Source organism: Sceloporus undulatus, chromosome 1, assembly GCF_019175285.1.
Source record: "Sceloporus undulatus isolate JIND9_A2432 ecotype Alabama chromosome 1, SceUnd_v1.1, whole genome shotgun sequence".
Lineage (NCBI taxonomy): Eukaryota > Metazoa > Chordata > Lepidosauria > Squamata > Phrynosomatidae > Sceloporus > Sceloporus undulatus.
The window spans coordinates 318,236,368-318,380,546 of NC_056522.1; the positions used below are offsets into that span (position 1 = coordinate 318,236,368).

General features: G+C 39.4%; 4 protein-coding genes across 6 annotated transcripts in view; all 4 read left to right on the top strand.

The window, feature by feature from the left end:
• Positions 1–9,651, top strand: part of VPS39 (VPS39 subunit of HOPS complex) — a 38,533-nt gene extending 28,882 nt beyond the window's left edge. For all 3 annotated transcript variants that reach the window (XM_042479162.1, XM_042479171.1, XM_042479180.1), the window contains 7 exons: positions 588–716; positions 1,683–1,785; positions 3,033–3,078; positions 4,216–4,365; positions 4,735–4,869; positions 5,093–5,184; positions 7,560–9,651. In XM_042479162.1, coding sequence (XP_042335096.1) covers positions 588–716; positions 1,683–1,785; positions 3,033–3,078; positions 4,216–4,365; positions 4,735–4,869; positions 5,093–5,184; positions 7,560–7,635 — 731 coding nt within the window. In that variant the 3' untranslated portion in view covers positions 7,636–9,651. The remainder of the gene's footprint in view (positions 1–587; positions 717–1,682; positions 1,786–3,032; positions 3,079–4,215; positions 4,366–4,734; positions 4,870–5,092; positions 5,185–7,559) is intronic.
• Positions 9,652–21,992: 12,341 nt separating this feature from the next.
• Positions 21,993–61,010, top strand: PLA2G4F (phospholipase A2 group IVF). The gene is made up of 20 exons (XM_042444977.1): positions 21,993–22,155; positions 24,663–24,735; positions 30,316–30,452; positions 34,738–34,863; positions 36,634–36,674; positions 40,025–40,067; positions 40,927–40,993; positions 42,122–42,288; positions 42,370–42,483; positions 43,440–43,477; positions 44,914–45,049; positions 45,293–45,429; positions 47,395–47,617; positions 48,762–48,876; positions 49,833–49,970; positions 53,191–53,298; positions 53,430–53,624; positions 54,144–54,310; positions 57,348–57,534; positions 59,303–61,010. Exons 1-20 carry the CDS (start codon positions 22,048–22,050, stop codon positions 59,515–59,517), a joined length of 2,535 nt encoding a protein of 844 aa, XP_042300911.1. The 5' UTR covers positions 21,993–22,047; the 3' UTR covers positions 59,518–61,010.
• A 341-nt stretch (positions 61,011–61,351) lies between these two features.
• LOC121926747 (cytosolic phospholipase A2 zeta-like) lies at positions 61,352–99,747 on the top strand. The gene is made up of 12 exons (XM_042459976.1): positions 61,352–62,438; positions 66,162–66,292; positions 68,417–68,489; positions 70,859–70,995; positions 72,228–72,365; positions 88,765–88,897; positions 91,331–91,468; positions 93,896–93,982; positions 94,954–95,148; positions 96,504–96,670; positions 98,171–98,357; positions 99,438–99,747. Exons 2-12 carry the CDS (start codon positions 66,191–66,193, stop codon positions 99,656–99,658), a joined length of 1,578 nt encoding a protein of 525 aa, XP_042315910.1. The 5' UTR covers positions 61,352–62,438; positions 66,162–66,190; the 3' UTR covers positions 99,659–99,747.
• A 5,404-nt stretch (positions 99,748–105,151) lies between these two features.
• Positions 105,152–140,813, top strand: LOC121926752 (cytosolic phospholipase A2 delta-like). Its single transcript, XM_042459986.1, has 20 exons — positions 105,152–105,184; positions 109,825–109,897; positions 110,777–110,913; positions 111,151–111,267; positions 113,053–113,093; positions 115,306–115,348; positions 115,569–115,632; positions 116,747–116,883; positions 118,325–118,438; positions 121,342–121,379; positions 122,855–122,990; positions 125,303–125,439; positions 127,359–127,581; positions 128,358–128,475; positions 129,696–129,833; positions 132,247–132,354; positions 133,889–134,080; positions 136,423–136,589; positions 138,869–139,055; positions 139,198–140,813. Exons 1-20 carry the CDS (start codon positions 105,152–105,154, stop codon positions 139,395–139,397), a joined length of 2,403 nt encoding a protein of 800 aa, XP_042315920.1. The 3' UTR covers positions 139,398–140,813.
• Positions 140,814–144,179: the final 3,366 nt, after the last annotated feature.

The window sequence follows — 144,179 nt, forward strand, 5'->3', positions numbered from 1 at the left end:
TTTAAAACCAGACGATTTAAAAACAGCTAAAACAATTTTGAATAATATAGCTATAAAGCATGTATAGCCTGGATAAAACCAGTTTGGCCTGAAGGCTTTAATAAAATGCCAGGTTTTAACTTGGCACCAAAATCATTCTACTGTTGTCACCAATTAGGCTTCCAGGGAGGGGGCATTCCAAAACCAGGTTGCCTCTGCAGAAAAGGCCCTCTCCCATGTCCTTCCACAATGTATTTCCCCTACTGATGTGTCATGGAGGAGGGTCCTTCCAATACATCTCAATTCTTGGGCAGGTGGATGATCAGCTTTAGTGTGCAAAATGTGAGAAGTCAAGACAAACTATGGAGAACAAATAGCTGCAAGCAAGAATCTCAAGGGCAATTACATATCGTAGTTAGCTAATTTTTGATGAGAAATCTTAATTTCTTATTCTATGTGTGTGAGAAGCATTATTAGAAAGAAAAGGAATTTTGCATGAAATCACTAATGTCCAGCCAACAAAAAATGATCCAGTAAGTGGGACTCTCACTAAAGTATATCAGAAGTAGTAAATGAATATATAAACATAAATTGTTCTCTTTCTGAAGATAAAACACCGATGCCAGCTGGAGAGGAAGAGGGAGAACTGGGAGAGTACCGGCAAAAACTTCTTTTCTTTCTTGAGACATCCACTTGCTATAATGCTGACCAGCTCATCAGTGACTTTCCCTTTGATGGTAAGAGATTTATTTTATATTTCTGCACTTGATGCGAAGTGATTCCCATTGTGCAACCTAAGATACATAATAATCCTCTGTAAAAAACATATAGTTGGCTCTTCCTTTCTGTGGGCTTGCCATTCACGGATTGGAGCATCTGTAGTGGCATGTGTACATGGCTGTGTACATGTTGCACTGCTGTTGAGGACAACGGGACTTGAAGTTCCATGGAGTTTGCCATCTGTGGGGGTTGGGGGCCCAGGACATAAACCCCATGGATACAAAGAGCTGATTGTATTATAATTGATTTATTTATCTGTGGTAGAATTTTTGAAATAACTTGTTGTTCTTGGGAAGAATACAGGAGACTAAAAAATGCAATGATTATCTCTTGGAGAATAGGAATGTATAATGCTACTAACATATAAAATGGGTGGGCAACATCTGACTAATTTCAAAGGCCCCATGGAAGCGTGGAAGAACTATTTTTTCCTTCCTTAGTAATCTGCTGTGTGAGAAGGCCAAGTGTGGGGAAGGAAAAATGGAGTAGGCTGGAGAGAGAGAAGGTGGTGGCAAAGAGAGAGAAGGAGGGGAGGGGTAGGCACTGCTGTTTTTGGGTCTAGTCCCTTTTACCATTATTTTCAGAGTGGACCACCACCTTGTTCTCAGTAGAATGTGGGAATCTGGCCTTTGATGGAAAAAGATTGCCTACTTCTGGTTGAATGTGAGATGGAATGTGGCCTTTGACAGGGAAAAGACTTGCTTATCTCTGATTTGAAATAAGCAGAATCTGGTATTTGCTTTTCTCCAGGCGCTGTCATGAAAGCTAATTATATTCATACCAATTGGTATTCTTCCTTAAAACCCACTGCTGAGTTTCTTCCTTCTTCCTCATTTTCATGACACATTCTCATAGCCGGTTTTTCCTGAATTATGTTCCCACTGGGAGCAGTAATGGCTATTAGTTCATCCTTTTGCCTCCAGGTCTCTTAGAAGAACGTGCTCTGCTGTTGGGACGGATGGGGAATCATGAACAAGCACTTTTTATATATGTTCACATCTTGAAGGACACCAAAATGGCTGAAAAGTATGTCCCTGCTCAACCTGATGCCTCATTAGTCTTTGTTTACCTACTCCTCCTACCCCCACCCTTTTCCCCCAGTCATTGATTTCTGGAGCGGGAGGTGTATGTGGTGTGTGATACACTTTATAATCACCAGGTGTTTGTTTTCACCTTTAATCGCTACATTTTACTGCTGCCACGGCTTTAGTGGTACTTTGTCCTTTGTCAGATGAAAGTGAGAGATAGCACCTCAAGCAGGTACCCAGTCTTTGAGGAGTAGAGCAGTTTTTGTGCCAGTAGATGCAAAACTAGCTTTCGTCTTTCCCAAGAATTGCAAACAATAATATTTTTTATTGTCAGAGACTATATGAGACTATCTTTGTTAACAATGTAGCCTATGCTTTATTTTGGTTGTGAAATTAGGCTTTAATATTTTGATTTTCTGTTATACTACTTTAATCTCATTGTAATTAACAAGGAGGTCCTTGTAGACAGTTTCTAAAAGTCCAGAGGAGTAGACAGAGGATTCCTAATTCCAGATCTCCCTTTTGAACTGACTTACTGTTACAACAAGATAAAGGCAACTCCTGTTTGGTGGAGTGAAAGTCTGCTAGCAGGAGAGAGAGTCTACCTAATTTGATGGCCCAGTTCCACTGTGAAAGCTACCTCTGGTGGAAGCACAAGCCTTCAGAATAGGGCATTCCTGGGAGTGGTCAGAACCAAGTTGGAATTGGTTGAATCCAAAACAATTCCATTCTTCCAGATTTAGCCTGGACTGGAGTATTTAGACTAAAATATTTGAACCAATATTTCAAAATTGGGAAGGGGTTAAATTAAAAGATCTACAGGTCTGAGAGGTCTGGTTTTACTGCTGTCCTATACATCTTGACCATCACAAGCTGGCAAGGTCAGGGATGGAGTGGTAGATATGTTGCATTGCTCTCCATAACCTTAGTTGGATTTGCAGGTGCTCTTTTGGAAAATGTTTTATGCAAAGTTATATAATTGACTGACAGGTGGACACAGGTGATTTCTGAAATATTCGGTGTGTATCCTAGAGTGTGTCCTAGAGTATGTTTTTGTTTTTGTTTTTTTGCTATATAGTAATAATCAGTTTTGAGGTTGTTGTTGTTGTTTAGTTTCTTATGGAAAAAAAGAAAGAAAGTTTATTAGTAGTCACTGACAATTTTTAGCGAAGTCAAATTATGAAATGTCAATAATATGATAGGCCACAAGGTCACTCTGAATTTCCTGTTTATGTTGTGTTTCAGTTATTGTCACAAACACTATGACAGAAGCAAAGATGGCAACAAAGATGTGAGTAGCTTATTTTCAATTATCTTGAAGTTGATACCACATGCTTACCAAAATTTCTCCTAAGGTTAAATTCATGCACTCGGCTCTGTCACACTTTTCTCACATAGCCCTGGTGTGCTTCCTTAAAAAAAACACAAGCTCTCACTCACCTGCTATTTGCAATGGGAGGAAATTATTCATTGAAACCTGTGTGAGGTTTGAGACGTGATTCAAATTGGGGAAGTTGTGGGAAGGGAGGGTTAAGGCCCCCTTTATTTCACATGGTCGAATCTTAGTATCTCCCTATTCATGTTGAGTCTTCATTATTTTAAAAGCAAGCATGCTGTGGTTGTGTAACAAATAGTCATGTCTAGTTTGGCCTTTAATTGTCCAGTTTCATGTGTACAATTTGTACTATTAACAGAATCCATTGGCAGTAGTCAAATTATTAACAAGAGGTATTTATATTGGCAAGATATGGACTTGCAAGATCTGGAATGTACACACATTTCAGTATGTTAAAAGTTATAAAGTACTGAAATTATTATTAAATTACTTTATTACGTTTTAATTATTTTTGTAGAATGTATTCCATAGGCAGGTTTGTTTTATTTTATTTTATTCTGTTTTAACTGATTGTTTGTACAGCGCAGTGTAAATTTATAGTGCTTTATAAATAAAGCTTAATAATAATACTCAATAATTTTGGTGGGTGGGGAAATGAAGGGGAAGAACTCGCCAAATGGTCCAATGAGGATGCTTATTGGAGAGGAAAGGGGAGATGGAAAATTGATGATGGAAGGAAGTAGTCTGGAAGGAGCACATTCAGCAGTATTTTGACATAGGTCCCACATGTAAATCAGATGAGTCCCTGATTACATTTTTGACAGCTCTTTCTGTTAGGACATTTCTCATAATTTCAGAACGTTGCATCATAAAGAATATAGTTGGTGGATTCAGTTTGCCAAGAAAGCCTCACAAAGCACACTTCTTTCTGATTTAGTTACCTGTGCTTGAAAAGGTTGACCAGATATACTAGGGAATGATGATGATGATGATGATGATGATGATGATGATAATAATAATAATTATAAACAGTTTATTTCCACCTATTTTGGAGTGGTTTTTAAGTGCAGTGGATTGGTTTTTATCACACAGGTATATTTGTCTCTGCTCCGGATGTATCTCTCACCACCTAGTGTTCATTGCTTGGGACCAATCAAGATGGAACTACTAGAGCCTCAAGCCAATCTCCAGGCTGCCTTGCAAGTTTTGGAACTTCACCATAGCAAGTTGGACACTACCAAAGTAAAGATTTTCCTCCTTTTCTTGTTTAGAATGGATAACTAGTGCAGAAATCCTCTCTTGCTTGAAGAAACCAGTTTTACATATGAAATGTCCTTTTTCCTTTCACAAGCAGCTGTGAGAAAAGATCTTGGGAAGGAAAACTAAGTTGATCCAGAGAATATGTATTATCACAGATAATGCACAAATAATTGGTTACTTTGGAAACAGAACTTTGCCAAGAAGCATCCCTTGACATTCTTGGCTATAATAGACAGTAAGGCAAAATGAAGTGCAACTTAATGTGGATGAAATATTTTATCAATATTTTGGAAAAACCTTTACTAAAATAATGTTTCTATCACATTTCTTTCCTTTGTGTTTTGTTTCTAGGCAATAAACCTTCTTCCAGCAAATACTCAAATAAGTGAAATCAGAATTTTCTTAGAAAAAGTCCTTGAAGAAAATGCCCAGAAGAAGCGATTCAATCAAGTACTTAAAAACCTTCTCCATGCTGAATTCTTGAGAGTATGTGTTTATTTTTCTAATTTTGCTTAGGCTTTTTGTCATTCATTGTCAAGATGGAAAAAGATATCAGGATATCTCTTAATGAATTTTACTTCCAGAGATGACACAAAGAAGTTGGTAAATTGTAATACCAAAACAAACCAAAAAAGGAAATTAACTAAATACTGCTTCCCTGTTTTTTCAAACATAGGATTGCTTTCATTCAATTCTTATTTTGGCATAGGTACAAGAGGAACGAATTTTACACCAGCAAGTGAAATGTATAATCACAGAGGAAAAGCTTTGCAGTGTATGTAAAAAGAAGATTGGAAATAGGTATGTAAAGTTGTCTTAAGCCTGTAGAAATTGCTACTCAAACTTGTTTTTCCAGACTTCTATCTGTAGAAGGTCCACTGTGGGCTTCAGTGAATCCTCACATATTCTCAAAATGTGTACAGTTCTCTGCAAGTGCACTTCTAAGTGTGGTTACTTAAATAAGATCCACTGAATTTTTGAAGGGGATTCATTCCTCAGCAAGGGTGCTTAGGATTGTAGTCAAAATGACCTGAAAGAATACATTTAACATTATATAGTGAGCATTTGGGAATATATGTGCTGATTTATCTTCCCAAATTCTGTCAGAGCCTAGAAATGTTGCTTTTTGCACTACACATTTTGACATTTTATAAGAACAACTTTCCCAGGCTTTGTTCTGTGATGATCTTACATGAAGCTTACAGTCATGAAGTTGCGTCAATTCTTTGACAAAATTTGGATTAATTTTAATGTAGCAACTTAATTTTTTTTAAGTTGATTTACTCTGGAATTAACATGAGCTGCTGAATGGTTGACTTTGAAATACATTTGGATTAGATTATTTCACCTTAAACTATTGGGACTGAATTCTCACATTACTTAGTTAGAACCTGGCTTGAAATATTTGTAGACTTACAGTGCTATTTTATGCAACTGAGTAGCATTTAATCCAACTAAATATACAGTTGTCCCTCCGCTTTCACGGGGGATCCATTCTGGAGGTTCGCACATAGTCAAGCCCAATAGGGTTTGTGACATAGGCTTGAATGGGGTGTGCCACATTGAAAATAGAGAAAGTGCCCCCTCCGTGGATTTTTGAGGATTTTAGGAGGGGGCGACTGTTCATGGGATTGCAGTTTTAAAATGTACTGGTCACTTTCTCAGTGAGGATATATAAACTATTGACTTTTCCATTCTGTATTCATTCTCATGTTTTGTTCTGACTACTGTGCTACTTCTGAGAGCCAGTGAGGTGTAGTCATTTGAGCATTGGACTTCAACTCTAAAGACCAGAATTCGAATTCCCACTTAGCTATGGAAACCTATTGGGTGACCTAGAATCATAGAATCAATGAACTTTATCGCATGGGGCGCCCTCTGGAACCGAATTGGGACGCGATGGGAACGCGCGGCGGCGGCGTTTCCCCATGCGGTAAAGTCGCGTTCTGGGCCCCATCCAGTGCCCATCGCATTCCGTGAACGCCCGCGCGCCCCCCCGTTAGAATGGTTTAAGCCCCATGCGATAAAGTTCATAGAGTTGGAAGAGACCGCAAGGGCCATCCAGTCCAACCTCATTCTTCCATGCAGGAAATCTAAATCAAAGCATCCCTGGCAGATGGCCATCCAGCCTCTGTTTAAAGACCTCTAAGGAAGGAGACTCCACTACACTCCGAGGGAGTTTGTTCCACTGTTGAACAGTCCTTACTGTCAGGAGGTTCCTCCTAATGTTGAGGTGGAATCTCTTTTCCTGTAGCTTGCATCCATTGCTCCGGGTCCTAGTCTCTGCAGCAGTCTCTGTAGCAGTAGAAACAAGCTTGCTCCCTCCTCAATATGACATCCCTTCAAGTATTTAAACAGGGCTATCATATCACCCTTTAACCTTCTCTTCTCCAGGCTAAACATCCTCAGCTCCAAGTCACACTCTCTTAGCCTCAGAGGAAGTCAATTGCAAACCCCTGTGAACATATCTTGTAAAGCAAATCACGTGATTTGAGAATTGCCATAAGTCAGAAATGAGTTGAAGACACACAACCATATCACTTCTAATACTTTTATTTTCAAAACAAGGAGCTTCCCATAATATTTCATACCATTTTTTTGAACAAATATTCTGTAAGCTTATTAATCCTAGCCAACATTCTCTTTCTCTTTCTGCATCTTTCTATGGATTCTTTTAACTTATTTTTTTTTAAAAATCTAATAATACAGTACATATGTTGACCTAGAAATCACACCTCTTTTCTTCATTCTCATCTTGTAGAAACCCAGTTGTTCTCTGGAAGATGCAGAAGAATAGTTTCTGACAATATGGATTCCTAGCTATTTTGCAATCTCCTAATAATTCTGTTTTTGCCACAGTTGAATTTGGCATAACTTTGTAAATTTGACAGCATCTGTATTATTTTCTGAGCCATGTGACTTTGGATTTTTTTTTAAATTCACCTGCCTCGAATACTAGCTAATCCCCCTTACTAGCAACAGATATGGATGTACAACCAACTGAAGACACAAAGACATAGGAAACACAACATGAAGTGCTTCATTGGTTGAGAGTATAACTGCAGAAAAGAATTGATCTTTGTACACTTCAAACGATAGCCATATCAAGTGTTTCTTTGTAGAAATAATTAAGAAGGTAACATATTTAATCTGATTTACTTTCTCTTTTCATATAGTGCCTTTGCCCGCTATCCCAATGCAATAGTTGTGCATTATTTTTGTTCCAAAGAAGTTGGCGCAGCAGACACCTGAAAGCATTGCTACACCCAACAGACTATACTAGCTATGATGTTCATGAGAAGCTGACAGAAGATTAGACAAGGAGCTGACATCTCTAAAAAAATCTTCTTGGTCATGCTGCTTATAAACAACTCAAGTCCATTGCTTTACCAGATGACTCCACTTGTACTCTGCCGGTCTTGGCTTCGCAGGAATACGGACAATTAAGTATTTTTATAAACTTAATAGGAGCTACACCTCATAGCATTTGAGCATGAGGAAGAATGAATATTACATAGCAGTGAATTGCTGTGGTACTCTGGATTTTGCAAACGTTCTTGCTCCAAGGAAGACCAGGTAATTAAAAAAAAGTTTGCAAAGGAAAAAAATATTTTGTGTGGGGTTGTACATTCCAATCACAGATTGAAGAATTCCTTATGTCATAGTTTAAGCAGCATTGCATTGCATCGACTTTAACTAACCATTTGGAAACCATTTGTAGGCAAGGCAAGTGACTCCACAAAGTCTGTACCTAGATTTTTCCTTCTAGTATTGGTAATAAGAAGATATTGGGGAGAACATATTAGTGGTTTATCACCACTGGTATAAAAAAGTTCCAAGGGAACCACTCTCGTACAATATGGACAGAACTGGCAAATATGTATTTTTTTGTTTTTGAGAAGCTTGTAAATATAAATAGGCATACTATTTGCACTGTGTACAGTCACTCCCATTTTGAATAGAATGAACAGTGGCAGTGGTTTTCTGAAGCGTGGAGGAAATAGCACCTGCACTTGTACCAAAAAGTTAAAATCACCTTTGAAGCTGAAGAAGCAAAAGAATCTAACTCAGACAGAGGGTGTTTTTTCTGTATTGTTTAAACATCTGTTTTATACTTTGGAGATAACCTTGCACTCAAAATCTTAAATCTTTATGTATTCTTCAGGTTGGAGGAAAGCAGACCCTTTTTTCAAATGTTAGTATTTTCAGTTTCTTAGCCCCACTCATAGCAATGCTCTTCTACAGCTACGTTTACCAAGATCACTTTTTAAAACTGGAAAATACTTGGTTGTAGTACGTACCTCCCCCCTTGCAAACTATCACATTTCTGTTTAACCTGTTGTTCCTTAAATCTAATCTGTTGTGATGGTGATAATTTTTATGTTCTCACAAAAACAGAAACAAGCAACAGTAAGAGAGGAAAGTCACATGCTGGGGGCAGTTGAGTCAGGGTTGCTAAATTGAAAACTGAGTCCAATTGCTTGTTAAAATAATTGTTCTTAATAATTACAATAATATAGTGGTTTGAAGCATATAATCCATTTACAGTGTCTGTCTAAAAGTCACCATTGTTCTCAGACAGTTGGGTTGAGGAGTTAACAATTTTAAAAAGGCCTCTCTCCTGTTTGGATTGTAGTCATAGTATATGTTTGCTATGATCTCAGTGACTTGTTAAAGCACAAGGATAAATTTTAATCTGCAGATCAGTTCTTTTGTCAAATCTTTCTTCCTGGTCACCTTAACTACACTTCCAGTCTACTCTTGAAGTCACATCTGTTATGTGCAGTATACACCAATTGTGTCTTACTGTTAGATTTCAAATTTGTTCTTGTGCTGAGATAAAAATGTTTTTGGTGCTTTGTATTTCTTTTGTTCGAAGAAGAGAACTACTATGCCATGAAATTTTTTTGTGCATTTGTTGGAGAACCTTGGTTTCTAGTCAGGAGCACATACTGTGGTTGAATATTGGGTGAGATAATTCATATGTAGTAGACAGCAAAAAGAAAGCTGATCTATACAAAGTATGATCTGTGTAGACGATTCTGACACAGCATATCATAGTCTGCTGTCAATAAAACAACATATTGTTCTGGGGATTCTCGGATGTATTTTTCTCCATCACAACAAAACTTTTGTGTGTTTCATAATATATCTTTAGCAGATTTGTGGCTTGTGCTGTAATGGTCTGCTGGCAATCTTGCACAGAATCTGAAACTTACTAACTGTACAGTAGGATATTTAAAGCAATAAATTATTATAAAGATTTGAGAGATTGGTATGTTCTACCTTTTTTTCTAAAAATAAATATATAATACATAGCACTAATTCTATATATATTGTATATATAAAACTATATTTGAAAAATATGTTAACACACACACACACACACACACACATTCTATATAGTATAAAAGTGGCCTGTGTCCAACATAACCTTTTTTGCCATAAAAGATTCTATGACTCAGAGTACTTGTTGAAGAAATGGAGATTCAAAAGTAGACTTTTATGAACTCACAGCCTCTCTGCCATTGGATGACAATGAAATTAAAGGTGCTTGGGAGGAGGATAAGCAGATTACAGATTATCAAAATGAATTGTCTTCATCTGTTTTAGCTGTTAAAGATACAGTGGAAATACCTCTGTGTAAACTACTTTTTCCAAGAGGGAAAATGAGAAACCGAGGGAAACATTAGTGATGATAGGATATAACTTCATTGGCAAATTCCAGACAAACAAGTCACTGGGTCCAAATGACATTCACTTGAATGTTGTTGAACTAAAAAGCAAAATTACCATACCTTCTAACTAAAATATTTACATCTGTAAGATCAGCCTCTGTATCAGAAGACTAAAAAGTGGCCAATGTCATACCAAGTTTTAAAAAAGATTCTAGGGGAGATCACAGGATAACTAGTGTTATAAGTGTTACTGTTATTAAGCATAACATTGTTTAAAAAGTATATGAAGCATTTAAAAAGAAAAGCCCTGACGAAAATGAATCAATATGGTTTCTGCAAAGCTACAGCATGTTAAGACTTCTTTGAAAGTGTCAATACACTAGACATGAATGATCTGATAAGACATAGAATCATAGAGTTGGAGGAGACCACAAGGGCCATCCAGCTTAACTCCCTTCTGCCATGCAGGAAATCTAAATCAAAGCATCCCTGACAGATGGCCATCCAGCCTCTGCTTAAAGACATCCGAAGAAGGAGACTCCACCACTCTCCGAGGGACTGTGTTCCACTGTCGAACAATTCCTTACTGTCAGGAAGTTCCTCCTAATGTTGAGGTGGAATCTCTTTTTCTGTATCTTTCATCCATTGTTGCAGGTTCTATTTTCTGGAGTAGCAGAAAACAAGCTTGGTCCACCTCTTTAAATGTTTAAACAAAGCTACTATATCACTTCATAACCTTCTCTTCTCCAGGCTAAACATCCCCAGCTCCCTCATAGGCCATGGTTTCCAGTCCCTTCACCATTTTAGTCCTCGCCTTCTGGACACACTCCAGCTTGTCAATATCCTTTTTGAATTGTGCCCAGAACTAGACACTGTATTCCAGGTGAGGCCTGACCAAAGCAGAATAGAGTGGCACTATTACTTCCCTTGATCTAGAGACGCTACACTTCTATATCTGCAACCTGAACTGTATTGGCCTTTTTAGCCGACACATCATACAGTTGACTCATATTCTATTTATGGTCTCCTAGGATTCCTAGATCCCTTTCATGTGTAGTCTTCTTAAGCCAGGTGTTCCCCAACTATATCTATGCATTTCATTTTTCTGCCCTAAGTGCAAAACCTTACATTTCTCTGTACTGAACTTCGTTTTGTTAGCTTTGGCCCAGCTTTCCAGTCTATTCGGGTCATTTTCAATTTTGATCCTGTCCTCTAGCTACTCCTCCTAATTAGGTGTCATCTGCAAATTTGATGAATATGCCCCCAATTCTGTCATCCAAGTCATTGATAAAGATGTTGAATAGCACTGGGCCCAGGACAAAACCCTGTGGGACCCCACTGGTCACTTCTCTCCAGGATGAAAAGGAGCCATTGTTGAGCACTCTTTGGGCTTGGCTGGTCAACCAATTACAAATCCATGTAACAGTTACCTTGTCTAGTCCACAGTTTCCAAGCTTGTTTGCAAGAATTCATATGGGACCTTATCAAAAGCCTTACTGAACATTTTCTGGCACAGCGGTTCCATCAGCGACATTTACCTGCAGAGTGGGTAACGGACCAGAATCATGAATGGGATGTGGGCATCATCAGCAATAGCAAGTAGCAATAGCAAGTCCATTTCTATACCACCTATCAGTGCACTTAAGCATTCCCTATGCGGTTTACAGTGTGTAAGCCAAATGCCCCCAACAAGCTGAGTACTAATTTTAGCAACCTCGGAAGGATGCAGGGCTGAGTCGACCCTGAGCTTATTGTTACAGCAGGCAATTTTAAAGATACAAGATAGTGAAGATGGTAGAAAGTCTACAAAATCCTAAGCAGACTTGAGAGTTTATCATATGAGGTAGCCTGGGTCATGGATCTGGTAGGTGTGGCTACCAGTGCTGTGGAGCACTGATATTGGGAGTCCCATGGATTGTGTAGGAGTTGCCATTGTAGGAACAACTTCTGATCAGCATCCCCAGGTGACAAGGGATCGAGATGTGTGAACATGCAAATATCTGATTATCACCCTTTTGTAACCAGCCCAGCCATGACTGGGCAATGAGGTTCATCAATCAACAGTCGGCTTGGTTGATGCCAGATCCTGACCCACGCCTCGGGTCAACCCCACTTGTCAGTTGTATTTATAAAGTTGTGGCTTTTTTCTTCCACATGGTGGTCTCTGTGCATTTCTTTATGCAGCGCCCCCATCACTGCAAACCCGTTAGCAAATATGTACACATTTATCTGGATAGTTCAGTATTTTATATGTATTGGATTGGGAGTCATGTGGAACTGAACTCTGCAAACGATCTGGCAGGATGATTCTGCAAGTCTCTATTATGGAATAGTGTGATGGTACTTCATAAAGAAGTAGGGGTTGGTGAAAATCAGAAAAATTGTGAAGATGAAAGGCTTATCCTCCATAGCTGAATGAGGCATATATGAGCCACTGCATCATTTTGAAAGTCTAGACTATAGCTATAATCTAATCTAAAGTGTCACATGTGTATAAGAATGAAAAGCATGCATCCATACTGCTAATGAGCCTGCTACAATGATTTTGCAGCCAACAAGAAAATCTGCTGTGTGTATACCAGTTTGGTTTTTTGGCTATAGAAGCCACAGACACCTGTGAAGACTATGAGTAAATCTCATACCTTGATTTGCTTAGCATACCTATACTCCTTTCTGGAATGGTGGTTATAGGCTGAAGGAAAACTGAACAATTTAAGTGCATAATACTTTTATGAGAATCCATCACATACTAACATGCTGAACACAATCTTCCTCACATCACCTTCACTGGCATGTTTGGTGGCCTTCTCTGTGGCTGCTCCCAAGCTGTGGAAACTCCCTTCCATGGCACGACTGGTTGCCCCTCTCCTTGCTCTCTTTTGGCCAGAAGGTAAATTAGTTTCAGTCAAGCAGGCCTTTGTGTATGGAGAGCTAGTGTAGCGTAGTGGCTCAAGTGTTAACTACAACTCCAGCACAGTCATGGAACCCACTGGGTGACCTTGGGCAAAGTCATACACTCTCAGCCTCAGAGGAAGGCAATTGTCAACCCCCTCTGAAGAAACTTGCCAAGAAAACCCCATGATGGGTTTGCCTTAGGGTTGTCATAAGTTGGAAATGACTTGAAAGCACACACACAACAACAACAACAACAACAACAAAGGATGAGTATGTATAGTGGTGTGCTGCATTTTTAATCTTTTACTGGAAATTATGTTTTAAATATGTTTTAGTTTTAAGCAGGTTTTATAAATAACCTTTTATTTCTCTTCTAATTTTTAATTGTTTTAGCCTAAATTTTTTTTAAAAAATTGTAGTCTCTTTGAATCTCATCTTGGAAGAAAGCTTGGATATAAATTCAATGAACCGCAACAACAATATACAACAGCATAATAACTACAGCAAAATTGTTCCAGGCAGAAGTTATGCTTTAAACATAATAGAAATGAGGAACTATAGATACACGATATATCTTTTTTGATATAACATCTGGGTCTACTTTTTAGTCTCATTGTTATATAACTTCTCTGTACAACTAATTTTTCTTTTTCTCTTCGTTTGAACTCAGTTACCTCAATAGATGAACTTTGTAAATGCATTTATTCTATTTTTGTTGTAATCATTTTAATCTTAAGAAATGTTTTGCCAGCTTCAAAGTTTATCTGATTCTTTAGAAATGCAAGCATTGAATGGATACAGTGAAATAATTGCTGCCTAAAGGGCTTCAACTGAACTGAGACTGCCTAAGGCACAACGACACAACATTGTCGCCTTTTTCACTTGGGCAGTTCTTGCATGTGGCCATAGCCTTGCCTTTGGCGTAACATGGTATGTTTCAGTAGAACAGTAGCTGAGGAATTCACTGCTGAAAAAATATCTGAAAGATATAGCATGGCATACACCATGTTTGCAAGCATCATGATTTTGACATATTTTAGGGAACTAGCAGAGTATCTAGCCTGAGTTTTAAAAAGCAGGTTTTGTATTGGTAGAAGCTGGGTATAAGCAGACTAACACCAAACTATAGTTAATTGGCTTCCTGACTGCATGTGTGAAGACAAATATGCTCTGCCCATCATACTAATATTGTGAAAACACTGGGAACACACTTTTAAAAACGATTTATTCTGTACTCCCATGTTTTTTGTAGAATACTGAATTCCTTTTATTTATTTATTTTAAAATTATTGTTAAATTATTTCAAAGGACATTTTAAAAATCTACCCATCTTGTTCTCCCAAGGTTTAGAATGAGACCCCCCCACACACATTTTCATTTCATCATTAAAATGTTTTTATTGCATGTACTAAGTCAGAGGTGGTTGGTGGCTTCCATGTCAATGGGGAGGTAAATGTACTCCAGGTAGTTTGAAGTTTAAAGAAACTGACTTAGGTTTTTGAACCTGTTCAAAAATAGGATAGGTTCAACATCTTGGGTCCAAAACGCACTGCAGAAATAATCCAGTTTGAGACTGCTTTAACTGCCCTGGCTCATTGCTAGGGAATCTTGGGAATTTTAGTTTGTGGTGGCACCGGCGCTCTCTGACGGAGTAGGCTAAATGTCTCACAAAACTAGTTTCCAGAATTTTTTAGCATTGAACCAGGGAAGTAAAAGCAGTCTCAAAGTGGACTATTTCTGCAGTGTGTTTTGGACCTTGGATAGCTAATTTAAAATTCAGATAAAATTCAGAGCCAATTCACTTGTCCAGTGATTGTCAAATGGCGGAGTAGGGGGGCAGTGGGGGCGGCACAAAAGTTGCTCAAGCAGGGCAATTCCCAAACATTTTTATATGTAAAATTTACACCTGCGTTGTTAAATATTAAATTTACTTAAATATAAGTGTTCTAATTTGAATTATGTTATAGGACCTGGAGCAATGGATGCAAACTGCAGGAAAAGAGATTCCATCTCAACATTAGTAGGAACTTTCTGACAGTAAGGGCTGTTCGACAGTGGAACAAACTCCCTTGAAGTGTAGTGGAGTCTCCTCCTTTAGAGGTCTTCAAACAGAGGCTGGATGGCCATCTGCCATGGATGCTTTGATTGTGATTTCCTGCATGGCAGGGGGTTGGACTGGGTGGCCCTTGTGGTCTCTTCCAACTCTACGATTTTATGATTCTATGATTTCCTTATAAAATGTTAAAATAGGAATATACATGAATGAAAACACACATACTAAATAAAATACTATTATTCATATACTACATTGAAGGGGTCAGTGTGGAAATGACAGTGTGAGGTAAAAGGGAGATGAGAATACTAGACTCACTAGATCAGTTCTTTAGCTATCCCATGTGGGGGACCAGTAGACTTCCCCCAAAAATGTGCCAGGGAATCACAGCATATTTGTGTCCATTGGCTAAAATGTTTTTTCCTGGAAACTTGCTATAAATCAGCTTTAGAACTTGTTCACAGACCACTACCGTAAGTAGCACTATTCTAGATTACAAAATCAGAGAACCAGACCAGAGAGGGAAAATCTGAGAGGAACAACAAATCACACATGACACACACAGCCAGGATGTCATATTGAGGAGGGAGTAAGCTTGTTTTCTGCTGCTCCAGAGACTGGGACCTGGAGCAATGGATGCAAGCTCCAGGAAAAGAGATTCCACCTCAATATTAGGAGGAGCTTCCTGATAGTAAGGGCTGTTTGACAGTGGAACAAACTCCCTCGGAGTGTAGTGGAGTCTCATTCTTTGGAGGTCTTTAAGCAGAGGCTGGATGGCCATCTGTCGGGGATGCTTTGATTTAGATTTCCTGCATGGAAGAATGAGGTTGGACTGGATGGCCCTTGCGGTCTCTTCCAACTCTATGATTCTATGATTTATATATCATGATGCCCAGCTGTGACAGACATATTCTGTTTCACTCTTCATCCTCCTACTAAGTGATTTCCATTTGTAATTTTTCTCCAAAGTGTGGTATATGACCAGGCAGGGAAGACTGGCCCCTGCATCCATTGCATTTGCCCACCCCTGCTACAAAGGATCTAGTAAAAAATAACCAGGCTTTATGGTAAACATGGCTACAGAATGCAGTACAGCTGGCCCTCTGTATCCACAAATTTTTTTATCCATGGCTACAACCATCCATGCCTTCAAAATATTCAAAAACAATATAAATTCCCAAAAGCAAACCTTGATTTTGCCATTTTATATAAGGGACATCATTTCACTATGCCATTCTATTTAATGGGACCTGAGCATCCACGGATTTTGGTATCCAAAGGGGATCCTGGAACCAAACCTCAGCAGATACCATGTGCCCTCTGTATTATGTTAACCTTTCACAGAGCTACTTTAAGCTGTGTGGAGGTTTAACACATATCACATATTGGCAGGCCATTCATGACCTATAAACTGATGCTTGAAATCTCTAAATCAGATAGATAATGCAAAATTATCATTGTAAATATTCATATACTTTACAGTAGGTAAGCATGAAAAGGATGTGCTAATAGCATATAGATATTACAGAAACACAAATATGGGTTATGTACAAATAGTCATGCTCAATTATGTGAAGGTTCAAGCATTATAGATAAAATCAGTATCTGGTCATCCCTTGCATAAGAACAAGGAAATAGTTAAGCAACAGTCTGGAACAGCTGATAGCCTCTTACACACAGGCAGGAGTACATTTACACCATTCCTACTAAACTGCATTTTGCCTTCCATACTCTGCCTACCATTTTGCTTGTTTGTTGTTAGCTGCCCTCATGTCATCCTTGACTCATGCCAATCCTGTAGGTAAGACATCTCCAGGATTTCCTGTCCTCGACCTCCCTGCTTGGGTCCTGTAGGCGCAATCCAGTGGCTTCTCTCACAGTTTCTAACCATCTGCTGTGTGGTCTTTGTTTCTTTCTACTGCCCTCTGACTTTCCCAGCATCATAGTCTTTTCTAATGATTCATGCCTTCTCATGATGTGGCCAAAGTATGACAGTCTCCATTTAGACATCCTAGCTTCCAGGTGGATTTCCAGCTTGATCTATTCAAGGATGCATTTGTTTGTCTTTTTGCCATCCATGGTATCCTCAGCACTTTTCTCCAGCACCACATCTCAAATGAGGGGATGCATTGATTGTGAGTTCCTGCATGGCAGGGGTTGGGCTGGATGGTCCTTGTGATCTCTTCCAACTCTATGATTCTATGAGTTGATTTTCCTTCTGTTGCTTTTCTTCACTGTTCAGCTCTTGCATCTGTACATTGTGGTGAGGAATACAATTTTGTTTATACAGTACATGACCAAAACACATATCAAAACGTCCACTATCATTTTAATAGTTACATCCCTGCTACATAGCCTATATGGGAGATAGTGCTTCTTCAAGTATTCTGGATTTCCAGCTTAATTATGAAACTCACTGGGTGACCTTGGGCAAGTCACACTTTCTCAGCCTCAAAGGATAGCAACAGCAAACCACCTTTGAAGTAACTTGTCAAGAAAAGCCCATGATAGGGTTGCTTTAGTGTTTCTGTAAGTCGGAAATGACTTCAAGGCAAACAACAACAATAACAACAGCAAGGTATTTAAGCCTCTGCCAAAGAGTGCTGGTGTCTCACAAAACTACTAATCCCATGCATCTGTAGGATGGAGCCATGGTAATTAAAGTAGTGTCACAGTACATTATTTCTACAGTGTAGATGCACCATTCTTGGCCAACATCCTCCATCCAAGTTCTGTAAGAAAAACACAGTTGTATGAACACAGCCTCATGAACACAAAACTCGTTGGGGTGACCTTGGGCAAGTCACACTCTCTCAGCCTCAGAGGATGGCAATTAACAAACCTCCTCTGAAAAAAATTGCCAAGAAAGCCTTATGATAAGGTCGCTTTAGTGTCTCAATAAGTTAAAAACAAAAATGACTCGGGCTGCATCCACATTGCAGAAATAATCTATTTTGACACCACTTTAAATGCCATGGCTCAATGCTATGGAATTCTGTAGTTTGTTATTGGCACCAGAGCTCTCTCACAGAGAAGGCTAAATGCCTCACAAAAACTAGTTCCCAGAATTTCATCCTGGAGAGAAGTGACCAGTGGGGTCCCACAGGGCTCTGTCCTGGGGCCAGTACTGTTCAACATCTTTATCAATGACTTGGAGACAGACTTGAGGGCATACTTCTCAAATCTGCAGATGACACCAAACTAGGGGGAGTAGCTAATACTCCAAAGGACAGGATCAAAATTCAAGATGACCTGAATAGACTAGAAAGCTGGGCCAAAACTAACAAAATGAAATTCAACACGGAGAAATGTAAAGTACTGCACTTAGGGTAGAAAAATGAAATGCACAGATATACGATGGGGGACAACTGGCTTAACCAGACTACATGTGAACGGGATCTGGGAGTCCAAGTAGGCCACAAGTTGAACATGAATCAACAGTGTGATGCAGCAGCTAAAAAGGCCAATGCAATTTTAGGCTGCATCAATAAAAGTATAGTGTCTAGATCAAGAGAAGCAATAGTGCCACTATATTATGCTTTGGTGAGACCCCACCTGGAATCCAGTTCTGGGCGCCACAATTCAAAAAGGACATTGAGAAACTGGAGCGTGTCCAAAGGAGGGTGACTAAAATAGTGAAGGGTCTGGAAACCATGCCCTACGAGGAATGAATTAGGGAGCTGGGGATGTTTAGCCTGGAGAAGAGAAGGTTAAGAGGTGATATGATAGCCCTGTTTAAATATTTGAAGGGATGTCATATTGAGGAGGGAGCTAACTTGTTTTCTGCAGCTCCAGAGAACAGGACCAGGAACAATGGATGCAAGCTGCAGGAAAAGAGATTCCATCTCAACATTAGGAAGAACTTTCTGACAGTAAGGGCTGTTCGACAGTGGAAGAAACTCCCTCGGAGTGTAGTCGAGTCTCCTTCCTTGGAGGTCTTTAAGCAGAGGCTGGATGGGCATCTGTCAGGGATGCTTTGATTGAAAGTTCCTGCATGGCAGGGGGTTGGACTGGATGGCCCTTGCGGTCTCTTCCTACTCTACGATTCTACGATTCTATGAATTCCACAGCACTGAGCCAGAGCAGTTAAAGTAGTGTCAAACTGGATTGTTTCTGCAGTGGGGATGCACCCTAGGAGGCACTATTGTTCCTCATAAATCATAATTTCCATATACCACTGAATGTCATGCTAATAGCTGTGACCTAAACAGCTAGCAAAATTTAAAATTATACCTTCAAATTACAATATCACACGCACAACCGAAATGTGGTAGAATTCAAAGATATAGCCATGTTAGTCTGTAGGATCAGTATAGGGATCTTATAGCACCTTTGAGACTAACTGAAAGAAATTGGCAGCAGGAGCTTCAGTCTACTTCCTCAGATGCATTTAGTGGAGTGAAAGCTAGGCACAGACACATGCATTCCATTGGTATGTGAGGATGTCAATTCAAATTACAAATCCTTTGTATACGGAGATGAAACTGCAGGTTTTAATGATGGTTGTTAGTGCACAAAGGCATAGGAAACTGGTTTTTGTGCATGGAGATGAACTGGCAGATCCACTTTTGCAATGGGACTAGCCTGTGGTGAGGGAAATAGTAGATGAATGGAGGGCACCCCATAAGGATGGGGTTAGAACCGTTAGATAGTGTTGAAGTGTGTGTAGTGAGTTAGGAAACCATTGCCTTTGTTCAATCCATTGCTGAGGGACTGTAGTTTGTGGATAAATTCCAATTCTGCTGTTTCTCTTTCCAATCTACCTTTGTAGCTCTTTCGTTCAAGGACCACTGTTCTGAGGTCTGAGATGGAATGCCCAGGGAGATTGAAAGGTTCTGACACCATTTTTTGTGTATTCCCATTCCTAATGTCTGATTTATGTCCATTTATCCTCTGGCGCAGGGACTGGCCTGTTTGCCAATTTCTTTCTTTCAGTTAGTCTCAAAGGTACAGCTACAAGATCTCTCTATATATGTTTGTCCCTGGCTTCCACTCCACCAAACACATCTGAGGAAGTAGACTGAAGTCTAGGAAAGCTCATGCTAATTTCTTTTTTTCAGTTAGTCTCAAAGATGTACTTATATAGATGCAGGGAAGACAGCAATAGTAAGTACATTTCTATCCCGCTTATCAGTACACTTAAACACTCCCTAAGCGGTTTACAAAGTGTAAGCTAATTGCCCTCAACAAGCTGGGTACACATTTTAGCGACCTATGAAAGATGCTGGGCTGAGTCAACCCTGAGCCCCTGGTTGGAATTGAACTTGTAACCTTGTGGTTATATTATGTGTGTGTGTGTGTGTGTGTATATATATATATATATATATATATATATATATGGTTATATATTCAAAGATATAGCCATGTTAGCCCGTAGAATCAGTACGCAGAGAGATCTTGTAGCACCTTTGAGGATAAATGAAATAAATAAATTGGTAGCATGAGCTCTCCTGGACTACATTCTACTTCAGTGGTCCCCCCCAAACTGTGCCCTTTAAGGGATTTTGGACTTCAGCTGCCAGAACCCCACACTATTGGCCCGTAAGTAGTCAGGACCCAAGCTGTGTAGGGCTTTAAAGGTAATAACCAACACCTTGTACCGTGCCTGGAAACTAATAGGCAACCAGTGGAGGGATTTCAAGATGATCAGTTCTTGAAGAACCCGCAACTAATCTGGCTGCCATATTTTGTACCAATTGAAGTTTCTGAACTTGGCACGAGGGTAGCCCCTTGTAGAGTGCATTACAGAAGTTGAGGTGTGAGATTACCAGAGCATGTACTACTGCTTCAAGGTCTCCCAGCTCCAGGAAGGGGCGCAGCTGTCAGCTCAAGCGACTAGTCAAGAAACACCCCCAAGCTGTGAACAGAATCCTTCAGGGGAAGTGTGACCCCATCCAGAACAGAATGGCGTACAGTGGTACCTCGGGTTACGAAATTAATTCGTTCCGCGGCTAATTTCGTAACCCGAAAAACCTTCGTAACCTGAATTGCCATAGGCGCTAATGGAAAAAAATAGCTCTCTGCTGCCCTCCGGTGGCGGCATAGCGCCGAGGTTTTTTCGTAACCCGAAAAAACCTTCGTAAGCCGAAACAATAAATCCCTATGGAATTTTTTCGTATCCCGAAAAATTCGTAAGCTGGGTAATTCGTATCCCGGGGTACCACTGTATCTCCATTCCCGGATTTGGGGACCCTATAGCAAGTACCTCCGTCTCACTTGGATTCAATCTGAGTCAGGTTTCCCTCGTTCAGTCCATTACCGCCTCAAGACAGGAGGCATTCAGAGGGGAGATGCCATCCTTAGTCACTGCATCAGTCTGAGACTTGGAACTTTATCGCATCAGAACCTGTAACGTTCCCATCGAGTTCCAAAAACGTTCTGTGGCAGAACGATCTGGGGATGGGACTCATTGCATTTGAGAAGTAATAATGGGATGATAACATATTGAGAACACATTTTATCGCACATCATCCTCTTTGAATGGGTACTTTTGCCGAGTGTGTTCTCACACTGCTGTGGCAGATGCGTATTTCTTTAGTTGGGGTGTCATCATTCTATCGCCTTTTTTACCTCAGACCACTTCCAGTGACCCACTTGTGGGGTTTCAAGATGGCGTCGAAGAAGTTGCTTACTGATCATATGTGCACTCGTGTCCATTATGGAGAAGGAAAAGGAGCGAAGAAGGCGAAGCTGCTTTGATTATTTGTTGTTTCTTACAAATAAGAGGGATATAAATAAGTTTGATTATCATTATTATTGTATAAAATAAACGTTGGGGGATATATATATATATGAACCAAGGATTCCCTTTGTATTCAACTACTACTACTACACTTTCTCTCTGAGAGAGGGCCTCCTCCTTTTTTTCTGAGGGAGCAGGAAACCAATCCTGTCAGACTGGCTCCACAGAACACCTGAGGGCGGCCCTATGAGGAGCCAGGCCCTCCTGAGGAGGAAAGGGAGAGGAGGAGAGGCACTACTGTAGTAGCAAACAGGGCTCGGATTGCGAGGACCCTCTCCTGCCCAGGGGCCCTCCTCATGTTCCGCCAGGCCCTCCTCGGCCAGCCCTCGCCCCTGGTGGCCGCCCTGCTGCTGTTCCACAGGAAGGAGAGGAGGAGGAAAGACACAGGACTGCCTCACTGGAGGGTAAATCAGGGGAGACGAGGTTCGCTGAAGAGGGCTCTGTGTCTGTCTCTCTGTGTTCATTGCTAGCAGGCAGACCTGCCCTTGGGTTTCCTTCCTTGGCAAGGTTTGCTCAGACAGGGTTTGCCATTGCCGTCCTCTGAGGCTGAGAGAGTGTAGCTTCCCCAGTGGGTTTAGCCTAACCACTCTGCCACACTGGGTCTCATTTGTCTGTTTCCAGAGTGGCCTAAACTCTGCCACAAAGCAGACTGATCAGAGGTCCAACTTTTCCAGGACATGTCCTCCATTTCATCCTCCTGTCCAGGAGATGTTCCAAAACGTCCTCCATTTTGAGCATGACTAAGAAGCATGGATTTGTATTTCTGTGTCTTTAGCTATTTTTCAGTCATGTCCTCCATCGAGTCCTTATATTGGGAGAAAGGCGGGAAAAATACATTTTATGGTGCCTTGTTCTCCTTTGTAGTTATGACATCTGCTGACCCTACTTTAAAGGCACCAACTCTCATGTGATCCTGGAAGGTAAGCAGGTTCAGCTCTGGTTAGTATGTGGCTGGGAGACCGCCAATAAATACCAGGTACTGTGAGCCAGCATGGTGTCATGGTCTGAGTGTTGGACTAGGACTCTGGAGTCCAGGGTTTGAATTCCAGTTTGGGCATGGAAACCCACAGGGTGACCTTAGACAGGTCACACTCTCTCAGCCTCAGAAGATGGGAATGGCAAACCCCTAAATCCCCATGAAATGACTTGAAGGCACACAGCAAGAACAAACTGTGGGCTATATTTGCAGAGGAAGGAAACCACCTCTGAATTTTCCTTGCCTAAGAAAACCCTATAAAATTCATGGGCTCACTGTCAGCACACAGAGTGTCCAGGTACAAAAAGAAAACAAGGCGCTGTACTTTTTAATGGCTAGGGAGTGAACGTCTTCAGATGTAGCTTGCCTGACAAACCGGAAAGTACACTTTCTGAAGTTACTCCATCTACATCAAAGGTGACTAGACTTAAGGTTTGTCTGATCTACCTTACTTTACCCCCCCCCCTCTCAACATTATTCCCAATATTCACCCCATAGAGCCAGGTGTTAAATATGCACACACTTGGCATTTTTTAAAAAGAGTAGCTCTAAGCCAACAAAAGCACATGTCAAAGCTAGGAGTTTTGATTTTAGTAACAGATCTGAGCTCATGGGCTTGTGTGACAGGACAAGTTTACACTTGGCTGTCCCAAACTTCCTTTATTTCAGCAGCTTCATTTGGGAGGAAAAGCCATTTTTGTGTTACAGTACTATTGTTAAAGCACTGGGAACCAGAAAAATTCACTGATCTGCTGCAAATCAGTAGCTCCCAATCTACATGTCCATTAGATGGTGTCTGCATTTTCATCTTACATTTTGAAGCTAAACAGTATTGAACAAAAGATGAGAAGGAAAGATAGCCTTCTGGCGATGTTTGTGGAAGTGGGGAACTGCAGCTACCTGTGAATGCCAGTTTAGCTAGGCATCTCTTAAATATGCAGGAATTATATGTCCTTTGTTCAGTGTAATCATCCCAACCCAGGGAAGTTCAAAAATAAGAGTTTTAAAGCAGTTTTTAAAGCTCTGGTATCCTCCATTCTGAGCAGACTGTTTGCAATTTCACCATGTAGAATGAAAAAGTGGAAGTGGGGGAATAAGATTGTGGATTCTTTAATGCTTCAGGTCCTCACTTTTCAGCCGCTTAAATCTTGTGAACAGAGGGTTCTTCCAGATAAGACTTTATTTGCACGGTGTCATAAAATAAATATAGAAAAGTCGGCAGCTTTCCTTTCTTGTGTTGAGGGTATAGCTTTTTAAAGTTGGAGAAAATAGAGCTTGTTACTGGCCTGTGATCATCTGATTTTTTAAAAGAAAAATACATAGAATAATTCTCAATTGCAGTTTCCAGCAGGGAAAGCTATTTGTACAGTTGCACAAATGGGCAGATCTGCTCAGTTATATGCAGAATAACCAGTAAACAATCTCAGATAGCAGCCAGACAAACTAAGACAAAAATAGATTGACATTGTCACTTTTTGTGCCAGGTGGTAGAATGGAAAGATGGAAGAATATCAGAGTGAAGGAGGATAGGCTGGCTCCTTCACAGCAGCTCAGGTAGCTATGAAGGTTACTGGTAGCAGTTGTCCACATACAGTAGTTATGTTTTAATTTTAGTTGTATAATTAGCCCCTCTTCACAGCAGCACAGTTTGAAATATGGAGGGTCTAATATTAACTGCATTCCCAGTTATCTTATATATAGACCCTAAGGAATTCACATGTAGAAGATTACTGTCTTTACTTTCCTGTCAGTATTTCCTTATAAAAAAGCCTAAATATGTGACATGATGACTGCTTGTTAACCAACATGTCAAAACACGACATTGACTACTCATGCGGCCTCCACAAGTTTGTGCTTCATGATTTTATCTTTTTGCATGCTTAACCAATATACTGTAATTAAAGTTTAATATATTTTGGCTGTTTATCTTTCCAGAGAGAGAAGCACCCTTACTACGATCTCACAGTAAAAATCCTCCGAGCTAGAAATATTAAAGGAACAGATTTGTGTAAGTATCTGGATACTTCATTATGATTTTTTTGTATGTGCCATCTTGAATGCTGCCTTTTTAATCCATATGGTCTTACTATTGTTGTTAGGACAGTCTCTTCAACTAAACAGACATACCGTTTTCTTGTAAAAATTGATAAATCCAAAAAGGATCGTTTATCTGCACTTATGCATATGCATGTCACTAACAAACCACTGTGTGCTTAACATACACTTTTTGATTTCTGGGAAGCCTATAAGCAGAACACGAAGGCAACATCTATCTTCTTCTGTTTGTCCCATCTCTGATGTTTCGAAGAAAGCACCTGCTGCTGAACATGGAGCTCTTATCAAAATAAACTAACCCTGAAAATTAAATTATCAGTTATCCTGATATTTGCTGGAAGTCAAACTCAGCCAACAGTTTAAGGTCCAGCAACTTCCTCACTTGCCTGGCAGACAGTTTCATTACCCAAAAGGTGGAAGAGACAACAAGGGGATCAGCTATTTTAGATCTGATCCTAACCAGCAGGGATGTCCTGGTTAATAAGGTGCAAGTGGTGGGAGTGATCACATTGTCCTGGAGTTTGTTATACAGTGGAAAGGGGAAACCAGGCATAGTCAGACATGAGAAGTAAAAAACACAACAGAACCCAGACTAGGCGACAATAAATAAAATTAAACAACACATCAAATGCTGGCAGAACACATTAAAAAAAGGAAGGCGACCCAACCTCTTGGGGTAGTAAGTTCTGCATATGGGAGCAGACACCAAGAAAGTCCTCTCATGTGTTCCTTGCAACTGGATAGCACTAGTGAAGATCTTCTAATATGACATATAAGGCTGTTTTCATGCCTACAGGAATGCCGAAGCAATGCTAAAATGGATCTATATACATTTAAACAATTTCATCCTGTGCTTATTGGAATTGGGTTGCCAGTACATAAAGAACTAATAAGCTTTTTAAAAGTTTATGCATTTTATTGTCAAGGTGTAACAAACATCTTAGGTGAAAAATCAAAATACTTCACAGTTCATTAAAGTTATGTATATGAATTCTTCATGCAGAAGATTAAAGTAACAACAACACTTTTCCACCAAAGGGTGGAAAATCAAACATATATGATAAAAAACAAAACAATAAAACACAACAGTGTAAAATACTAAAATAATATACTAATATAAGAAACACAAAAGCCTCATTAGTTGCTGTCTCGGCCACTTTAGGCTTACTCAGCAACTTTATCTGGCGGATCAAAGAGGAACCCTTTACAAAAGTGGGTAAGATCCTCCTCCAGCTGGAGATGTAAAGGAAGACTACTCTGTGCGGACCAAGATCCTGAAAGGCTCACAGCCTTGAAAGAGCTGTATGCATTGGTGGAACTGTCAATAATCTTTTGTCTGCAGGTTTTAAATTTCTAGATGGTATATTCCATGATAGCTGAGCTGCCAGATACTGAGGAAGGTTAACATGCAGGTCTTTAAATACCAAAACCAAAAGTTTGTAATGAGCCCTGGCCTGAACTGGTAGCCAGTGGGGGGATCTACAAGAGGAAAAGACATGGGAGTATTTAGGGAGATTTAAATCAACTTGGACAGCACTATTCTGGATTAAAATCAGAGGAATGATTGAGCAGGTAGACAAACATGCCAGTAGGCTATTACAGTAGTCCAGGTGTGAAATAACCAAGGCCTGGATAAGCAAATGGACACTCTCAATGGTAAAAAACCTACAGATTCTATGGATATTCAGAAAATTGAAGTTACATGCCTTTGCACTTGCCCTGATAAAGAGTATAGGGACAAATGGTCATCCAACAAGATTCCAAGGTCCCTGGCAGCTGAGACACTGTATAACTCTGTAAGAAAGTGGAGCAACTGAGCGGTCAGGTTGAAACATCAGGACCTCTGTTTTGTCTGTGTTCAGCTTAAGACAATGGGTAGTCATCCACAGAAAAACACTCAACGAGCAGTCAATAAACTAACATCAATTGAATCAAAGCTCTGGAAGATTTGAGTGTCATTTGCATAGATGTGCTATAGAAAATTCACCTCTGAAATAAGAAATCCAAGGGGAAGTGTACATAATGAAAAAAAAAATGATATAGTACTTATCCTTGAGGCACTCCTACAGCTACAGGGAAAGTTCAAGAACCATAGAGTTGGAAGAGACCTCAAAGGCCATCAAGTCAAATTCCCTGCCATGCAGGAAGTCATAATCAAAACACTCCTGAAAGATGGCCATCAAGTCTCTGTTTGAAAAACCTCTAAAGATGGAGACTCACCACACTATGAGGCAGCAGCATATCCCACTGTCGAACAGCTCTTACTTTCAGGATGTTCTGTGTAACGTTGAGGTGGAATCTCACCTCAGGTTTTTAATATAGCTCCTAAAAATGAAACAGCAGTGGAATAATCCAACAACAAGAACAAAAAGAAATGTAAACCAGGACAGGGACGTAGCCAAGGGGGGGTTCTTGGGGTCTGGACCCCCCCTTCCATTAAAAAAATGAATGGTGTGTGCTGCTGCACCGCCGCACCCAAGCCCCATTATAATGGTGGCACTTAGTCTGGACGCCCCCCCCTCCTAAAATCCTAGCTACGTCCCTGACCAGGACAGAGTGTTCCCTGCCATTCCCAATGGTGTCTGCCATAGTAGTAAGATCTGATGGTATAAAGTGTCAAAGTCTGGAGAGGGATCCAATAGGATCAGTACTGTTATTTGACATCAAATCTTTGGCACTTTTTAGCTGCCTCATCACACTATTGACTCATGTTTAGCTTGTGGTCTACTTGGGCTCCTAGATCCCTTTCACATGTAGTCTCCTTAAGCCAGATGTCCCCCATCCTATATCTATGCATTTCATTTTTCTGCCCAAAGTGCAGTAGTTAGTCATCAACGCGCTTGTACAAAGCGCGGGATGAGTCCTTCCTGAATCTTCGTTCGCAAAGAAAAGCCAGAAAGAGAGAGAGAGCAGTACTTTACAATTCTCTGTGTTGAACTTCATTTTGTTAGCTTTGGCCCAGCTTTCCAGTTTATTCAGGTCATTTTGAATTTTGATCCTGTCTTTTGGGGTGTTAACTCCTCCTCCTAATTTGGTGTCATCTGCAAATTTGATACGTATGCCTCTAATTCTGTTTTAGTAGGCCACTAGTTGAACATGATTCAGCAGTGTGATGCAGCAGCTAAAAAGGCCAGTGCGATTTTAGGCTGCATCAGTAGTAGTATAGTGTGCCACTCTATTCTGTTTGGTCAAGCCTCAGCTGGAATACTGTGTCCAGTTCTGGGCACCACAATTCAAAAAGGATGTTGACAAGCTGGAGCATGTCCAAAGGAGGGCCACCAGAATGGTGAAGGGCCTGGAAACCATGCCTTATGAGGAAAGACTTTGGGAGCTGGGTATGTTTAACCTGGAGAAAAGACGGTTAAGAGGTGATATGATCGCTCTGTTTAAGTATTTGAAGGGGTGTCATATTGATGGAGCAAGCTTATTTTCTGCTGCTCCAGAGACTAGAATATGGAACAATGGATGCAAGCTACAGGAAAAGAGGTTCCAACTGAACATTAGGAAGAACCTCCTGCAAGCTGTTCAACAGTGGAATGCACTCCCTCAGAGTGTGGTGGGGTCTCCATCTTTGGAGGTCCCAGTTCTTTGCCATAATTGTGTGAGCTATAATGAACAGATAGGATATAAAATATTTGTCCTTTTGACCACACTTTCCTTATGATATTTATACTCCAGTATGTATACTTTGGAAGCTACACCTTTTACACTGGAGCCATGCAACTTGCTTCCAAAATTGTAAGTGAGCTGGGTAGGCCTGTATTGTTAACCCATTGTTTTGCTACATTTTGCAGCTGTCTTAATTCAGACCATGAGATATCTAGACTATCTAATTGTGCCTTCAGGAGGTCTGTTATTTTCACCTTGCAGTCACTAAATAGATACTATATATATATATCTATTTAGTGACTGCAAGGTGAAAATAACAGACCTCCTATAACCTTTATTGTTCCCCATCATCATTTTTGACATTAGGGTATGCAAAAAGAAAATATATAGATGTGAAGTGTGAACAGGTGTGACCATGTCATCCAAAGTGCAATCTGTTTGCTTCTGAAATTGCTGTCTGTTGATGTAGACATTCTACACGAAGAGGTATTGTCTAGAAGCATCAGATTATGATTATGATACACCTTCCTTTCTTCAGTGGAAGTCCATGAAATTACTTCCATATACTGTACTATGTTTATGACCCTGCATGCAGCATTGACAAGCTGCCAATTGGGTTCAGATCCCTGTTTGGAATCTGGAAACCCACTGGGTGACCTTAAGTAACTCACACTCTCAGTGGACTTCCTCAGTGGAAGTCAACCCCTTCTGAACTATCCTTGTCAAGAAAAAAAAACATGACAGGTTTGCCTTAGGGTTGCCATAAGTCATAAATGACTTAAAGGAATACAACAACAACAAACAACAATTCTGTTATTTGGATTTTTGAATCGCTCTGGAAAATAGATTTTTATTTTTATTTCCTAACTTACTGTATAATGTATACTGTATAAATGCTCATTTGTACTGAGGATGTTTGTATTTTTCTAGATCAAGGGCTGCCAGTTCTGCCTTTTTATTTTTTCCTAGGGTAGACAATTTAGTGGATGTCATACTTATGTTTAGATTTACTGCATGCTATGTTGTTGATGTTTTGTTAGTGTCTCACCAAAAAATAGTATTTTGACACAGGTCTTGAATTGTTTAAAACAATTGAATCCAGATGTGATTGCCTAAACAAAGGATGTACTACAGTGGGCCCTTGATATCCACTGGGTTTGGTTCCAGGACCCCTTGTGGATAGCAAACTCCGTTCATACTCAAGTCCCATTAAATACAATGACATAGTAAAATGGTGTTCCTTATATAAAATGGCAAAATCAAGGCTTGCTTTTTGGAATTTATATATATAAAAAATATTTTCAAGCTGTGGATACTTGAATCCGTGGATAAAACATCAGTGGTATGGAGTGCTGACTGTATAACCATTTTTAATCAGGACAGAACCATTATGCCAAGAACAATTGACAGTTTTCACTATCCATTCAGCATATGATTCACTTCTATTTGGGTTACAGTGACTGGCAGGCAGTAGTTTGGATCACCCACCAGAGAGAGAGGCGGAGATGTTGGATTAAGAGCAGTAGGAGTGAGTCTACATGCAGGAAAGCCTACTGATGGCTCAGGTCTTGACCAACAAGCCAACATTGTTTCTGGAGGATTCGATGGGAATGTAGGAAAGTGCAGTCTTCTTGCATGCACGAACACACTGGAGAATCTACTTTGTGTCCTGCCTTGGGACACTCATTAAATCAATGTATTCAAGGCATACCTACCATGGTCTGACTGAGACTGGTCATATGGGTCACTTGCAGGGGAGATTGGAAGGAGATGCTGGTTCACTGAAAAAGTTGGGAATGTGTGTGAAAAGCATTTCGTACTGCTAGGAAATGAGCTACTTTGAAGTGTAACTTATGGCTAGATGTGGAGAAAGTATTCCAGCTCATACTGGAAGTTGGTAATATTTCTCTCTTCTTCCCTTTAGTATCCAAGGCAGATTGCTATGTAGAACTCCGTCTTCCCACTGCATCACCTATTACTTATCGAACTCGAGTTATTGATAATTCCAGTGACCCAGAATGGAATGAAACTTTTCACTTTAAAATTCACAATGCTGTCAAGGTAAAAGATGGTATTTCTTGAAACAGAATTGCTAATGTTGGGTAACATTGCTCAATTTGGAAAGGATGAAATTGGCTTAATTTTGGGGGGCAAATATATTTTATAGGCAAATAAAAGCTAGCCTACTCCAGCTTTGGAGATTGTTGCTTAATGGCCACTCATCTATCCAAGGCCAAACTCTTTTCTCTTATGACTTTTCTTCCTCTCCTTCTCTTATTCCTACAGTGCTCTTCTTGGCACTTGTCCCAGGCCATTACTGATAAGAGGAGCTTTGACAGCCCTGAGCTGTTTTCTCAAGGAAAAGATCCTAGTGGCATAGTTATTCCAAACCAATAGGTGAGAAGTGAAATGCATGGTTGATCTAATCTCATGCTGATGCAGCGTTTTGCCATTAGTTATTCACATAATACAGTAATTGCTATTGTGATCCCAAAGTCCATATTTTTTATATTTCTTTTTAAATAAACTTTATTATATATCCATGTACAACTACAATTCAGCAAATCCACTACAAATCCAAGATTTGTAAATATAACTTAATAAATAAATAAATAAAACATCCATACTTCCCAGATACAACACACTTCTTGTATGGATATTACTGCACTTTACCTTGTTACCTTACATATGAACTATTTCTAAATGACCCCAGTATTTTATTGCTTTTTGAAACTTTATTTCTCCCTATCTTGTCAACGTTTAGTAGTTTTTATATATTTAAATTTATCTCTATAATGTTTCACAACACTTTCCAATGTTCACCACAAAAAGTCTTATATTTCTGACATGATCTAGAGGTAAACAAAGATAAAATAATTGTAAGTGTTGGATTTTTTAAAAAAATACCAAAATGAGAAGTTGCTCAATTTTTGTCCAATAAAATTTTAGGTTAAGATTCTGTAACTATCACTATCATGATGGAATCAAATAACAAAGCAACCTGAACCTTTTGCAAGCATTCCAAACTGTTATTTTTACTGATAAGGGTTTTTACTAGAGTGGTGAATACAGATGATCAACTCAGCGTGTGGTTTAAAAAATGTGTGCTTAAAGTGTGACTCAAAAGGCAGCAATATATAAAGCTATGATATGCTTTGTAGTATTATTCTATTTTATTGGTGCATCCCTAATTACTGATGAAGGAAATACATAGTTTTTATGTATTGTGGCAGTATTTTGTCACTATGATCTTTATAATGTTATCAGTACTCTGATGACACCCAAATATGGTTCTGTATGTGTCCGAAGGCAGCAGTGACTAAGGATGGCATCTCTCCTCTGAATGCCTGCCTTGGGTCAGTAATGGGCTGGATGTGGGAAAACAAACTCAGGCTGAATCCAGAGAAAACGGAGGTACTTGCGATAGGAACCCCAGGTCCAGGGAAGGAAATTTGTCAACCTGTCCTGGACGAGGTCACACTTCCCCTAAAGGACAAAGTTTGCAGCTTGGGAGTACTCCTGGATTTGTCCTTACAGTTGTCATCTCAAGTAGATACGACGGCCAGGAGTGCATATTATCAACTTCAGTTGATATGCCAGCTGTGACCCTACCTGGACCGAAGGGACCTTGAAACAGTGGCACACGCACTGGTAACCTTTTGTCTTGATTTCTGTAATGTGCTCTACATGGGGCTAACCTTGTGCCAAGTTCGGAAGCTTCAGTTGGTCCAAAATATGGCAGCCAGATTGGTCACTGGTCTTCCAGATCTGACCACATAACACTAGTATTAAAATCACTTCCCTGGCTGCTGATCAGCTTCCGGGTGCAGTACAAGGTGTTGGCTATTACCTTTAAAGGCCTACATGGCTTGGGCCCGAGAAACGCCTCTCCCTACATAATCCGTCCACACTCTCAGAACATCTGGGAAAAACTTATTAGAATTACAAGCAACCAGACTGATAACGACTTCCCAAAGAACTTGTACTGCCTCTGCTCCAAAACTATGTAATGGCCTGCCGGAGGATATCCTTATTACCACCTTGGACATCTTCAAGAAGGCACTCAAGACTGATTTCTTCCAGCAGGCCTAGCCAGCTAATCCGGTATAGGACATCCATCTTTTCAATCTTCGATGATGATATTGTGCATTCCCACTGTTAAAAACTGTCGTATTATGATAAAGCTAGTTTTTATTGAAGTTATATTGTTAATGTATTGTATAGTATTATTGTATTTCTACCGACTGTACGTGTATGTATTTAATCAGGTTTAAATAAATTTATTATTATTGTTATTATTATTATTGATTATCATTATTTAGAAAGGATGTTTTAATATGTTATCATAATGTTAAAGGTTTATTCTTGCTGATAACTACAGTGTTTCAAAGAGGTACAGAAACAAAACAAAACAAAAACAATCTTGGAAATTATTCTTAAAGAAAATCCCTTGCAGCTTTTAAAAAAGAAATTCCTCTGGTGTTTAAACTTTCAGACTTCTGTTGCCTTGCTGTTTTGCATATGATAGATAGCTTTAGATGCTTTTTAAAGATTATCAATGTGTTCCAAGTTTTTTTAAAAAAATCCTCATTGCAATGTATGCACATTGTAGTTGCAACATCCAAAAAAGTAGAAATGAAAGCAATGTTTATCTTACACCTTTAAATCAAGATCAATCAGATAGATAGTCACTCTCTCATTTTCCCACAAGCATGAATACAAAACGTTACCTTTTGAGATATGATTATAGGGTGGGGGTGGGGTGACTAAAGAAAAGCTTCTCAAACAGAAGGCATGTAATTTTAAAAATTACTTCAAATAACTGCAAATATTTAAATATTTCAGAATCTATAAATAAAGCTTTAAAAAGACATCCAAAATCTTAAAATTTGGAAATCACTTGCAGGCCGGGGAGGGAGGGAAGACAACCTGTTTCTTAAAAGATACTCTTCCTCATTTATGGTCATAAGAAAATTTAATTGGTTTGTAGAGTGTTTTAGCAAGTGGGGTGTTGGGTTTTTGTTTTTGTTTTGACTAGTGCAGTGGTGCCTTTTGAACTTTTTTTATGCAGCAAAATATCTTTGGACTTTATCACATGGGAGGCAAGCATCCTCCCATCATTAGATCATCATTAAATCCTGTTAATCATGCGATTAGGGGGAAGATTATCACACCCCTACGTGCTTATCTTGTTCTTGTCCCATCTGTAAACAAAACAGGAAACTCCCATTAATACCAAATACAGGTCCATTACTGTTTACAGATGGGACAAGAATGGGATAAGTGCATGGGGTTGTGATAATCATCCCCCCGATCACACGATTAACAGGATTAGTGACGATTTAATTATGAGAGAAGGACGCTTGCCTCCTCTGTGTGATAATCTCCTTTGTCTGACACAAGTCATCTGCCATGGATTACTTATACAGACAATTTATGAAGCATGTAATATGGGGGGAATCATCACAATAAGTTTAGAATTTATGGCAAGAAAATAAATTTCACCATATTTTTTCATAATACAAGGGGGAAAAAAGCTCCTGTATTACCTTATCATTTGGTAAATTGGATGTTCCTATTACGCTTGTATCTTAAGCATGAGAATGTGCTGGAAATCCAAATGGCTTGTTCAAGAAATATATTTGACTACCAGCAGAGCAGTAATATAACAGTCAAATTCCTCTTGGTGCACCACACTGGCATAACTACACCAATGTAAGAGTTGGAAACAGGAGGAAAAAGGCAGCAGACACTGCAGCTGTGAAGAAAATATGGTATTAGAGAAACAGGCTACTCAGAGCCAGTAGATTTTTTCCGTGTACTTGCCACTATCAAATGACCCTGGGAAAAGTACAATTGCTAGCATACTGTCCCAAAAGGATCCTGGCCTGGGTCTCTTCATTCAAAAATAAAAAGCTATGTTGACATTTAATAAAGTACACTGGTTTGGAAATAGGTGGAGGAGAATCTTAATCACGTAGGTATTATAAGACTAGAAAGCCCAAAGAATCAGGACTAAACCTGTTACAGATTGCCAAAATAAAGTTGCTTCGGGTCTCTTTGGAGGCATACTGTTTAAATGATGCATGCATCCTAAGAATCCAGAAGCTGCACCAAAGCTGCACTCCAGTACTTAGGAATGAAGTGTGGCTTTGGCGTGACCTCCAGACTCTTAGGACCCATGCATCATTTAAATAGCATACCTCCAAAGAGACCTGAAGCAGCTTTATTTTGGCAGTCTGTAACAGGCCTTTGTCTTTAATTGTGTTGTTTGTACCTTGAATATACATTTAACTGAGCATAATTCTTTGCTTGCTGTTCAGGTCTCCTTTCTCTCCTCTTTCAGAATACTATGGAGTTGGCACTCTTTGATGAAGATGTTCTTATCAGTGATGAACTTGCATCTGTTGTATTTGATGTGACAGGGCTTAAAGCAGGGCACCCTCTGAAAGAATCGTTCAAGCTGAAAGAGGTTTGTCACTTTGCTGTTTCAGTGTATCTAAAAATAGGTTCACAGATGTGATGCCCTTGGGTCCGGCTTTATACCTGAGTAGGATAGGCTGTGACTAGAAATATTTTTTATCATTTACATCTGGTGGATGCTGTAAGATTTTTAATTTGTTTATTGGTTACATTTACATCACATCTTTCCTTAAATGAGCTCAAGGAAGTGTATGTACATATTTATTCTGGCCAGCTCTCCATGTTATTACACACAACAACCATGTGAGGTAGGTCAGTTTTTAGAAAGAGAGTAACTGGCCCAGGACCACCCAGTGGTGATGTGAACTGGAATCTTCCAGATTTAAGTGCAACATTCTAACTACTACACCTCACTGCCTCTTAAGGTGGAATATAGGAGGATGCCAACAACATATTATGGTTTACTTGGAAATTCCAGAGATTGAATCTGAAGCCATTTTTATTGAAATTGCCTTGCTTCCCCTTAGTCCTTTCCTTCAAATGTTTTTTATATGGTATTGTTTTTGAAGTCAGTTGATGCCTTGTACAGTATACCATTTAATGTGACTGGGCAAGAGTCTTGCATGTAGGGTCTTTGCTGCATGTTCTCACTGCCATTTTACTTCTGTATGGGGCATGATTCAGAGCTGTAGCTTCCTAGATTGAATCTATCTACCTATAATGTGGTGTCCTATTTTCCCTCCTGCTTTTAACTTTATCAAGAAGCATAATCTTTCTAGAGAGAATTCAAACTTGATTTACTTTCAGACATACTTAATTGTCTTTTTTGAGAGTCTATGGTATCTGTAGAACTCTCCTCCAGCACTATATTTCAGATGAGTTCTTTTCTTACTGTCAGGTTTCTTCACTGTCTACTTTTCACACCCATACAGAGAAAAAGGAAGTATTGTGTCCTGGATGATTCCAGCATGGATCAATGCTTATACAGAACTTGTGACTGCAATGGCATGGATGATCATGACTTCAGCATTCAGTGATAAAGTTTAACACTTGAGGATTTTTTGAGTTCCTTCATGTTTGCCCTTCCAAATCTTAGTTGACTTCTGATTTCTTGATTACAGTATACATTTTGATTAACCTTTTTTTGCAAGTTCTTTCTTAACTTTTATGAGTTCCAATTTTTTGCTGTTTTCTGCTACTAATATGGTATCATCTGCATAGCTTAAATTATTGCTGCTTCCTCCTCCAGTTTTCACACTTCTTCCCACCAAGTCTAGCCCTGTTTTTTATATGATATGCTCTGCATACAAATTGAACATAAAATGCAGCCTTGTCTTGACCTCTTTGCCAACTGGAAACTATTTTATTTCTCCATATTCTGTCCTGATAGTGGCCTGCTGGCCAGGTTATGTATCAAGATTTAAGTGTGGTGTCATTCTCATTTAAAAATAACCTTTATGAGCTCTGTGATGGATACTTTTGCCTCTTGGGGTGCTGTTTATACATTCTGACCTCAAAAAATAGAGGACAGAGATTTGCCTAAGATGTACATATGCTAATTTAAATTTATAGATGTAAATTTAGAAATAATTGTTGTAATTGTTGTAACTGAGAGGAGTTGATGGCTGACAGGCAACTGATGTCTCCGCTGTCCTTTTGGCTAAAGCAACATTTAAACAGTATCATTTATGTTGTGAGCTTCATCTTAATTTTATTTTTCTATTCTTTTATTCCATTCTTTTATCTTAATTTTATTCTTCTATTCTTTTAGTCTTCTGCTTACATATGATATGTTAATATGATACTTATTTATTTGTAGGACGATGAAGAACTGGATGTAGAGTTTTTTCTGAAGAAAAGGTGGGAACTGCTATATTTTCCAGTGTGACAAAGTTTGCAATCTTAAACACACAAGACAGTCAGCATGGTGTAATTGGTTTGAGTGTTAGACTATGGAGATTATCAGATGGGAGCAAAACGGATTTCTCCCATCCTTAACCCGTGGTATTTGCGTGATCGGGGGGGGGGGAGATTATCACACCCCCGCACGCTTATCCCATTCTCCTCCTGTTCATAAAGATTAATGGATCTGTCATTTGGTATCAACGAAAACTCCCGTTAATAGCAAATGACAGGTCCATTACTCTTTACGGATGGGAGAAGAACGGGATAAGTGCCGGTGTGTGTGTGATAATCTTCCCCCCAATTGCACAAATACAGGTTAAGGATGGGAGCAATCTGCTTTGCTCCTCCGTGTGATAATCTCCCAAGACTTTGGAGACCCTGCTCAGTCATGGAAACCCACTAGGTGAACTTGGGGAAGCGACACTAACCTTGGGAGAAGGTAAAGACAAACTCCCTCTGAACAAACCTTGCCAAGAAAACCCCACAATCGGTTCAGCTGAGGGTTGCCATATATTTGAAACATGTTGAAGGCACACCGCAACAACAAGTAGACAAACTAGGATGTGAGTCCCATTTAATGGGACTTGCTTTTATACAAATAAGTGCAGCATCAGATTAAAGTTTTTAGCTATTGTATCACAGTAATTCCATATACCGTATTTTCCGGCCTACAAGACGTAGACCCAGAAAAGTTCCCCAAAGTCGGGGGTCGTCTTGTATGCCGGAAAGCCCCTGGGTCCTAAAGAGAGCCCTCGGCAGGGAAGCTCTCTCAAAGGCAAAGGAGCGTCCCTCCTCGTTCCTTCCGTCCTTTGTTTTTTTTCCCCCCTCCTCCTCCCTTTCTTTCCCCTCCTTCCTTCTCTCCCTCCCTCCTTCCTTCCTCCCTTTTTCTTCCTTTTCTTCTCTTCTCTTCCTTCCTTGCCCCCTCCCTTCCCTTCCTGTCCTCGGACGGCAGAGGTCTCTCTACTACTCCCTCCTGACCGCAGTGTTGCCAAGTGGTGACTTTCACACAAAAATGGGGGTTTTTAAAGAGCTTTGGGTGTGATTTTGTGGTGCCTGGCTCGATTTCAGGGCAGATTGGGTGACTTGCCCATTTCATAGCTCCAGCCTGAGAGCCAGGCTGGCTAGAGAGCAACCAATCCTTGGAGTTACACACACTCACAGTTTTCACGCCAATCAGAGAGAGGGCTGGAGAGTGGTCGCCACCCCAACCCTCAGAAAAGGGTCTCTCTCTCTCAGCCCCTGAGTCCCTCTGAGAGCCAGGCTACAGAGCAACCAATCCTGTTTGGATGGAGTCACACTAACAGCCAATCAGAGAGAGGACATGGTTGCCCCCCCCCACCCCACAAATTACAATCCCAGGATTCCTGGTTTTTCAAGGGAATTGCCTCCATGCTTCCAGATCCCAACCCCAGAGATAGAGTCCTAAAAGTAAATTATTATTATTATTATTATTATATTATTATTATTATATTATTATTATTATATCCTTTATTTATAAAGCCTGCAGGTGCATTTGGATTTATAATAACAATAATAGTGATGATGATAGAGAGAGAGATCTTGTAGCACCTTTGAGACTCACTGAAAGAAAAGTTGGCAGCTTTCCTAGACTTAAGCGTATTTCCTCAGATGCATGGAAATTGTAGTTCATTGTGGCACCAGAGCTCTTCTGATAGAACTACAATTCTCAGGGTTCCCTAGCACTGAGCCAGGCGTTAAAGCAGTCTCAAACTGGATTATTTCTGAAGTATGGATTGACCTTGAGCATTTTTAATAACCAAGGTCCAAAACACACTGCAGAAATAATCCAGTTTGTGACCACTTTAACTCCCTGGCTCAGTGCTAGGGAATCCTGGGAATTATAGTTTGTTGTGGCACCAGAGCTCTTCTGATAGAGAACGCTCAATGTCTCACAAAAACTACCATCCCAGGGTTCCCTAGCACTGAGCCAGGGCAGTTAAAGCAGTCTCAAACTGATTAAGTGGTACCTCGGATACGAATACCCAGGTACGAATTTTCGGATGTCCTAGGAATCTGGTCGTTATGTTTCGTCAACTGGCTCGCTTTTTGACGGAACGTTTTCCCATGCGCCTATGCATTCCTACGAGCTCGGTTACAAGCGCCCAAGATTCGCAATGTATTCTGAAGTGTGTCTGGATCCAACTCAGGCTGATTTTCACAGGACAATACAGTTTCATACCGTTTTAACTGCCCATGGCCCAGTGCTATGAAATCCTGGGAATTGTAGTTTGTTGTCACACACAAAGTTTGCTGAGGAGAAGGCTAAATATCTCAGAAAACTAGAATTCCCAGGATTCCATAGCACTGAGCCAGGGCAGTTAAAGGTGTGTCAAACTGGATTATTCTGCAGGCATTGCAGCCTAACACGTTTCGATTTGGACAAAGCTTCCTGGGCTTGATTCCAATAGGAGCCACTTGAACTGCAACGGCTCCATCCATACAGAATCCCTGGGATTGTAGTTTGGATCAGTGCCCCTCCCCGCATTTTGGGCAGAGAAGGCAAAAGACCTTATAAAAATACAGATTCTGGGATTCCAATAGGATGGAGCAGCAGCTCTTAAAGTGGTGTCAAACTGCATTAATTCTAAAGTGTAGATGCACCAAGAGGAAGGGCGGGAGGAGTTGTCGAGGCGGGTGAAATAATGTTGTGTATGATGTTATTTCAAACGTGGAACAGACTCCTTCTCAAAGTGTAGTGGAGTCTCCCTCCTTTCCTCCCTCCTTTTCTTCTTTCTCCTTCTCCTTTTTTCTCCTCCCCCTCTTTCTTCCCTCTGTCACTGCTGTTTGTTGTTGTTGTTGTGTGCCTTCAGCTCCTTTCTGACTTATCGTGGAAGAGAGGGGTGGTCTTATACGGTGAGTATATCCCAAACACTCTATTTTAAGTTGTAAAGTTGGGGGTCGTCTTATACGCCCAGTCGTCTTATATTCCGGAATATACGGTGTGTGTGTGTGTGTGTGTGTATGGTTTTGACATGTATTGAATATTTTATGTATTTGCATAATAGAAAATGTACAGTTACGCAATTCAAAAATATTTTTATATAGAATGTTTTAAAATTGCATTATATCATAAAAATGTGCATGTATGAAAGACTGGATACACAAATTCCTGTTTATCATCTTTTGTTTGGAGAACAACCCCCTCACCCTCCAAACAACACCCTATCCAACTCCCACAGCAAGCTAGAAGCATTTGTGGATTTTCTCTTGCGTACATTTATGCAACACTGATGGCAGAGTAATATGTGTACATTTTTATTTATGGCAATACTTTCCTTTTATAGTGCAGATGCTCCTGGTGAAGTTATCACAAATGGAGCCCTTGTGGTGAGTGTTTGGAAAATCATATAGCAAAGTTATAATGGGGTTTTTATATGGTATCTGCTTGTGATATGAGAGCTTTTTCAAAATCAAGGCATTTTTCATCTGCTAAGGATATTAGCACATTTGCTAGCAAATAAAAGTGTAAGAGCCCTGCTAGATTAGCCAAAGGTCTGTCAAGATCCATCTAGTTTCCATACTGTTCAAGCAGATGCGTGGCGTTAGGGTAATAACCTTCAGTCATGTTCCTCAGCAGTGATATTGGTGGTAATAATATCCATATCGATTTCCATCATGGTTAGTAGCCATTGATAGCTTTACCCTCCATAAATTTGTTTTATCTACCTTTAAAGCTGTGTAGTTTGGTAACATACTTCATAGTCTGATTGTGTCCTATGTGAATAAGTATTTCTTTTTAACTTTCCTGCATCTTTATATCACAACAGTAATTAGTTTTATGTGAGGGGTTAAGGACATCCTGCCCAGTGAGGAACTCTCTTGTTTTCTGTCAAATACAGTTTCCCCTCTTTCTCCTTTCTGCTGAGTAAGACATATGTACTTTAGAAACTACAATAGATAAAAGGGTTGTATCTTACTTCTGATAGCTACTGTAATTTTAAGATACAGGATGATTGACAATTGTTGACAGTAGTTAGTAATGACAATACAGTTACTATTGGTGACAATAATTTTATTCCTCTCTTCTTTGTTATCAGTTACTGCTAACAAAGTGATGTGTTTATTATAGCAGTGAATTCCAAAACATGAACATCTAAATTAATTTTCTACATACTCCTTCACTAAAATATATCCATTCCAAGAAGCACTGTCCAAAAACAGCATTCTTTTGTTTACTTCCATATAGGCTTATCCTTGCCTTAGCCTCCAAGGAGTAATTAAGAATGATGAAATGTCAAATCTGAGAGAACAGGGTAGGTCTGTTTTGTTGTCCAGTTAATTTCAAAGTGGATGAAATTGTGGGTGGGCTTTGTTTTGGGCATTCAATAAATTAGAAGAAGAGACCAACTTTATATTTTACATAGAGCAGAATTCAAATCTCAGTAAAAGCCAGGTGGTTCTCAAATGCACTAGTGGAATGCTGAGCAATCAATCTATGACTATAGGCCAGTCAACAAGGCAGAGTATGTATATTCCATCAGTTCATGGAGATTTTCCCAAACTAGGTACAGAGTGTAGACAGATGAGCAAAAATGTGCATCCTTACTGTGTAGCCTACAACCATGTGCTCAGTTAAATTTGTACAAATGTTTAATTCTGTTCGGAACCACAAGAAATTATGGCTTGTATTAATCAAAAACATTTGAGCTTGGTTGAACTGCATCTCCCCCCAGCCCTGGCCATCATAATCAGTGGTTAGGTTTGTAATCTGATCTCTGAAACTGCACATGTTCTTCACTCCTACTGTACATCACAGAATTTGTCTTCTGTTTCTATTGGTTACCTTGCTCTTTCTAGCTTGTTCTTTTCTCACTCTCAGTGCAGTTCATGTGTTGTCCTTAGGGAAACTGCATTACTACAAGGGTACTAGAATATATAGTGAATGTAAATTCTTCTGATCTACGTATTTATTTATTTCAAGAAGAATCTCTAAAATTGTTTGCCCAATGTACATTTTTTTCTGGAAAAGGATACCAATAGCATTTACATTTCTTAATAGTGAACTCAGAACTCTCTGTGTGGTTTTTAATCTGTAAACCAACTGCCCCCAACAAGCTGGGTACTCATTTTACCAACCTAAGAAACAATGGAAGGCTGAATCAACCTTGGAGCCCTGGGATCGAACTCACAACCTTGTGGCTGCAGTACTGGCATTTAACCACTGCACCACCAGGATGTAGATGTTACTCCTTTTACTCTTGCTTAATGTCACATTTTAAAACCCGAATATGGAATGTTGTAACTGTATGTGTGTAAGAATTTAGAGTTTTAGTCAATTGTAAATCTTTGAATAGTTAGGTGTTGTGCATGCACTCTAAAAAGTAGTCATCCCTGCTTACATATGGTCTGGTTTTTGTCCTAATGCCATTTGTGAAATTTAGGAAGCAATCAGTTCAAGATTTCAGTGCCAGGAGCCTATGAAAAGCAGGTGTGCATCCCTTGCAAACCAGAATCTGATCAGAACTGTGCAGTTCCATTTGTCTTTCACATAGGCAAAGAGATGTGTTCACAACTGAGTGTGGAACTGGAGAGAACTATTACAGTTCAGGTGAGAAATAGTCATATTCACCCTTTTTGAAATACCTTATGAACCAGACTTCCTCATGAAATATTATCTGTTTATTTTCAGGATGGAGTGAGCCATGATGTTGAAGAGCATAGCACAGTTCTTAGATCAGGGACTGTTCCATTTCATTCACTTCCTCTGGGAAAGGAAATTGACTTGACTGTTCCACTAGGAAAGGTAACACTTATTCCAGACTTCATTATAGCACTCATTGATGGGCTGCAGTGGAAGTTCTCTTTGTGAGGTTTTATGTTTCAGATAGTGACGTTCCTAAACCATGATACAAACAAAATGCAGATGAACATGCATTTGACATAATATTATTATGAGCTCTTTGTTTCATAAAGTCTGATATCTGAATAGGATTTTATGTTGAACCCCTTGAGCTTCTGTTGGGTTGACAAAATTGGAGTTAAAGCTTAGTCATTTCTGGCAGGCTTGGAGGAAGGGTGGAGGCAAAACTCAAAACAAGTTGTTTTTTTAAAAAAACCACCTAAGGTAACATCATTATCTCTACAAAATTGTCCCATTTGACTAAATCCTTCCACCAGTTATACAGTGTGGCAGCACTGTTGTCAAGCACCCTAGCCTGGAAAACTGTTTGATAGGCTGTGTTTGGCTTAATAAATCACATGTGTTGAATAAATCACATATTCAACTATTGCATTTTTTACAGATTGCAATACAGTATCACATGTGTACAGAATCACTGGCCATAATGGCTGGGGATTCTGAGGTTTGTAGTAAATAAGTGAACAAGCTCTGTATATACAGTATGTGCATGCACATGCACACGCTTGTGTAATACATAAGCACAAAAATTCTCTAGGTCAGTTTGCGTGTCTTCTTTTAGCATTTCGTAAGTTAAGCACCTAAGATAGGAAGATTTCCCACAGAGATGTATTCTAGGTTTCTGCTGTTTTGTGCCTTCTTTTGCTCTGTGAGTAAGATCCCGAAAAACTGGGCCAAAATAGGGTCCCTAACTTCCTGATCAAATGATGAGGATTTAAACGGCTTAAAAGGAAGCTAGAGTTTACTGTTCAATCAAAAGGAAATGTATGAGCTCATTACTTTAGAAAGCTGGTTATTTTCTCTGCATCTTCTCTTTCACTATCTGTTACCGTTTCTCTTAGGAGCTAAGTGTAGATCTGCGTGTGAAGGCTGAACAAATGTGAGTTGTCTTTATTTGTAAACAAAGATTATCTTGTTTTTACAAAATGCATTTGAAGGATATTCTAGGGGTGTAATTTTTATTTCTAGATTTATAGTTGTGAATCAAGAGAAACATATATATACAATATGTAGTAAGACTGTTTTTTAACTGCAGAAACTTTCTATGAAGAAGAGACAAGCCATTATTTAGTTTTTAAAATGGCTCAGGTCTTTTTTGGCTGTCAAAGGTACCACCAAAAATATATATGAGAGAGCAGTCCAGCTAGATATATATGGTTGGCATTGCAAGTACTATTTTAATATATTTGTATGTTTGACATTCGTATATCACAGCTATCTATTTTTTTAAAAAAATCTTGGATTTTGTCTCATAATAAATCTGTTTTGATTTTTCATTGGCAGTTGGTTTTACTGAATAGATATTCCTGGTGTCTAGAATGAACCCCTATTTCACATAGTTTTGGAGCTGTATGTGACACTTTAATCTTAGAGATCCAATACTGGTAGCTGTATATCCCACACACTACTAAACATAGACCAAAACACACTATCTCCATTTATTGCAACAAGCAGTGTGTAAAATAATAAAAATAAAATTTTCAGCACTGCATATCTTGAATAGGAATCTAGGAGATGGACTACAACTCCCAGAATCCCCATATGTTCTGTGTGTTGCAATACAAAAATATTTTTCCCAAACTCTGCATTATACAGTATAGTCAGCCTTCCGTATCCACAAATTCTTTATTCCCCATTCAAGCATTTACAGTTTGAAAATATCTAAAAAAAAATCCAAAAAGCAAACCTTGATTTTGCTATTTTACATAAGGGACACAATTTAACTATTGTATTTAATGGGACATGAACATCCATAGATTTTGGAATTTACGGGGAATCCTGGAACCAAACCCCAGTGAATAACAAGATACTACTGTATATATGTTCAATAGGATTATCAAGATCCAGAGCTTGGGAAAGTTACCCAAAATCCACTTACCATTTGTACCGTGTAATCCAAAAATAACTTTCCTAATGTCTGATAAATATGGATCTGGAAGAAAGGGATCTGAAAAAAACCACACACTTCCCTCAGCCAACATCAGTACCTCAGGAGTGAAAGGGTTTCATACCACTGATCTAGTCTAATATATATTGATTGGAAGTGATTCTTAATGTTTTGACCCTTAAACTGCAGATTTAAGTCATACCTGGAAATGTCAGGGACTGAACCTGTGATCTTCTATATGTGCACCATATGGTCTACTACTGAGCTTACAGCTCTTCCTTCCCTGCAGTCTGTTTTTCATTAAATGTTTACCATGGTTACCTTGCTCAGAATTCATACTGAAACACTGGAGATAAATTATTTCAGTACTTTTGGAGGGTTTTGGAGGGTTTAAAATATATTTGTTTTATTGTTTTCTTTGAAATTAGCACAGGAGATCTTGATATACGTCTTGGTTTTGATTTGTGTAAAGAAGAGCAAGGATTTTTGGAGAAAAGGAAGAATGTGGTATCTCAGGCATTAAAGAAGACACTGAAATTGAGAGAGGATCCTGATAAAGATGAGGTATGTGACTGGGTAGTGTTTGCTGAGTTATATAGAGCTGTTCACACTTAATCACAACTCAGTGGAACTGAAATAATTGGGCATCTTTAATTTTTTAAAAATGATATTCTTATTAAAATATTCAGAATTTCATAGTGCAGAAAAAGATTGTTTTGATAGGAGTCAATATATATCTGTAACATAATATTCTGAATTTTATTGATGTGGATTCTTCCTCCTTTTTTGTTTGTTTGTTTGTTAAAGGTGCCTGTTGTAGCAGTCCTAGGATCTGGTGGTGGGATAAGAGCGCTGACCTCATTTTATGGTAGTCTGCTTGGGCTTCAACAGCTGAATCTCCTGGATTGTATCACATATCTTGCTGGGATCTCAGGCACTACATGGTAGGAAATACTGATAGTTCTTATCTCTTGACAAGAGACAGGGATATGTGTGCTGGTCATAGGAACATACTTTGCAGTTGGAGAAGTTAAAATGATTCTAGCATCTGATGAAACAGTTTTCCAAAAAGCTCATAGTCTTTTGGCTTCTGTTATAGGTAAAGCTGTACTCTTTTAGTAATTATTTTAAAATAGGATAACTGATCTAGAATTATTCTGGTGCACTACTCTAATGTCCCTGTGCTGACACTGATGGTGGCAGATGGAGGGAAAAGGTTGTGTAAGGCATTTAAGCAATAGGCCAACAGATTTTGGAGCAAGCAGATTTGGAGACCTTTTAAACTACGCAATTACAAATGATGTGATTCCATAACAATAACAACAATAATGTTTATTTATCATGCCCTTTTCACCAATGGGTGGAACATCATATACAGTATAATCAAAAATGAAACAATAAAACACACTATAAAATACTAAAACTTCCATGGTTCTTTCCTATGGAATCTTGGGGACTATAGTTTGGTAAGGCACTGAAGGTTCTCTCTACCAGAGAATTTTAAATTCCCTTCCCTAAATTGCAAATCTCAGAATTCCATGTAATGTTGCCATGGCAGTTAAAGTGGGACCATAGTGCTATAATTCTGCATTCAAGTATTTAACATAGTGTGCCTACAGGATTACAGTCTCAGCTTGCTTCAGAGAACCCCTCCTCTTCTGGTGAGTGTTTCACAGATCAATAAAGAAAACAGTAGATTGATGTATGAATGTTGTTATTTAAATTTAGGACATATTTCTCACAACAGTCTAAATTTTTCCTGTATGTATGTCTGAGGAACTCTCTCCTGTCCTGTTGACAGCATAGCCTTTGCTGCACTAGAAATTCCCCCTTACAGCTTGTGTTACTAGAAATGAATGGAAAGACTAGCCTTTTCTAAGAGACAGATACCATTAATAGTGGGAAAAGGAGGCCTCTGTGCTTTATACATCTGTGGCCAGCATAACCTGCTGTGTTTGAAATCATTCACATGTTCACATTTCCTGTTCTTTCCAACAGTTTGTGTGAATGGATCAAGTGCCTAGTGATAAGTGCTTTCTCTCTTTGATAATTGTTTTAAAAGGCCCTGCTCTCACTCAGGTTGAGGTTGTCATCAAATTTGGTCTTAATGATCTACTTTCTAGAACTTTGAAAGATTAGCTGTGTTAGTATCTTGCAGCAAAAAAATGGCATATTGCACCTGGGAAGGCTAACAGATTTTATGTGGCATCTAATAAAATGTGCTGCACTATATACCAAATAAAATATGGCAGTCTTCAAGGTGCCACAAGATTCTTTGTTGTTTCTCATTTCTAAAATCTCATATTTATCTCTTACTTGCAGTTTAGAACTCTTGTTTGCTAAGCATTCCTGTGTATTGATTTCAGTAAAAGGAAGAGAGGGTTATGAGGCTGCCCGTAAAGAAGACCACTGAACAAGTTTCACCCAATACTTTTTCTTAGATTTGTATAAAATGTGTATAGTTTGTGACAACAAACTCACAAAGTAAGTGGATTTTAAACTGAATAACCTCTGTGTGATCAAAGTAAAATCTAAAACAGATCACCCACACTAGATATGACATTGTTTTGATAGAAAATCTAATTCAGAGTTTAGTACATCTGATTGAAAATCTAAGAGTTACAGATGTATTCCAATCACAATAGCAAGTGAAGAATATAGAGCAAGCAGTAGTGATGGTAACAAAATCTTTTGAAATATTTCTCTGAAATTATCTTAGTTCCACAATAACAATGTTAATCTCTTTGCTTATGATACTTAGAGGTAATTTTTCAGGAATCTGCACCCAAGAAGGTACAATGTGTCTGACTCTCAACTTCTTAGGAATCTGTTGGTTAAATGATCTCATCTATGTAGCACTTGAACCTGATGTAGAAGTTTAATCTATTATTTTTGGAAAATTTTTTCAGGTGCATGTCAATGTTGTACCAAGACTCTGAATGGTCATGTAAAGATCTTAGAGGTGCAGTCATCAATGCCCGAGATAAGATATCCAGCAGTAAAGTAGCAGGTTTTTCCTCTGAACGGCTGAAATATTACTTCCAGGAACTGAGTGCAATGGAGAATGCTGGACGAAAAGTGTCTTTCACTGACCTGTGGGGACTTATTGTAGAGTACTTCCTGCAGCAGAAAGTAAGAAATTCTGAAACTGAAAACATATTTTATTTACCATTTCAGTAGGTTTTACAATGGTTCAGTTTTGTTCTTGTTATATACACGTAAATTCCCCCACATGTTAGGAAATTATTCTGGGGCAAATATGAATTTTATTTACTAAAAAACTGAAACTGACTATCAAACAAATATCAGATATTGTGCAAAATAGTGAAGATACATTCCAAAGCCAGGCACTTTCACATTCCTTGAATTTTTGTGAAGGAGTTAAGCACCATCTTCTATTTCACATTAAAACAAAACACAGAAAAATTGACTACAGATGATTTATATAGTTTTAATATAAATGATGAAAACATCAAATTATTTCAAGATTTTAGGAAATAGGAATGGGAAAAAGGGAGACTGCATTACAGATGGCTAAGCTCAGTCAAGGAAGCCACAGCATTGAGCAGGGCTGTTAATAAAGGCACTCTGGAAGGTCTCTCATTCATAAAGGTAAAGGTAACGGTAGTCCTTTTACATGAATGTCTAGTCATAACCGACTGTAGGGAATGGTGCTCATCTCCATTTCTAAGCTGAAAATCCAGCATTGTCTGAGGACTGCTCTGGTGGTTACGTGGCCAGCATGACTGCACTGAACTTTGTTACCTTCCCACTTAAGTGGTATCTATTTATCTATTTGTATTTGCATGCTTTCGAACTTCTAGGTTCACAAAAGCTGGGACTAGTGATGGGAGCTCACCCCATTATGCAGCCATCCTTCCGATCTTCCGATCATCAGAACTGGCATCTTAACCACTAAGCCACCACACCCTTATCTCTCATTCATAGAATCACCATAAGTTGATAGCACATTGGAACAACACAACACAATATTACTTATTCCAATATTACCTTGGAATGTAGAGAACCTGGAACTTCTTACCTCCTGAGAGTGATGATCTGCTTCTGATAAGCTCTATTTGTATGTTTTTTAAATAAAGCAAATAGTATAAAGATACTTCTTAAAATACTATTTTAGAAAACCTTTGGACTAATTTTAGGAAGAGTGTGTGCCTTTGCGTGTGTGTGTGACTGTGCATGCTTGTGTGTGTGCGCACATGCAGAATCTACATTTAGAGAATGAATTCCAGTCCTGTGTGTTCTTTCTTCTATTCAGGTAGACCAGTCAAAATTATCTGATCAGCAGAATGCTGTGAAACGGGCACAGAATCCCTACCCCATCTATGCAGCTGTTAACGTGAGGCCCAATATTAGTGGTGATGACTTTGCAGGTACAATAAGGCAGGTTTATTTCTCTGTTATAAAAATCTGTAAGTAATGGTGTTATTTTACATTTAATTAGCATGAGCAGTCATTTTTGGGCTACAGCTCACAGAAACTTCCTGCCAGCATGAGTTGTCCATCAAAAACATACCTTTTCAAAGTTCTGAATCCTACCCATTAACATGAATGACAGAAGTGAAGGAAGGAAATGAGGATCAGCTGATGAAGGGAATAATAAATCCTGGGAGGGGGAAAGATTACTTGCTAGCAGATAGTATAGAGGTGGTGGAAATCATGTCACCCTCCAATGTTATTGGACCACAGATCCCACTATCCCTCACTATTGACTGTATTCATGTGATTGCTGGGAGTTGGAGTCAAACAACCTCTGGAGGGCCGAATTATTCCCACCTCTGCAATACAGAACAGGGTGAGATAGACTTTGCATATATTTTAGTCCTTATTATTTTACTCACTTTTATACCATGAAATGTGATGGCATATAGTGTACAGTTGGCCTGCCCCATATGCGGGCTGTCCATATGCGGACTTGAAGGCACATGGATGGGGAGCCCCATTTAGATGAATGGCATGTGCGCTGCACATGGGAGCAGGTCCCATTCATCTAAATGGGGCTTGAGCATGTGTAGAATTCACTTTACGCAGGGTGTGTGTCTGGAACAGTTCCCCTGTGTAAAGCAAGGGTCCACTGTATTTAGAGTAATAAACATGTGAATGCGGAACATACAGACATCTAAGGCCTGAAACACATGGGCCAAAAGGATTGGTTTCTGGCCGCTTCAGGGGCATGGTGTACAGATGATGCACATCCCTGATGTTGTTGATCTTCAACTCCCATTAGTCCTAGTCTCAATAGCCAATGATGATGGGAACCACACCAGAAGTTTCCCTCCCCTGCCATAATGGTTTCCTGACTGAGGATAGGATTTCTTCTTGTTCTTAGAATGGTGTGAGTTCACTCCCTTTGAAGTTGGATTCCGCAAATATGGTGCTTTTGTCCGAACAGAAGACTTTGACAGCGAGTTTTTCATGGGACGGCTGATTAAGAAGCATCCTGAGCCCAGAATCTGCTACCTTCAGGGTATGAATTTTAGAATTTATTGTGTATGAAGCAGAGTTTAATATTTTTGCATTTAAAGTACTGCTCCTTCTACTCTTGTTCACAGCATTGTTGCTGTTACTTGGTTCCAAACTGATTAGAATGAATCTTGACAGGCCATGGGTAAGAAGAAAAAGAAATCAGATTAGAAGCTCCTGAAAACCCCAATGAAGCTCTTATGCAAAGTAGCTTTAGTGCTATGTATATTATTGCAGATCTTATAAGTTTATTTTTTAAAAAATAATGCATTTCTGATAGTCATTCTAGTGTTAAAAACAATCTAATGCTGTTGCTTCTTACCATATCTAAAAAAGTACCAGTCTCTATATTGGAAGAAAGGTGGGATATAAATAAGTAAAATAATAAAAATAATAATATCAGCTGTGTTACTTAGTGTATTGTGGTTGCTGCTATATGCATTCAAATTGATTCTGGCTTATGGTGACCATATTATAGGGTTTTATTGAGAAAATTTGTTAGAGGTTGTTTGCCTTTTTCTCTTAGATTGAGACAGCATGTTTTCTCCAAGTGTCACCAAAAGGGATTCTGTTGGTGATCAAGGATTCAAACCCTGGTTTCTCAAAATCACAGTCCAACACTCAAGCCACTGTGCCATGCTAGCTGTCATGCTTAGTACATTGTTCATTTTGGGTTACTTTTCATTATTTTGTGAAAGCATCCTTGGGATTGCTCAGGGAATGGAACAGAGCTTGAAACGGTCCAGTCAAAACAACTGTAGAATTATAGATTGGTACTCACTGTGAATGGTCATTCTTGGATACTTGGAGGAACAATGCACTCCTACCCTGTGGCTGCATAATTTAAAATATCAATTTCTTTTGGTTTCTTTTTACCTTTCTGACTAAAAATTTGGTTTATTTTATGTGATGGGACTTGCGACAATCATAAACAAGGCAATCTAACAAAGCTGGCAATGAAAGGAGAGGAATCAGTATCTGAAATGAAAAGAACTTTAGACTCTTGTTTTAATCTGCTGGTGTGAGGGGAATTGTGTTTCTGTGTGGATTGCTCCTCCAGGTGTCCAGATAATGTACTTTAAAAGTAAGTAGGAAAATTAACTAGAAAAAAAAACCCTGTTAATTGCACCAATAAAGTAAATTAGTAGCCAGGCTCTGTATTCTAGCAATGCATTGATGCCAGCAATAGTCCTTATACTGAATTTGAAGTTTACGGATTTTTTTTACCACATCTGTGTATGGCATAATAGTGGTGTTGCCTCCCTGGTGTCATGTGATGCAGGGTGGGCTCTCTTGAGTAGAACACATATTCTTATGTAGACTGTTGCTGTGGAGTAGATTGTCACAACTGCTCCCTACTCACAAGTAGATTGTTGCAGCAGCGCTCTACTCATGAATAGACCGCCAGTGCGGTGCCCCCCTGAAGTAACTGTGGCAGCAGTGAAAGCGGGAGGGGCACACTTGCTCTTCTCCCCATGGGAGGAGGGCCTGATGGCATGTCCCCCCTCTTCTGGAGTGTCACTTGGTGCAGGCCACACGCCCCCTCCAATGATGCCACAATGAGATACTGCATATCTTTTTAAGTCATACTAACTTGCATTTATTTCCTGAAGCATACAAAGATCATGTAATCCTTTAAACTAGGTGCGAGCAACTGTATGGGGTCTGTGGGTGTATTCCCTCAACCCTTCAGGCTACACTTTTCCATGGTTGTGATGGTCCCAGGGAGTCCAGCAGCCACACAGCCCCTCTGTCGTGGCTCTTACCCCCAGGGGATCCCTTAAACGTTCCCTTAGAGTCTCCTAGGTCTCCATTCCCGCTCCCTGCTGAGCTGAATGAGACCCCTTGAGATTCTCTAGTCTCGCTGCCACCATCCCGTGGATCCAAACCAAACAACGTCTCTCTAGCACACACGGGGACTTGCTAGAGGAATTCGTAGTTTCCTTCCTTGCTAACTTAAAGCGAGCTAAGGCACGTGCACAGGAGCAGAGAGAGACAGCAGATACTTTTAAAGAAAGATATTTATTTTAAAGAAATAGAATAGAATAAGAGGATATCATTCATGCAAAGCCCCTTGCCTTGCAGGTACAGAAAGCATAGTTATAAAGTGTTCATTTCAGGCAAGCTATTAGATAAACAAAACAAAGGCCTAAATGTGCTAGCTAACACATTTTCTAGCTACTCACACAGTGATGGGATTTGTAGTTCGTGTTGAGTTTCTGGATGCAGGGAGCGGCCTCACTGTCAGCTCCACCTGCATTCCTGAGCCTGCTCACAGCTGGTTCCCCAAAATAAACACAAAGATGGAGAACAAAGGAAGCATGGATCCTACAGGCTATTTAAAGCTCTCTCATGGAACCGTCTTGAAAAGGCTGCTCTGGCACTGCTGATTGGCCAGGCGAACCTTATGTCAGCTATGATGTAGCTGCTCATTAACATGTGATGTAAGCTCTCATTAGCATGTACCTCCCCCCAGATTAACCCTTTGTGGTTCAGGAGAAGTCCTCAAATGACTGAAGGGCCCAGTCATTACAATGGTGCTCCAAAATGCTTCTTTTATAAGCTGTATTCCAGCCCAAATAGTGATACAATGACACTTTTGGTTGCTATTTGGGCTGGGGTACAACTAAAAAAGGAGATATTGAAAAGCTCTGGAACATGGGAAGGTTTTGATGCATGATTTTTGCTCATTTTGGGGAAGGGTGGAATAATTTTCAGACAAAAATCAACCAAGACACACACACCAAACACTCACAAAAAATATAAAATATTTTTGGAGTGGGGTGGAGTTAGAAAGATTTGTGGGATTCATGGGGGCCTTTATAGGGGATGCAGAATATGGCCCAGAAGCTCCATGTGGGTCATACTTTTGCCATCCCTGTTTTCAGCTAATTATCAGCTGGATACAGATGAGGTATAATTACAGAATTAAACAATAATACTAAACCCATGTCTTTAAGATGAATGGTAATCTGCTTCAGCATATATGTACATTATTTCATGTGAGCCAGTGTTTCTTTTTAACCGTATCACGTGATGTTGAAATGCTACAGAAAATCACAAATTAAAAATCTAAAGCTGTTACTACTGCTTTCTTCATGTGGAGGAGCTGTGGTTTAACATTAACTTATGCAATGTCTTGAGTCTATGTTTGCTTTTGTTTGCCAAGATGGTTTGAAGAACCTTTATGTTTGAACTGAAATCTTTCCTTATTTATCCTTCAGGAATATGGGGTAGTGCCTTTGCTGCTAGTCTGGATGATGTCTTCTTAAAGGTGATTGGATCGGGACTAACATTTTTAGAATCGCTGGGAGATGTTGTCAGAGTTATTGGTAAGCATTATTACAAGAAGTTGCCTGATTTTAAATACGGTATTCTAATGAAAATATCTGATTTTCCAAAAGCTGTAGGCTAGATTAGACAGATTTTTATATGGTACTTTTTGTCTGGTTCATAATTTTAGATGACTGTCGACGGTTCCATTTCCGGGACCCCATGAGGCTGAAAACTCGTATGGTTATACCAGGTGGACTTTTGTTACAAATTTTCCAGGACTTCTTCAAATCTCGTGTTACTGCTGGGGAAACTTTTAATTTCATGCAAGGCTTGTATCTCCACAAGGATTATGTCAGCCTTAAAAAATTTGTGACCTGGAAAGGTAATTAATTTATTTTTTACAAAAATTTGACCATGCCCAAGTTGTTCAAATCAGAAGATAAAACTAATGCTAGGTGTGGGAATCATCTCATTAATTAAAGAGCAGAACATTTCCTCTATAGTACATTTAGGTACTAAATACAGGCCAGGCATGGTTGTTACAGGGCATTTTACAGTACAATGGACCCTTGTTATATGCTGGGGTTTGGTTCCAAGATCCCCGTGTATAACAAAATCCGTGTATGCTCAAGTCCCATTTAAATATAATGACATAGCAAAATGATGTCCCTTATACAAAATGGAAAATCAAGGTTTGATATTTGAAATTTATACTTTTTAAAAAATATTTTCAAACCGTGGGTGCTTGAATCCGTGTATAAAAAAAATCCGTGTATAAGAAGGGCCCATTGTATATTCAATTTAAAAATATTTTAGGCTCCACTAAATTTCTTAGCTGTTACTTTTACAGTTGCTAAAAGAGAAGTATGGAAGTTTTTCATTATATTGTTTCCTCCCTCAGGTACCCACTTAGATGCTTTTCCTAATCAGTTGACCCCAATGGAAGAGACTTTGTACCTAGTAGATGGTGGTTTTTCTATCAATTCTCCTTTTCCTTTAATGCTCCAACCAGAAAGAGATGTTGACGTCATCCTGTCATTCAATTACTCTTGGGAAGCACCATTTGAGGTGAGGCAAGGAAGTGTTCACACATTACATATTCTTCATATGCCAGCCATTATTTAATAGAGTAAATACAGAAGCCTGGGCAAACACAAAATATATAAATCCTACATGTTTTTATTTTATGCACTTACGCTTCATTCTAGTTCTGACAGAACCAGTGAATAAATATTTCCAGTCAAACTCTCTGTTTCTGAACTGCAAAACAGTTTTTTTTTTGTGTGTGAGTTTCTGTTCTGGCTTGGGATCAGTTAAGATTTTGTTATGTATTTTATTATTTATTGAAATTATAAAAGGGGATTCAAGGTGGGTTACAATAATTTTAAACAATACAGCTACAGCACTAATGTACAAAAGGTAAAAAAGAATTTAATGTTACTATTATTAAAAACATGTTCAAAACAGTTAAAACACTCAAACATATTTAAAATGCAGTTTCAATAAAAATAACATAAAATAAACAGATTAGAAAACATACACTGCATTTCCATAAAAATCACAATTCAAAAGTCTGTCTAAATAAAAATATCTTCACCTATTGTCGGAAAGGGAGCAGGCAGGAGGCCAACCAAATCTCCTTTGAAAGGGAATTCCATTGTCTGGAAGCAGCCACAGAGAAAGCTGTATCCCAAGTCCTCACCAACCATGCTTGTGAAATGGTGGGACTGATAAAAAAAAATCTCCCCTGCAGATCTTAAGGCTTGTGCTGATTTATATAAGGAGATAGGGTGTTTTTAATATCCTGGACCCAAGCCTTTAGGGCTTTAAAGGTCAAAACCAGCACTTTGATTTCTGCCTAGAAATGGACCGGTAGCCAGTGTCTGTCGTTGTTTTAACAGGAGTCACATGATCCCTGATTAACAGCTTGGCTGCAGCATTTATAACCCTTTTTATGCTCCACATAAAACATGTTACAGTAGCTCAAACATAGTGTAATCAAGGTGTGTGTTACCCTAGCCAGATCTGGCTTCTTAAAGAATAGGTGCAGCTGGTGCAGAAGTATTAACTATACAAATACACTCCTGACCACACCTGAACCCTGGGCTTCCATGCTCAGATCTCCATCCAGGAGCACACACAAACTGCAAACCTGAGATTTCAGGGAAGTGTAATCCAAAACAAATTGAATCCCTATTCCTTGATCTACCTTTTAATTGACCAGGAGCATCTCTATCTTGCCTGGATTAAGCTTCAATTTTTTCACTCTCATCCAGTCCATTGCTGACACCAGACACTGGTTTAGTACAGGATCAGTTTCCTTGGAATCTGAATTCCAAAACTCTAGATGACTCCTCCCAGGGATTTCTTGTAAATATAGTGGGTTCTGTTCTATTAGGGAAGAGAAAAGAATGAGGTCTAATTCTGTTGTTGTTGTTAATAGCCTTCGAGTCAACTTTGACCCATGGTGACCCTATGTATCAGAGATCTCCAAGTCACCCTATTCTCAACAGCTTGCTCACCTCCTGCAGGCTCGTGGCTTCTCTGATTGAGTCTACCTGCCTCGAATGCAGTCTTCTTTTCCTACTGCCTTCCATTTTACCAAGCATTATAGTTTTTTCTATGGAGTCTTTTCTTCTCATGATATGGTCAAAATAGGACAACTTCAGTTTAGTCATCTTTGCTTCCAGGGAGAGTTCAGGCCTGATCTGCTCTAGGACTGATCCATTGATCTTTTTAGTGTTTCGTGGTATTCTCATAACTCTTCTCTAGCATCACATCTCAAATGAGTTGATTTCCCCACCCCCACCCCCACCCCCTATCAGCTTGCTTCACTGGCCAGCTTTCACAACCATACAGAAAAATGGGAAATATAATGTCATGGACAATCCCAACTTTGGTATTTAATGACATATCTTTATACTTTAGGTTCTTGTCTAGTTCCTTCACAGCTGCTCTTCCAAGTTCTAGTCTACTTCTGATTTCTTGGACTGCAGTCTCCTCTCTGATTGATGATAGAGAGCAACTATGGAAAGTCTTGAACTATTTTGGTCTATTCATTGTATATTTTAACATTAAGTAGATCATCTGTGGTTATAATTTTTGTTTTCTTAGTGTTCATTTGTAAACCTGCCTTTGTACTTTCTACCTTGATCTTCATCAATAATTGTTCCATATCTCTGATATTTTCTGCTAGTATTATGGTGCCCTCTGCATATCTTAGACTGATAATTCGAAGTGCGTTTATTTTTTTTAGCTTGAGTTTAGTTCTTCCTGAACACAGGGTAATATTATAGCAATAGCAAGTACAATTTTACACCGCTTATCAGCGCATTTAAGCACTCCCTAAACGGTTTACAATGTGTGATCTAATTGCCCTCAACAAACTTGGTACTCATTTTAGTGACCTACAAAAAGATGCCAGGCTGAGTCATCCCAGAGTCCCTGGCTGGTATTGAACTCACAACCTTGTGGTTGGTGAGTTAGTGGCTGTAGTACAGGCATTTAACCACTACACCACCAGGACTAAATAATATTTAATAATAAGATTTGTTGTTACAGAAATACAGTTGCCACTCCTTTCTCGCACACTTGAAGTCTGCGGTCTTGAATATTCATGGAGGGGCGACCTCCATAATTTTCAATGAGGCCCCCTTGTGGCGCAAACCCCATTCAAGCCTTTGGGGATTGAATATTGGCGAGTCTACGTTTTCACGTGTATGTGTGTTCCAGAATGTATCCCCTGTGAAAATGGAGGGCCAACTGTAAACATTATGCTTGTAAGGAAAACTAAGAACACACTCCCTCAGATTATGGTAGAGTCTCCTTTAGAGGTCTTTAAACAGAGGCTGGATGGCCATCTGTCGAGCATGCTCTGATTTTGAGTTCCTGCATGGCAGGGGGTTAGACTGGATGACCCTTGTGGTCTCTTCCAACTTTATGATTCTACCATCACAGAAGGATGGACAGAATGAACAAGATGAATTCAAGCACATGTCCAAAACAGTTCTTTTCTTGACTGATTTCTCTAAGAGAAGAATTATCAACTGTAATAAAATTTAAGAAAAAATCCTGGTTATTTATCCACCTCTACCCCTTACTCTAGGTCCTCGAATTGACTCAGAAGTACTGCAAAGAGCGTGAAATTCCATTCCCACAAATCAATGTGAGCAAAGAAGATGAAGAAAACCCTAAGGAATGCTATGTGTTTATGGATGCTGAGAATCCAAAGACTCCCATTATCCTTCACTTCCCTCTGGTTAATGATACTTTCTGCACATACAAAGCACCAGGTAAATATGTTTGAAACACCTATGTTTTAAAATATCTTCTTGTTATTTCCAGATAGAATATTGGATTGACTGGACATTTAGAATTTACTATATATACTTGTGTACACATTGACCTCATGTATAATTTGGGGAACATTTTAGGGACAATATCATGGATTTTGATATGATCCATGGATAAGTCGAGGATAAAATTTAGGGGCATAGACAAAGGATGTAAAGGACAAAACAAAAGGAAAACACCACTTCCCTGCCTCCTCCTTCATCTCTAGACCTCTCCTGATCACCTAATATCACTTCCCTGGTACTGGAGGAGAAAGTTTGAACATCAGATTGAAAAGGGAAGGAACAGGAGGGAAGTAACATTTGGTGGGCAGGAGATATCCTGACAGGAAGAAGGAAGATGCAGGGAGAAGGTTTTAACATTGGATTGAGAAGGGAAGGTATGGGAGGGAAGTGGGGTGTTTGGTGGTCAGAGACATCAGAGGAAGAGGAGGAGGATGGGGAGAGGAGGTTTTACATTAGATTGACAAGGGAATCCCCCCCCCCCTTCTCTACCTCAGCAATGATTTCTGACAGAGCTGCTGAGGCAGGAAGAGAGAGAGTTTGTGTGTGAAAGAGGTCATTCCCTTCTGAATCAGATGTTTAAACCTCTCTCTATCCTCTTCCTCCTCCTCTGGATCTCTCCTGCTCACCAAACAACCCATTTCCCTCTACATCATTCCCTTCTCAATTCTATGTTAAAACCTTCTCTTCCCATCCACCGCCTCTGAAGGAGGTTATTTCAGAGCACTTTCAGAGATCACTGCTGAGGGAGGAAGAGTGGGACATTGTGGGGAGGGTGCTTATTTTTAAGCAGTATTGCTGTATGACCCATATATAAGTCCACCCAGGATTTCAGGGTCAGGTTTTGGGCAAAAAAATTTCAACTTATTGTCAAGTATATACGGTTGATGTTAGTGCAGTCATTAGGCTGCTGTAGAGAACAGACAAAGCTTTCTGTTTGGGTGAGGAGATGAACTGGATGTTCTTAGAGCAGCCTATTTTAAGGAGTTAAACTTGCAAATCTACATAGAAGATTACTAACTCGTATATGAAAAAGGCTGTACCCTACTAACCAGTTCTGTCATGCACATTGCAAAATTAATATTACAGTAATTTATAAATAACTGGTGTGATGTCCTAAAGAGTGTTTCCCAGCCACAACTCCTCAGATGTCACTGGAGGGCCATTTCTATCATTGGACATGATGGCTGGGATGGTGGAAGTTATAGTTAACATCTAGTGACCTGAAGTTGAGAGACACTGTTTTAAGAGTTATCAGTATTTCTATTTTATAAGTAGCCCACATCTTAATTTTTGTATGGGGTTTACTTTAATCTTCAGGAAGAAAAAGACCCCTGAACATTTAATTTAATACACTATGAGTTCCTGGGAACAATTCATCAGTTGTTTCAATAAAATGATTCAGCAGATGCAAAGTTGAAGCCTATCATTTTCCACATTCTCTAATTGAATTCTCTTTGTAATCTGCTATAGTCAAATGCATTTTTTGCCATGAAATGTCACTATTGGAGGCAACTCTGTGGTAAGAATTAAATATGCTCCTGCTTTGAAGTTTTTACAAAAAGTGTATTGCATGACAACCCACCATAATTCCTATCTGTTGCAGTTGTATTGACAGCCTCAGGCACTGGTCACATCCAAGTATCAGAATAAACCTGAAGGAAAGTATTTACCCAGTTTATCTTTGTCCTTTCTTTGGCTGTAGGTGTAGAACGTGAATCAGAAGAGGAGAAAGCATTTGGTGATTTTGAAGTTGAAGCAAAAGACTCTCCATATCGGACATTAAACTTCACCTTTGAACCCCATGAATTCAATAGACTGGTAGAGCTGAGTTGCTATAACGTACTAAATAACAAGGATGCTATTTTGGATGCACTACGTTTAGCTTTAAACAGGCGAAGGCTAAAAAGCAGGACATGAACACTTCTCTGAAAACAGGACATGAATAGGTCACTGTGCTTTATGAAAAGTTTAGGTAGGAAAAATAAACCTGCAAAATACCCTATTTATGTGAATGTGCATTGCACTATTGAATTCTCTTTAGATTGCACTGAAAGCTTGCATTCATTTGGAAAGACATCTGTTTACTCTTTCCTTTTTGGACTGCTTCAGTGCAATAAACAATAGTCTCATGGAACTGGATATGCCAATTTCCAGTGCTGTAATTCCAGAATCTAAGTTTATGCGTATTTACTAGGATATTTTTTCCTTATTAACAGTTATATGGAAATATAATCTGCTAATTTATAGGGAATTTTCTCTTTATACATTGGTCTTGGTCTGAACATCTCAAAGAAGCCAAACTGGATGAGGAGAAAACTGTTTGATCTTATGAGCCATCTTATTCTGAGCCTTGTATTCCAGAAATGTTCATTTAATCATATTAGGAAACCAACCTGTTTGCTGGGTCTTCTATAAGTAAATTATGGAGGAAATTGATGCTACAAATAGTCAAGGTTTAATTTATTCAAGACAAGAAAAAAAATCTTTGATTTAGCATTTGATTCTAGCAAAGTAAATTATTCTTTTAATTTTATATGATATTAAACATTCGGAGTCTTCTGCATCAGTTAGTAGGAATGTCTTTTAGGCCCTGGTCCTTTGGTTCCCTAACATTATTTGCTTATTATAGGGAGTCCACACGTGGTACAGTGGTTAAATGTCAGTACTGCAGCCACATGTTTGTGAGTTCAATCACAGGGCTCCAAGATTGACTCAACCTTCCATCCTTTCGTAGGTTGGTAAAATGAGTACCCAGCTTGTTGGGGGCAATTAGCTTACAGATTGTAAACCGCTTAGAGAGTGCCGAGTTCACTGATAAGCGATATAGAAATGTACATGCTGTTGTTATTGTTATTGCTGACTGTTCCTTACTCTGTCAGTCCTTTACTTGATCAAAATGAAAGAGGCCATGCTGAAAAATGAACCCTTTTCTTTGATTTTCCCTGAGAATAAAGATACATTCTCCAAAGGGAGGAAATATGAAGATGTTGCTTTTGAGCCATATTGGTAACTTGTGAAAAGTCTTCTTTAAAAATCTCTATTCAGACTTGTCTTCTGTCTACCTCCTCTCTACTCCTTCACTCCCTAAGATTGCACAGAAAAATCTGAGAACTACTTTTAGATTTGTTTTTATTGTTATTTTGTTAAAGTGTCTTAATCATTGTGAACTCCAGCATAATGGATGTAAATGGCTGTTTCTTCTGGGCTATGGGATGCAGTTGCTATACCATGAAGGAGAATTTTTGAAGAAGAAATAATGCTAGCCATCAAATTTCACCCTGGGATCAGATGATGTGGCCAAAACAGATTCATGATCAGGTTTATTTATTGTAAGCAATCAATGTATTTATGAACTATGCAAAATCTTGACATCATTTTTGAAATTAACAGGAAATTAAACATTTTTTAAAAAAGTATTTGTTATTTTTTTGTAAAGGGAAACACAACAGTGCTTTGTATAAATAATAATAATAAATTATTTATATTCTGCTTTTTTGCAGAGGAATCAAAGCAGATTACAACAGTATAAGAATAAAACATCGTACAGTTAAAAATTACAGTTAAAAAGAATGATCCCATATCCCACCCACCCCCCAAGCATTAAAAAAAATTAATCAAAACCTTAAAAGAGATTAAACAACAAGAAGGAGTAAAACATTGCAATGTGAATTCACTAAAATTGTGGGTAGATTTGGGCGGAAAATTGTCTTCATGGGGGGGGGGGGGACAGGACGAGGCCGATGATAAATAATGAAATGTTTCTATTACGTAATTTTGACCATCTAGTTCATTTTAAAAAGCTGTGTGATAAGTGTTTAATTTGCCCATTATGAGCAGGTCATTTACAAGGTGTTAGGTGATACTTTGATGTCCAGTTTTAGATGGCCTAAAAGTAACTGGGGTATTGAATACACCAACCTAGAGCAGATAGTAATCCAGCAGAGGGCAAGTTTCCTGCAAGCCTTATGCAGGCCCTCAGTATTGGTCACAGGGCAGTAATCTGTCCCCATCCTGTGATGGGAGGGAGGGATGCATAACTTTACAACAATTGTAGGGAGATGTAGGGGCTAGGGATGCATTAGCTGTCTTGGAGGACTGTGCACCTTAACACATTTCTAATGCCCTCACTAAAGCCTCTACTGAGTGAAGGGGTCATTTCCACTATGTTTTTAGTCTCTTCAGGTTTACTTCCTGTTTTAAAAAAGGCTTCTCTTGGTCCTAAAATAGCCCAGGGGGCCAAAAACATGGTAAAAATGCCTCCCACACCACCTGTGGCATTTTGGGAGAAATGTTTTGAAAAATTGAAATGAGTAAAATGTCTCAGGGGGTTTACAGGGCACAGTTTGTTCATCTCTGCTCTACAACCTTAAGGGCAGAAATGTCAAAGGAGGTATTTCTGGTAACCACTAACATGTAGCAAGGTGTCTCACTGTCATGGATTATTTTCAACCATGACTAGCTGTTTCTGAATGTCTTCTGCAGCGGGGAGGGTCCCTGAGGTTAGTGATTTTAAAGGGTGGATCTTAAAGTAAGCAAACAGAACATCGTGTTTTGGGGACTACAAAAAGATCAGTCTTTTAGAATTAATTTTGGGTCTGGTTAACCCATGACTTCAGAGGGGCTTCTAACTGCTCATTTCACCAAGATTAATTTTATGATGTTTATTAATAAACCTCTTTCTTCTTGAATATAACCAGGATCTCACTTTTTACAGTTGGAATACTGATTTCAGTAGAAGTTCTAATAGAATCTAACTGAAACCAGTAATGGAAGAGCTAGCTCATTCCCACTCCTACTAGCTTCTCTAAAGGCTGTTCTGCTTTGCTGTCTAAGCTAAGGTTACCACAGATTTTACTGTTACTCCTATTATCACATTGTTGCTATATTTTGTATTTTGTATTGTGGCTCCAGTGGATATTACTAATTTAAGATTCTTCAAAACGGTGCTTGGTATTCAAAGGTGCTTTTGTGTAAACTGTAAACACTTCGGCTTATACCAAATGGGGTCCTGATTTTCACTGATGGCCCTTTACTCACTCTGAGTCCCTATGCCAGACCCTCAAACTTGTGAATATTTTTGGGGACCCGTGGGGACTTGCATGGGTAGAAACAATTATAAAAATTAGGAGCCTGCCTTATTGCTTTTCACTTGTGTGAAAGTACCTTTGGGTGCTAGATAGTTTTAAACACCAAATCTGTTATGTGGGAAAAGTTTGTAAATTCTTGAGCTAATCACTACACTAGAATATAGGACCACTACATAATTATGGCAGAAGAGACCTCTTTGAGCCAATTGTTTGAAATCATAAGTAGTATATGTGACAAAAAAGTGGTGACTAGTCTCTGTGTAAACTAACTTCCTTCTATGCTTTTACCTATTTTTTCATCATATGTAGTCATTCAGACATTTAGATTGAATGAGACTTCATACATTTGCATAAAAGTTTAATTTGGTTGATACAGAATTCTCATTGTTAGATAAATTAAGTTAGTGATTTACAAAGGAGAATAACCCATCTGTTTTTTTTTAAAAAATGGATTAAAAACCAGAAATATTCATTCATTCATTCATATATATATATTTGGCCTCAGAGCATGATCTCTTGCATTTGAACTAGATTTTGGCTTTGTCAAACAAATGTTATGGTTGTATCATACAGTTTCAGCTTCTGGTAGACACATTACATGAAATAAGAAGGGCAGCATAAGTTGTGAAGAACACAGCTATCCAAATTTCAGCTTAATTCTTTGTGTTTTTCTTTTCTTTTCTGGCATTGGATTATTTGTCTAGTGACTGTAATTCACACCATGCTTCACTCTGTTGTTATTTATGTTAAATATTTATGACCCACTTTTCTGTTAGACTCAATAAAGCAGTTTATTATGGCTTGGACTTGACTTCCATCACCAGGGACAGAGTTCCATTCGATATGTTCTCATTGATAGAAAATAGGGGGAACATTTTCCCAATTCCCTGTTTTTGCTGAAAAAGATGAGGGAGCCTCTGCAGACTTCCAGAGGTGAGAAATAATTGCAGGGGAAGGTATGTAGCAAAACTCAATTCTCCCCACTTCAGTCAATGGGATTCTTTGGGTAAACCAAACACTTTCTGTGGATGCAAAGAGCCCTTCCATTCCTGGAAAGTAAAATCTGGATCTAAAGCAAAAACACAATGGACTAGTTGATCAAATAAATTCATGCCTCTAAAATTCTTCATTAAGCTTGCATGTATAAGGGTTGTTTATATGTAACAGGCAGGACTTGCTCTTCAAGGTTCTCTTGGAAATAAGTGCCTTTTTGTAACCTAATGTATACATAATTTAAATACCATAACATCTCATGACAGAAAAGAAACTTATGAGTAAGGATAGCTCTTCACCCAGCCTACCGCCCATAGTTAATTTCTACAGCAAAATTATGGGTGGACTGTTCTGAGGAGGGTGATACCTGTTCTCTGTAGTTGGACTGTAGATAGTGTAAAACAAGGGTGGGTAGCAGGACTTAACAGGGAAAAAATCTATAGAAACTCTTGTTAAATGTCCTTTCCTATATAGTTTGAAAACAACTGAATAGGAGTAGTGGAATGGATACTACACTACTTCCATACTAAAGCCTGCCATTGCTATTTACATGCTGAAGTTAAAATTAAATCTTTCCTGGGTTCTTAAAAACATTAAACTGCAGCAACAAACTCTACTTTTCTCTTAACCGATTATCACATAGAGGCTTACCATTGCTAAAAGGTGGCTAAATCATCCGAAAACTGTGATGGTGTGATTGCCAGCCATGTTTATTTCCTGTGATTAAATCATCAGGGAGGCATATCACTCCTCTCCTGTCATCAAAGCGTTTGCGCAGCAGCCATTTCTCCAATAATGGAAGTTCCCGGTATTGGAGAAATGGATGCTGCACAAACTCTTTGGTGGTGGGAGAGGAGCGGGATGCCTCCCTGACGATTTATTCATGGGAAATAAGAGTGACTAGCGATCACACCGTCATGGTTTTCAGACGATTTCACCATGTTTTAGCAACAGTAAACCTCTGTGTGATAAACTCCTTATAATTGAAAATAGTCTCTCTGAGTGAAGAACAGTCTGATGTTTTTTATTTAGAAGGTGGCATTTGACTAGGGATGAGAAAATTGGTCAGTTTCACTTTCTCACATCCCTGAATTCTTTAAATATCAAGTTCTTTCTGCCCTAAATATGAAGTCTGTAGATTTTGATAATTTATTCCAAAAGTAACAAAATTTTCCCTTACCTATAGCACTCAAATTCAATAGGTACAGCTGTCCTTAGAACGGAGTGGGCATTAAACATGCCATGTAGCTGTTAAAGATGCAGAGCCTGCCAAGTATTCCCAGTTCAACTTTTCTTTTTATATTATTGTTTTTATCGTTTTAAATATATATATAAAGACAAAAAGAATAAACATTCACAGATTACAAAGCATCATTCACAAAACATTGGAATCTAAACATTAAGACAAATAAAACATAATAACTTTTCAAACCCACACTTCAGAGATAAGCATTCAAAGCTCTGGCCCTTGAAGGACAATCCTGTTAATCATGGTTTCTCCTGTGTTTCCCCAACTTAGGTCAGGAGTTCTTTCCATCCTGAATATGTAGAAATATGTGGATTTTGGAAAATTGAGACAAATTTCTCACCCTTTCCTACCTGATTACAGAATGCTGCATCAATTAGTATTTCCTGGATCAAAATACTTCTGCTCAGTGGTGGTTGTTGGCTCCCTTCTTGAGGGGGGAGTAAATCTATTCCAGGCTATAAAGGAGCTATGTAAGGTACTGAATGCATTTTGAGAGTACAGCACCATAGACAAGTCCTTTAACATTTTAACTAAAATCTGAACTCACCCACCGACATGGGAGACGCTTGCCACCTCTGCTACAATTTCATTAAAAGTCTACAGAACAGATGGAAAGAGCTCGCTGAAGATAATTTAACATGACTAAGTAGTGAGATTTTAAAGAGGCAAGATTGAGCCACTGGTATGAGGAGAACAATGAAACATATACTGTTCATAGAATTATAGAATCATAGAGCTGGAAGAGACCACAAGAGCCATCCAGTCCAACCCCCTAAAGTGTTCACTTAAAGTGTTCCCAACAGATGGCCATTTAGCCTCTGTTTTAAAATCTGAAAAGAAGGAGATTTCATCACACAGCGTATTCACAACTTTTACCATCAGGGACTTCAAGGTTAAGAATGTTGCAAGAAAGTTATTACAAGTTATACCTTTATAACATTACAAGTTATTCCTTGTAATGTTAAAGTGGAATCTCTTTTCCTGTAGTTTGAATTCATTGCTCTCAGTCCTAGTCTCTGGACCAGAAGAAAACAAGTTTGCTTCATCTTCAATATGACATCCCTCCAAATACTTAAACATGGCTATCATGCCATCCCTTAATCTTCTCTTCCCCATGCTAAACATACCCACTTCCCAAGTCTCTTCTCATAGGGCATGGTTTCCATATCCATTGATATACAGTGACCCATTGATTATCTATAGCCTTCTTGTCTTCATTATGTTTAATACAGGCCTGGTATGTTTCTCCGCCTGGTCTCCCATGTTCCGTTCTGTGGTGCTTGGCCGACTCTTAGCTCGAATGTTGCCACTTCTGGCTGCTGATGTTATACAGAAAAAGGATTCTGAATTCTTCGGCTGGCATGTAAATACAGATTGTATGGATATCTTAGTAAATACTCTTGAAAACGCTGGAACAATTATTTCAATTTCCTCTTACAATATAGGTTGAGTCTCTCTTATCCAAAATGGTTTAGACCAGAATTGTTTTAGATTTTTGGGAGATTCTGGAATATTTGCATACATATACATAATGAAATAACGTGAAGATGAGACCCAAGTCTAAATACAGAATTCATTTATGTGTCTTATACACATAGCCTGAAGGTAATTTTATATAATATTTTTAATAATTTTGTGCATGAAACAAAGTTTATGTACATTGAACCATCAGAAAGTAAAGGTGTCTCTATCTCAGATATCCATGAAAAAACTTTTGGTTTTTGGAATATTTCAAATTTCAGAATTCTAGGTGAGGCGAACTCAACCTGTAGATACATAAAGTAGACTGACTGAACTGATGTTACTGACAAATGGCATAATCCAGTCAAGGGCTTCATCTGCAATGCAGAAATAATCCAGACTGATATTATTATTATTATTATTAACCTTTATTTATAAAGCGCTGTAAGTTTGTTTGTAGTTTGTTGTGGCACCAGAGCTCTGTGACAGAGAAGCTAAATATCTCACAAAACTACAGTTCCCAGAATTCCATAGCATTGAGCCATGGCATTTAAGGTGGTGTCAGCCCAAACATTTTAAAATCATATTTATTTCAATGTGATAGAGTTAGGATGCAATACTCTAATCAGTGTGGGATAGTGGTTTGAACATTGGACAATGGCTCTGGAGACAGGGTTTGAATCCTTGCACAGCCATGGAAACTGACTGGGTGATCTTGGGCAAGTCACATCCTCTCAGTCTAAGAGGAAGGCAAAGGCAAAACCCCTCTGAAGAAATAATACCAAGAAAATCCCATGATAGGCTCACCTTTGGGCCACTATAATTTGGAAGCAACTTGAAGGCGCACAAGTAGGGGCATCACTAGGTGGTGCGAGTTGCACTCTTAAGTGGGGGTGACACCACTGCTCCCCAAACACCTGCCTTTTAGAAGACGTGGGGTTGTGGTGTTCATCTGTGGCCCTTTAAAATGCTGAAGATATGGTCTCAGTGGGGTGAGGCTCAGTTGGAAGAGAAAGAGAGCACTTTTTAATTTTAATTTTTAATTATTTTTTTAAATGTTTAAATTTGAATTTTAAAATTATTTTAAAAATGTATTTGAAAACATTTTTCCAAATTTTAATTTCAACCACCTATGTACATGTGAATACATATAATATTGTTATTTAAAGGTATATTTTTTGATTTTGGTAGTTGTTTATGTTACAAGTATTGCCATTACATTCAATGGAACATACAGGAATTACAATTTATGAGTAACACAAGTACAAAAATATTACTAAAGATTCTGTATGGTGCATATAGTTGTTGTTGTGTGCATTGGTGTCACTAGGGTTAGAGTCACTCAGTGCTCAGTAGGGGGGGTGACACCATGAGTTATTGCACTGGGCAGCACCAACTCTAGTGACATCACTGCACACAACAACAACAACAACAACTAATTAGATGTAAGCTACATTGAAATAAGTAGGACTTATTTCTGGATGAGAATGCACAGGACTGTGGTGATAAACATGTGTTAATGTGATCTAAAATTAACAGGACTTCAAGCTTGGCTGGACTGTACATATGGACAGTCTTCTAAATAGCAACAGAAATCACTATTTACTTCTCGGTATTTGTGGCCAGGTAGCACCTCCAGTTTTCCTTGAAATGTCATATCAGGCTATGGTAATTTGCTTTGATTACATCCTGCATGGAAGATATAACACACATTATGTGGGGTTGCCTTTGGAAACTGTTCAGAAACTTCAGAGGTTCAAAATGCTCCAGTTAGAATGCTGCAGGGTGGGATGTAGCAGCACCTACTTTATTTTAAATTAACTGATTTATTTTAGCCTCAGTTTTCATAGATTTAAATGTGTTTGCTCACATGAACTAATGGAGTACACATGTATTTTAGCAGTTAGACAGCTTTGGGTGTTGGATCAGAGCTGGGTAGAGTCAAGAAAGATAGTCTTTCTGTAACTGCTAAAAGTTTAGTGTTGATTTTGTTTATTAAAATGAATTCTGCCCTCTCTTGTTTCAGCGTGAGACACATCCTTATTATAACCTCACAGTAAAAATCCTCAGAGCCAGAAACATCCATGGCTTAGATTTACGTAAGTTTTTGACAATTATGTGAAAATTAACATGCTTGTTTCCTGCAGGAGGTAAGACAATAATACCCAGGGCCTAAATTCAACTGTTGGTCTCCCTTAATGGGATTTATATAAGTGTTGATATGGCATTCAGCAGTTGATTCAACATGTTTAATTTAGATCAGTGTTTCTAAAACTATGCTCTGTAAGGTTTTTGGATTTCAACTCCCAGAAGCACTAGCCAGTTTGGCCGATAATCAGGAATTCTGCAGGCTAAAGTCCAAAACAAGTCCAAGTTTGGGAAACACTGCTTTAGATGGGACATAGCAATTGGATGTTGGCCATAGTCTGCTTCTTTGGCTAGTTAAATAAGGGCTTGTTCTTTGTGTTCTTTTACTAGTAACTTGCGCAGAAAATTAGATTTTCTATGCAGAATGCAAAATTCCTGTGCAAAAATAATGTAGTTTTCTATGCAAAACACTACTGTACTAGGTTGTTTGTTTGTTTTTGTTGCACAGATTAAGTCCCAGCCTGCTAAGATTTTCATTGTGTAGGTTTTTCCATGTCAAATTTCCAACAAACCCAACACTGGCATGCCTTTAAAAATCTGTGTTCAGTACTGAGATTACATCATTTCCAATGAATTCCAAGGTGGAGTAATTCTATAGAAACAGGAAGTTCCTTTAAACTGAGTCAGAACATGGGTCTATCTGATACAGAATTTTTAACTCTGACTAGCATCCAGAGTTTCAAGTAGTATTCATTCCTACTCCTACCTGGAGACTAAGTACTAATCAAGCCCAACCCTACTTGGCTTCCAAAATCAGACGAAACGGAATGTGCTCCATTGATTTCTGTCCCTGCAGTTTCTTCTCCGTGATAATCATGGATAAGATGACAAACAGTCTTCTATTTCTTAAGAAGAACACGGTATAATATATTTTCCTGGAAGCAAAGCAAAGCAGTGTATATAGAATTCCACATGCTCTAGCACAGAACCGTGAAGCCTCAAGTCCTGGGCCAAAACCAGTCCTTTAAACCAATGTGAGCACTTGAGGTTTTCCAGATGGCTACCCAAAAGTCAGGGGCAGCTCTGGTTAGTACTTGGATGGTAGACCACCAATGAATACTATGTGCTGGAGGCTATATTTCAAAGGAAGGAACTGGCAAAACAACCTCTAAATATTCATTGTTTAAGAAAATCCTATGAAATTACTGGGATCACCATAAGGTGAGAGCTGATTTGAAGGCGCGCGCGCATGCGCGCGCACACACACACACACACACACACACACTTTATGACACAATCATTTGGTGATTTCCCAATGTCTGTCTGGTTTATTTTTAACCCCATTCTATATGGTTCATCTTAGGTTGGGTGTAGAGATTTAAACTAAAATATGCAGTTTTCAAAAATCCCATTCTTTTGCCTGGATTACCAATGGAATATCACTCCCAAAAACATCATTAATTTGTCTCTCAGACTGAAGGAGCTTTCTCACCCTTGTTCTAGCATAGCCATAATAACATGAAAAACAAAAGAAAAACCCACAATAACCCCTGAATAACAGCCAGTAGTATTGAATAACATCAGGTATAGGGACAGTAAAACTGTTCCATCACAGTTACTGTACATTCAGTATACTACAAAGAAGGGTGAGGTTCATCCTGCAATTGCAGATGTGTCTTTAATTAACTCACCATCACAAAATACCTTACAGTATACCGTTCAGATTCTCACAAAACTCAAACAACAGGTAACACAGGACTGTATGTGTCACAATAAATTATGAGTATTTTTCTAAACACAAGCAATCTTGGTTTTATAGGTAGGGGAAAAATTCTAGTTTTTTAGGGTTGTATTATTATAGATGAAACAGATTTTTTAAATAATTTCTCTTATTTTTTAATACTTCTGAAATTTTACTGTTTTGGATAATATATTCCGAATCTGCTAATAATGTTAAAAACACTACTAAAGGAGGGATGAGAAGCATACAGTCTAACAGATGCTCTTGGACTGCAACTGCCAGCCCTAATGAGGACAGCTAATAGTGAAGAATGCTGGGAGCTTTAGTTCAACAACATCTGGAGGGCTGCATGATTTCCATCCTTGCTCTAAAGTTTTGCCTCAAATCACTGCAAATCCTATTTGATTTCTGGGATTTTGGGAGACATTATTTTTATACAAAGGAAAAGAAGCCAGAGTGCTCCTGCAGACTGCAACTGGCTGGATAAGAGGATGAAAACACTAAATATGAGATTTTCAGAAACCTGAAGATCCATCACTAATTTCAATTTCCTCATAGTCATTGGAGGACATTGCTGAAAGCGCTTAATAAATTATGAAGAAAAATAGCCTTTCTTGATGCACATATTATTCTGACTAGTGTCTAAAGCAGATTGTTATGTGGCACTGAAACTTCCTACGGCATCTCCATTGATAAAAAGAACTCAGGTTGTCTATAACTCCAGTGATCCAGAGTGGAATGAAACTTTTGAATACCGAATCCACAGTGCTGTGAAGGTGAGTTTGATTTTTTTTAAATCACAGCAACTATTTAGAATAGCCCAGAGATGGACACTAAGCCACAATAGCACTTTCCTTTTCAATTATTATTATTATTATTATTAAACTTTATTTCTATAGCGCTGTAATTATACACAGCGCTGTACAAAGTTGGTAAAATTAGGAGTAGATAAAAGCCTGCCCAAGGCGTACATTCTAAGATAATAACAATTAAAAGAGGAATAGATAAAATTACCATCTAGAAAGGAAAAAACAGATTAAAAACATCAAATATCAAACAAATCACATCACATCAACTATTGTCAGACAGCCAGATAACAATCACAAATTCCCTGAGAACGCTTCCCTAAACAATATGGTTTTCAGCTCTGTCTTAAAGCTGGTTAGGGAAGTGATGAGCCGTGCATGCGGAGGAAGAAGGTTCCAGGAATTATTACGCTGCTATGGGTCTAATGGTTCATAGAATCATAGAATTGGAAGAGACCTCAAGGGCCATCCAGTCCAACTCCCTGCCATGGAGGAAATCACAATCAAAGCATCCCCAACAGATGACCATCCATCTTCTGTTTAAAGACTTCCAAAGAAGGAGACTCCACCACACTCCGAAGGAATGTGTTCCACTGTTAAACGGCTTTAACTGTCAGGAAGTTTGGGGCTGTAAATACAACCAACCCTTTCCTAGCTGAATTTGGGGTTGCGGCCTGTAGTTAGGTATTGAATCAGAAAAAGGTCCCAATATTTCCTCCCTCAATATCTTCATCAAAGCACATGCAAAATTGCTGCAAAGCATGCATATGCTGATTGAACAAGTGGAACAGGCTACCAGTTATATAGCCATAAGTCTTGAATGTGTATCACTGGACTAACAGGATCTGTCTTTTCAACATCTAATCTGGGGCTACTAGTTAATATTTCACAACTAGGACTCTGGCCCCGATCCTGATCCTTGCCAAGAAACAAGTGGTTGAATTTGGTTGTGCTGAAACACCAATTCTGGAGTTCTACCTGATGCATACATTCATCTTATTTGTTCTACTTGGCAAGAGGTTTAATGCAAATCTATGAACACATGTCATTATGTGAAAGAGCAGAACTGACCAACCAGTCAATATTGGTGCATCAGGATCAAAAGATTAACAAACTGATGAGCTGAGTTCAGTGCATGATGATGTAGCTATGTGCAAGTGTTGCCACATTTCTCAAAGTCTTTTTCATTTACCCTTTTGCAGAATATTCTGGAATTAACATTCTACAACAGAGATATTGTGCTGAGCAGTTTAAGCAACCATGCCACATCCATTGCATTTGATACAGGGAATATAACCCCAGGAGAGATTTTGAATCATACATTTGTCCTAAATTCTCAGGTGAGACTTTGCTTTCCAGTTTCCTTTTGTCAGGTGGTAATAGGCAAACAAATATGTTGGCACTTAAACTTCCAGGCAGGCAGGCAGGCTTGCATATTAAGTAAACCTAACCCTGGAATCTAGTGGAGGAGAATGATAAAAAAAATCATAGAATATTACAGTTGGAAGGGATTGCAAGGCCTTCTGGTCCAACTCTGGTCCAAGTTAGGTGTAAGCACATGTAACTAAAGCATTCCTGAAATATGGCCCTCCAACCTCTATTTAAAGACCTCAGAATTCCTAGAGAAATTCAGGTTGTTATCTCTAATTGAGGCAGCTAGAAATACTGTTCATATGCAAGTCATTCCAGTTGATTTGGTGGGTTTTTTGGGCTATGTGGCCATGTTCTGGAAGAATTTATCCCTGATGTTTTGCCTGCATCTGTAGCTGGCATCTTCAGAAATTGATGGCAAGGGAAGTGAGTGGAGTATATATACTGTGTGACCCTTGGTTGGGAGGAAGTGATTTACATGTTAATCTCTGTGTTGGTCTGTTGTTGAATGGCAAGGCCTCAGGGTGGGAGGATATGTGTGTCTATTTAATTAGCAATTAGCACAAAGCCCGAAAAACCCATAAACAACTATGAATGCTGGCTGTAAAAGCCTTCAACTTCACATTCCAGTTGGAATTATCAGTTGTGTGTGATGCCTGACATGCACTCACCCAGTAACAACAGTAGCTGTCAAAATGCATAGCTAGCTCCTCTTTTCCTTGTCTTCTTCCCCCTGCCCCCAAGGAAGGGTAAAAGTGCAAAGCTATCCTCAGTTGGCTTCTGCAAGGGTCAGCCATATCTGCCTCTTCCCACTTTCCCTTGTTGAATGGAAACAGGGTTCCCAGATCTTAGGACCTTGATTCTTTCTCCAGTCCCCAAGATGGGGAGATAGAAGCTCAGGATGAGAGCACTGTCTTGCAAAGTGTATATACACACACTTTTCCCCCTCAATAGTTAGACTTTGTATTTTTTTATTGGAATGGCATACTTTATGCAACTGTGTCTGCTGTTTAATGTATCATACTTAATGACACTAATGGGGCCCATCCTCTGTGAAATCACAAGTGGCTGTCCCTGGGTCTTAGGTTTTGTTACTGAAGTTTCAGTGACTTGTGATAATCCTGGACAGACAACCCTGAAAAGAAAGGAGGAGTAAAACTGAGCTCTCAGCCAAAGTGTCAGCAGGCACTGAGACTGGAGTTGCTATGACATCAGGATGTAGTCATATCCCTAACGTCATTCAGACTGTAAAAGTATTGGAGAGGTAAAATCCTGTCCCCAAACTATTCCTCAGTGCAGTATGGAATGAAGAGGTGCAAGAAGGGTGGGACTGAAGATTCATTGGTGCATTTTTTTAGGTGGTTGTACTTATTGCTGGCCCAAGGAAAATAGACGAATTTCAGACTTCAGGGCTAGCTTCAGTACTTTATGGCAGACCATATTTAATCATTTAATAAACTATCCTTTCCATTCTTTAAGGGGATTATCTAGACTGATGATCTGGGTCATGTTTATATTGCACCGTGCAGTGTTGCTTCTTGGTGCTTCTTGAAATTTCTTCATGCTTCCTCATTCAAACACTCATTTTTTTAAAAAAAAATCACTAGTACAGTTAACTTGGGGGCATCTTGTTTCTGAAATAAGTTGTGGCATTAGATATGGGTGTGGTCAAACCTCCTCTGCAGGTGTTTTTCCAGATCTATTGAAATCTTCATTATCTTTCAAATTCAAATTCAAATTTTATTGCTTTTGACCAAAGGTCATTGCACAGCACAATAATATAACAATACATATAACAATATAACAATATAAAATACATGTAAATTATATCTAAAATGCGAGTATCTCGTATCTGGTATAGAATGTCTAAACAAACGAACAACAGTTGTCACTATGGGTTAAAATTTTTGTCAAATATAGTCATCACCATAGTTTATGGCTATCCCTGTTATATACTTGTTCCTGATTTTTTTAGCTGCTAAGGCAAACAAAGCTACTTTCCAGGTTACATATTTATTCAGGTCCAGTAGAAGATGAAAAATCATATCCTGTGGGTTTTGACTGGGACTGGTTTCTATTATAGGTGTAATGAACCTTTCTCTTGGTTCTTGGTAGAGAGGACAAAATAACATGTAATGAACAAGGTCCTCAACCTCTTGACAACCATATACACAAGTACGTTCTTTTGCTGGAATACCTCTATATCTTCCGTCTCTGTATGGAGTTTCCATAATCTTTCATGTTTCACCCTCTGTGCCGCCTTCATTTTTTAAAAACGGAAAATAATTTACTGAAGTGGTGTGGTGCTATAGTGAGAGTCTGTAATGGTGCTATTGGTGTATTTCCTGATAAATCCCTCCACTCTCTTTTCTTCCTAGATAGCCATCTTCAGTACCTAAGTTCATGCAGAATGGATGGGTGGTACTGGTGTTCATCTTGTTCCCAGGAAAACAGACATAGGAAAAGTGTCCTTATTTTACAGCTTTAGAGAATGAAAAAAAAAAAAGCCCCCACTGATCTCTAGCAGTTTAATACCAAAGGAGTAGGCTTCTGTCATTGGAAAATATCAAATTCTACATGCATATCTTAGTCTACCTACAAACTTAAGGGAAAGAAAGTTTCCAATGGCATCTTCCCTCACTTTCTGAATCTTGCAGCTTCCACCAATGGTGAAATAATTTAGGGTGTGTGTTTATGTGTGTGTATGTAGTGATCTTTCAGAGCAAAAAAGTGTACTGGTGTATCAGTTTAAATAAATAAATAAATAAATAAAATCATGATGGGCTCTTGCAGATTGGTCAAAACAAGTGTGAATTCTTCTGATATAGTTTCCTGGGTTTTGTTGGCTGCTATCACCTCTGCACCCACTCATTCCATTCTTTAGGGGGCTCTGTGTAATGATTTCTTGGCTCTGCCTTAGTTGTTTTCCAAAGATCTTTTTGTTTTAAATGCGGGCATGGTTTGCTGAAGTTGTCCTATGGCTTGAAGGACACATTTTCTCCTCTCACATTCTAAACTTTTTTCAGTCATAGAGTTATACAGTGAAAATGCCATTTCATTGATGCACTATAGCACTATAAATCATTTAAAAAAACTTATTTAAAACGTCTCCCTTGTTTCCAAATTAAAAAGAGATCTAGTTGATGGTGGGGATAAAATGATGTAGCTGGTGCTGAAAATAGTGTGGAACAATCATAGAATCATAGAATAATAAAGTTGGAAGAGACCACAAGGGCCATCCAGTCCAACCCCCTGCCATGCAGGAAATCTAAATCAAAGCATCCTCGACAGATGTCCATCCAGCCTCTGTTTAAAGACCTCTAAGGAAGGAGACTCCACTATATTCTGAGGGACTGTGTTCCACTGTCGAACAGCCCTTACTGTCAGGAAGTTTTTCCTAATGTTGAGATGGAATCTCTTTTCCTGTAGCTTGCATCCATTTCCTCTCTGTGTTTCCTGTCCAAGCTCCTTCAGTCTGTTCTGTTTAGGAAAACCTCTTGCTCCCTAAGATGCTGAAATGTAGATACCTGGGCCTCCAGCTGCCGGACTTTCTCTTTTAAGAGGCCTACCAACTTGCACTTGGTGCAGGTGAAGTTCCCCACATCTCTAGGCAAGAACATCTCACAAGTGTGGCAGGTGACTGCAGCAGGTCCTTCAGTGTCCATACTGAGAAGTCTTAAGGAGGCACTGAACAAGACTGTGGATTTCCCCTGCTAAACACAAGTGTAAAGAACCCCTGCTGGCTTGGCCTTTGTCCCCAAGCTCTGTTAAAGAGCTCAATCAACTGGGAGGTGTTGGAGAATACCTCCAACAATGTTCCCAGGCCAGCTTTTCATCTCTTCTCCAAAACCTCCTTGACTATATAAGAAAAATTAAAAATTTGCACGCCATTAGGCGTGCGCCTCTCCCAGCCTTCTGTAGAATTAGGCTCCTGGCTTCTCCCACAGCAGTAGCCAAAGTTTAAAAGTTTAAATCTCACCCAAGCAGATGGACAAAGATGACCAGCCTTTCCTCCTTGGAGAAATGACAACAGAAACATTATATGATTTAAAAAAAAAAAACTACAGCAACAAATAGCAACCTAGTGATGCATCTTCCCTGTTGGAGGAGCATCCATGGGATGAGGAGAAGGGAGATAAGACAGAAACATTCTGAAAATAGTGAAGGGGTTCAGGATTGGGCATACCTACTTAGAATAATCAGAATTCACAGAATATGTATTGATATGTGCCCCCCTCCCCTTTTCAGTAGGAACAAAATACTTTGGAGTACTGCAAAAAAGGAGGGGAAATAGCCTGAAACATCTGCTGACTGATAAAACATCAGCTGGATTGTTAAAATGAAAGTGGGAGATACAGCAATAATACCACCACCTCCCATCACATCTTCCTCATTTGGAAGGGCCTGAGGTCTCTTGTTAAAAACACAGGAGGCATTGCATTAGACCACAGCAAGAGGCAATTAAGTAGTGCATAACTATGTAGGAATCAATTAATAGAAGAGAAGATATGAGATACTTTAGCTAATAGTGATATAGGCAGAATGATACAAATGTTGATACAACATTGAGGTGGGTAGGGTATGACATTTAAAAGTCATCTTGAAGCAAGGGATTATTTTTGATACTCTCTTTTGTCTAATTTTTCTATGGCAAAGAGGGCAGAACTGGATGTGGAATTTTCCTTAGAAGAAAGGTGAAGTATTCCTCCTCCTTCCTCCGATGAAACAAACTGCAAACTTCTCTTTAAATTATGCAATTTCTCTTGTGTGAGTCCTTGCCATTTTATATATTGGAGAATGTGTTTGAGACAATTTATTTCTTAGACCTGAAGCTTTATTAAGGCCCTGCAATGATTTTAGTTGGTGCTTATCTGGGTTAAAAAAGTATTTAGTGGTCCTCTTCCCAATCTGGTGACAACCACAGCTGCTTAGTATTATGTTTCAATTAATGGACATGGAGGAGGAATTGTCCTACTGCAGGGATATAGTCTATTTGCTTCTTTTACAGATGTTTTACAGCGTAGAGTGGTGCTTTTGCACTGGACATCTCCTGAGCCAGTGTTGCGGTTTCTCATGACTCCAAGTAGCTGCTTGGATTCTGTGCAGCTCAGAGTCTTGTTATAGCACTACCATTGAAAAACTTCAAATGAGATCTCACACCAGATCTTTGGTAACTTTGTTAGATTTGAAATCCTGTGAGGTTTTGAGCATGATTTGGGAGCCACATATACCTGCCCCAGGTGTGAGATTATCCTGTTTTTCTCTGTTATGTATCAGTACTGTATATGAGAATTTGTGGGAAATCTGTAAGATGATTCAAGAGCCATTAGTCAAGTAAATAAACAAACAAACTCATCCTTTCAAATTTTCATTTCAACAGTTCACACAAACCTTCTGAAGTAATAACCAATGGAGTTCTTGTGGTGAGTGAGAGGCAGCTGTTTGCTTATATAGGAGGAGGAGGCTGGATTATTGATAGCTGTTTTGGGTCCCAGTTTTGGGTGAAAAGCGGGATACAAATTAATATAATATAATATAATATAATATATAATAGGGGGGCTGTTCACCTAGTCTTTTTCTTAAAAGGATAAAGATGGCCAGATCCTCATACTATATTGTACATTACATCCCCCCCCCCCCACTATACTTCGAAAAATCATGTAGGTACATCCCTGCCTGCGTATTGAAGGAACAATCAATAAAAGCAAGATGGCTCCCTGGATATTGAACGGTAGTTTTATTTCCATTTCTAATTGCTATTTCCTAATCAAATTCTTTGGGAAAGATTGTAATGCAAAGCTGTATTTCCCTATTTCACAAGCTTGATGTAAGTATGAATGAGGTAAGTAGAACATGTATCCTGGCAAATCTGTACATGTGTTTTCTAGGATAAAGAGTAGCATTAGGAGAAGAGAGAGTTGTTTCTGTAGATTGTAGTATTAAAATATATTTAAAAGACGTTGCTTAGAAGCAACAGCATATGATGAAATGGGTCAACAATGCAATAAAGGTTACATAACAGTGTGTTGATTATTCAAGAAAAGACACCTGGCTTTACAATGATCCAGATGTGTGTAGAGCTTTTCTTTACAAATTCTCATTAATGAGGCCTGAGACACTCAGCTTTAGCAGCTATGTCCCACGGGCATCGCCACATTACACCACAGCTTACCAAAGCAATGCTCCAAAGTGTTGTGGTTCTCCTCCAGCTGTAGTGATGAATTACAACAATTCATTTATGATTTATTCATTTATCTGGCAGGAAGTATTATGAAACTTTCTTCCTTTGGGGTGATTGTAGCCAATGAAAATTTAACCTGTTTCTACCTATGTAGCATCACCTTTCAATTTACATTGCCCCATTCTGACCTCTCTTTCAGGTTCACTTTATGTAAAACTAGGATTGTGTTTAGTGAGCTCCCTTTCTCAGTTCTCTGACCTATGCTCTGGGGTTATATATTGTGTTCTTTATTGTATAGGACATGCAAGGTCTTTCCTGCTACCAATTCCATTGGGTAGCAGACTACATATCAAAATAGAATGCAATCAGGTTAGAAATGTTTCCGAAGATACAATAGAATTTTCAGGTGATAGAAGTTTTGTCACAAAGTACTACAATACTATAGAGTCCCTGTTGTTAGAAGAATAGTTATCTAGAAGTGAATTACTTGAGTTTTCTGAGTATCATCATGTGAATAGCATCACCATTTTGGATGTTCTCTAGATTACTTCAATAAATATTTATTTCTTAATACAACTTTCCCTCCCACATTCAGAGAACTGCCAAATCAAATTATCTGTACCAGGATCCTTTGAAAATCAGTTATCAACTTTTTGTGGTGCTCATTCAGAACAAGAACGGAAGATCCCTTTCATTTTCCATGTGAATAAAGACATTTCTCCCAAATTGAAGCTGGAATTGCTGCAAACTACAGCTGTGCTAGAGGTAAGATGATGCATTAACTAGATCAATGTCTTGGGTTCAATTGTTACAGAATGCTATTTTCCTTTCCATGGGAAGACCATCAGGTCTTTGTTACACTGCAAGATAGCATCAAGAACCCCTTAAAGCTATGAAGTTGATGCTACTCCTATTTATGGCCTATTTGTAACAATCACTTCTTTGTCTTCAAATAAATAGGATGTATGGATGCAATCTGTTTTGTATAGAAAAATAAATTTAAGTCTCTTACAAATTCATAATGGGAAAGTAGGTACAGTACACTGATAATTCAGCCTGCCCAATGCCATCTGCCAAACACTAGTTTCAAAGTATGTCTGCTAGTTCTTACTTGAAGTGTCCAACATCTTGCTGAAATATAACTTTTTTTAAAGGAAGTAATCCCTTTTTTATAATTAAGTATTTTTATTTGTTTTATAACAACAATGCAAAACAAACAATTAATACATAAGTAAGAAATAGCCTTGGAGGACTATATGTAAACTTGCATAATAGCTATCTTTTGTAGGATAACAGCAGTAGCAAAGTCCTAAAGATATCACTCAGATTTGCTAGTTGATGAAGTTGAGATCCAAAGAATAGCTTGATGAGTAGGAGGTCAGATAGCAAATGAGTTGGTATTGATGTAATCAATAAAAACTGACCAGTCCTCAAAAAAGATGTGTGGTTTCTTTTGTCCATTACGGAGTTGAAAAGTATAAGAAAGCTCTTCCAATAACCAAATGTCTCTAACTCTTTTCTACCAGTCGCTTATTAGTACATTCCCTGTTCTGCAGCTTCTTGCAATTATATTCCTAGCTGCTGAAATGAGAAATGTGATGAGCTTACGATGTTTTAGACAAGTGTTCTCTTTACAATAAATTGATGATAAGACAAAGCCTGGACGGAAGGTTACAGGTTATTGTTTCACAATAAGACAGATCCCTTTCTGATAGTTTTCACATGGAATCTATAATATCCAGAGGATTTTACTTTGAAGATCATGTCACTTTCTGATACAACATAATACATGAATACATGGAGAGCTAACAGTGATGTTAATATACCCAGCACCCCCTCCTGCTGGAATATGGGTTTCATATTTACATATCTAGTGTTCGGCATCTTTTAAGAGGTCACAGTAACCTTTAAAATACTAGGAAGCTTCACATGGGAAAGGCACAGTTTACAGGGGAAAGGCTCCGAGACATGATGTCAGCCTAGATAGCACTAAATCAAATCCAAATGAGTTTGCTGGTTACGCCATTCTCCCCCAGACTTCCTGCATATCTTCTTGCAGAAGGGATTGAGTGAATCCCATCACACAGCAAACTTCCTTCTTACCCAGGCTGTTTTCCTATTCACCTTTCCTATCCAACCATCCAGGGGTTGTCTCAAATCCTGTCAATGTTTTGTTACTGCAAAATTAAAGACATCAGTAGTTCCAGCATCCTATTATCCTTTTATAGGAAGATTATCAGGTCTTCATTACACTGCAAGATAGCACCATGTACCTCTCAAGGTGATAAATTCAGATATACACATCAGCCCTAGCTCTAACCTCATGTGTGCAGAGGGTCTCTCTCACTCACTGCGTCTCCCTCAGACACTGACTGAGCCAATCTCTGCTTTCTGTGGAACCCTTTCTTCAGGATTTGGAATGATCACCTTAAATCACATTTTCTCACCATTCAACCTTTCATATCTTTCCAGTTCTATTAGTCTTGTGTGGTTCTTAAGATTCCATTGGTTTTGTGTGTGTTTGTGTGAACGTTTGAACATTTCTAAATAAAACAGAGCTAATAATTTTCTCAAAAGGCTGTTAAGACGAATCTCTTCTGGCAGGCCTTCCCAGAATAGAGAACCCGGCCTCAGAAAAATGTCTGGGAATAAGATACTGCCGCTCCCATTGATGGTTGGCTGATGTGATGTTGTTGACCTTCTGGTCAGTTTTTAACTTGTATGTTTTTTGTTTGTTTGTTTGTTTTTAATTCTGCATTGGATTTAATACATTTTTAAGGAGGAGAGGGCAACAGGGATTTTATATGTGCTGTATTTTTAACTTTGTTAGCCGCCCTGATTGTTCTCAGAGGGGCGGGATACAAATAAATATTATTATTATTATTATACCAAGGAGATGCTGATACTGTGAGTGGAGACCCCATGTTACCCCCCAACCTTTTTGGGTAACAGTGGGGGATGCAATATGATCATGATATCCTGAGCATGTGAGCACAACTGCAAAGATGTCAAGAGGGTTTTGTAACCATGTTGATTTGAATGTACATGTAGAGCCTGCATGATCAGTTGTAACTGCATCTGACCGAACATGGTTGCAAAATCTTCTTCACACTTTCACACTGAGTGGACAAAAATTTGTGTGACACTTGCTGGGTGCATTTGAGCACATCAAGGTATATGCTTTCCTTGATTAGCCTTTCATCCATTCAGGCAAACAGCTGAATCATAGAATCATAGAGCTGGAAGAGACCACAAGCGTCATCCACTCCAACCCCCTGCCATGCAGGAACTCAAGATCAAAGCACTCCAAACAGATGGCCATCCGGCCTCTGTTTAAAGACCTCCAAAGAAGGAGACTCCACCGTACACCGAGGGAGTGCGTTCCACTGTTGAACAGCCCTTACTGTCAGGAATGTCCTCCTAAGGTTTAGGCGGAATCTCTTTTCTTTTAGCTTGCATCCACTGTTCCGAGTCCTATTCTCTGGAGCATCAGAAAACAAGCTTGCTCCCTCCTCAATATGACATCCTTTCAAATATTTATACAAGGCTGTCATATCACCTCTTAAACTTCTCTTCTCCAGACTAAACATTCCCAGCTCCCTCTATAGGGCATGGTTTCCACACCTTTCACCATTTGTCAAGCTTGTCAATTTTTGAATTATGGTGCCCAGAACTGGACACAGTATTCCAGGTGAGGCCTGACCAGAGCAGAACAGAGTGGCACTGTTACTTTCCTTGATCTAGACACTATATTTCTATTGATGAACAGGGATTAACTTCTTTAAATATCCTAAGCTTCAGTTCTCACACCCATTAAATCTCAATGTGCTTTTATCTTGAAGTAAGTCTTCTCATATAAACTCCTTTTTCATGATTCCATTTCATGAGATTGTCTCTCACCTCCTTTTTGGAAATCATAAACCTATGCCCATGTACTAATATTTATCATGGTGGCTTAGTGGTTAACACACCAATTTTGACGATTGGAAGATCGGAGGGTTGGCAGTTTGAGGCACGAGTCACTTGTCCCAGCTTCTGCCAACCTATCAGTTCGAAAGCATGCAAATGCAGGTAGATAAATAGGTGTCACTTTGGTGGGAAGGTAACAGCATTCGGTGCAGTCATGCTGGCCACATGACCACCTCTGATAATGCTGGCTCTTCGGCTTAGTAATGGAGAAGAGCACCACCCCCTACAGTCGGTTATGACTAGACATTCATGTCAAGAGACTTACCTTTAATAATATTTACTAACTGAAGAGCTTCTGGATGGGCATACTGGCAGACTGATATCCGAGTGAGTAAACAAACAAACATGACATGTGTATAGATTATTAATAAATTAAAAGGGTCAATTCTGAGTAAATGATCCATATTAAATACATAATCCATACAATTTTGTTGCACTAAAAGTACAATAGATGTGAAGATGTTTCACTGGTAGAAGATTAACAAGCATAGGTGTAAATAAGCCAACATTTTGACACTGTTGTTTTCATCAGTGGCCTATATGCAAGTCTATTAGTATCTTCTAATTCTGCTTACCGGTTGGAGCCAGACACACTGAAGTATATTTCCTCACATTATAAGAACAGAGGTGCCGCTTGCCTTCATCAATCATAGCCAGGATATGCACGATGGACCTTCGTGTCTATTGTCCCTTAATGCTACAAAACTGTGTGGATTATGCCTCTAATAGGGATCATTGACTGACGGTGTGGTTTTACTGGAAATTGGTCCTTTTAAAGTCATAGTTGGGCCATGATTGCTTCTCTGAAGTCTCTGTTCACTCAGAGAAGTGCCAGTGGTGGTTGACTGAGGCAGCAACCTGTACCACTTTGGATGGGCAGGAATGGCAGAGATGTTGTGGTAGCTGGCAGACAAAAACAGAGAATCACTGTGGCTGCATTACTTGGGACTTCCTGGCCTTTAGCAGCTCAGATGAAAGCACTTTTGGCTTGGAACAAAAGCTTGCTTCCATCATCTTCCACTTTCTCAGAGTTTGTGGATCCTTTCCCTGATGCATACATAGCAATAGCTATCTTGCCCAACACTTCTCTAAAGTGCTGAGTGATATATATGTTAACAAGGAACAGGTGTTAGATCCAGTGCCTTGGTATTTGCCCAGTTGTGTTGGATGATTTTTTCAGGCCCGATCTACAAATATATAAAATTAAATATATATTTTAAAATAAGTCATTTTGTCCCTAGGAAGGATGGAGTGAAGATTTACAGATGAAGACCATAGTAATAGGGAACGGAGCTATCCCAGTTTCAGAGCTCCCTCTTGGAAAGGAAGTGGAATTGACTGTTCCCCTAGGACAGGTATACTTTTAGTGTTGTTTGCCCAAAATATATACAAATGAATAACATATCCAGCCTATGTTGGTGCTATACTGACTTCTTAGAGGAGCACAACTGGGACAGAAAAACATCTCTCACCTTATCCACCCATATCTCAACCCTGGTTTCAGTAACATATTTGACATATGTTATAATAATATTTTGCAAATTGCATATTGACATGTTCATAAGCCATACATCTAAAGCTATGTATTTTGTCAAAAAATTTGGGTAGATTGAAACTTTTTGTTTTGTAGTATTGTATGACAGGGATGTGAACATATTTGAAAATATTCAAAATAATAATAGAAAAAATGTATGTTGAGAAACTGATGAGAACCCATGCAGTTCAACACTTATTCCATGAAAAAAATTGCACATAATTGTTTTGTGTAGAAAACAGCTACGCCTTGCACAGAAAATGCTGGTTATGTGCAGATTTTTGGTTCAGAATAAGTCTCAAACTGTGAATAATCTTTGAACATTGTGCAGTTCTTGAAGACTTTCTTATACCAAGAAGAAAAATGCTAAAATTACCTGTTGCTTTCCATGAGAGGAAAATTAGTGAAGAGTTTCATCCCTGTTGTATGCTATTAATTCAATCTACTTTTGTTTCATATCACTAGTGTTAAACCTTAGCCCTTCTTTTTTTAATTTCTAGAATATATTTTTAACAAATGAGATAGCACTCCCAATACGTTTTTAATCAAAGTTCATAATCTATTTTCACATAAGACATGGGTCTGTGTGCAATAATGTTTTGAATGTTGACAGTTGAACGTGTGTGCGTCTTCAGTATCATCGAAGCTGTCCAGCTTGAGATTCTTCAGCGTCAGCTCACATATAAAGAGCGCATGTGGGAACATGCATAGAACAGATGTAATACTTACTATGGGCAAGGCCCCGAGGAAAACATTTGAAAACTATGTACCTCTGATCTTGCCAGAATGTCCTCAGAGTTAATTTAGATGTTATGCAAGAAATTGGCAGAATGATGAATGTTCTATGTAATATTGGGAAAGGGCACTGGTATCTATTGAGGTTGGCGTCCAGGATCCGACCCATGGTACCAAAATCTGTGGCTGCTGTAATTCCTTATATACAATGTAGTAAAAAAATAGTGTGTCTATAAAAATAGGAAAATCAAGGTTGCCCTTTGGAATTTTTTTTGTGTGGGGAGGGAATATTTTCAAGCCATGGATAGTTGAATCCATGGATGCAGAATCTGCAGATATGAAGGGCTGACTATATTTAATATAAGCAATTGCTATAATGTGCAAATGAGGGCAGGGAACCGTCAATTAAAAAATTGTAGGTTACTGCGCTGTGTAAATTACACGCTTTATAAAAAGGAATATATATAATAATAATAATAATAGATAGTGGGCACGATATCTTTTTGCATTTTTTTATACACAAAGCCACAGTATTATGTCATGATAATTTGTGTCAACCAATTTAATGGCATTTCATATTTTCCAGGGGCAAGTTCTGGATGTGACTGTGAAAGCTGAAGAAAGGTGTTGTAAGCCTAAAAGAATATTTGTTCAATATTTTATTCTTGTTCTTATGAAATTTATAAATAATTTTCACTGGGAATAAAATGGGCTTTCATGGTCTGTATATCACAGATTTAATAGTAGATAAAATAGGGGATATATAATAAATTAAGTAAAATAATTAAATAAATACCAGAATGAGTTGGATCTCTTCATTACTTTCTTTTTTCTTAGAAACAGCCCATTTGATAGTAGGTACGCCTTGGTTCTGAACTCTCTAAGGAGAGCGAGATTTTTTGGAAAGGAGAAAGGAAATAATGCCAATATTTTCAAGAAAAATACTTAATCTGCAAGTGGCCCCTAAGAAAGATGAGGTACAGATTTTCCTTTTTACTGAAAACTTTGCTGAGGCCTTCTTGTGGATTAATGAATATCATTTCTAAACATTTACTCTTGAACAATCTTTGGGTGGGAGGAGAAGAGTTATAATTCTGAGAAAAAGAACAGGCAGTAAAATGTGTGTTTATTTGAGAACACCTTGTAGTGAGTTGGGCCTCTACCACCAATCTATAGGCTTCAGAAGGATGCAAGTCCATGACAGCATTTCTCCAACTATCCTGATTGGGCAGGAACAGACCAGCTGCTTTTAAGAAGTTGTAGGAGTTATCACATGCCATTTAAAGTGACTTACCCCATTTGCATTTAATTTTGAAGCTGGATCTTATCACATGCGCCGTGGGATGGGGTAAATGCAACCTGGCTGCATCCCAAACCCAGCAGCATTATCTAGCATCTTTTCAAAAACACAGACTCCTGGCTTTGAAAAAGATGCTGGATAAATGCAGCTGGTGCTGAGCTTTGGCCTCGCTGGCCCCTGCCATATCAATAAGATCCGGTTTCAAAATAAAATGCAAATGGGGTAAGTCACTTTAACGGCATGCGATAAACTCCTCAGTTCCTTCAACTTTCCTCCTTTGTTCTCAGATTACGTCAATTGCTGCAAATTGAGTTGTGAAGTGCAAAAGCAGCAATAGACAATAGCAATAACACTTACATTTCTATACAGTTTCATAGTGAACTAAGCACTCTCTAAGTGGTTTACCAGTGTGCTAGCCAATTGCTCCCAAGAAGCTGGATACTCATTTTGTGTGTCTGGAGTCAACCTGGAGCCCTGCGAGTTCAAACCCACAACACCAGGGGTGGCAAACCCCCGGCCTATGGCCCGGATCTCTGGCCCAGCAGAGGCCTTGGGACCGGCCCCAGCCTGGTCCTACCCACCGATTGCCGCCGGCGCTGGGCGCCTTTGGCCTGTCACGTGAGCACGCCTTGGCCCTGCGCTAGAGGCCAAAGGCCCCATGCGGCGGCAATTGGCGGCAGGACCCTATCACGCGAGCAGCCTTTGGCCCACAACACCTCGCGTGAGAGGCAAGAGCGCTCGTGCGAGAGGCCAAAGCCCTGCGCCGGCGAGCAATCATTGGCAGGACCTCTTGAGCGGGGCCTTTGGCCCTCATGCGAGCAGCTTTGGCCCCGGCCCTCACGCGGGAGGCCAAGGGCCGCTCTTGTGAGAGGCCAAAGGCCCTGGGCCAGCGGCAATCGGTGGCAGGACCCGCTGCGGGGGCTTGGGGGGGCAGCGGTGGGCAAGTGGGAAGCAGGGGGGCAAGGGGCGGCAAGGGGGCAAGGGGGTGGCAAGTGGGGAGGCAAGGGGAGCAAGCAGGGGAAGGGGGAGCAAGCTGGCAAGGGGTGGGAAGGGAAGCAAGCGGGGCAAGCAAGCGGGCAAGGGGAGGCAAGGGAGGCAAGGGGACAAGGGGGCAATTGTCTATAGAAGCCAGCAGAAACATGCATTTATATTAACATTTGTTAAAAAACAGCAATTTTGTTTCACGTGGTCCTCCATTTTTTATAAAAAAAGTGTCCAATTTGAAAATTTTTTGTCTTACATTTCTCCGGTTTATTATTTATTTATTTAAATTTTTTAAAATATTTAATTATTTAATTTTTGTTGGCTCGGCCCCCCAGTTGTCATGAGGGACTGCAACCCGCCCCCAGCTCGAAAAGGTTGCCTACCCCCTGCACAACACGTGATCGCAGTACCAGCATTTAACATTGAACCACCAGGGTCAAGCAACAGAAGACTTATAATCACGGATGGAAAATGAGAGTTTAAATAGGCTGTTCCTGGACAGTTGCATGACTGCAGCAAAGATTTCACACACATCACACTAAGAGAACTTATCCCGTATTGCAGATATTCCAGAAAACCCAACCAGGGAGATCCAGAAGTGCAAGAAACCACAAGATATTAACTGGCTGACTTCAGAGGAATATCTTCCAAAGGTCAAAGCCCTGAGCAATAAGTGACATCCCCTTTAAAGGGGTTTCAAACAAAAAAATTCCAAGACTAAATTGATTGGTACATAGATTTACACGAGAAATCCCTTGTCATTCATTGGTTACAAAAAGTAGACATTTGAAGCCCCACATGGCCATCACCATCAATTCCCTTATCAGAAAACTGTTTTCCTCACTGTCCCAGCTGGCATTCCAGCATTCCTTATTTGGGGAATTGCAGACATCTAGGCACCATTTTGGGACAACAAACAAGCTAGATGTCATGAAAAAGCCATGAAAGATCTCTCTGACCTGTTGTTATCTATTACAAAAACAGTTCTTTCCCATAATCAGCTCGCATTCCAGCTATTAAACATACTTGGCTATTTTCCATTAATTTTGTTAATTTTTCCCTCCTTGTCTCCTCACAGAAAGAACCAGGAATGCCCAGAACAAAACATTTACGGGATTTCTCTGTCAATGATTTGTTGGTGGTGCATTCCCTGTTCTTCCCAGGATAAGTGTGTGCGTGTGAAAATCTGCAACCACAGTCACATGACTATCCAGGACAAAGCCTTTTTAAACCTTGATTTAGTCTCATACCACCGACAGAGTCTTGCAGAGAAAGAAAACAAACGTCATCTTCTTTGAATGAAGAATAAGCATGTATACTTTCATGTGAAATTTAGCTTTGCTCACATTCCTTGTGCACAGTCAAATACATTGTCTAATGGCAGACAGAGGAAAAAGAAGAAAAAGGTTAAGTGATGCATAATAATAAGTGGGGAAATGGGAGCAAAGAGAAAGCATATAAATTTGGAAACCAGCATACAGTTAGCATACATATATGCAGGGCTCTAACCTAAAGCAAACAAGAAAATTACTGATATGTAAAAGGGCAGAATATAAACAGAGAAAAAAAGGATCTGGGAGCTAAAGATTTCTGTTCTTTTTGTCATAAAATCAGCCAACCAACCAACACATAGCTGGTTCAGACTAGCCTTTATATTCCCTCTAGGCCCCTGTAGTGGCTGTTGCAGCATCTGGAGGAGGGATGAGGCGAATGACTGGATGTATGGCAACCTGTCTGGCCTGCAGCAGCTTGCCTCTTAGATATCCTGACATATCTGTGGCGTCTCAGGATCTACCTGGTAAATAACCAGAAATTCCAATCCCATTTATCTCGATTTAAACTTTGTATTAGAAAAAACACTTTTTTTCTTCCTCTACAAATCTTCATGATTAAATTCGAAAGCAATATTTGCTATTATCCTCATAAATGCTTGCATTATAATAGTGATGGCATTTAAGAGGCAGAGACTCTGTCTTAATATTAAAAAGACTAATTTATTAATCTTAATCTTAATTTAGATTCTTATTTCGGGACATGAATCATTATGCACCATACAGTGAACTATTTAATTGGGCAGTTTTTGTACTGATAATTCTAAAAGCTTTGTGTTCATGGCTCACTGTCTTCCATGGTCAATAAGGAGGCTTAGTGACATTTCAAAACCTTTTTTAAAAGGGGAAATAAGAAGCTATTCCCCAAGCTATCAGTTTTCAGGCCTTATACCAGCAATATTGTGAAACTTCACAGAACAAGCCACATGACATTGTGCTAGAATATGCCAACTTATCATGACTCACTGTTGAAGGGATTTATCTATTCCAAAATCACCACGTTGGCATCAACTAAGCATAAGGATTGCTCCTTCCATATTCTAGGATGCTCTATTGTTTAATGTTCTTTTATTTAACTGAAGTATCTGATTGTCATTTTGATAGGTGTATATCCACACTCTACAAAGATTCTCTATGGTCAAAAAAGATCTTCAGGGACGCAATTAACAATGCTGCAGACAGTAATGACAAGGGGAAAAGTTGGAGCATTTTCTTGCAGAGCAATTGGCATATTATTTTCAGGAATTAATTGCCATAGAGAAAACAGGAAAGACAGCCACTCTCTTGTGATTTTATGGGGCCTTCCATAGAATAATCCTGGAACAACAAGGTAAAGATGAGGGTCCTAAAATCTGTGGAAGATCACGTACAACTAGGAGATGTGAACAAAAGCTTCATTAAAAACACTTTTTCTTGATATGTTCAGGACTGTGGGATATGTATCATCTAAATGAGAAAGACCAGTGGTTCTACTCTTTTATGTCCTGAACCAAATTAGGTAACATTATTTTAAATATTAAAGGAAATGTTTTGTATGGTTTGTGGTTGTGTACTTGGTATTTATTGTATTTTTTCTTCATACTTATATAAAATGGTTTTAAGTAGGCAATATGAAATTTCTTTGGGAAAATTTGAAGCCAACATCAGATGATACTAATTATTTCCCCTACCATATTCAGAAGGAACCAGCCAAGCTGTCTGATCAACAAGAAGGCCGTCAAGTGGGGGCAAAACCTACCTACCCATTAGATGCAGCTCTGAATGTGAGGACTAATGTTGAAATCCCGTGAATTTACAGGTATGAAATTGGTGAATGTTTACAGAGATGGAATTGAAATTTTAGGCGTGGGTACAGACCACCTCCCAAAAGGGCAGCCTGTCGGTGTGTCTGTTTTTCCACTGGATGGAAGCTGCAGCTGCCAAACTGTGCAGCTTCCCGCTGGCGGAAAAAGAACCTGCAAAAAGAGTTCTTTTGATGCTGCGGCGGCGGCAATAACAATGCGCCACTGGCGCATTCATTACGTAAGTGCCGGGCGGCAGTGCTGTGCGCGCGCTTACCAAACAATGACGGCACCCATGTAACAAGGTGCCCGCCATTGTTATGATGCGCCCTTGTCACGTGTGAGGGTTGTGGGGCATGTGGGTGCTCTGCCCCCAGGCAACCCCTAGCATGTGATGAAGGTGTCTAAAAGGCCCATCTGTACCGGGCCTTAGTAACGGTCATCTGAAAATAACCTTATGCTGAAATACAGATACAGTGGCCGTCAGTATCCTCTGGGGTTTGGTTTTAGGATCCCCCATAAATACCATAATCCATGTATGCTCAGATCCCATTATATATATTGGTGTAATCAAATGCCATCCTTATATAAGGATGCCTGAACTCTAAGCTTTTCGAGGAGATGCTTCTTTCAGTCCCATCACCTTAACAGTCAAGTTTGGTAGAAAAAAGGGAGAAGGTCATCTTAGCAGAACTCCCTTCCATAGGAGACTAGACTGGCTCCCTCCCTGCAGTCTTTCCATCATCAAGTGAAAACTATTCTGTTCCAGCAGATGTTAGATATTCCAGCAGATGGTAACTGTTTTATATAATGGATTTTCTGTTATAATTTTAATATACGTTTTTAAATATCTTATCAACCTTTTGTATGCTTTCAGCTATATGTGGTTTTAGTTGCCTCTATTTATTCTGTAAACTGCCTTGAGTCCCATTTTTGGGGAAAAGGTGAAATGTAAATGAAGGGTTTGTTTGTAGGATTGATTGGTAAGGCATCAAAGGAATCTGACCCTCAGACATCTTGTCTAAAGGTAAGTTTGTAATATAGGTCTATTCATTTTGAACTTGTAAGAAAAAATATTAATGCATTTAAGTAAAAAAAAATCTTTTAAATTCTTCTTAGAATGGTGTGAGTATACGCCATATGAATTTGGTTTTCATAAATATGGAGCTTTTATCCGCACAGAAGACTACAGCAGTAGATTTTTCATGGGTTTATTGCTTGAGAGACATCAGGAACCCAGGATCTGTTTCCTCCAAGGTAGGAGTAGATGCACAGATAGGATAACTTCCTGATGTACAGAGAAAATAACTTTGTAGTGGGATCCATGGTTTTTAGTCACCTACTTAAAAAATAGCCCACATGTCTCAGAGGGACTTCAATGAAACTATTATGTTGGACAGCACATCTTCATAAAAGCCTACATGTGCAGACTGGAGTTGCATAATGTACACTCCAGATGAATTTTGAGGATCAGAAAGTCCAAGAAGAATTTCTGTACTGTTGAGACTATACCTGCCATTCAGTATGCATGTAAAATTATGACATTCAGTCTACTGATTATTGATTACTCTGAAGGAGAGTGGCCAGAACAATATTGAGACTGGCACCCTGTATTAGCATATGTTTTACAGTTTATTGTAAGTTCAGAAGCTGGTCATGCATATGTGACCAATTTCATTTGATAAAAGCTCTGTCCTAGCATGCCTTGGTATTGTATACTATGATCTGTTTCCCTTGCTTATGTCTATTCTTTTTAATTAGAAATATGTTAACCACCCTTTACTGTATGACTATCAAAGGAATAAAACAAAATATGTCACACTATAATACAATTAAATGATCTAAGAAGGAACAGAAATACACTCATCCCTCCATATTTGCGGATTTGATATTTGTGGATTTGATTATTCAAGGATCTGATTAATATGTTCTCTCTAGGAATATCTATGGTCAATTTTAACTAAACGTTGCATTGAAAGACCTAGAGATTCCTAGAGAGAACACTCCATTAGGCATTTGTAGCTCCTCCAGAACAGTTCTATAAGGTCAGTGTCTGGCAGCTGTTGACCACAGAGTTGCACTGGAGGACCTAGAGATTCCTAGAGATGTGTCATCTCAGGTCAAAACATGGTGTTTTTGATATTTGCGTTTTTTCCATATTCACGGGGGTCTTGTGCCCCTAACCCTAGCGAATATAGAGGGACAAGTGTAGTTGGCCAAGAGCCTGCATCAGGAGGCATAACTAAATGACAGAGCTTTGGTTTTGTAGTTATGTCTCCCAAAGTGAACCCCCTCCTAAGTGAACACCTTAGAGGCCAGGCAACTCCACAATCGTAGGGTTGCAGAGGTTCTTGGGAGCGGGCTAGTTAGTGAAGAAACAGACATCCTGATCCCAGCAATGAATAGTGCTTTCTGACAGGCAGCCACAGGGATTCACAGATGCCTGTCACAAAATACCTTGTTGATGGGAGAGGTCTGGATGCTTCTTCATTCACCACCTCATTTTGCAGTGTTGCAGAAATCTTTATGTTGGTGAGGCTGCTTGGCTTCTAATGTTGGTTGTGGGGGAATTTTATAAGTCTAAATTATGACACTGGAAGTACTCAGCACAGTGCAGACCAGGAGCAGTCTTATTATTCTGCCTTATCTTCTTAGGTCCAAAACACATACTGTAGTCATTTTTGTTAAACCTCCAGATCCCAAACCCGTGTTTGTATGAAGTCAAGGCATCTGCCCCAAGTGGAAACACCCTTTCTTTCAAAGTCTAATACAGCTGTCATCTCCTAATAGTATTCATTTGTATTTCTTTAATAGTTCTCTCTTTGATTAAATGCCTCTTAGAGGTACAGTCAGCCCTCCATATTCACGGCCTTGAGACTCATGGTTTTGATTATTCGTGAAATGAAGCCCACTATTGCAGGCATTCCTCCTCTCTTTACCTGCCCAATCTCTCCTTGGGAAGCCCAGGGAGAGATGGGGGAGGTGAAGGCAGGAGGTGCCTTTCCCCTCTCTAAGACTTTTCTTTCCCCCAGTCTTTGGCCTGGGCACCTCTTGCTTTCTCCTCCCTGATCCTCTCCTTGGGATGCCCAGGGAAAGGATTGGGGAGGAAAAAGGTCTTAGAGGGACCAAGGCACCTCTTGCTTTCTCCTCCCCGATCTTCTCCTTGGGATGCCCAGGGAAAGGATCGGGGAGGAAAAGGGTCTCGGAGGGACTAAGGCACCTCTTGCTTTCTCCTCACCGATCCTCTCCTTGGGATGCCTAAGAAGACAATCGAGGAGGAGAATGGGTAGGAAGCCAATTAAAGGGACAGGAGGGTGGGAAAAACGAGCACACAGCACTGCTCCTCTTCCCCTGCTCACCCTTCCCTTTAATTGGCTTCTGAGTGGGGGGTGGAGTTATTCACAATTTCCCCATATTCACAGGATTCTCATTCCCCTAACCCCTGGGAATATGGAGGGAGGACTGTAGTTTGAAAATTTGGAAAAAGTTATATAGGGAAGAGAACAAATTATAGTATGCTCTCTCTCTCTCTCTCTGTGTGTGTGTGTATGCATGTATGGCAGGGGCTTGAAATTTCTTCTATTGCAGCATTGCATGCATTGCAGTATTAAGCTCTGCCTTCAGGGAGAGCAATGTCAAGCAGCAGCCAGTGAGTTACATGATCACATTTTACTCCTGTGGCAGGAATTTGGGGCAGTGCCTTTGCTGGCAACATAGAGGACATCTGGAAAGACACAATGGAATCTGTGAAAGGTGCCATCAAAATTGTAGGTAAAGAAAAGAGTATATTCAACATTTCCAAAAAAGATGCCCAATTGTATGAGTATTTCCTCAGGTGTTAATGGGGAGTGGGGATGCTCCCCAGTAAATGTGCCTAGGATTGCAAATGTAAATGTGTTTCCTGAAAAATTTCAATCAAAGAATTGTTTTTAAATCCTCAAAGAAGAAAATATGGGGGCTTAACAGACCGGCAGCTTCAGCTGGCTTTGGAGTGGTGTGGGGGTGTGGCTTTCAGATGATGCAACCTTGACACTGCCACCAAGCTGGCATCATGCCGCCCACCTGTCCAGACGTCTGGCAGCATCCAGCGGTGCGGCATTCACACACCTCATGCCGCAGGAGTACTGAAAAGCTGGTGCCACAGCAGAAAAGCCTCCCTTTTTCCACCCCAAAAGGATCGGCATTTTGCTGCTTCTTTTTGGGCTGGAAAAATACTGTACTGGGTCAGAGCTGCAGCATGTGATTGCTGAGACCCTCAAAGGGATGGTGTCAAGCTGCCCCTTTAGGGCCATCTGTACTGGCCCATGTTTTCTTGAAGTAACATACAACTTCACATGAGAAAAATACGTTTTTAAAGTTAGCTAGTTACTGAATTTGGCCCAGGGCTGGTGTGTCTCTGTGGCTATCTGAGTAGCAAATCCTTTTAGTCTTATAGTTGATTTTTCCTGATTCATTCTGTGATTCAAGATTTTGTTTTGTTTTATCATGTTCACTAATTCTGCCACTAATTATTCACTGGATCAATCCAGAGCAGGATCACTTAGAAAACTATGCAAAAATTTCTAACTAATGCCCCATTGATTTCACTGGGATCAAAATCCAAAGATTTCAGTTCTGCTAAAGCAAAATATGGACAAATAGCAAAAAGGAGGGTGGATTTTTTGTTGTTGAAAAATTGGGATGTGAAGGAAATAGACTGCATATTCCTTTTCTTCTTGTTGTTTTTGTTTTACATTTTGCAGATGAGCTCTTGGGCTCTCAGTCCCTGGACTCTTCCCCAAGACAAGCTCAGGTGATCATGCCAGGAGGAGCCTTTACACAGCTATTTTACAATTTATTTAAGTCACGGATAACCACTGGGGAAAACTTCAACTTTCTACATGGACTGTATCTTCATAAGGACTATGTCAATGACAAGGAATTTGTAGCTTGGAAAGGTAATTTTTTCATGTGAACCTGCTAGTTACTAAGTGAATTTCAGCCAACAGAATTTCATGATAAAGAAGATGATCACACAGCGGTAAGAAACATGAAAGAGACGCTATAGTCCTGTCATGTTTGTGCGATCACAGAAAGATTTTCACATAACATCATCCACATACCATAGTTGTCACATCATGGAAGGGCCATGCTAGTGCAACTTCTCATTAACACTGTTAAAGTGTTAATGGCTTGCCAATAGCGCTTCATTAGCACTATCACAAATGTGTGAAAGGCAATCACGTTTCAATAGTGCTATTGAGAATCCGTCATTAAACCGTCCGGAAATAAATTGAATCTCTCAGTCTCCCAGTGTGTTGTTCGGCAGAATCACTTCCTGCGTCATGCTTGTGAGTCACAGGAGAGTTCCTTAGCAGTAAGAGATGATGTGGAATATAAAAGCACTATATTATTGTTCATGAATTGTTAATGCCCTGTTATTGTGGCACATGTGAAAGTAAGTGTTTCAATATCATCATTGTATAGCTCTTGCTATATAACGTTAGAATAATGCTATTTAAGTGTAAATGGCCCTTGTGTGATGATCTCCAAAAAAGCAATAGGTGTTACAAACCAGTTTATATTCTACGAACATAGATATGCTCCAGGTTCCTATTGGAAATCTCATTCTGGGATTTGTAGTTTGTTGAAGTGTCAAAGCTCTCTGACAGAGAAGGCTAAATGTCCTACCAAGCTACAGTTCCTAGGATTGCATAGCATTGAACTATGGCAGATACAGTGGTGTCAACCTCGATTATTTCTGCAGTGTGGATGCATCCTAAGATTGTTGCTAAAATCTGAATGAGAATCCTTATATCTGTTCCACTCCATATATTTCATTTTCAGGATTTTGTTCTTAAGTGCCACTGTAAGTCCCTAGTTTTGTTCCTGTGTTTTTTATTCCCACTTTCCAGATCAGTTTAAACTATAACAGTATTTCCCAAAATAAAATGTACCTCTCCATGGTACTGTGTTTCTGTTATCTCAGAGATTACATGGAGATCACCACCACCAAGAAACATAGCAATTCAGTACAGCAGATTCAACAGAGATCAAGCAAGGGAAAGAGAAATGCTAGCAATAAAAGAAAATAATCCTAATGCTTAACTTGTGTAATATTACTAAAGCATGTTAACACTTTAACTATAACTCCTGAATATTCATTTAAAAGGTTTCAGTGGAAGTAAGTAACAAGCAATTTCTGAAATGTTGCCTGAGTCTAGCTGTGACATTTGATCTGTGGGATGGGGAGGAGAAAGAACACAAACCCTAACTAAACTGTTTCAATGGGCACTGTTTTGGCATCTTTCAGAGACTCACCTGGATGCAGTGCCCAATCAACTGACACCTGGAAAAAGCAGTCTACATCTGGTGGATGGGGGGGTTGTTATCAACTCTCCATTTCCAGTGATACTTCAGCCAGAGAGAGATGTGGATATCATATTTTCATTCAATTACTCTTGGCAGTCTCCTTTTGAGGTGAGAGATACAAGGATACACAGTCCACTAAAATGCTGGCAGAGTAATCAACACTTGGGCATAACCTAGATTTTATGGACAAAGTTCAACAGAACCCAATGTTGTCTAGGACCATAAAATGGAATCCAGTCCTCCAGGCCCAGTTAATAATGTACAACTACGATTATTTAGTTGTGTGATCCTTTAAGAAGCAAAGCCAGAAAGCCTCACTTTCAGTTTTGGGTAGATACCAGTAGGAGAATTTAGGACTGCTTACTCAGGAGTCAGAAGAGGCAAGCCAGGAGTAACAGGAGGGGAGTGGTGAAAGCAACAGATCTATGGACCTTTATACATCAACATAGGCAGGTAGTTCCTGAACATGCAGATGACATCCCTCTTGTCTTCCAGTATCCTGTTTTGATTTCTTTTTTGTTGGCTCTCAACACCTGAGTTTGCTGCTGGATAGCAGTGGTAGCAATCCAAAAGTTCTTTTGGATTAACATAGAAGGGCCTGCCTAAAGACTTACATAAACCAATCCAGACTTCAGTCTACTGGGTGTTAAACTGTTGAGATCTTTGCATCTGGTATATAAATCATAGAGATGGCGTGATGTAGTGTGGGGTGTAGCTTTTCAGTAGGGCAAAATGAGACCATTGTCTTGGCCCCCGAAATGAGTGATTTGATTCCCCATGACATTTTCTTTCATTCTCCAAATTTCCAGCATTGCAGTAACTTGAAACTTCAAATATTGACTTCTAATAAGATTGGCTGACGTGTCAAGATACCGATTAATTATCTCCTATTGCTTGTTGGCATTTTGGTGTTTCTATTTGTTCTTTAATGTTAATTTTGCTCTGTTTGTTTTCATTCTTATAGTTGTTAACCTATAGTGTTCTACCTTACTATTCATGGCATACTGTAATGTTTGACTTATACTTTAATTACATAACAATAAAGTTAGTTTAAAAAAAACCTTCAGTTGAACAGTTAAAATGCAGTTTATGCATCCAAAGAAAAGAAGCAGGCAATGTTACCAAGGGAATATGAACACAACATAATATAAAAGTGAACACTTGCAAGGTTAGAAATTTGGAGGCTGAAATAAAATTTCATTGGGAGGGCAGAATTCTTAGTTGGAGAGATAGTGAACTCAACTTGCCCTGCTTGTAGCTTCACCCCTATGTAGTTATTTGAATGTTGGACCAGGGTTCTGGGAGACCAGGCTTCAAAACCCTGGTGAGCCAGTGAAACTCAGCTTCAGAGGAAGGCAATGGCAAACCTACTCTGATTAGATCTTGCTAAGAAAAAATTGTCATAAAGCCACCAGAAATCAGTTGTTATGATGGCAAATGACAATATCAATATAAACCATAGCTCAAGTTGTGCTCTGCTCCTAAAAAATTGCCTGTTACTGTATTTTGGTGTTTAAACAGCAATGAAATTAGCTTCAACTTATTAAGGTAGGTGATTCTGGTACAATACGGAAAAGGCTACTTGTATGTTCCCTCCTCTTATGCCAGATCTTGCATCAGACTCAGAGCTACTGTGAAGAAAGAGGAATTCCTTTTCCACACATTGCTGTCTCTGACAATGATAAGCAAAACCCAAAGGAGTGTTACATGTTTTTGAATGCTGATGATCCAAAGGCTCCAATAGTGCTTCATTTCCCACTGGTGAACAAAACATTTAAAAAATACAAAGCACCAGGTAAGGCACATGTAGAAGAGCTATAGCAGAGGCTGCCATAGAAGAGGGTAATCATTTTCAGTTTCTTCCAAATCATGAATTCCCAGATTTTCAGCATCTAAGGAATGGATCTCTAAAGACCTAATATGAGGAATTATCTGGAGAAATAAATCACTACACTACAGATCAATTTTAAAAGCTTATTTATAAATAAATAAATGGAAAATAAGTTTCAGACACCCCCTCAAAGCTGGTTTATGTTCATGAATGATTCCATAAGGTAAATACCAGATCTGGTTTTAACATTGGGCAAAGGGACGGTTGCCTCGATGGCAGCAGTAAGGTGCTGAGGGAGAAAGCTGAGTCTCTGTTCCCTCTGCATGTAGTCTGCTGTCTTTAGGAGGAGGTAATTATAATACCACATGGTCAGCACTGAAGAAATGTCCAACTCTTGGTCTAATCAGATTTTGTATATTAGATAAAAAGAGATACCAACCCATTCTTCATCTCAGATAGTAGTCTTTAGCCAGCCCTAATAAAAACAGAATTTAAAAAATACCTTCCTCTTGTTTGTCCTGAATCCATTCAGTATTGTGGTATGTCAAGAGTGTTTACAAGAACCTGAATATACAGCTAGAATCCTTTTGGTGACATATGTTTTCATGCTTCACCAGTGTATGTACTTTAGGAGGAAGGAGCAGTCTCCATAGCCCATCGATTGGAACAACTGGCATAGATGCAATGGCTGAGATACTCTACTAGTGAGATACTTGGGTTTCAGCCCATATAAACTTTTCTATTCAGACTTCACATGGTGTGAGCATAAACAATGGTCCTCCCTATATTAGCCATTTCCCTCCTAACCGAAAATGCCTTTTCTGTACCCTCTTCTCTCTCTGTGTGTGTTTGTGTGTGTGTGTGTATGTACACATACATACACCCACACATGCTTACACACACACACACACACACACACACACACAGAGAGAGAGGGATGGAGGGAGCTGGTGACCAATGTAACACACACAATAATAGTACTGGCCCAGCCAAAAAACAAAAACAACCCCTCCACAATTCATCTTTTCTTCCTCTTTTCTTCAGGAGTAAAACGTGACACTGAGGAGGAGAAGTCTTTTGCAGACTTTCATATATATACAGAAGATGGTCCTTATGGTTACACAAAGTTCACCTATCAGCCAATAGATTTTGACAGACTGCTGCAACTGAGCTGTTACAATGTAATTAATAACAAAGATGCTATTTTAAAAGCTCTTCACCTGGCCATGAAGAGAAGGAAGTTCAAGAAGACTAAGCAAAAATGAGATGCAGTCTTGTTTCGGCAAGAACAAGTTACTGCGGGGACTGAATATCAGCATGTTTAAGTAAATGAGAAAAGATTCGCAATTGATAGTTCATGAGACACTTTAAAGCTTACAGCTTTGACAGTTATGGTGTAGACAAGTCAAATGTGGCAGCAAGATTGTCCAGGTGAAGTTTTGGATTAAAATGTTTTTATATGTACTTGTTGTGTCTAGATTATGTGTTCTTTCTGTGCACTGCTTTTCCCATCAATTAAAACTCATCAGGGTTTTTTCAGTGTTACACTGGTAGGAAGATTTAAGAGGACTGACCCAAACATTACATTCCCCATGAAACTGTCACTTGAATATTGTACCTTTTAGGTAGACAAATGTTGGTTAAGTGTTTAGTGCAGGGGTAGGCAACTTTTGGAAGCTATGGTGGGTAGAGGGCTACATCCCCTGCTGCACCACTGTTTTTTTGTTTTTAAAGTTATGTATCTAATGTTTTTGTGGGTTTTTTGGGCTATGAGGCCATGTTCTCGAAGAGATGGCAAAACGTCAGAAATCAACTCATCTACAACATGGCCTCATAGACTGAAAAACCCACAAAAATCTATGGATAGCGGCCATGAAAGCTTTCAACTTTACATTATATCCAGTGCCTCAGATGCTCTTTGGGGGTTTTTTGCCACATTTTGGGTGGCCCTACAACTGCTTTAGGCTTATAAGAATCAGGAAGTGACCTGGAAGTCATTTCCTGCTCATTTCCTATTTTTTTCAGGGCCAAAAATGGCCTGAGGGCCAAAAAATAGAAAATTGCATGTTATAACCCCCCCCCCCCCCCCGATGGTGTTCAAGGGTATTGGGGATATTTTTAAATTCTAGGGTACCCTGAGGGCCACTAAAAAATGTCAAACTGCTTTCCTTCCTGCCTTAATAGTTTTCAGTGAACTGCAGTTGGTGAACTAGAACTTGGGACAAAACTGATTTGGAGGAAGTACAAACATACTCCAGAAGCTGAGGGGTATGAGGGGAAATGGGCAGGGTGGGAATTCTCAGAAAGATATCACTAATGTACATGTGCATTCCCTATCTTCAATTACTATGATAAGAGGAGAGGAAATCAACTCCTTGGAGGGTGATGTTGCAGCAGTAACAAAATCAAGGGTGACCAGATGCCCTCCTTTTCCAGGGCATGCCCTGCATTTTAACCTTCTATCCAGGAGGAATTTCAAAATATCCTCTATTCTGAGCATGACTAAGAAGTATGAATTTACATATATGTGAGTATTTTTAGCTTTATTTTGTATTGTCCTAAATGTTTTCTTGAATGTCCTACATTTTGCGGTATCTTGTCCATCTTTGCGGTTATGACATCTGGTCCTAATATCACCTCAGGGTTTGCCAGGTGAGCATCAACTCATTCCCTGAGATTTCAGGACCAAAACCTGACACCAAGGAAGAATCCTTTTGATGTCATACAGATGGGCCTAGTAGCTGCAGCAGCTGTGTATAATTTCTCTAGGGCTGTTGTGTGGCCTTACCTACAATTTGACACATGGGCAGGTTTTCCAGGCCCTAAGCTGCTGCTGAAGTTTGTAGAAGGCTCACCATGAGTCCTTCTAGACTCTCTACTACCGCAAGCCCTGTTTTACTGATACTATGGCTTGTACAACAAGAAGGCTTATGAATCACAGCTCTGGAACTTCATACTCTGTCTTACTCTAAATGGCATGATGGGACCAAATGGTTGAGCCAACTGTTCTTCCCTTGTGGTGCACATGATATAGAAATACCTTCAGGCTGAGCCAGAGAGCTCTGGAGTCAGCTGGGAATGAATAGCAATATTGCTGAGGCTGAACTCCATACCATACACAAAATCTAACTTTGTCAGGCTCCAGGAACAGAGAAACAATTCTTTGAGACTTCATCTGGAACCCTGAGACCTGTCAACCCTAACCAGTGGTGTTCCAAGGACGGGGCAATGGGAGCATTTCACCCTGGATGCAGGCCATAAGGGGGTGCATTGTCTGCTTATTTTGAAATAACAATAAAACCAACCAAAATCCAGTCTGTTTTTTATCAGCACCAAACAGCAGCAATTCAAAACACTGTGATAAAATACTCCTTCCTGAAAAATATGTTGTTGGTCTAAGTTCTAAACACACAAAGATCTCCCACTCAAAAGGCATGGTGCAGAAGACTGTCCCTAGCTCTGTGCATGGCTTCGTAGCTATCCTTCTTCTGACCCAGCTCTTCACAGCCAGGCACCAGCCGCGCTTCTTCACATGGCTGGGGTGGAGTGAATTGCGAGGCATGGGTGTAATAGTTAAGCCAGCTAACCACAAGCTGTTTGTTATACTAATGGGGGCAGTCACCTCTACTAACAAATAAGTGTAATTTGTATTTACTTGTACTCCATTAACAAATAATTGCCAGAGGTGTTAAAAACTGATATGCTTTGGGTGTCAAATATGGAACATATGCTACAGATCTAACTATTCCTGAAATTGGGTGCCCTGCCCTCCACTGCAGGGGAGTTATAAAGTGATATATCATTGCCATAAACAAGCACTTATATCCTTTGTAGGATACATGTTTCTAGCATATAATTATTTGGGGTTAAATAGTACCTAAACTTCACCTGCTTTTTTTGGTAAAAGCTTAGATGTTTGCTGTTGATGTAAGAAAAGATCAGAATGTTCAGAATTCATTAAATGGATATAAATAAGAGCAGAGCCAAAATTAGAACATGCAGTCAGTACTGTGGCGGTTTCAGAAATTTCTGTACACACACATGTATCCTCAACATGACATTTATGTTGCACTTATGGAAGTAACAGGAAATTTGTAATACTGACAGTATTTTGCACCAGAGTCTTTAAACTATTTCAGAACAGCAATGCCTAGGACTAATTATATTGACACAGAAGGAAGGAGATTACTACATGCAGCTTTTAAAGCACAATTAGACCAGGAAAATAGTGGCTTTGGTGATACTTATTGCATGACACTGCCTCCTACCTGTAACTGCCTTGTCCCTTTTCATTGATGGGGGAAACTTGACAATGAGCTTGCAATCGTGTGAAATGTCGCTGCCAGGGCAGTTGCAATATTGGTAGTCACGTGGTATCAGTGTCTCCTCCTTTCCCCCTGTCCACTCTCCCCCACACTACTCTGGCTAAAGGAGAATATTGCAGTTTGGAGCAAGTGTTTTATATTGCCTCAACTCAGTATTTATGTGGTGAGAATAAATTTGTCTTCTTTTCTTTCTAGAAACCCATGACTAATTTCCACATAAATCTAAAGAAAGGAAGTTGAAAGTTCTTTCTTGTTGTTAATTGCCATTAAGTTGCCTTCAACTTATGGTGGCCCTATGAATAAGAGATTTCCAAGAGTCCTGTTTCTCAACTGCTCTGCTCAGGTTTTTCAAACTCAGGGCTGTAGTTTACTTGATTGTATCAACCCACCTGTAGTACAGTCTTCTTTCCTAAAAGCACTAGCTAGTTCTTAAAAAATATTCAAGATATGACATTTGTAGTTCTGTGAAATTTTCTTTCTTTTTAAAAAAATCCCTTTGAAACATGACTGTGATGTCACAATAAATTCACAAATCAGTGAAAAGATGCTGCAGTATGTTTGAGGCAGGACTGAGAATAATGTAGGCTTCCAGTTGTTGTTGGCTTGCAGCTCCCAGTAGCCCTAGTTAACCTAGTCAATAGTGAGAAATGCTGGGGCGCTACAAACCAACAACAGATGGAGGACTGCATGATTCCTTCCCTGGGTTTAGAGATAAGGTTGGTAGTCACTTTCAACAAATAATTTCAGTTCTTTATTTTTTGTTGTTATGTGCTGTCAGGTCAACTCTGACTAATGGAGAATATATGAATGAGAGACCTCCAACAGCCACAGTTATAAACTGTCCTACTCTGATCTTGCAAACTCAGGGCAGTTGTGGCTTCCTTGATTGAATCCAATCCATTCATAGTATAGTCTCCCTCTTTTCCTACTGTCTCCCACTTTCCCAAGCATTATTGTTTTTTTCAAATTAGTCATCTCATGATACATCCAAAGTATGATAGCCCTAGTTTTGTCATCTTTGCTCTAGGAAGAGTTCAGTCCTGAAGTGCTCTAAGACCAATTAATATCCAAAATGCTATCTTGTCTAGCATTTCAAATGTTGATTTTCTACCTGTCAGTATTCTTCACTGTCCAGCTTTCAGATCCAAGCACAGAAATCAGAAAAACTATTGCCTGGATGATTCTAGCATGAATTTGTGTCTAGGAAGTGAGACAGAATTGATTAGGAATGGCAAATCTGTCCGTTCCACCTTTTCCCTTGTTGGAATTGTTAATGTCACATTCTTTCTATTGTTTTTATGATGAAATGTGCACATTTTGGATCCGTTTCACTTCTCTTTCACACAACACATTTAATAGCACTTCAGATCTACTTTATCAAGCATTATCGTCTTTTCCAGTGAGTCATTGGATGTTGTAGTTTGGTGAGGCATTAGAACTGTATGGCACCAAATTCTAAATACCTCATGAAATTTCAGACCTCAGGATTTCATAAGAAGGAGTCATGGTAGTTAAAGTGGGATCAAAGTGCTATAATTGTGTACTGTGAAAGACATCACAACTTGTCAAAGGAGTAGCCATGTTAGACTCTTGCAGCACCAAAAGGGGGGAAGGAAGGGGGAAAAGAAAGAAATTTAGTGGCATGTTTAAGACTAATTGATTTTTAATTTATCATGAGCATTCATGGATATAAATCCAGTTCTTCAGATATAGTACTGAGTAATATTAAGGACTCAGGTATAAAGCATATTTACACAGTTGTGGGAGAGGGATAGAATGTAATAGGATCCAAAAAGATGCAAATCATGTCCCTTGCCCTACATTTTCAAAACCCCAAACCAGCTAGATGAGAAATGAGAGTCTAAAGTAACTTACAATGGTCATTTTCAGGTTTTTTTGGAGGTGGACAAACTAAGCAGCAGCACAGCTACCCTCCATTGCTCTGTTTCTAAATGCTCTCTCTGTCTCACATAAACTACTATTAGCAATATTGTTCTTGATCCCCCTGCTCAGGGAACTGATACTGTACAAATAACTCAGGTAAAAATTATATGATTTACTAACAGCCTCAGTTTTGACATCCATGGGCAACTGATAAAAAATTAGAACCAGGATAGGACCTTGAGGATTTTGTTTTGCTAGTGATATGCATAATTCAGTTGGCCATGCCATAAAAATACAGGAAAAACCTGTTAAAAATAATATTCTAAGCCCTGCTATTTATATATGTGTAAAACAGACTTCTATAGTATTATTATTATTTTTTTACAAAATCATTTTGAGGGTGGGGTTATGTTTCTGCTTATATTACAACTATTTCCACTTTCTGTCACTCTAAAGACAGCCAGACCCAGGACTCAGCCAAAGAACCAGTTCCCTCAAGCAAAACCTAACATTTGTGCTCATCTGACTGCATGAGACTAAGGCAGCAAGATGTCTGAGAAGTCCACCATCAGTTGTCAGGAGGTAAATTGTTTATCCAATGACTTTCTATTGTTTTCTTAATGTGGATCTGCAATTGTATAATTTTGGGGGGCTAACAAAGTGTTTAATGTCAGAAACTGGTATGTATTACCAGTGTCTCTAAGTATGTCAGACAGTGCTGGGTCAAGACAAGTTAATGTGAGAGGTTTCTCACTAATATTGGTGTATAAAGGAGTTAGGACTTAGCTGAAGAAGAAATAAGGGGTGAAAAAGTCAGCTTCCTGGTGGACTGGTGGTGTGGCATTCAGACAGCAGCACATCCTCAGTCTGCTGGGAAGCTGCATGGCCGACCACACATACAGTGGATCCACGGTGTTTTGGTGGCGCAACATTTACACACGCTGTGCTGAAGAAACTCTGAAAAAACACTGCCACAGCAGCAAAGTCACAATTTCCCTGGCACCAAAAGGAGCTGCTTTCTGCCACTCCTTTTTGCACCAGGAAAGGCTGGGTTAGGGGTGTGGTGTGCAGTTGCTGCAGCCCCAACTTGCTGAGCAAATGGGATGGGCACATACCCTCCAGAGTCTGTTGGGCTGCAGCTCACTCTTGAACCCTGTTGTTGTTGTGTGCCTTCAACTTGGTTCTGACCTATGGCCACCCCTATCATGGGGATTTCTTGGCAAGTTTCTTCTATGTACTTTTAAAAAAGCATAGAAGGTACATCCAAACACATAATGAAGAAGGATTTTAGAGGATTATTTTCTGTGTTGTAGCAACTGTCAGAAAGTGTCAAGCATCCACGAAATGTACATTAAATATAAAGGATGCTTTTTAAAAATATTATTTATGTGTTTTCTGTTAAAAAATTAAGTTATAATGCTAAAAGACATAGATGAGTAGCATTAGTAAGTGCCCTAAGTACAGAAGACGGAAAATATGTGTTATTTATTACTTTTAGTAATACAGTAGACCTTCATTATCCACTAAAATTGAGTTTCCAGGTCCCTCCCATGATAACAAAATCCATGGGTACTCAAGTATATGCTCAAGTATATACAATGGCATTGTAAAATGGTGTCCCTTATATAAAATCGCACAGTTAAGCTTTGCTTTTTAGATTTTTCTGGTGAATATTTTTGAACTGTGGTAGTCTGAATCTGTGGATGGAGAATCCATGGAGGGCTGAATGTATAACTGCTTTTTCCTCTAGCAAGGATTATATTCATCTGATATAGGCATGGTACAGATTGCCCCAAAGGGCAGTTGCTCCAGGTTGGGGGCAGGGCAGCCTTATGACGCCATCATGGTAGCCCCTGTGTGGACGGGAGGCTGCCATGATTATGCTGCCGCCACGTACTAGGGTTGCAGGGCGTGCGGTCGCGCCACCCCGCGCAACCCTAGTACGTGGTCAGACCGGGGCAAAGCGCCGGTCTGAACCACGCCATAATTACAGAAGGTCATATAGTCCAAAAAAGGAATTGCAAAAAAGAAAAAGAAAGAAAGATAGATAGAAAGAAAAAAGATTGTAATATTCAGAATCTTGAAATCTATTCCACTTCAACCTCATGCCTCCGACAGTGTAAACATAAATAAATTTACCATAATGAGTATGTCCACATTATACAATTGTAGCACTTTGATACCACCATAACTGGCATGGCTTCATTTGGAAAAGGGGGAGGAGGACCAATCCCCCAGTACCTTTCCCAGTGGGATAGCTGCCTGGAAAAGACAAGTATCCCACCGGGAAAGGTGCAGGGAGCCAGTTAAAGGAATGAGAGGGTGAGGGAAGAAGAGAAGTGTGTGTGCCCACTCCTCTTCTCCTGCCCACCTATCCCTTTAACTGGCTTCAACATGAGGGGAGTTATTCATGTTTTCCCACATTTGCGTGGGTCCTGTTCCCCAACCCCCAGTGAATGTGGAGGGCTAACTGTGGGCCTAAACAGACCATCAATAAATGCTGCCACGGGGGCAGAGTGGGGGTGTGATGACCACCCATCCACTGCCCCAACTCTGTTCCCATGCTGGTGGGACACTGCGTGCCCCACCACATGGCAGGCGGCATCACTGTGCGTCTTTGATACAGTGTTTACATGCACTGCGCCAGAGCTGTGGAACAGCTGCGGTGGCAGCTAGTGCACCCTTTCTGTGGCACAAAAAGGAGCTGCTTTTTGTGGCTTCTTTTTGCACCATGGAACTGCCGTGTTGGGGGCATGGTGTGCGGTTGCTGCGTCCCCAACCCAGCACTTCCGGGGGTGGCGTGGAACCGGGTGGTCTGTTCAGCTCTTGTATTTCTGTTGTTGTGTGCCTTAAAGTCAGTTCTGACTTATGGTGACCCTAAGGAAAACCTATCGTGGGGTTTTCTTGGCAACTTTCATCAGAGGGGGTTTGCCATTGTCACCTTCTGAGGTTGAGAGAGTAATAATAATAATAATAATAATAAATTTTATTTATATACTGCTTTTCCAAAAAGATCAAAGCGGTTTACATAGAGTTTAAAACCAGTTACAAAACATCATAAAATAGATAAAACCAAGAGCACTAAATACAATATACAATCTAAAAACAATCATTCAATCAATCAATAGGGTGAGGTAGAGAGTCAATGGGATCAAAGTACACGACTTCATTTTCCAGAGGGGAAGGCTTGACAGAAGAGGAAGGTTTTAAGCCTCTTTTTAAATGTTTCCGGGGTGTGTGTGTGTGTGATAAGACGGAGCTCGTCGGGAAGACTATTCCAGATTTGTGGGGCCACTACTGAGAAGGCCATCTGGGAAGTAATAACATATTTAGAAGGTGGAATTTCCAACAAGTTCTTCCTGGTTGTTCTGAGTGTGCGGGGCGGATTATATGGGGAGATGCGGTCCCTCAAATAACTCAGGCCCAAGCCATGTAGGTCTTTATAGGTAATAACCAACACCTTGTATTGTGCTCGGAAGTGAATAGGCAGCCAGTGCAGATCTTTCAGAATAGGTGTTATATGGTCAAACCTGGACGCACCGGTGACCAATCTGGCCGCCATATTTTGTACTAACTGAAGCTTCCGGGCTTGGTACAAGGGTTGCCCCATGTAGAGCGCATTACAGAAATCCAAGCGGGAGGTTACCAGAGCATGTACCACCATTTCAAGGTCCCTTTGGCCCAGTTGGCGTATCAACCGAAGTTGATAGCAAGCACTTCTGATTGTCGCATCTACTTGAGATGTCAATTGCAGGGATGAGTCCAGAAGTACTCCTAAACTGCGAACTTCATCCTTCAGGGGAAGTGTGACCCCATTCAGGACCGGTGGACAAATTTCCTTCCTGGGGAACCTATCACCAGTACTTCCGTTTTCTCTGGATTCAAACTGAGTTTGTTTTCCATCATCCAGCCCATTACCGACTCCAGGCAGGCATTCAGAGGAGAGACGCCATCCTTAGTCACTGCATCAGTAGGGCACACAGAGAAACATATTTGGGTGTCATAAGCATACTGATAACACTGCGCTCCATGTCTCCAGATTATCTCTCCCAGCGGTTTCATGTAAATGTTAAACAAAGTGGGGGACAAAATAGCTCCCTGAGGGACACCAGATGTCAGTTCCCTCTTACAGGAGCAAGTGTCCCCCAGCTGCACCATCTGGAATCTGCCCGAGAGGTAGGAATGGAACCACTGGAGCACAGTGCCCCCGATGCCCAACTCCCTCAGGCGTTCCAGAAGGATACCGTGGTCAATGGTATCGAAAGCCGCTGAGATGTCCAATAGCACCAACAAGGTCACACTTCCCCTGTTGATGCCCAGACGGAGATCATCGACTAAGGCGACCATGGCAGTCTCAACTCCATAACCCGCTCTGAAGCCAGTTTGAAATGGGTCCAGATAATTGGTTTCATCCAAGACTGCTTGGAGTTGGAAGGCAACTGCTCTCTCGATCACCTTACCTAAGAATGACAATAATGAGACCGGTCTATAGTTGTTCCTTACCAGGGGGTCCAGGGAGGATGATTTGCCCAGGTCACCCACTGAGTGTACATGGCTGAGCCAGGATTCAACCCTGATCTCCAGAGTCATTCTCCAATGCTCAAACCATTCCACCATGCTGGCTGTCTTTATTTCTGTGCTTTTCAAAAATGCCTGTAAAATGGGGACATTTTCCCATATCTGACTGAAATTTGTCATACACGAATCTCTGTAGGTTTATAAAATGCCTGAAAATTTCATGCCAGTATTTTAGAAAACATTGAGGTTGGAGAGAGTAGCAGGGCAATGGGATGAGCAGATGAAACCAGTGGAAAATTAAAACAAAGTAAATGTAAAAATGAAAATAATTACAAAATTAATGTACTTTTAATGAATAAACAACAAAACTAATGAAGGTTTTAACAGCATGCAGTAATAACAGAAATGAATACATTGTGCATTCTTATTTTTCTTTAAGTTTTCAGATCAACATATAGATGTCAAAAGAGATGGCAGCTGGTACAATTCTGTTCTCTTATTCCATGCACTGAAAGTTCTTATGAACCAGCCCATGCTCTGGGATCTCCTGGGAATGCTCTTCTCTCTGGTGGGAGAGAGCCTTCTCAAGGAAGGACTGGTCCTTTTATCACTCCATGCTTCTGAAATGATCTGTTCTGTTTCTCTGTTCTGTTTCTCTCCTGGGACTGTATCCAGTCATGTCATGACATGTACTTCCTTTGCAGATTCGAACCTTTCCCACTTCTCTGCTCACTGTGAAAATCCTGCAAGCTAGAAATATCATTGTAGATGACTTATGTGAGTTCCTTTCAAATTTTCCAGTTGTCTCCTTTCCAGAAAATTTGAACTATTCACACCAGAAAAATAGGAAACATAAAACATTTCCAAAAGGTGGTATGAATTGAGCCCTACTTTCAGTGTTTAACTAGGAATCAAGTGGTTGACAAACCCAAAGTGCTTAGGTGAGTTTGGAAAGGACCAGAGTCCTAGCAGTTAGAATGTAAAAAGATTCTTGGGACTATGCGGGACAGATATCCATGTGGGTCCCCCCCCCCATCGTTTTTCTTGTGGACTTAAATAGGCCCCAGGAGGCTGCAGGTTTTCAGCAGAGATGTTAAGGAGAAGGAAAAAAGACGAAAGGGATGAATGGGCATTTCAACCTTTTCCCATTTGACTTATTATTATTATTATTATTATTATTATTATTATTATTATTATTATTATTATCTTTATTGCAAGCTGAATATGGAACACACATCCTTCTTTGAAATTGAGAGGAAAATTTATCTCCTTATCTCTAATATATATGGCCTTAATCCAGAATTGTGCTAGTGGCTGTTTGGGTATGAGAGGGGTTTCCCCTTCTCCTCTTGTAGCCCCTACAATACCTGAAAAGCAACTCTGAAGAGTTTTCTGTAGATGAATGCCAGCCTATATAAAAAGATTATGTAGATGAAGGAAATGTAGCTGTACATTTGGAGGTATATGTACATATGTAGAGTATATGTTTTTGATGCAGAAGGTTCTGAATCTAGCCCCTGGAAGATATTAGCACCAAGGTAACTTTAAAAGATGACAGGTTTTCTTGAAGAAGATGAACCTTGAAATCTTTTCCAGTGTTGTGATTTCAGTATTTGTTCTAGGCTTGCATTAAGAAAATTTTCCTCTCTGATGTAGCAAGTGGAGCTGATTGCTATGTAACGCTATGGCTGCCGACAGCTTCAAAGGAGAAATTAAGAACTCGAACAGTCTTACACTCCAGTGCGCTTGTGTGGAATGAAACCTTCTATTTCATGATACAAAATCAAGTCAAGGTAAGTGGACAACAGTCTTGTTGTTTGCCGTGGAGAAACTGAATTCAAAATTGCTCAAGATGACTAAGATAGGCTGCATTCTGGACCAGCATTGCTAAATTATGGGCATGAATGCAATTTCAACTTTTTCTTAGTGGTATCTTCTTCAATCCAGATCAGCATTAGACATCTATTAAGACAAATCTGAGGTCTTCAAGCACCTGATTTTCCCCCCTGAAAGATGCATTTAAATTTCAGAATATTCTGGAACTGAGGATTTATTCTGAAGATGATCTTCTCTTTACCATTCTCTTTGATGTAGCTGAAGTTGCTCCTGGTGAGAGAGTCCATGTTACCTTTATATTAAATTTGGAGGTATGGAATATAATTTCTTGCTCACATCTTTTATATTTCACTAGATAAAGTGTGTGTGTCTTTTATATTTCACTAGATAAAGTGTGTGTGTGTGTGTGTGTGTGTGTGTGTGGTATGTGTGTGTGGGCACATGTGCACAATTTCTGAATGAAGACTTATATTACATAAAAACAATATCAATATATTGAAATTTGATTCTTTATTCGTCTATGGCAGGGAGTTGGACTGGAGGGCCCTTGTAGTCGCTTCCAATTCTATGATTCTATGATATAAGAATTGTGATGTCCTGCCAGGACTGATTAATTTCCCCCTGCATTTTCTTTTGTGTTGGTTCAGGCCATAGATTATTTTAGTGTAGAAAAGTTCATTGTATTAGTTTATGGGAGGAGCTGTAGGTTTCCCCTGCATCATTTCCAGGTTTGGTTTGCCCTTTCACAGCAGGCTGTGCTGTAGCTAGAGGTTTTTAGTTGGGGAGCAGACTTTGCTGAGAGCAAGCAGAGAGCTGTCTTTTGGTGGCAAGCAGGCCCAGACAGCCGGAAAGGGCATTTCTTACACCACCCAGCCATATTAGTTACCAACTCAGCCATATTAGTTACCATCAGCAAGAAAATAGAGGAATTCAGGAGCTGAAAGACCCTGCACCAGCTCCATTGAGTAAGGAGAGCAAACTACATCGGACTCAGAAAGATGTCGTCTGGAAGAAAGCTGAACTGTAAAGTATCTTTTGTTTAGAGCTGGGGAGGAGAAAACCTTTTATTTTTATTTTTTAAATTAAATTTCCCCCTTTTAAACTTTACATCCAGCTTCAGATCCTTTTTTGGGTATCACAGTTTGTTCTCACCAGGGTACTGGCGTTGCACACTCAAACCTGCCACCACCTTTAGTTGGGTGTGTCTTCATAAGAATAATACACATAAATACATTGTAATGTGTTATGTATGATGAAGACCAGGATGAAATTTGACTGTGACTTAAAAAAAATGTATATCCAATAGGCTAATAGTAACCCATTCACTGTTGGTGGATCCTTATATAGCCATCCACACTGAAGGAGGGGATAAAGAATGGGTAAATCTCCAAAATTAGGGAGCTGCATTCATTCCCCCAGGAGGCTTTGGATGGCCACAATCCCTTGCTGCACTCTCCAGGAAGAAAAGTTCAAAAACATTTTATTTATGGTCTGTTTTAGGTTCAGGAAAGGCCTTATTACAACAAAAAGTCGACTTCCAGATCAATTATTGTTGGGAAAAAAAGCCTCTTCTGTGCCTGAAATAGCCTAGGGGGTCTAAACATATGGTAAAATTGCCCACTCCACCTCCAGGAGGGTTTGGATTTTTTTTTGTGGGGGGGGGGACAAAATGAATTTGATCCTGAGGGGAATGAATGAGTGACCACATGTGGCCTAGAGGCTGGACTTTCCCCTCCACACTTAGCAGGGTGGGGCTCAAAAAGCTTGCAGGAGCCTTAATTTTCAGAAATGCAAATCCCTCGAACAACTTGATGGCAAAGATAACAACAACAACAAATATAAGGAGGACCCTTATCACAGCTCTCAGTTAAACTGTTGAGAGTGGGAAACCGAAAGCTAGCTGAGAGTGGAACAAGGGGAATGGAATGGAGTATCCTAGAAAAAAGCTTTAGCTCTCCGGAATCCTGAACATAAGAATTCCCATGCTGTATTTTTCCAAGTCTTTCTTTTTTAAAATAACCATGAATGATATTTCTTCTCTTTTCCTAAGTTCAGCAAGTTTTATTCTGCTTACCACCTCCATATTTTCTTCTTAGAAAATGAAACAACTAGAAGTGGAGTTCATCATGAAGGAAAAGTAAGTGGCCATAATAGGGGAGGTGTTATCAGTTCCTTATGAAATGTAAAGTAAATCAATATGCAGTCCTCCCTCTGTTCTCACAGTCTTCAGATTTGTGTTCCTCGCTTCTGCTCAAGGGACAAAAGAACAGGGTGTGCACCCATGCCCCTGTGCACCTGTGCCTATATTCAAGCCAATGAGACTTGAATATAAGCAAAACTTTGTTTTCATGAGGGGTCCGGAATGAATCCCCAGCGAAAAAGGAGGGGCGATTGTAAATGGATTTAAATCAGTACATTTATAGATGTTTTTGCTTCTGACATGTTGAGAATTTAATGACTAGGATTCAGCAGGAGATGTAAGTAAAACTAATTACATCTGTTGTCTCTGTGTTCATTTGAGATGTTGAAAGCTACACTGCTATTGAGAAAAAAATATCTGTACTTTTACTTGCCCAGACATGAATTCAGTCCCTCTGTTTATGCTATCACACATTCTATTTCTCAGTTAATTACTTTCCACTAATAGCAGACTGCTGTAGGGTTGTTTTTCCAATACATGTGGTTCAGTGAAGCCCATGTTAGGTTTTACTTCCATTTCATGTATGAAATGTCACTGCCATGGCAGTTGCAATACTGGCAGAGGTGGTGTCACAGTCTCCTTCTTCTCCTCTGCCCCTGTCCCCCCGAAATTCCCAAGCATCCTGATTCTTCTCCTATTTTTTGGTATTTTTTCCTTTTCTTTTTTAAGACATGTAAATTGCATTACCAGAAATGCAGAAAAAAGTAGAAGTAAAAAAAGAAAAGAAAAGAAAAAAAGATGAAGAAATTTAAAGTCACACTGAATAGGACATAATGCAGGGAGGCAGGGTGTAGGGATAACCCAGAAGAGATCACAATGGCAACAGTAACTCCATTCCTGTGATTGTGAAGATGTGCAATACTGGCTCTTTCTCAAACTGGCATGTTTGTGTTTTCATTAATTAGCACAATTGCAGTGAGAATGGTTTCATTTGTACCACTGTGGGATCATTACTAAATTTTACCTGTTTTGTGATGGAATAATTCTAGCAGAATTTTTTGGGGAACATCATCAAAGGTTAACTTGAACATCTTTAGAAAAGAATTAGTCAAGATAAAATAAAGTATAGTTGTCCCTCCATATTTGCTAGGGTTAGGGGAACAAGACCCCCGTGAATATGGAAAAACCGCAAATAACAAAAACACTGCTTTTACCTGAGAGGACACCTCTCTAGGAATCTTGAGGTCCTCCAGTGCAACTGTGTGGTCAATGTCCAACATACACTGACCATAGAATGGCACTGGAGTAACTACAAATGGTCTTTCAGTGCAACTTTTAGCTAAAGTTGACCACAGAGTTGCACTGGAGGACCTAGACAGTCCTAGAGAGAACATATTAATGAAATCCGTGAATAATCAAATCTGCAAATATCAAAGCTGCAAATATGGAGGGATGACTGTACTTTTAAATTGTCTGGAAAATTAAGTATACTAACTTTCTCTGATTGAAATCAAAGGATGTTTAGGATGCAGTCCTATATGGTGGGTTTTCATACTGGGGATTAAATCCCATTCTATTTATATTCTTGAGATTGTTGAATACATTGAGATTTACTTCTAAAGACTCTAACCATCTTTTTTGATAGTGGGTCCTTGTTATCCGTTGGGGTTTGGTTCTAGGATCCAGGGACGTAGCCAAAGGGGGGTTCTTGGGGTCCGGACCCCCCCCCCTTCCATTAGAAAAATGAATGGTGTGTGCTGCTGCTCCACCGCACCCAAGCCCCATTATAATGGTGGCACTTAGTCTGGACCCCCCCATCCTAAAATCCTAGCTACGTCCTTGTAGGATCCTCTGTGAATAAGAAAATTTGTGGATGCTCAAGTCCCATTAAATATAATGGCATAGCAAAATGGTGTCCCTTATATAAAATGGAAAATCAAGGTTTGCTATTTAGAATTTATATATATTTTTTAATATTTTCAAGCTGTGGATGCTTGGATAAAAAAAATACATGGATAAGGAGGGCTGACTGTATATATGTGTGTGTGTGTCCTCTCTACATGCCTTGAAATTTCACCCCCAAATTGTGCTCTTCTAGGTCTCTTTTTAATTTATAACTTATAGTGAGGTAAGATGGGTTGCTATTGCTAAAACGGATATATTTAAAATAAATATTTATTTTAAAAAAGTATTTTTTCATTCTTTCTAGTTTGGATCATCTTGAAAAACTTATCACAAATGATGTCCTTGTGGTAATACTTATATTTTTTTATTTTGTGTCTTCTTGCTTTTAAAGTGTGCTTTTTGATGCATTATAACTTTATATCAGTGGAAAAATGAAAAAGCAGAGAGGTGTAGGCTTTTAGGATGCAAATGTCAAAGAACTGTTTTTAGAGGCAGCTTTAATTGAATGCATGACACTTTCAGTGGTGTAAATCTTCATAATATGACTTGTTATTAATTATCTTACAGTCCCGTTCAGTTTCCTGTTTAAATGTTTGTGTGGCCAAGAGAAACAATAAGAGGTATTCAAAAGGTAAGACTGTGTAAAGTTCATTCTCTAAGCAGAGTAGCACTTTGCTAAAAAGCAATTCTTTTCTCTTTTCTAAGAATCAATGGATATTGTAACATCCTTTGTCTGTGAGCCGCCTTGGGCCCCTTCTACAAGAAAGGCAATGTACAAATGAAACAAACAAACAAACATTTAAATATTTTATTTTGCTAATAAACAGCTTTATATTCTATTTTGTTTTCAATAATAATATCAATATTTTGATATTAACTAATAATGTAGGATTTTTAAAAGCTATCATCTAATCATGAAAGATTTGCATAGGATGGCCATCTGTTAGGGAAGCTTTAAGTCTGGATACTCCCATTGGTAGGGGATGGACCAAATGATCAATATCTTTCCATTCTACAGTTGTATGGTTCTATGATTCTAAACTATTTTCATGATCTTTATCTTAAGTGTGCACATTTAGAATCAAAGGCAATCAGTCATAGGGGAAACTATGGTGACATATGTGAATGTCTACAAGTATACTTGGGTTAACAAAGTGCAGTGTTTGTATATATTCCCGGGCTTTACTTTTTTGGCAGAAACTTTGGTACCAGAGGTAGAAATAACATGGAAAAACTAGGAATAGGTTCCTACACCACAAAAAAGGACAGCAGTTCAACATGATTCAGCAAACTTTTTATTCAAAATTAGGATTATGCACATGTGAAATGTGACAACCTGGTCAGGTGAAACCTTGCACACATAAAAAATTTTTTAACATCTTCTAGTGACCACTTGATAGCTTCTTCTAAAATGTATCCCAGGATGACTTTTTTCTTTCTCTTTGATTAATCTAACCCTTGCTAATGTCTAGCATTATTTGGGAATTATTGTTTGTAGTTAAATTTAAAATAAAGATCAAGAAATTATTAAATTTTAATCTGACGTTTGGAAAAGCAAGTACTTTAACTACATTAATATTTTGGATTAAGTTGTCTTTATGTGCTGTTAAGTGATTATTAGGTGCTAGATTCTTCAGATACTCATCTTAATTCTAGATAAATGTTATAAAATGTTGGTTTCTGGATAGCAATAATAGAAAACTGGGGTAGTTGATAATTTTACCTATTTGGGCTTCTGCTTATAGAGGAAGATAACCTTGCATTGCAAGTGAAAGGATCATATGAAGACAGGTGGAAAACTGCTTTGGAATCTGGATTGATAGAATGCTTTCACTTCCACTATCCAACATATTGGGAACCAGAACTGAATGCCATTCTACAGGTTATATTAATGTTATAGGAAATATTGCATATCATAACACCTAACAATAAGTCCTGAAACAAGGGCATAAAAACATACTTTGCTCATAGCAGTACCAACTAGTGATACCATTTGGACATAAGAGAATGTCATGGATTCCTGTTATGAGAATGTGCCATAATAAGCCTTAGGATCACATGCACCACTGTCCTTCTTTACATGAAAGGAAAAAGTTTACAGATTTAATTTGTGGTTTGGAAGAAACCATTTTCTTCTTTTAAGTTCTGATTTTAAAATAGTGGCTGTCTAAACCATCATTCATTATACCAAACTATAGTACTATGTTATGTACGATAATAGATAATAGAACTGTATAGAACATACTATAAATTTTATATTATTATGTGTTTAAATTGCTTAAATATTATATTACAAAATAACCAACATAGTAACCAAGATCCAAAAATATAATTTGTTTGGTTTCCATTAACCAGCTCTGGCTGGAAGAAAACCAGTTTCCTACATTTGATTATCATAGAAAACTATGGCTGCATCCACACTGAAGAAAGAACCCAGTTTGACACCACTTTAACCTCCCTGGTTCAATGCTATGGAATTCTGGGAATTGTAGTTCATTGTGGCCCCAGAATGGAGGTCAGCTCTGGGGCCACAATAAACTATAATCCCAGAATTGATATGAAATGATTTTTCAACTGGCCATCTCCGCTGACAAGTCATAGATTTGATCCAATAATGCAAACTCACCTTCTATATAATTACAGTGTAAATTTTCTATTTCTTTAGTGGTAACAGAGGAATCAAAACACCAAGACTGTAAGGGTACAAATTATGATCTAAATGGATTTCAGAGGCAAGAACCAAAGACAGCAGCAAATAAGCAAAAGAACTGAACACAAATTATTAGAGTTAGAAGTGCTGATTTAAATTCATGGTTTCATTCCAAATATTTCCCTATCCAATGTGAGAAGCTTGGTAAAAGCTAATTAATATACTAATACATGTGTAGGTTAAGTACAGTGGGCCCTTCTTTTATGCTGTGGATCCGTTCCGCCCTCCCTGCGTAAAAGAAAAAAGCGTAAGCTCGAGCCCCATTAGAAGTAATGGGGCGTGTGCTTGCTGTGCGGCGCCACGGGCATGCCATGGGTGCATGCCCCATTACTTTTTCTGGGGTGCATGAGCCTTTCTTCTGGGGTGCATGAACGTATGCTGGAAGCCACGTATGATGTGGGTGCACTGTATGTCAATTCATCAATAAATTATATGCACAAATTGCAAGTTTTAACTCTAGAATTATTTAGACTATCATTCCACTCAGGCCTAGGTTATGATATCACCTAAAAATATCAACATCTATTTTCGTTAAATATATGTAAAGAGACCCTAATGCATGGCATTTTCTGATTATGTAAAAACATAACCCCTTTCTTTTATCCATACACAGCATTGCTCAAGTAATGGGGAGCAAGATGAACACCGTTCTTTTGCATCATTGACTTTGCCTCTAAAATTAGTTTCAGCTGGGCAAGAGGTAAAAGTAGCTCTTCCTGTGTCAGAGGTATGTTTGACCAGATTGGTTAACATGACATTTAACTGTCTCAATTACTTACATTAAGATTAAGTACAGAAGAGATGAATTTACTGAAGCAACCCAAACTGATCATGGTATCTTAAACTAAAACTGACCAGTTGGGGTATGATTGCAGGATGGGGGACAGTGGGTACACCTCTGTTCCTCTGATCCACATGATTGTAATAATGTGATCTTGAATGTCTGTTGCAACTGTGGGCAGCTGGGGAAACACATTAACTCCCCAGGAGACGTTGGAGACCTGCACCAAAACTGTAGTGCAAAATCAACATTTTGCCCCCAAACACCCTCTGGGAAGTACAGAAGACATGTTTTTGGCTTCCATGATTGACCAGAAGCCACTTCTTATTCTTGAAAAATGCATCTCTGCACCAGAAAATAGCCTGGGGGGGCATGGTAAAAATATCACCATGCCCCTTGAAGAGCATTTTGGGACAATTTTTAAAAAATGTTGCATTGATTTTTTTTCTTGACACCTGGAGGAGTGCATGGGGCCGATGGGCCATCTTTTGCTCACTGCTGCCCTAGAGCACCATAGGGATGCAATTCTTCACTACGTTTCTTCCTGAAAGAAGGAACAAGTAATTTTGCACAGGAAATGATATTTCTGCATAGAAACATGATTTCCTACACAGAAAATGCTGTTTTCTGTGGAAAACAGCCATGTGCAAATTTTGTACAGAAATAATCCTGAATTGTGAAGATTACTGCCTGTCCCGACTTCTTATTGACAGGATTTCTCAACATTTGAAAAACATGTTTTTGACCATTTTTGGAATATTTTTAATATTCTCAGCAGCAGTAATGTTAACAAGAGTCCTTTGTAGTTTTTAAAGAGAGCTTTAAAGAGCATTTCTGTCCATTCTCCACTATCTCCTCTTGTTTTTGTTTTTTTGTGGTGGGGAAACAGAAGACAGAATACGCACAAATTTTGTCAACAGAGAAATAGTGAAAATAGCTTGTACAAGATTTTCTACTTTTCATGAGACTGAAAAAACTACTGCTTTTTTTTTGGTTCAGCAGCAGTAATGTATAAAAAACTGAGGATTTGAGGGTTTACTCACATAACGTTTTTGCATGAAACCTTGCCCACCTAACATGGAAGGGTTTTAATTTTTGGCTAAAAAAAGTGTGAAATGTACTGCCAGTACCCTGTATTATGGAGCACTGGGCTTAAAGAAGTGGCTTGTTTTTCTTCCTTAAGGAATTATGTCAGAATCTATTGCAACCTTTAAAAACCAGACTAACTGCTACCTCCCAGAGGGCCTTCTCTGCAATTGCTCCCAAACTATGGAATGGTCTGCCAGATGAGATCCGTCAAATTGCCAGCTTAGGCCTGTTACAGACTGCCAAAATAAAGCTGCTTCGGGTTTCTCTGGAGGTATGCTATTTAAATGATGCATGGGTCCTAAGAGTCCGGAGGTCGCGCCAAAGCCACACTTCATTCCTAACCACTGGAGTGCAGCTTTGGTGCAGCTTCCGGATTCTTAGGATGCATGCATCATTTAAACAGCATACCTCCACAGAGACCTGAAGCAGCTTTATTTTGGCAGTCTGTAACAGGCCAACGACAGCTTTAAAAAAGCTGTCAAGATGGATCTCTTCCAGCAGGCCTTTCCTGAATAAAGTGCCCGGCCACAGAATGACTGCCCCCCCGCATCATGTATCAGCCCACTGCTCTGTCCTCACTGTATTTATTGTGTTTTAATAGATGTTTTAATTGTAATTTGTTTAATCCTGTTTTAAGGGGGGGAAATTTGGGACAATAATTTGTAAATGTGGATTTTAACATGTTGTAGCCGCTTTGATTGTCCTGTCACAGAAAAGCGGGATATAAATAAAAGTTTTATTATTATTATTTATTTAGAATAGTAGGATAACGGTAGTCAGAAAATATTTTCTCTAGTGCATATATAGAGTTGAAGGAATTTGCCGTTCACAGAGCAATATTATCAGTCAATAAATCTGATCTGATTATTGTAAATTGATGATAAAAAAATAACAGTAAAAATAACAATGTTGAATACATAATTTAAACCAACATTTTTCCTTTTAAAACAACTACAATAACAACAGTAACAAAGAATATTAGGGAACAAAAACTGCAGTGTAATATTCATAGGCTTTTTGGGGATCTTATGAGTGGCCTTGTTCATCATGATCCAGAATTGCAGACTAAGAAAATTAGAAGGATTTCATTTGCAGTAGAAGAATTTCATATGCCTATCAGTCTTTTTGCCATGTGCTGTACATTTATAAAACAAACTAATCCATAAGAACATTGTAATGATTTTTTCCCCACTTTGTGACATCTTCTCTAAGAAATTACTGGCTAGAACCCTTTTGGCATGAAATCTCTGCTGGCATAACTCCCAGTTATATCTATGTATTTATTTTTTGAAGGGGGAGAAGGTATCTGTAGCTTTCAGTATAATACCTCTCACTCTAAATGTGCCACAGCACCTGGGGATCTTCTTGTCACAATTCTGTCCCCCAAGCCACTGTCTACAGAGAAATGCCTGAGTGTATTTGAATTGCCCTTGCACATTTGAAAAATAAGGATCATTTTTTCCTGACCCCCCACTCCATATGCAAAGACAGCCAGAATATGCCTGGGTGGCTCTCACAACCAATCAATGGCTGGGGACACCAAGTTGTGCCAATGAATCCCCTCCCTATCTGCTGTTAAACACCAGGGGAGAACATGGGAAAGAAGAAATAGCTCCCCAATGATGGCATACGTATGCTGACAGACATTTATGCTCTGTTTACATAGGATCTCAATCATTATATAATTGTATGCTAAGAAAGTTGAATTCTGTGGATTATGTATATGACCTTTACATATGTATTTAAATTCTTCCTTTTAGGATACTAGTCTGGAGCTGAGGTTACATAGACAGTCCTGGTAATGTATTATTTTTCTGTCTGGAAAGGTTTTTGAATAAATGTGTGGATCAATGCAGGTTACCTCTTAGTTTTCTGGATCCTCCTTGGAATTGGATTGATCCTGTTCTTGTCCCTAAAATGGTTCATTCTTGGAAACAAATTTATAGCGATGTTTTTTCTTGTTCTCTCTCTCTCTCTCTCTCTCTCTCTTATCCCTCCTGTCCTGATACTTTGTATAATTTTGGTAGCCTAATAGCCTAAGTAGCCTCATAAATACAGGTTACGCACTGTTACCTAATAGCAGTATCAGTACTACTGAGAATAACTGAAGATCTAAATATACTGTTATTTTTACTCTGAGAGTGGTTTCCAGTGTCATAGAGCTATAGAAAGTATGTATGCATATCCTTCAACATTTCATAGATGAAAACCTGGACACATGTGGTGAAGCAACATCAGAGTATGATCAAAATGATAAAGGTTATTAATAAGGAAGACCATGCAAGCTAGGCAAGGCTGCCAGTGTTTGCTTTTTGCAGAGACTACTGGGAAAGCTAAGGCTCTGTGCTCTAAACTCCTCTCCTCCCTGCTGAATTAACTGAGGGCAAACTACTTTTGCATTTTGAACTCAGCAACTAAAGTAAGTTGAGAACAAACGGAGGAAGCAAAAAGAGGTGAGAGAAACTGAAACACTTTAAAAGCAGCTGGAAAACTGGGATAACAGTTGCCAAATCAGGACAGTTTAGGGGAGGTATGCAGAAGGACAATCCCAACTGCTTGCACGGTTTCCTTCACTGGAGATAATTATGACATCTCTGTCATGACATTTCTGCAAAAATGAAAAACAGCAACTGGGTGGAGTAAGACTCTGCTCCTTCATCTGTGTGGCAATTAAGTGTAAAATGCTTAATTGTTGGTTGCATAGCCAGCTTTGAAGTGCATTGCCAAGTCACTTCATAACTCACTGTTTGGGGGTGGGGGGAACGAAGTGCTAATCCAGGTCCCTTTAATGCAAATGGAAAACTGGAAATGTAAATGACTAAGCATGGGTTTTCTGGTCAGCCCGTGACTGTTAGAGGTTATGCAGTAGCAAAGACAAGGTTGTGAGGTGCCAAGAATGCTGGAAGGTGCAGTTCAAGTATTTGTAGGATACCAGCTGGGAAAGCCTGAATTAGAGGAATATATCTCTAAATGTGGAATATTCATTGGCGATTACCACAATATACTCTTATGGTGCTGCTATTCTACTTTTTCTGTGCTGGCTTCCTTCTGTAGCATTTTGGGGTTTGTAGTTCAGTGAGGCCTAAGAGCTCTCTGGCTGAGAGTTCTAACTGCCCCTCCCTAAACTCCAAATCCCAGAATGCAATAGGAGGCAGGCAGAGCCTGTGAAGTGGAATAGCAGCACTATAAGTGTAGTGCAGTAATCTCCATTTTATTAGTCACTGGATGTTGTACTGTTAGGTTCTAGAACCTATTTCTTCATATCTGTTTCAGTTCCGAACAGCTTGATATGCGTTTGGGATTTGATTTATGTGAAGAAGAAAAGGCTTTTCTACACAAACGAAAAAATGTGGTTTCAGCAGCTTTGAAGAGTATCCTCCAGCTAAAAAAAGATCTCTTAGATCATGAGGTATGAATGGCAGTGTGCAGGATCTAGAATGGAGAGGAAGAAAATTTTAAAAGGAAAATAAAAGTTTATATTTGACACGCATTGTCTGTTTTTTAAAAACTGTCATCAGTTTTACTGTCATTCTAGCTTTGTGTCCCTATATTGGGAGAAAGGCGGGATATAAGAAAATAATAATAATAATAATAATAATAATAATAATAGCTGTGTAATTTGCAAACCAATTGTTTAACAAATCTAGAACAATGCATACTATGTGTTGATGGGAGTTAACCCATGCATGGATGGTTCCTTCTCCTTGGCTAGTATGGACCTTTATAGTAAATTCTTAAATGTGCCATTCTCTTACATATCATCTCACTAAGATGTAAAATTCCTTTGCCAATTTTTGGCTATTCCTCCCTGCTGTGATGCCCTATAACAAAATCCCTACTGGAGAGAAGCTCCTGTACCTGGTCTTTTGGATATGGTTGTTTGAAGGTACAATAGACTATTGGGGGGGGGGGGGGAGAGAATAAACTGAAAGATCAGTTACATGAATTGTCTAATCCTTAACCGTAGTGTACAGTCGACCTGAACATCAGCATTCAACTTATTTCTTTCCACCTCAGACAATGAACTTGTGGTAGTTTTTCGTGTGTGTGTGTGTTAACCCATGAGGTAGCATTTGCTTTGTTGAGTATCTTTGATGATCTTAGATAAAGTTACACTGTTGGAAAATGCATTTTCTCTCTTCTACATAATGCCCATTTGTACCCAAAAAGATTTTCTCTACCAAGAATCTGTTATTGACATAAATACCAATTTCTCTTTTCTACTTTTTTATTAATGAAGTAAAATGCTTCCCCAATTTCAAATTAGTCACAAGTCTCTCATATTTTTTTCTTAATATGAGTTTCTTATAAGCAAACTCAATCCAAATATCTTCAGATAATAAAATACTTGTTTCCTTTTTTGGGATGTGTTAAGGCCTACACATCCCATGATAATTTTTTGTATATCAATTTTTAAACTTTATCAGCATCAAAGACCTGTAACAAATGGGCAGGAAAAAGCGGTTCGAACCTACTTTTTCTGGAAGTGGGTTGAAATTCCATTGTCCTCATTGGCTGATCCCAAGGCAGCCTAAATGTGCATGGCCCAACCACACAATGCAGTGTCAAACTCTGCCACTGGGTATTTTTTTTTTGCCCCACCATGCATGTGAACCATTGCAGAAACACACCACCTGTAATTGCCTGCTGCCTAGATGCCATCCCTCTGGATGGCCACCTCTTTGATCAGGCACATAGTTCCACTTGCAATCCTCTGCTGGTACAGGGAAGTAAAACACTAGCAAAACAGAATCATGCCCTCCCTACATGGGCCCTTCACCCCCCCTTCACCTCATGTCTCCTCTTGGACGTTTATGTATCATCTAAATACCCCACCTTCAATGTGGCCGGAAAGTGCTTTATTTGGCTTGTCTATTCCACCCAAAGTCCCTATCCTTTTTGTCATCTTCAGACTTTCTTCCTTTTTCTCTTCTGTGCTTCATAAAAATATTTCCATATTTTTCAAGAAAACCTTAGCCTTTGAAAGAATATTCTGAATCTTCTGTTTAATTTCTCCCATCTAAAATATATCTCTTGTTGCTTTACCTTGCTCATCAAAAAGACATAAACACTTCTTTTTCTCAAGATGCTTGGAGGTATATCCTTAAAATGCCTTATTTTATTTCCATCAGTCATTAGCTTCTTCTGATAATATTGTTGGATCACTGCATCTCTTGTCCATATTTTAACAAAATGGATAAACACACCCCTAGGCAGCTTCCTCTCTCTGGCCAATCTTGAATTCAATCTGAAGACCTTATCCAGATCCCAACTAATATCTTCTTTAGACTTTCCTTAAAATCAGCCAAGACCTCTGCCATTCTGTCATAAATATCTCCATTTTGTTGTTCTGGTAAGTTTTAAACATCTTACTCTCAATCTTAAATCAAAAAGAGCAGATTCATCCAGATCATGTTCCCTGTCTTGAGTCTATACTGTCCTCCAACTTTTGATTTTTAATTTCTAAATTTTCCAGCCTCTGTCATCTTAGTAGCTTGCTCTAAAGAAGGCCTTCTTGAAGCCTGAGTTTGTGCATTTGCGGCCATCTGTCTTGGTTGCATTCCCAATTACAAGCACTATGTATTTGACAGCTGTCAGATTATACTATTGAAAATGCAAGTTTTCTTTTCCTTGAAATTATTCTTCTTGGCCACACGATGTTGCTTAATATTTTGATAATACAGTGCTAATACAGTTTTAAAATGTTTATATTTTAAACAGGTTCCAGTAGTGGCAGTCATGGCAGCAGGGGGTGGATGCCGAGCAATGACATCTCTTTATGGTCAGCTGTCAGGACTTAAGAAGCTTGGTATTCTGGACTGCATAACGTATATCGGTGGTACTTCGGGCTCAACTTGGTGAGATGACCAAATTGGCATGAAATGAGGAAAGATATGCAGTGCTCATAGATAAAATGAATAGGGCCATTTTACTATTCAGTTCTTGCACTACAATTCCACTTTAACTGCCATGGTTCCATCCCATATAATCCTGGGATTTGTCATTGTGGGGGGGGGGGGGAATCCAGAATTCTCAGACAGAGAGACCAACTGACTCACCAGACTACAAACCCCAGGATTATGTAGGATGCTGTCATGGCAGTTGAATGGAATCAAAGTGCAGTAATTGTGAAAAGGACCCAAAAATGTATTCATAAGAAATGCACAATCTATGACTTTGTTTATTATGCATAACCACTTTCTCTGGACAAAGTTTTATGAGGACTACAGATATTGCAATTAAAATTTTCCACAATCAATTCATTTAAAATAGCTTTTAAAAGGCTGGCATTATACGCCTAGGGCAGGCCCAAAACATTTGTTTGTTTCAAGGAAAGGGAAATACAGTGTTGTCTTCCATTTCACATACAGAACCTATCTGGACCAGCAACTGAGTCTTACTTCAGTGCAGAATAGGATCCTCCACTATATGTGAGCTTAGCAAAATGGTGTTGTGATGCTGCTCAGGTTGGATAGGACACAACTGTCCTCTAAATGATAAGAATGGTCTGGGATGATGGGGAGAAGGTTCCAAAGGAACATCTGTCCGGGAAAGCAGCCAACGAACTGCTGATAAAGGCTGAAGCCAACTTTTACAGACAAACAAATACAAGGCTTTGCAGCAGCAAAAAACCAAGTCCATTATCACAGTACCTGTCCAATGTCCAATAGAGCAGAGTCAGAGGCAAGCCAAGGGTCTAGGATTCCAGAGAGCAGGTCAGCAAGTCAAGTCCAGGGTCAAGAATTCCAGGTCCATAATTCAGGAGGCAAGGTTTCAGGCAACAAAGTCCAGGGGAGTCAGAGCATGATGCTTTCACCAGGAAACACAGATAAGGTCTGACAAAATAGCTCAGCATCTTGCACCTGTTTAGATTGGCCCAGTTCCTAATCACAGCTGTTTAGTGATTGCTGAGCGTTTCTCATATGACCTCCTGGATCGATGGAGGCACACCCTTTCTGTCCTTCTCTGGCTGAAGGTAGGTACAGCTTCATCCTGCTCCTATATGTCTCCCAAACCTGTAATCTCTGCTGGGGGGAGGCTGTACTGCTGAGTCATAGGCTCTGCTGGAGCTGACAGAACAGAGCTAGAGCCTGGTTCCACTGACTGCTGGAGCTGGCATCACACAGCTAGGGCCTAGCTCAGCCTAGTCCTCCAAGTCCTCAGCCTGGCTGGCCATGACAACATCTGTGAGGTTGCTGCCCCCAGCATCTGCTGCCTGAGGTGACTGTCTTATTCCCTCTTAATGACAGGACGTGCCCTTTATATTTCCTACAGAGCTAGAGCAAATGTCACATAGAAGTACGAAAACCTGGAATGGGTGTTGAACTGCATAACATTTAACTAGAAATTCCCTCAGAATGGGCATTAGAAGAATTAATTGTTTGCGGTTACTTTCTTGTAGCATCTTTTCCAGAAAGCATACCCCTCTGACCCTTTACAAGGGAAATCACCCCAAATATATATTTACCTCAGGACATTTTTTAAATTGTATTTGTAAATCATGTGTTTTTTAGATATGTTATTTTATGAGCTGATTTTAAACTATTGTAATTATGATGTATCATTGATTTGATACTGACTGTAATCCCACCTCGATCTGTGGGGAGAAGTGGGAAAATATAAATAAAATTATTATTATTATTATTATTATTATTATTATTATTATTATTATTTAAGCTACAACTGTCAGGAAAACAGATATGGCTCCTTTGCAATGAAAGATATGTTTATTGTCAGCATGTTTCTCCAAATTATGTTATCATAACCCTTTATTTAGGGCCATGTCAAATTTGTATGAAGATTCTGCTTGGTCTCAAAAAGATCTTGGCAGGCCAATCTGTAAGGCCAAGAAACATATGACAAAGAACAAGATAAATGTCTTTTCTCTAGAACATCTTATCAGTTACCAAAAGGAAATGACACAGAGAGCTGAAGATGGCATTTCTACTTCTTTTAATGATCTATGGGCTGTAGCACTTGAGAATATCTTACATGGTAGGGTATGTACAGTTGAAACACTTTCTTTCTTTTTGAAAAAATATAACAAATGCACAAAACTTACAAGTATGTGACTTACAAAACTACATAAGCCAGGCTGAGAATCATGCAGCCCTCCAGATATTGTTGGGTTACAATATTCAGCATTCTTCACCATTGGATATATTGGCAAGGGATGTTGGTAATTGCAGTCTAATACAATCTAGAGGGCTGCAGGATTCCCACCTCTTTCGCTCTCTCTCTCTCTCACCCACACCCACCCACATCCACAAAATAAATGTAGACACTTGAGAAATTCAATCATTGCAAATGATAGGACTGGATTTTATCTTCACATGCCAAGATGGGGTCACATCCTAATTATTGATCAGCTTTTCCATTTGTCAAATGTTCTGATGCATATTTCTAGGAATGTCATTTTTACTGTTTTTCAAGAATGTGGTCAAAGTAACTGGAATATTTTGGGAGGGGGTGCTCAAATTTGTTTTTCCTTTTTAGTACAGTAGTCCAAGACTGGTTAAAAATTCTTGCACCTTTTCTCTATCTCATATAAGCTCCATTACCCAGAAAGGTAATGATAATGTGGGAGTGGTGGGAATACATGTGTGGACACTGTCATTATGTTATCAAAACAGAGATTAATTTGGAAAACAACTTGAAACAACAAATTCAGTTCAGGATCAATCGTTCCCTAGCAATGAACAATGCACTCAGCTGAGCTTCAAGTCTTTTGCTTTCTTTCTGTTTTTCAGATCATTAATTTGTGTTCCCTTATTAGGTAAATGATTTTAAACTCTCTGATCAGCAGCAGGCTGTGAATCAAGGCCAGAATCCCCTACCACTCTATGTAGCACTCAGTGTGAAAGAAAATCATATTTCTACTTTTGATTTTAAAGGTAACACTAATTCAGTTGTAACTGTGGTACAGAAAAGAACATGTAAAAACCAATTATTTTTACCTGGAAAGGAGAAATCAAATATCATTAGCCGAATTAAATATTTGGCCACAACTTCATTGAAATTTCACACACTGTGGTTGGTATTCTTTAGAGGCATACACTAAAAACATCCCTTTTAGTAAGTTTAAAGCTGGTGAAAGTTCTGGAAACTATGCCCTGTGAAGAGTAGCTTGGAGAGCTGTGAACATTTAGCTTGGAGAAGGAAAGTCAAGGGGTGATATGTTAATCATGTTTAAATATTTGAAGGGATGTTATATGTTGAGGATGGGGCAAGCTTGTTTTCTGCTGCTGCAGAGACTGGCCAAAGCAGAGACTTGCTAAAGTCAGGATTGTAGCCCAGACATTATCACACATAAATCTAATGTAACAGCAGTGATATTGGCAGCAACTGATAGAAAAAGCCATCAATGAAAAGTTGTATGATAGTCACAGATGGAGGGCATTCCAGTTGCAGCTCAATCATAGCGTCATCTGATAAGATTTGGCCATAGATGCTTCTATTCTGCTTTAATTCCACTTTTTAGCCTCAATTTGATAATTTCCTATGTCCCCTGTAGCCAGATACAAAACAACTATTACAGTGCTGAGACCTTCAAAGGACCACAGCTGATCTCAGTGCTGCAGTAATGATTTTGCATCTGGCTATGGGGACATAGGGGCTGTACATACAGGTGGCAGGACACTGCCCCTCTTTGCCATAGATGGAGGCCGCGGCAACCGCACGCCACAGCCTCTGTAGGGGAAAAAAAGAAGCTGAGAAAAGTGGCTTCTTCTTGCTCCCTGGAAGGGGCATCAAAGGAGCATGGGCACGCCATGATGACACCATTTCCGTGCCGTGCCATTTGGTTGCTGTGCCAGAGATGCACCATCATGGTGCACACCATGTAAGCTGGCGCATGCCACAATGACGCCCTGCTGGCGGCGGTAGGGCTTTAAGTGTGCAGACATGAGTACATGTATGAAAATGACTGTTTTGACTGCTAATTATCTTTCCTAGATATTAGCAAGCTAAGCATCTAAAACCATGCATAGGTGGAATACGATACACAAAATATATTCATGAAATAATGTTTTTGTATATGGTCTTAGCTATAGCAGGATTATTTATTGTGTTATGTTTCTTTACACAATGGTATAACAAGTGTACTTGTTCACAGAATGGTGTGAATTTTCTCCTTATGAAGTTGGTTTTCTGAAATATGGTGCATTCATTCATTCAGAAGATTTTGGAAGTGATTTTTTCATGGGACGACTGATGAGGAAAATTCCAGAGTCCCGGCTCTGCTATTTAGAAGGTGAGAGTGTGCTCCTTAATAGGAAAAGGTAAAGCAATATTATGTATTGCATTTATAATGGATAGTTCTAAGGGTTGCAAATTGTATGTTAAATGTCAGGATTTAAAAGAAATTCTTTCAGGCTAAGGCAATAAATTCCAGTTAGTTATCAGTCCCCCCCCCCTTTCCATAAGAAACATGAGTGCAGTCAAGAACATTATCCATCATGGAGTCTCAGAATATCTGTATTATTTGTAGTTTGCAACTATTTACTTAAGACAAGTAAAATAATGTATCAATTGTTGTTATTGTTGTGTGCCTTCAAGTCATTTTCTATTTATGGTGACCCTAAGGTGAACCTATCATGGGGTTTTCTCGGCATGATTTGTTTAAAGGAGGTTTGCCATTGCCTTTCTCTGTGGCTGAGAACATGACTAGAACATTAGTGAATGTCATGTCTTCATGGTCACATGTAGTTATTGCTGTTGCTGTGGTTGTTGTTGTTGTTGGGCACCTTCAAATAACTTCTGACTCATAGCAACCTTAATGCATTTCTATCATGGATTCTTTCTGGCAACATTTGTTCAGAGGAGGGTCGCCTTTGCTCTCCTCTGAAACGGAGAGAATGTGACTTGTTCAAGGTCACCCAGTAGATTTCAGGCTGTGAATCGAACCTTGGTTTCCAGAATCGTAGTCCAATACTCAAACTACTATGCTATTTTGGCTCTTAATGTATCAGTACATATAAGTAAACAAGGATGCACATATAAGTAATAATGCAGCGAGTGTGGAAAGTTCCAGTATTTTAAACAGCAGAGTTACAGGTTTCAGTATTTTTTATGTTGTGTTTGTGGGAGATCAGTTAATTGTTACCCATGGGAATACCTTTCTGAAGTGATGGAATTTTGTGATCCTCTGAGGCAAGAGGCTATGCAGGTGACAGCAGTCTTGCTGGTAGGGTCTCCCATGTCAGACAGGCTTTTGCTGAGGAGCCAGCATCAGGATGGAATGGAGACGTGGCAACTGCATGCCGCATGCCCTGACTCATCTCTGATGACACTACGCCCTCAACTGTACAGCGGGGGGTGTCATGGCACTCCTTTGGTTCAGTGTTGCTGTGGTGGTAAGGGCAGCTTTTTTCCAGATCTAAAGGGAGCACCATTTTCCTGTACTTTTTAGAGCTGGCAAAGCTCCAGATTGGGGCATGACTTGTAGTTGCTGTGGCCCCAATCTGGCACTGAAAGGTGTGGCAGAAAGCCACTCCTTTGGGACCATCTGTCAAACCCCTAAATGTACCAAATAGCTACTGGGCAGCAGTGGTAGTGAGGTGTGTATGAAACTGATAGATGATCTTTCAGGGCAGCAACAATAGTGAGGGGTGATACTGGCAGAGGAAGTGGTACCATAGCTAACATTTGTTAGTACTGTACAGAAGGAGGCACGGTAACCCCCTTTTGAATGTCTTTTACTACAAAAAAACCTAAGATGAGACAACCTAAAATGAAACAAGAGATAGTGTCAGACGATGAAACTCCCAGGTTGGATGACACTTAGTGAGCTGCTGAGGTACAGCAGAGGACAACTATGAGTAGTGCTGTGGCTAATGAAGCAACTAGACTAAAGCTGAAAGGACATTCAGCTGTTGATGTGCTCAGTAGTGAAAAGAAAGTCCAATGCTGCACAAAACACATATTATAGGACCATGAAATATGAGGTGATTCACTTATCTTTAAAGTAAACAATGAAGACACTGAAATAATTCAAGATTTTCCATTACTTGGCTCAATCAAAATGGAGACTGCCGTCAAGAAAACCAGAAGAAAACTAGGACTTGGAAGGGCAGCTATGAAGGAACTAGATAAGATCCTGAAGTGTAAAGAGGTATATATTGAACACTGAAGTTGGGATTGTCCATGCCATCATATTTCTCATTTCTTTGTATGGTAGTGAAAGCTGTACACTGAAGAAAGTCAACAGAAAGAAAATAAATTCACTGCCAAGACAAATGGTTCCTAGAGCAAATCAATCCTGAACTGTCCCTAGAAGATGACTAAACTGAGATTGTTGTACTTTGGACATATAATGAGAAGATATGAAACATTAAAAGACAATAATGCTAGGCAAGGTAGAAGGCAGTAGGAAAATTGGAAGACTGCATCAACAGATGGATAGATTCAATTAAGGAAGTCACAGCCCTGAGTCTGGAAGACCTGAGGAGGGCTGTTGAAGATAGCGTGATTTTGAGACCTCTCATTCATAGGGTCACCATAAGTTGAAATAGATTTGATGGCAGTTAACAACAACTGAATAAAGAAATATTCAGTGCTCAATACTCATTACTCCATACATTTTGAGTAATTATGAACTGATTAATGAGATGGGACAGTGTATGCCAGACTAATGGATATTTTCCTAAATATCTTTTGCTTTGTAGCATTATGGAGTAACATCCTTGCTGTGAATTTTCTTGATGTCTGGAATTGCCTGAGCAGTACAGATGAATCTTGGCAGAAACTTATCCAAAGCAAGATAAGAAACATTGGTAGGATTTTTTTTGGTGGATTTTTCGGGCTTGTTCTAGAAGAGTTTATTCCCGACGTTTCACCAGCATCTGTGGTTGGCATCCCTCTGAAGTATCCCTTACAGAATACTTGAAAATTCTCCTTGGCTCTCTCACAGAAAGACATTCCATGGCTGCACTGCAGAAATAATGCCATTTCACATCACTTTAAATGCCATGGCTCAATGCTATGGAATCCTGGTATTTGCAATTTGTTAGGGCACAAGAGCTCTCTGGCAGTGAAAGCTAAATATCTCACAAAACTACAAATCCCAGAAGTCCATAGCATTGAACCATGTCAGTCAAGGTGGTGTCAAACTGTATTCTTTCTGCAGTGCAGATGCAGCCTCTGAGTTCCCTGGAAAGAGTCTATATCTATTTTGTAGAAACCCCTGCCTAGTGGAGGCTCTATCCAGGTCACCCATCTCTCTGATATAACAAAGCAAATGTTGTGATGAGGAGATATGACACACAGGCACATCAGCTGAGGACCACCTCTGAAAGTGTGAAATGTCTGGCTTATAGATACTCCAGAAAAACTCAAGGAAAAAAATCATTTTGAAGGAAAGTTAAGCGAATTGCTTAAATGCCCAAATGTGTTACCCTGTAGTTCAGCAAAGACATATACATCTGAATGTTCTTTCATGAACAAAGAAGTACATCTTTTTAAAGATGCATAGAGGTTCACAAGTGAGAACACCCTGGTAGATATCTTTATGATTAATGAATTAATAGTTTCATTATCCATTATTTATTATTTATTTAATTGTATCATTTAATTATATTCTGTTATATTAGAATCATACAATTATGTTAAAAGGGTTGTGCAGGCCATCTAATCTATCTCCTTGGTTGTTGCATAAAATCCAAAGCTAAAGCTTCCAAAAAGATGGTTAACCTCTGCTTGAAGATCCCCAATGAAGGAAAGCATATCAAGAATATTGTCTTAAAGTTCAACCCTAGGCAATTCTCCTTTAATGTAAATCCCTTAGATCTACTACTGCCCTAATGAATGTGTGTATTGTGTGCTTTCAAGTTGTTATGGCAATTCTAAGGTGAAAACAGTTTTCTTGCCAAGATTTGTTCGGGGGGAGGGGTTTGCCATTGCCATCATCTGAGGCTGAGAGAGTGTGACTTGTCCATGATTATCTGGAGGGTTTTCATGGCTGAGCCAGGATTTGAACCTTGGTCTCCAAAGTCATAGTCCAATACTCAAAGCACTACACTTATGCTGGCTCTCCTAAGTAATTAATATTTGCTCTCTTGAGGTATTTGAAGAGTAATATCAATTTTACAATTAGACTTCTCTTCTAGACAAAATGTTCCCAGTCCCTTCATTCTTTCCCCACAGTATTTATTTTTTTTAATCCGTCCTTAAGTATCTGTCCAACTTGTCTATATGTCTTACATGTGTTATCCAGAACTAGGCGTATGAATCTCCAGATGCTACCTGACAAGGCCATACTGGGGTAGTGAGAAAAACTGCATTTTTTGTCTCTTTATTTCTCTTGTACAGAAGAAAGTTATGTTCCACCAAAAAGCTCCACCTACTTGGGGACCTCTTGGATGTGTCCTGATGGGATGCTTTTCAAAATTATAAGAAATGTTTTAACTGATTGTCCCCTCCACTATCACATCCACAACTTCCTTAAAGGGTTGCACATGCATAAAGACTACTATCAAGACAGCCAATTTTCTGTATGGAAAGGTAATTGTAATTTCAGTCTTTTATTACCCTGCTGAAAATCTTTCACTGACTTTTCAATGAGCATGCTCTTGTGTAGTTAAGAAACAGTTATCCTGTCTTTATAATACACAATCTTTGTTACTAAAAATGTAATGGGTGGGATCATATTGGTGGCTTATGTGCACTTGTGTGACTTATCCAAATGTATGCCTATTTCTGGATGGTGTGCAAGGGCTATTCTCTTTGCATCTCATACAAAATGGCCCATCCACAGTTGCCAAGGCCCAGAATGGTTTTCAACAATACAGTTGTACATTTAATTTTGAAATGCAGGTGCTCATCCTGGCAATCCCTAGACCTCTGGAGATGCTTTGATTAAGAAGGGTTGGACTGGATGGCCCTTGTGGTCTCTTCCAACTCCACAATTCTATGATTCTATGATGAAATAACCTGGACCCAAGGTTTTATAAGTCAAAAGCAGCACTTTGAATTGTGCCTGGAAACAGACTGGCAGCCAATGTAGCTATTGCAACATGTGAGTTGTACGCTCCCTGTAGCCAGCCAAAGTTAACAACTTGGCAGCAGCTTTTGGGGCCAGCTGAAGTGCATAAAAATTAAAAAAACTCCCACTACAACAACAAAAAGGAAAAAATGCCCGAAATAACAAAGCAAAACAAAAACAAAAAGAAATCCAGAGCCCCCCCCCAAAAACTAAAAAGCAGCAATATATAAAAATTATGAACTAGGCTATGGCTGAAAGTGTAAAAGAACATTAGATTTGTGAAGTTGAAGGCTTTCATGGCTGGCATCCGTAGTTTTTTTATGGGTTTTTCGGGCTATGTGACCATGTTCTAGAAGTGTTTATTTCTGACGTTGGCAAAACGTCAGAAATAAACACTTCTAGAACAGGGCCACATAGCCCGAAATACCCACAAATAACATTAAATGTCCTTACAGTATTTTCTATTTCTCCACATGATGTCACTATTTTACAACTTCTGGTCAATGTAGCCAGTGAATTGAAAACTTCATTTTCACACCAGTTTCCAAACTATTTACAAACCTTTCAGCTGTCTAAATTGGAATTTTGAAGACACATAGAGGCTTCTCTTTGGTTTTCCCCTTGCCTGGGGGGCACTTTTTGCCAATTTACTTCTTTGTCTTGACAGTTGCCACACCTTACCTGTCCCTTTGTTCTCTCAGCTAATAAGGGACATGCCATTTTCCCAATCTGGAAGTCTCCTTCAGGAAGAACATATCATACATTGTTAAAGCACTAGGATTTTGTGACTGACAGATGATGATGATTGCTACCACTTCCTCCCCACCCTATCACTCTTCCCTATTCCCTCTAAATTTGGTTGATAACATCACAGGCATATGAATGTTTGCAATAACACCATATATTATTGTGAGCTACCACTTCTGCAATTCAAATTAATTGGTTTTGAATAGGCAATTAATATTCATTAATAAGGATATGTTTAGTGGTTTGTGAGGATCTGCTGCTGCTGTGCTTGAGGCTGGAGCTCTAGGGATTGCCAGGATGAGCATCTGCATTTCAGAATTAAATGTACAACTGTATTGTTGAAAACCTTTAGGAATCACAAGTGGCTGGAGTCACCTTTTACTTCCTTCTCATTTTCTGTTTTTAGATGTAGTATATATATTCTTTTCCTTTCATCCAACTTCACAACTGCATTATTCCTCTCCCCCCTTTTTTACCTTGTACTTTAGTGCAAAGCACTGTTGTCAGCTGCTGCATAGCAGTGTGATTGATGTTCAGGTTATTTCATAGAACAGGGGTAGGCAACCTGCGGCCCGCGGGCCAGATGCGGCCCGGCGAGGCCTTGGGACCGGCCCCAGCCCAGTCCTGCCGCCGATTGCCGCCGGGGCCTTTGGGGGGGCAATTGTCTATAGAAGCCTCAGAAACATGCATTTATATTAACATTTTTTTAAAAATCAGCAAATTTTTTCGCGTGTCCTCCATTTTAAAAAAAAAGTGTATTCCATTTGAAAATTTTGTCCTACATTTGTCCTGGTTTATTTATATATTGAATTTTTTAAAAAAATATTTAATTATTTATTTTTTGGCTTCGGCCCCCCAGTTGTCTGAGGGACAGTGGCCCGGCCCCCGGCTCAAAAAGGCTGCCTACCCCTGTCATAGAATCATAGAATTCAGTTCTTTCTAAAACCTCCATGAAATAAATATACTCTTTCTTTTTAAATTTAGCAATTTGTATTTTTGCCTTCTGTGAGTCTTTCTTAAAAATATTGGAATCCTGTGGAGAATACCGCCTCCCCCCAAAGGTGGGAGAAATTAGATTACTATCTAGTTCTTTACTATACAATTTTCTTTTCAGATAGTCAACTGGACCAGTTTCCAAATCAGCTTACACCATCAGAAGATGACATTTGCTTGGTTGATGCTGCATATTTCATCAATACTAGTTGTCCCCCCCTTCTGAGGAAGGAGAGAAAAGTGGATGTCATTTTATCATTTGATTATACTCCAGATAACCCTTTCCAGGTCAATGCTAAGCTATTTTTCAGTGAATACTTTGCTTTCCCTACAAAACTTTCAAAATATATTGTAGAGTGTCCAGTTCCTGGGGATGTGTGGTCTCCACCCTCAGCAGCTACCACTTTTATTACACTTACATTACAAGATGTGCTTGCCAATATTCCTCTTTCTACACAACTACTGAAAGTGCAAAACTCCTCGCCTTAAGCAATGAGCCCCTTTAAAGATGAAATCAAGCAAGCAGATAAAAGTTTTGGAATAAAAACTAAGATTATGGACACTGATAGGAGAACAGGTTCCCACCTTGCACTCACCTGCCCCTTAAAGTAGCTCTGGAGCATGGGAACCATTTGGAGCAGATTTGAGGTATGTGCAGAGGCTGCAAAGAGATGATGAGGAAGGGGAAGTCCCAGTGTGCAAATGGAAGGCTACGCATGTAACCTTGGATGTAGGATATATTGTCCAATAAACTGAAAAGTCTGTCTGTTTGTAAAAGAAACAAAGAAACAATTGCAAATGATCTGAACAAAATAATTTATATATTCAGTGTTTAATTGGAGATTTCACTGTGGGCCCATTCCCACCTACCAGAAAATCCATTTCCTGAACCGATTCCTGAAACCGGTTCTGAAAAAACATAGTTCCCACTATGTTTGTGCCAGTTTCAGGAATCAGTTCAGGAATCGGCAAGCGGGGGGGCAGCTTGATTGCCTGGCCCATCTCTGGCCTCTCCTGGTCCCCAAATCCCCAGCCCAACCTCCTTACCGGCTTCTTTGGCCACTGGCCAGGTTCTCTGCAGCCTTTTAAAAAATTTCTTGCTGCTGGGAAGGCCGGAAAGAGTTGCAGAGAAGCTGGGAGAAAGCCGGAAAGGAGGTTGCAAGACTTCCAGCTTCTCTGTGATTTCCTTCCGGCCTCCCCGGTCACAGAAAATTTAAAAAAAGGCGCAGGGAAGCCGGTCAGCGGCCAAAGAAGCCGTTAAGGAGGCTGGTCTGGGGATTTGAGGGCCAGGAGAGGCTGGCCCATGCCAGCTGCCCCCCTGGGCCAGGCTGCCAGTGGGAACCAGGCCAGATTCGAATCCGATTCGAATCTGCCTGGTTCCCACTTGGGCTGAATAGATTTACAGTGGACCCTTGTTATAAGCTGGGGGTTGGTTCCAAGATCCCCCATGTATAGCAAAATTTGTGTATGCTCAAGTCCCGTTAAATATAATGACTTAGCAAAATGGTGTCCCTTATACAAAATGGAAAATCAAGGTTTGATATTTGAAATTTATACTTTTTTTTGGAACAAACCGTGGATGCTTGAATCTGTGTATAAGAAATCCGTGTATAAGAAGGCCTGACTGTATTTCTAATTTTTCTTTTTGACGCGAGTTAAATGGTCAAAAACAAACAAAAACAAACAACTTCATTTATATACCGCTTCATACTGAACTAACAGTATCTAAGTGGTTTACAACTGTAAACTAATTGCCCCCAACAATCTGGATACTCATTTTAGCGACCTCCTCGGAAGGATGCAAGCCTGAGTCAAGCTTGAGCCCTTTCGCTGGTATTGAACTCACAAACGTATGGTTTTGAGTGAGTGGTTGCAGTACAGACATTTAACCACTGCGCCACAAGGGCTCCTAAGCATGGCCCCCCCTTTCTGAATCATTTTCTAAAATCAAATCGAAACCATGCCTGTTTAACCCGGATCTTGATCCCAGTTTAAACATAGTGGGAACAAGGCCTTTATCATAGGACCCACACATTTGTTTTAAACTGCCCTCTAGAGCAGTGGTGTCATGGTGTGTGTGTGTTTGGAGGGGGGGAAAGGGAGGGTGCAGACCACACCAGGTGACACCCCAGAGGAGGGGTGACACCCATTTGGGTCCTGAGCCTCCTTTCGTGTAGGAAGGGCAAATGCATGCCTTTCCCAGATGCTCTGTTGCTGTGCTTTCTCCCTGGGGAGGAAGCTGAGTGATGAAGCAGTAGGAGGAGTGAATGTGTCCTTCCCACCCTCCACACTGGATGACACCATCTCTAGTAATGCCACTGCTGTAGAGGAAGCATTGCAACAAGCAATAATTTATTTTGTTACTAATGCCATTCTTACCCCTTTCTTCTTTACATGCAGATACCTGTGATGTGTTATATTTTAAATGCAGGCTAATTGAATTTCTTTCCTGTAATTATGATTGCTTGATCATCTTTATAAATAAACAAATTGCATTTATTTTGTTTTAATTTGTTTTGCTAAGTTGTCTTTTAATGCTAAGAATACTCTTTCTTCTTATGTTAAAGTCCATAGAACAGACTCAGAAATACTGTTTGGAACAGGGAATTCCTTTCCCCAGGATTCTACTGTGTGAAGAAGACATGAAGAATCCAAGAGAGTGTTATTTGTTTGTGGATGATGAAAATAGAAAAGCCCCTATTGTACTTCATTTCCCACTTGTGAACGATACCTTCCAGAAATTTAAAGAACCAGGTAGATTTCATGTCTAACTTGAGATATCTTATCTTGTAATATAACACATAATCAGCAATTCAACAGTATTATGTGAACGAATTAGCACTGAACCCGACCGTCTGTTTAATAGACAAATGAATTTTGCTTTAATATTTTGCAGGAGTGGAACGTGGTCAATATGAAAGGACTGTCCCCCTCTCTGGGCATTGCTCTCCATACCATTTGATGAACTTCAGATACAGTGAGAAAGACTTTGATGCACTCCTCAAGCTGACCGATTACAACATCAGGAATAACAGAGATAAGATCCTGAAGGCTATCTCCTTAGCTATAGAATGGAAAAAAATGTCAGGCAATTAAATCTGTACCTAGGCATCCAAATCTTTTAGGGTTTCTTCTCTGTTCTCCCCTTCCACCTTCCGGTTATCTGGCTTCCATGTCCTTATATAACGTCAACTGTCAACTGCTGAAGCTAATTGCAGCCAGTCATAAAACAACTAAAAGCTGCAATCCTGGACAAACCCATCAAAGTATCTGAGCAAACATGTTTAGAATTTTATAGTAAAAATTCCAAAGTGAAGACATCTTGCTTCTTTTCACCTTTGCTTGTTCTTTGGGCCCAAAGGAGTCTATTGCTACCAGAGAACAAACAAACAAAAGTATTTTTTGAAGCACTTATAAATGAATCAAATGGAAGCAAATGTGGATGTATTAGGCACATGACAACAGCACATAGCATACACACTTGGGCTGACTTTGAAATGATCTTTGTGTGGTAATTTCAGTAGCAATTACTGTAGTCAAAAGATATGTGTGACATGAGCATAGGATGTGAATTACAAGTTTCACCTTCTATTACAAGTTTGCTACATAATGCAAATATTTCTATCAATGCTGCTGCTTTTTTATTTCAAGGCTAGGTGGGACTGGTTGCTTATACAGCACTTTATGTGGTAGCCAAACTCCTCATGTGCTCAGATAGGTTGTGCCATAAATTGATCCCACCCCTGAGATAGCCCCACCCCTGTGATGTAACTTCCTGTAGCCTTGTTTTGGAAATTAGCCTAATGGAAAAAAACAGCCTTGGTGGGTGGGAAGAAGCCGTGGAAAAGGCAGGGGTTGATACTTCCTCATCTATATGATTGGAGTTCTCAAATTCTTAATGTTTCAGTAACTTTAATCTTCAGTCATGTCATGGAAACTGCCATTAAGGTAACAAATAATCAAAACTTGGAATGGTTATGCTTGAAGCAATGTGTTGCTCATTAATTTTGCTCATGAGTGATACCAGATAATTAATACTGTTATGTCAGCATTAATTTTTAAACTTTTTAAAAAAATGTTATTAGCTTTTAAAACGTAAAACATAAAACATATATTACCCAAAAAGAACAACTCTATTGCCCAGGAGTTAGGCATCGACTCAGGAACAGAAATGGAGGGGTACTTGTGAGCCCCAAGATACCCAGTGATGGGCAAAGGCTCCAAATGCCCTTTAATTAATGAAAATAATTGCAGTAGTAATGCTTGCAAGCAGTAGTTCAATCCTGGCCATTGCTAGCAAAGGTGTGTAAAATGTCTTCCTCGCTATCTGGGCTTGTTTGGTTGGTTTTTTTTTGTATTTCTGTACTGTTTTTCTGTCCCTCAGTCTCTCCACTTCCCAGTTCTTCCTGCGCAAATCTATTTTGCTAAACTCTTCTATTGTGTATGAAGGTGATTTCTAACATTTTCGTAAATTAATTTAAAAAAAAGACGCTTCAATTAATTCAAAATGCAGCAGCCAGATTGATCACTGGAGCATTAAGGCTTGACCATATAACACCAATATTAAAATCTCTGCAGGGCTGCCGATTAGCTTCCGGGCGCAATACAAAGTGTTGGTTATCACCTTTAAAGCCCTAAACGGCTTGGGCCCGAGTTACTTGAGGGAACGCCTCTCCCCACACAATACACCGTGCACTCTCAGAATATATGGGAAGAAATCACTAGACTACATAAATACCAGGCTAGTGACCACATCCCACAAAGTGTTTTCTGCCGTGGCCCCCAAGTTGTGGAATGATCTGTCGGAAGAGATCGTTCTTATTACCACCCTGGATGCTTTTAAGAAAGCACTGAAGACGGATCTCTTCTGGCGAGCCTATCCACCTAACCTGCTGTAATATATCTTACCCGGTCAGCATTGCATGCTTTTATGGAGAGCTGACCAGCTGTATAGTATTGTACTGTATTGATAGTGATGTATTTTTTATGCCATGTATTTGACATGTTTTATTGTTGTAATTTGCTGATTGCTGTAATCCCACCTCAATCTGCAGGAAGAGGCAGGAAATAGAAATAAATTATTATTATTATTATTATTATTATTATTATTATTATATAACATATAACACATTTTGCAAATAACACAACATACTAACAGCTAAACTTATTTATCTCCAATATCCCCTCCCCCTATATCTTCCCCTTATACAAAATGGAAAAAAACACCTAAATTCCCCAAAACACAACTCTGTTTAATAAAACTCACACAGACTATATGCCTTCCAGTTTCCCAAGCCTGAAAATAAACATTTAAAAAAATCGCATCAGTCCTGAATATCCACAACCACGATTTTCTCCTCTTTCTTCTTGATAAAGGACAGAACTAAATTCCTTTGTTTTAAATAAAAAAAAACATGTTAATTAAAGTTGCCATTTTATTCATATCAGCCAGTTGAAAGATTTTAAGAGTCCACATAAAGGAAGAAAGGTGAACACAAACTTTGATGGTTGAGGAAATTGGTAAATTACAGTTGGAAGGACAGGTGAGGATGACACCATTACAATGCACAGTAAAGTATCTCCTCCTCCATTAGATAGTCTCTGAAGATGATGGATACTGTTAATGTATCAATGGCGGCTATTGGCTAGGATGTCAGGGTCCCTGGAAGACAGTACATGGTAGATCAGACTGGTTTAGGGGATTATCACATGAGCTTCGCTGACCCAGGATGTAACTTTCTTAAGGGAATCGTATCGCATTCACCTGTTGCTGGGCAGTGTGCAGCGATGGGCAGTGTGCAGCATTAAGAATGGGAAAATCTCATTCTTGAAAAGCTGATATAGAAGCCTGGGTTGCATACGAGCTGCATACTGCCTGGTGATGGGTGAATGTGATAAGATTCGCCTTAAGAAAATTACATCCCGGGTCTATTCCAGCAGTGAAGCTAATGTGATAATCTCCTTAGTGAGAGGCAGATTTTAAGGAGAGAGATGCGTGAACAATGTCCCAAAGGCTAAAGAAGTGTGAAGCAGCCTTCATTTAGTCCAGTTAATTAAGAATTGGAAATTGTGTGGGAGATGAGGGGAAGAAAATTCTTCCCTAGTATATTGTCACAGGTAAAATATATAATGTTAACTACTCATCCATACAGTCACAATGATTTCCCTTAGTGCTCTTTTGTATCTTCCTTGAAGAGGCACATTGCATGTGTTTCTGATTGTACAAATAAAATTACATGTGCATCTGTTTGCACAGTTTAATATGCCTCTGGATTATACATGCATCTGATTGTAAAACTAATACTAAAACATTATAAATACAACAGCACATATTATTAAATGGAAGCTTAAATTTCAAATCTCTGCTTGGTCCATCACTTCCTTTTACCAAATTTACATTATAGTGTTGTTATGGGGGTTAATAGTGAGGCAGGAACAATGTAAAGTGGCTGTGTACATTCCTGGGTGTAGTGGTAGTAGTGATCATGATGATGATGATGATAATAGACATCTTCCTATGCACAGGAATTTCTAATGCTATTGTTTTCTCATGACAACTATATTTTTTCCATCTTGTTTTTTTTTTATTTTACCAAAGCCAAAAAGGTCCAGATCAATGAAAACATGTCAGTAAATCCCATAGAATAATTGTGATTTGATTCACAGGGAACAATGCAGAGAAAAGCAAAATTACAAACCTCCTCCCTTTGCATTTTCCTCACCTGGTACTTATTTCTCTTTTTTCTTTGTACCCTCCTATTACACCTTTCTTCCTTTGCAGCACATTCAACATGTTCTCATCTCCCTGCTTTTTGCATTTTACCTTTTGTATCTCTTCCCTCCCCTCATTTCTTTACCTTCTGCCATCACTCCTCCCTCTTGTATGCTTACTTTTTATGTAGCCTTATGCCTATCACCCTTGCTCCATGTGCTCTTTCACTGTACTTTTCACCAGCCCCTTCCTTGCCTTACTTTACACAAGAAAGAAGATCATAGAATCATAGAATAATAGAGTTGAAAGAGACCACAAGGACCATCCAGTCCAACCCCCTGCTGTTCAGGAACTCTCAATCAAAGCATCCCCGACAAATGGCTATTCAGCCCCTGCTTAAACACCTCCAAAGAAGGAGACTACACTACACTCCGAGGGAACAGCCCTTAATGTCAAGAAGTTCCTCCTAATGTTGAGGTGGAATCTCCTTTCCTGTAGCTTGCATCCATTGTTCCGGGTCCTAGTCTCTGGAGCAGCAGAAAACAAGCTTGTTCCCTCCTCAATATGATACCCCTTCAAGTATTTAAACAGGGCTGTCATATCACCTCTTAACCTTCTTTTCTCCAGGCTAAATATCTCCAGCTCCCTAAGTCTTTCCTCATAGGGCATGGTTTCCAGACCCTTCACCATTTTAGTTGCCCTCCTTTGGACACGCTCCAGTTTCTCAATGTCCTTTTTTAATTGTGGTGCCCAGATCTGGACACAGTATTCCAGGTGGGGCCTGACCAAAGCATAATATAGTGGCACAATTACTTCTCTTGATCTAGACACTATACTTTTATTGATGCAGCCTAAAATTGCATTGGCCTTTTTAGTTCTCACATCACACTGTTGACTCATGTTCAACTTGTGGTCTCCTGGACTCCTAGATCCCTTTCACATGTACCGTATATACTCAACTATAAGTCGACGTGGATAAGTCAAGGGTAAAACTTAGGAGCATGTAACAAAGGATGATGATGCAAAGGAAAATGATGCCAAAGAACTTAGAAAATTCTGGCAGGCATAACTGTTTGTGCTCATCCTAAAGGCTGGATGGATGAGAGAGTAGATGGGATCCATGCTTCTTTTTGGTGTTCCCAAGTTGAACTAAACTCTTGCCTTTT

Bases quoted from the DNA above. Each gene is read 5' to 3' on its own strand.
- PLA2G4F (XM_042444977.1), top strand. From the start codon at position 22,048: ATGTTCCGCCAGGCCCTCCTCGGCCAGCCCTCGCCCCTGGTGGCCGCC. The intron at 36,675-40,024 runs GTGGGAACTGCT...TTCCTTTTATAG, and splicing joins GAGTTTTTTCTGAAGAAAAG to TGCAGATGCTCCTGGTGAAG. The intron at 53,299-53,429 runs GTAAGCATTATT...TCATAATTTTAG, and splicing joins AGATGTTGTCAGAGTTATTG to ATGACTGTCGACGGTTCCAT.
- LOC121926747 (XM_042459976.1), top strand. From the start codon at position 66,191: ATGTTCCGTTCTGTGGTGCTTGGCCGACTCTTAGCTCGAATGTTGCCA. The intron at 93,983-94,953 runs GTAAAGAAAAGA...TACATTTTGCAG, and splicing joins AGGTGCCATCAAAATTGTAG to ATGAGCTCTTGGGCTCTCAG. The intron at 98,358-99,437 runs GTAAGGCACATG...TCTTTTCTTCAG, and splicing joins TAAAAAATACAAAGCACCAG to GAGTAAAACGTGACACTGAG.
- LOC121926752 (XM_042459986.1), top strand. From the start codon at position 105,152: ATGTCTGAGAAGTCCACCATCAGTTGTCAGGAG. The intron at 115,349-115,568 runs GTAATACTTATA...ATTATCTTACAG, and splicing joins TCACAAATGATGTCCTTGTG to TCCCGTTCAGTTTCCTGTTT. The intron at 134,081-136,422 runs GTAATTGTAATT...TTTTCTTTTCAG, and splicing joins CCAATTTTCTGTATGGAAAG to ATAGTCAACTGGACCAGTTT.